Genomic DNA, 114,950 nt, shown 5'->3' with positions numbered 1-114,950 from the left:
TCCTCCCTGTTAAGCCTTAAATGTCCTCTGTGTCTCCCATGACCTGTGAGAGTGGTCCTGCATCCTTGGGGATCTTTTTTTGGGCTTTCCCAGCTCCATAACCACCCTCACAGGGAAGAATTTCCTCCCAGTATCCCATCTGTGAGTGGGAAGCCATTCCCTGTGTCCTGTCCCTCCATCCCTTGTCCCAAGTTCCTCTCCAGCTCTCCTGGAGCCCCTTTAGGCACTTTGGAGCCTCCTCTTCAAGTAAACACCTCCTGGTCCCTCAGCCTTTTCTTCTGGAGTGTGAACATGCTTCCCAAATCCAGAAGAGAGGCAGACTGGATTCCCTCTGAGGCCAGCAGCACCTTCCCTACTTGTGTTTTTCCCACTTTTGATCTAAAGAGACAAATGGAAACATCTGACAATCAAATGACACCGTTCCCTCCCAGCCATTCCCCACCATGGAACTGCTCCCTGCCAGGTCCTGCACCCCTGACCTTTGGGAAAAGGCTGAGCAGGGATTTCATCCCCCAATCTTGTGCCCTCTGCAATCCAACCTTGCAGGAATTCTGGCTTTCCATGCTGGGAAAAGGGCTCCCTTTCCCCCCATCCTGCCCTTGGTTGGCTTAACTCAACTCTGGATTTCTGTCTCTCCTGATAAAGATCCCTGTGAAATTTATCTGGCCATCTTTCATTAAAATAAACCAATTAGGCAATGCTGAGGAGCCTCTGATCCAGGCCAGCTGGGTCAGCTGGTGAATCCCTGTTTCCAAAGCATCTTCCCTCTCTGCTTACCCTCACATCAAAGCAAGCCAGGGACCAGCCCTGTCCTTGGAGCAAAGCTTGTCAAGAGATTGGGGAAACAGCTGATTTAATGCTGAGGAAATTAGTAACCAAATCAGTTCTTAGCCAAACGGCTCCTCTTCTTGATCTTGGGAAAAGTGGTGTTTAAATTCTCCATCTCATGGTTTTAGACTCAGGAAATGTGATTACACATCTGTCATTATTTTACTCTTCTGTGTTGATGGCTCATATTAAACAAACCACATTCCTGCATTGCTTAGTAATCTCTGCTGTTCCCTTTCCTTGCTGAGGAGACAAGTCCCAGCTTGACATCCCCATCCCTGTTGCTCACAGCTCTGCTGTGAACCAACCAGCAGAGCTGTGCTGGCACCAGCTGCAGGGGTGTTTGCACCTCCGACCTCTTTTCTCCAGCTTCCCACAACTCCTCAGCCCCCTTTTCTCCCAAACAACCTTTGGGGTGAGGAGCAGGAGATCCACACCCTGCTGAGATCCATGTGTTTCTCAGAAAGGTGATCCAGCCTTCTGCCTTCCACCCAGCAGGTAAGAACATGCGCTTTGGGCTTGGACAGCAGTCAAAAAGGGCAGGTCCTTCCAAGCAGAGCACAATTCCCAGGGATCCTGGTGCCCCAGCAGCCCAGGAGGACGTGGAGAGCCCCACGGGATGGGCTGCCAGCAGCCACACAGGAGGAGCCTGCCCTGAAAACCCCACCTCTGCAGGGACACTGAGCTTTTCTCTTGGTGGCTTTATCTTCCAGCTGTGCTGAGACAGCCCCGAGCTCACCATGGAGCTGCTGGAAGAGCCTGGCTCATAAATGTTCCCAGCACCAGGTAGGAAAATGTTTTAATGGTATTTAATGGGGATGGAAGGGAGTGCTGGGGGGACATGGGAGATGTGGGGCTGTGGTGTTGACTCAGAGGTGCCTATCCAGGTGTTTGCCATGGCTTGTGAAATCCTTCCTGCCTGCTGGGAGCTCAGCAGAGGATCTCAGGGAAATCACAGTGTGGGAAAGATTTGCCTTCTCCTTGGTTGGCCAAGCATTGGCAGCCATGCTCCTTGTAGCCATGTTTTTCCTTTATCACCATTTATCACCTTTATCATCCTTTATTTTGGCACCAGAGCTGTGCCAGGGATGCTGAAGATGGCTGGGAATTCTTGTGGAGGATGGCATAGTCTCGGGAAAACCCCGAGCTCCCAGTGCCATGCAGTTTCCTTGGATCTTGGATTTTCCCTTGGTTTTCCTGGTGTGATTTCCATCTTTTGCCTGCCCCCAGCCCCAGATTTGTCCCATCCTGGCAGTGCCAGAGCTGGAAGGGTTGGAGTGGATGGGATGTGCTCCTTGTCAGCAAACCCACCTTGTCTGTGCTGTTCTGATCCCTGTGGGGGAAGCGAGGCTGGTGTGGCATCGCCCTGTTCTTGTCAAAAATGAATCCATTCGGTTCCAAACAGCTCCTTTTGTTCTCTGCCATGTCACACGGGGAGTTTTCCTCCACCAGCCCCTACAGGATGAGAAGGGAAGGTCCTGCTGAAGTGGGATTGAAGCAAAACAGTGGTGGGAGTGGGAGGGCAAGGCTGGGTGTGGGCAGGGGACCACTCCTTGCTGTGGGAGGCTGGGTGAGGTCCTGGGGGCACCTCTGCTCCCACCCTGCACCCAGAAGCTGGGAGGGATCCAGTTCCCTTGGCACAGAGCATCCAGAGCTCCTTTTCCACAGCCACCCACCCAAGGGTGCTCTGGGCAGTGGCTCTGCATTAGGATCCTGGTTCCTGCTGCTTCCAAGCTTCCATAACCTGAGGAATGAGCTGGGATTGCTGAATTCCAAGCTGCCCGTGGCCTTTGGGGTTTTATACATGTGTATGGCAGGAGTTCCTTGAGTGTTTTTGGCAGGGATCCCCTCTGGATTGCATTGGGTCACACAGTTTAGGGACAAGGGCTCAGGAGTGCTTTATGCTTTGTGGTGGATCTTTCCTAACTTGAAATCATCTACAAGGTTGATGTTGGCACAGACACTGACAAACTGCTGGAGAGAGTCCAGAGGAGCCATGAAAGTGCTCCAAGGGCTGGAGCCAGGCTGGGAGAGCAGGGAATGTTCACCTGGAGAGGAGAAGGATCCAGGGAGAGCTCAGAGCCTCTTGCAGAGCTTAAAGGGGCTCCAGGAGAGCTGAAGAGGGACTGGGGACAAGGGATGGAGGGACAGGACACAGGGAATGGCTTCATCTGGGTTAGATGGGATATTGGGAAGGCTGTGAGGGTGGGGAGGGACTGGCACAGGGTGCCCAGAGGAGCTGTGGCTGCCCCTGGATCCCTGCAATGTCCAAGGCCAGGCTGGAGCACCCTGGAATAGTGGAAGGTGTCCCTACCCATGGCAGGAGGTGGAACAAGATGGTTTTTAAAATCCTTTCCAACCCAAACAATTCCATGACTCCAAGAAACTGCTCTGGATCCAGAGGAACACCGGACCAGGCTCTCTTGGCAAGCAGAGCAGCTTGGGAGGAGCATTTGTAAGATGGCTTTTTTTAAACAATTAAGAGCTTCTCCAGCTCATTTCCTTCAATGCCCTCACAGAGCAAATCAGCTTAATTAGCAGTCTTAGTGAATAATTAATTTTCTCACAGGTTTTTTTTTTGATAGCTTCTTTAAAGCAAGAGGGTTTGAGCAGCTCCTTGCAGGACCAGGCTCAGTCCTTCAGCTGGTTCCTGCAGACCCTGAGGCCCATTTATTCCCTTATGGGCAGTGGAAATGGCCAAAAAATGGCACAAGAAGGCACCAGTGGCATGGGGAAGTTTTCCAGACAATTTTCCACTCCCAGTATCCCATAGGGATGGATGCAGCTTATTGATGTCACAGCAAAGCACTGATGTGTGACCTTAAAACCTGCTGCCCAGTCAGCTGATAGAGAGAGATTTGAGGCTCCAAAGCCATGAAAACCAGGTTTATGTCCAGCTTTGCCTCTGCTTTTAATGACAGGAGGGTCTGCTGTTGTTTAGACCTGAGTGGAGAGACTTTAATTACTACTCTGGTGCCAAGGATGTAAATATGGACTCGGGGAAGCAGCGAGGGTTATTAAAGAGAAAAGTCTGTAATTGCTGGGCCCCTCCCTCTCCATCAGATTTTCCTCTCACTCTGGTTTGGAGAGGACTGGCTGATCCAGTCAGGCTGTCTCTGGCCATGGCTCTCCCTGAGGAAGGGGAAAATCCAGCAGCACCCACCCAAGTCAGGCTGGAATCTCCTTTATCCAGGCAGGAAAAACTCTGTAGAATCCCTGGGTTTTAGCACTGCACAGAGATGTTTGCAGTGTGAGGAGCAGGGCAGGAATTTTGGGTGGGTTTTCCCTGGGGAAAAACTCCCAACCCAGCTGTAAACAGCTTCTCTCTTGGATGCAAACACTCCCATGGCTTTTTTTTTTTTTATTTTTTTTTAAATGTGTATCTTTGATTTCATTTAATAATGGATGAATTATCAGAAATATGTGCTGGCAGGCAGCCCAGGTTTTGTCAGGAGGCAAACGACTTCAGTAACGCGTCGGTTGAAAATATTTTGAAAAAGAAAAAAGGCAGCGAGAACAAATAAAATTAAAAAAAATAAAAAGTCAGACTATGCAAAAGCCTCTGGGGGTGGGAAAAAAAACCGAAGCTGATTGCAGAACTTTTTTTTCTCTCCCTTTTCCTTCGTGCCTGTGCTGAGGGTAGGACTTGTCTCACTGAATTTCGGTCTGTCCAAGAGCACACTGTCACTGCTGTGGGGTGGAGGGAGAATACTGGGGGAGCCTCATCTCCTCAAAAACATTTTATCAGAGCCTTTTGGAAGTGGGGGTGCAGAGATGTGATGCTCTTGAGCACATCTCAGGCCGTGCACTCAAATCCCCTCTATCCATGGCTGTGCCTTGTTCCCTGGGGTGGCACCACAGGGAGCAGGGAGGGGGTGCCAAGGGGGAATTTGCCCCAGAGCTGGAGTGTGTGGGGTGAATCAATCCCAGCCAGTCATTAGGCAGGAACAGGGCAAATCTAGGGTGAGCAGAGCACAGCCATGGATGGAGGGATGGCCTGAGATGTGGACAAGAGCATCACATCCCTGCACTGTCACTGCTGTGGGGTGGAGGGGGAATATCAGGGTTGTGTCCCCTCTGGAAGAGCCTCAACTCCTCCAAAAATTTTTATCAGAGCCTTTAGGAAGTGTAGGTGCAGAGATGTGATGCTGTTGAGCACATCTCAGGCCATGCACTCAAATCCCTCATCCCTCCATCCATGGTGTGCCTGTCCCTGGGAGCAGGGAGGGGGTGCCAAGGGGGGATTTTCCCAGGGCTGGAGTGTGTGGGGTGAATCAATCCAGCCTGTCATGGGCAGGAACAGGGTGAATCCAGGGTGAGCAGAGCTGGGGAAGGCAGCACCTCCCCAATGGACTCCACACAAACCAGCTCCTTCCACCCTTCAAAGCCACCCCAGCACCACGGAGCAGAGAGAGAACAGCACTCAGGACAAGGATTTGGGGCTGGGAGCACAAAAAGTCCAGCTGGGTGCTGATCCCACAGCGTGGGCAGCAGGGAGAGGGGCAGGATTCTCCTCACTGCAGAGGGGCATTGCCAGCACCAGAAAGATGCTGCAAAAAGGAACTGCTGGAATGAGTCTGGAGAAAGGCATGGGGTTGTTTGGAGGGCTGGAGCACCTCTAGAGCCAGGCTGGGAGAGCTGGGAATGTTCATTTGGAGAGGAGAAGGATCCAGGGAGAGCTCAGAGCCCCTGCCAGGGCCTGAAGGGATCCAGGAGAGCTGGAGAGGGACTGGGGACAAGGGATGGAGGGACAGGACAAAAGGACAAGGGGGAATGACTTCACTCAGATCAGGGTTATGGGATATTGGGAAGGAATTCCTGACTGTGAGGGTGGTGATGTCCTGGCACAGAATTCCCAGATTTGCTGTGGCTGCTCCTGGATCCCTGGCAGTGTCCAAGCCCAGGTTAGATGGAGCTTGGAGCAGCCTGGGACAGTGGAAGGTGTCCCTGCCATGGCAAGATGTTTTTTAAAGTCCCTTCCAACCCAAACCATTCTGGCAGTCCATGACTCCATGATCCCTTTGGCCATCCTGCTGGCTCTGGACATTTTTGATGCTTTGGGATCCCAGCACTGGTGACAACATCACCTCCTCCCACAGCCACAGCTGCTTTGGCTGTGTGGAAGGGCATTTCCCACCTGTCCTGCACTGGCCTGGTTTTAAGGTGGAAATGGAGAGACAGAGAATTGCATCCTAAAATCCTGACTCCGTTTCAGCTGGTGAAATTAGCTTTGTTTCCCTCTAGAGAGTGATTTCTCCACATGAAGAGGGTCCCCATGGGATGCAGGTTTGGGATCAGTCCCTGTGTCCTGGCAGCCTGGCTGGGGCAGGAGATGCTCCTGAGCCAGATTCCATCCCACTCCTCTGTGCCTGAGTCACAGTGAGTCAGTCCTCTGGATTGCTCTCCTGCTGGCCCGAGCCAACCCAGCATATTTATTAGTTAATTAGTTTGCATTTCCTCCTCCTCTCTTCCCTTCACAGCAAGCCCTCTCCCCCGTCTTCCCTGCAAAGCAAACTTTGGGGACCTCCATCCCATAAATATCCCCTTCACCCACTTCCAAAACCATCCTGCAAGAGGCTCAGCTCTTCTCCCCTCTCCATGCAGTGGGTGGCAGGGGGGACTCACGCTGCTCCCAGCAGAAAATCCAGGATCCATCCCAGCTTTTTCCCTACTAAGACTCAATTTTAGCCCTGCAATGTGAGGAGTGAAGTTATTTTTTCCCCTGGCAGAGCAGCTGGCGTGCCCCGTGACACAGGAAGGGTGCAGGCTGTTATTGTGACATCCCAATGAGTTATTAGCAGAGGGGGAAGTGTGCTGAGGATTGCAGGGAACTGGAGGAATTCTTGGTGGTTTGCAAACTGTCCCCAGGGCTGGTTTTGCTCCATATCCATGCTCTCCACACACTCATGGAATCCCAGGATGGTTTGGGTGGGAAGGGCAGGGATGTCACCCACCAGATCAGGATCATCCATCTCTGCTTCCCAGAGTTTTAACCCTTAGGGATGTCCCACACCCTGGCTGAGCCCTGCACATGGATCAGCTTTGTCCTCACTAAGAAAACCTGTAATTTAGCTAGAAATTTGGAATTTAACTGAAATCCTGATAAAAACCAGGGCTGGCTAAAAAAAAAACTGCAGGAAAGGGTTTGTCCTTCACTGGGAAAGGGATGGGAATGGTTACAGGAATGAAGGTGGAAATGGAGATGGGAAAAGGAATAGGGATTGGGGATAGGAATAGGATTAGGAATGGGGATTGGGACAGAGATGAGAAAAGGAATAGAGATTGAGGATAGAAACAGGTACAGGGATTGGGATAGAGATGGGAAAATGAATAAAAAGGAATAGGGATTGGGGATAGGAATAGGTACAGGGATTGGAATAGAGATTGGGGATAAGAAGAGGTATAGGGATTGGGATAGAGATGGGGAAAGGAATAAAAAGGAATAGGGATTGGTATAGATATGGGAAAACAAATAAAAAGGAATAGGAATTTGGGATAGGTACAGGGATTGGTATAGATATGGGAAAACAAATAAAAAGGAATAGGAATTTGGGATAGGTACAGGGATTGGGATAGAGATGGGAAAAGGAATAAAAAGGAATAGGGATTGGGGATAGGTACAGGGATTGGGATAGAAAAGGAATAAAAAGGAATAGGAATTGGGACAGAGATGGGAAGAGGAATAGGGATGGAAATGGGAATGAGGATAGGGACGGGAATAGGGACAGAGACAAACCTAAGGACAGGGATGAGCACGGAGAAGGGGATGGGAATGGTGACAGGGATGGGAACAAGGATAAGGATGGGGACAGGAACAAGCATAGGGATGGGAATGTGATGGGAATGGGAGGGGACAGAAAGGGAAAGGGAGCAGCCTCCTTCCCGCATTCCCAGCGGCTGCCGGCTCAGGTTAAGGAGCAGCTTCCCTGCCCTCGGGTCCGGAGGGTTTTTCCAGCGCTGAGGGTTTGCAAGGGAGGCACCAGAAAGCAGACAGGAAGGAGCAGGTAATTTTTATCCCCGTGAACTCAGCGCTGCCATTTCACTTGGAAAACTCAAGGATAATCCCCATACCCTTTGTTCTTCCTCACCCTGTTTCCCACAGGAGATGGGCAGACCTGGAGGAGCTGGGCAGTGTTAATGGGGCAAGTTGGGTCTGATAGGAATCAGGTCCAGCTCTATCTCATCTCTGCTGGAGAAAAAAAAAAAAAAAATCTCATTTTCTTTGGCTTTGCTGATTAAAGTTTAATTACCTTGAATGCAAATGATTCATCAAAGGAACACAGATTGGGTTTTTTTTTGTGAGAAGTTCATATAGCCTGAGAAGGAAAGTGTTTATTGAGGTGTTCTCTGAGCAGGGTCTGCTCAGTGTCAGACAAAGCTTTTGGGCAGAAACAGGGAAAAAATTACTTTTGCTCTGCTCCCAACTCACTTTCCCTTCCCTGAAAGATCTCCCTGAGCACTTGACAGCATCACACAGCCCATTGCACAAGTGACTTATATTTTCCTGCTCTCCAGGTCTGCAAACCTATCTCTGGGAATTGCCCAGATGAGGGAAAAATGGGGCCTTTGCTGGTTTTCCATGTTCTTTATGTGAATTCATGCTCTGGGAGATCTGATTGCAAAACCAGTGCTGGAGTCAGGGAGGCAGAATTCCAGGCAGGTGTTCCCACTGCACTTGGGGAGCCTCTTCATTTCTTTTGGGGTGTGGAATTCCTTTATCTTGCTTATCTTTCCTAGAGATGCCTCTGTAAACCTAGAGCAAGTTTTGCTGGGCAGCCAGCAGAGTTAGGGCTGACAGGAACTATCTGATCCCCAAAATTAAAGGGAATGAGAGTGTGGGAACACAGCTTGGAGTGTAAGTAGCTTGTGCTGTGAAAAATCACCTCAGCTTTGTATCCTGATGGATTTAAAGCAGGTAAATGACTGAGGAGGGGTTGCCACCACCATGTTTTTTTTTTTTTTTTTACAGTCCCAAGGGAGCTGATCCTGCTGGGATGGGGCTGAGGAGGGGAAATCTCTCTGCACAATCTCCCCCCTGCATGAAAATCCCTGGAATAGGAAAATAAAATGATGCTGTGTTCCTTGCCCTTCCCAAAAATAACCCCAAATCCTCTGGAACACCGTGGGTGGACCTTGTGCTGCTTATCCAGCTTCTCCCCAGATGTTTGCAGGAATGAGGTGCTCAGGGGCAGCCAAATTCCCCCCAAAAAACCCCAACCTGGGGAATGGGGCAATACAAGGATGCTGGAGAGCCTCAGGGTGAGGGGCAGCCATCCCCCCAGGAATCAGACATTCCCAAGAACAGATGAAAGGACTGGGGCTGGCTGGCTGCCCATGGAAAATCCCAGCCCAATCTTCTCACCTGGAGCTGTTTGCAGTTTTCTCCCCCATTAACATAAGCAAAGCTGTCTCGGTGTGATGCTGCCTTCCATCTCGGCTGCTGCTCCTCTTGGGATTTGGGGCTGTTTTTAATGTCATTCCCTCCTCCCCTGTGGCAGCTGGAGCAGGACTAGCCTGGCCATGGGCAGACAGACACATCCCAGTGGTTTTTCATCAGCACCAGCCTTGCCCTGCAGCCATCGCACCCATCCCGTGGGTCAGCCAGGGAAATTCCCCAGCCAGCCATTCCCTGGGCTGGCCACTCGTGCTGGGTGCTGTGGGAATGATCCTTTTGTACCCCTAAACACCCACTTTTCCAGCTCACAGCAAAAAAACAACCAACCAAAAATACCCCATCATCCAAGCCCTCAAACACCGCTGCGCTTCCCAAACGTGTGAAAATAATCGATATGCAGGTGCTTAGAACACATTTGCATAATGCAAAGATGTTATTAATTGCCAATTAGTAGTCAAACAGCACTAATGGTACCTGGCACAGGGAGGGGAATATGCAGCTGGGCTTCTGCAACTGGAAAAACACCCAGCCCTGTGTAATTAAATGTCTTCTCCAGGCTCACCCCACCCGGCTGGGCTGGACACGTGTGGGAAGCTTTGGGAAGCTTCCCACGCTGCTGGGATGGGGCAGCTCCAGGATGGGATTCTGCTGCTCCAGGATGGGATGCTGCTGCTCCCACAGATGTGCTGTCCTCTCCTGGGATGGCTGGGGAGGAAAGGATCTCTCCAAGGAGCAGCACAATTCCAGGAGCTGGTAAGGGAGCAATCCCTGCACAGGGTAATTGGGGTGGCTGAGGGATGAGAGGTGGTTTAGGCTTAGATTTAGGCTGGGTGTGAAGCCTAGCTGGAGGGAGGACAGGCCTGGTGTTCTTCATGCAACAGCCTGAGATGCAGCCCTGTCATAAACAGAGCCATGGGAATGTGATAAACCCAAGCTGGCTCTGCAGGTAGGGCTGTCTGCTGAGATGGAGGAATGGAAAAGACTTTTTGTGCCTTGGAAACCGGTCTGATTATACCTGAAAAACAGAGATTTATACTCAGAAAAGAAACTCTGAGTGTTTTTTTCTCTACTTTGTCCATCCTCCTAGGAGCACTGGGTGTGCAGACCCATGTCTGCAGCAGCATTCCATGTTCCTGAGAGCCTGGGAGAGCCTCAGCACAGGGAATATTGCTGTAAAGAGGGGAAATCATGTGGGTGGGGGTGGATGAGGAGGTGGCACCAGCCTTCCTCCAGGGGCACTTTCCTGGCACAGCCTGTGCCAGGCACAGGAGTCCTGGCTGCTCCAGGGAGTGAAACTCCTCCTTTCCTCACAGAGAGCACAAAATTGGGGACTTTGTCATCTTTTTCATTTTATTTGGGGGAGATTTTTAGTTTGGGGGTGATGAGCCAAGCAGATGATGTCAGGAGAAGCCCTGGGGACCTCCAGGCTCTCCAGAGCACCAGGGGCTGGGCAGAGCCCTGAATTCCTGCCCTGACAGCCCAAATCCTTCTTTTCCTCAAGGCAGCATCTTTCTAAGCACTGGTGGCATAAAACAAATTGCTCCAAGTGTGTGCTGAGGGTCTGTGGAAATCAGGGATGTGGGATGTGCTGCCATATCCAAATGGGAGGATTTGGGATGTAAATGGGAGAATTTTGGGATGTAAATGGGAGAATTTTGGGGTGTAAATGGATTCAAACTGCCAGAGGGTAGATTTAGATGGGATATTGGGAAGGAGTTCCTGGCTGGGAGGGTGGGGAGGCCCTGGCACAGGGTGCCCAGAGAAGCTGTGGCTGGGACTAGATAGAATTTAAGGTCCCTTCCAACCCAAACCATTCTGGGATTCTATAAATCGAGGGAACTGGCTGTGGGGACTTGTTTAGCTGGGATGGCTGAGTCTGGGGACTCCCCTCTGCAAAGCACCAAAATTAGGGAATCCCTTCAGAACAAGAGCTGGGTTTGCACCAGGAAAGGTGCAAAGGTGCCCTGTGCTGCAGAAAACTGTGGCTGGAGATGGAGGCACCTGTCCTTGGGCTTTGGAGCAGGATGGGATCTGGGGTGAGCCAGGACTGGGTTTATAGGATGGGATAAAACAGGATTTGGTTCCTCTGCAAAAACAACATTAATTTGAAATGCAGCAAGTGCTGTTGGAGCAGTGGGGAGTGGTGCTCTAATATTCAGTGGAGTGAAAATTTCCCAGTGTTTTCCTGGGATGCCCACAGCATCCTTCACCCCTTTCCTTGGATCAGGGAAGTCCTTGGACAAAGAAATGTTGGCACAGGGCAGAGTTGTGCAAACAAGGCTGGACCAGGAACACCTGGGATTTCTTTCTCACTGCCCATCACCATCTTCCAGTGCTTTATTTTTAGTATTTTCTTTAAAAAAAAAAAAAAAAAAAAAAAAAAAAAAAAAAAAAAAAAATCATTGGAAATCATCTCCTGGGATGGATGAGAGTCAGGGCACTGCATTTCATGCCCCTGCAGTAATGGGTGTCAGGGTTCTCCTTTAAACCTCTATTTCCCAGGACTTTATATCTGGATCATAAAAATTCAGAGGAAGGAGGAAAGAAAAAATGAATCACATAAAAGGAGGCTGTAGCCACAGCTGCTTTTGGTTTGTTGTGCTCACAGAGCTCATAAACTGCTTGGGTTTGGAAGTGGAGAGGGGCAGGTCCAGCTGCTGTGGGATGTTTGGGGTAGGAACCCAGAGATTTGTGAAATATGAGCTCATGGGAGAGTGGATTGGGATTTTGGGGACTGGGGCTTGCTTTGATAATGCCCTGCCCATGGACAAAGGTCCTGCCAGGGATGGAGGAGAGGGCTGCTGCACCAAAATGGGGTAGAATCCTAAAATCCCAGAATTATTTAGGTTGGAAGGGACCTTCAAGACCATCCAGTTCCAACCCCCTGCCAAGGGCAGGGACTCATTCCACTGTCCCAGGTTGCTTCAAGCCCCATCCAACCTGGCCATGGACACTTCCAGGGGTGGGGCAGAGGTTTGGGAGCTTCCAGGGCAGCAAGGGAGATTTTTGGGGTGACCCAGATCCATCCCCAAAGCTGAGATTCCTCCCTCCTGCTTTGCTCTCAGACAGCCCTGGGGAAGGATGAGCCAGTTTAATGGAGCCAGTGCCTGGGCTCCTGCTGAGCATCCCAGCTTCCCCAGAGCCTGGGAAGGGAGGGAAGGGTCTGAACATGGAGTAAATTCCCTCTGGAAGTGCAGGACCCAGGTTGGGATCAGCACTCCCCCATCCACAGGGTGCCAGCACCCACAGTGGGTGGCTTGGGCACTGAATTTACCCATCCTCCAGGATGGAAATCATCCCTTCCTCCTGGGCAGGCTGGGCTGGGACACATCCCTGAGCCTGAGCTGGCCCTGGTGTCCCCTCAGCCCTTTCAGGTATCCTGCACATCCCAGACATGAGGGGACATCAGAGCCACCTTTCCCACAAATTCCATTTGGTGTTGGTCTGGCAGACAACATTCTTCCAGGAGGGGCTTTGCCAGCTTCCCAAGGGATAAATCTTTTTTGGAGCAGGATAACCCTGCTGGGTGAAAGCTGGGGATGACATTTTCACCAGCCAAACACATGATTTTCCTCTGAGCCATGGATTGGAGCAGCCTGTGGAGCTGGCAGGGGGAAGCAGCTGGAGATGCCACAGCTGCTGTTTCCTGGGGAAGTGTCTGGGAAAGGTTTCCACTGCAAGTTGCCCTTCAAACCAAAACAAAATCCCTCTTTCTGCTGCAGAGAAGGGAGGGAATCATGGAATCATGGAATTCCAGAATGGTCTGGATTGGAAGGGATCTTAAAAACCATCTCATTCCAAAGCCCTGCCATGGGCAGGGAAACTCTCCACTAACCCAACTTGCTCAAATTTTCTATATAAATGACTAAATGTTATATATACATATATAAAAATGTATATCCACATATCCACAGGCTTCTCTGCCCAAGGAGCACCCCAAAATCCTGTCTGGAAAAATACACTGAGCTTTTTGCAAGCCCTCCAATGCATTTGCTCACTTACAGGTTTACAAGAACATTCCTGAGCTCTGATATTAATTTACAGCTAAATAAGCAAATAAACACATAAATAAAGTGTTTGCTGCAACAGCAGGGAGACATTCCCAATCCATGACTAAAGCTGTGGGGTTTCAAGGATTTTTGGGATATGGTGCCAGCTCCAGAGTGTCCCATGGGTGCCAGAGCACCCATCTCCAGTGAGATCCCCTGGGATAAAGCCCAGCCAAAGCTTGTGGTTGTTTCAGAGCTGGTGTCCAGTGCTGGTTCACTGTGCAGCCCCAAAAATTGGGGTTTTAGCCTTAGGGGGGTGATGGAGCAGAGGGGGATCTCCTTGGGGTGGGATGGAATGAAGGAGGGAGAAGGAAAAGCTCTGGGAGAAGTGGGGAGAGAAAAGGGGGTGAGCACAGTGGAGGGGTGCAGGGATATGGGACCACAGCAAAGTGCCCTGGGAGCATGGAGACCCTGGGGGCTCAGGGATCTGGGGGGCTTGGGGACCCCAAAAACTTGGAGAGCCTGGGAGGATCTAGAGAGCTTGGAGACCTTGGGGTCCCTGGGAGCTCAGGGATCTGGGGACCTTGGAGACCCCAAAAACTTGGAGACCCTGGGAGCTCAGGGATCTGGGGGACTTGGAGAACCCAAAAACTTGGGGATCTGGGGAGCTTGGGGACCCCAAAACTTGGGGACTCTGGGAGGATCTAGGGAGCTTGGAGACCTTGGGGTCCCTGGGAGCTCAGGGATCTGGGGGGCTTGGAGACTCAAGAATTTGGGGTCCCTGGGGGCTGAGGGACACAGGGAGCTGGGCTGCAGCTGTCTGGCTCCTGTGTGCCATTAATGAACACAAAAGGATTAACGAGCTATTTGTGGGAGCCATTAGACAAATATTAGCCCAGCTATGGATCCTCCTGGAGGCCACCTCAGTCCATTTCATAAAAATCAATTTGCTTTTGGGCAGGCATGGGGGAGAGGCCACGGCAGCTTCAAAAAGCAGAGGAATTGCACAAATCCTGCCTTTGGAACCCCTCGTGTGAGTGCCTGTTTTGATCCAGCCCAAACATCCTGGGACTGGTTTTAGCTGTGCTGGCCATGGTGTCAGTGACCCTGGTGGGAAGTGATTCCTGCTGTCTCCAAAGGGGATTTCAGCCCTGCTGTGACTCAGAGCTCAGGCAGGGGCTGCTGGCACCAGTGTGGGGTGGCAGAGTGGGGTTAGGTGGAGGAATGAGATGGGTTTAAGATCCAACCCAAATCGTTCCACATCTCCATGCTTTGTCTCCTGGTGGGAGCAGGGATGCTGAGGATGAGCCCGTGGAGCTGCTGGGGTCCAAGGGGGCTCTGCTGTTCCCTGCCTTGCACTCCCATCCCTGTCCCCTTTGTCACCCATCCCTTCCCCTGCCAAATGCAGCTCTGACCTTGGCTGGGGCCGCCGGGGAGCCCCGGAGCACAAACAGCTCTTCACAGCAGCAGTAAATCATTGATGGGTGGCTGATGGACCCTGGGGCCACGGCCAAGCTGCCTGGGCTCCCTGGGCTCTGTGTCCCCGGGGGTGGCTGCCTGGGCTGCCTTTTCCCTGTTTGCAAAGCTGCTGTCCCTGTTTTCCCTGGGGATGGAAACAGCACCAGCACTTCCCAAAGCACCCCAGAAAGCTGGGCTAGCACCAGGATTGTTATAAACCAAGGAAAGCACATCCTGGCAGGTCAGTGCCATGGAGGGAATGGGGTGGGACAGGGTGGGAGCCTTTGTGTCCTTCTGTGATGGAGTTGGGGTTTAAATTCTGGGGAAATCCTAATTTAACTGGCTCAGGGTGTGAGTATTCAGTTTGCTTCAGGCAGTGCACTGGAGGATCTCCAGCTCTCCCAGTGTGACTGTGGTGCTGGTCCATGACCCCTCGTGCCCAATTTATTCCTGATTTTCCTAGCAGGACATCCCAAAAATCCCCAGAAATGGATGCTGGGCACTGACAGCAGCAAGCCTGAGTTGGCACAGCTGATCCATCAGGAATGGGATGAAGAGCACATGGGCACAGAGCAAACCCAGCCCTTCTCCCCTGACCTGCTCAGCACTGGCCCCTCATCCCAGATTTATCCTGCATCCACATTTCCCTGGATCAGGTTTGAAGCAAAACCTGTGGCTTCATGACCCCATTCCCAAATTTCACCACGGCTCCTGTTTGCACCCAAACCCATGGAAACACCTGGACACAGGTGAGCCCTGAGCTGCATCTCCAGGATGCCAGGGGGGAATGTGCCCCCCCCCCCCCTCCTCCTTTGGAGCATCCTGGTCCCTGATGGATGCCCTGGCTCTTTCACCACCCAAATTCCACATTTTTCTTTTTTTTAGCAGTGAAATCCCCAGTTTTCCTCCCACCCCACCCCACCAAGGGGGGATTCTCTGATGTCTTGCAATGTCAGAGCTGTTGGTGACCCCCCTGAGGGGGCCCTTGCTGGGGTTTCTCTCCTGTTTCAGCAGCCCTGAGGCATCTGCCCCTCTGTCAAATGGGATTGGGATCATGGAGTGGTGTTGAAGCCTGAGAACAGACGGGCTAAAAATATTCCCCCGCTCGCTGTTCTGATCTTTCCTCCCCGCCGCCCTTTCCTGCTTTATACCACAATTCCACGGGATTTCAGCGGCTCTGGCAGGCTGAGAGTGAACTCTAGGAATAACCCCCAGGCCCAGAGCCATGAAAAAACACCCCTTTGGAACCCACAAAACAGAAAGGATGCGGTGGGAGGGGGAAATGGCTTTTAAAAGAAGAAAACGCTGAGTGGATTTAGGAATGAACTGTGACAAAAACAGATTTACCCCACAGAAAATCGCTGCCCTCCTCACCCCGGATTAATAATTCGGTGACAAAGCCCCGGGGGGTTTGGTTTGGGGGGCCATCCTGCCTTTCCCGAGGAATCTCCCGGGCTGCAATCGCATCCCTGCTGCTGCTGGGGAGGATGCTGGGCTGAGGAGCTGCGAATACCGCGGGGTAGATTCGCAGAAGGCACGGGATCGGCAATGCCGAGCCGGGGGATGCTGCCCCGCAGGATGCACGCCTGGATTTTCTTGATGGTTCCAGCACTTGGGGATTCAGGCTGGATTTTTTCGCGTTCCAGCTCACACAGCTCCTTTTTGTTTTCATCCTTGCTGATTCCCCAAGCAAAACCTGGGTATGGTAAATACAGAAGGAGATTTTTTGGGGCCGGTTAATGTGGTGACATCCTCTCCCAGCTAAAATCTGATGGGAACAGCCCCTCTGGGAGCATCCCCTGAGTTCCTGGGGTGGTTTGGCATTGCCAGAATTCCAGAATGTTCAAGGAGCCATCCTGCTCTCCCCCTGGCTCCTGAGCTGGGGTGTCCCCAGGTCACCCCCCTTCCCCAGCACCATCCAGGGCTGGCTCCTGCACGCTGGGCACCGTCCTGAATTCCCAAAATTCAGCTGTCCCCAAGTGGGTACATCCATGGGCAAAACCCCTGAAGAGGGGTCCCAATGTGTGCTCAGGCTTTTAATTACAAATTGAAACAGAGGCTTGATCAGATCTTTGTTAATTGGGCATTTATGGCCAAAAATCAGACGGAATTCTCCTAAACAGCCCAGGAAACGCTGGAGAGGGTCCCTCCACCCTGGTTACTCCTGTGCTGGGGGGACAGGGACTCACCCAGCCCAGGCTGGAGAGGGAGGGAGGAAGAGCTCCCTTGGAAATCCCCGTGAAATGCAGGAATGGGAGGGAGCTCCAGCTCCTCTCTGGAGTTTATAGCAACGCTCCGGCTGTTGTGGCTCCACGCCGGGGTTTCTTTATTTAATTTCTTCCCCTTATGGGCTGAGAAACCTTCCCAGCCCCAGCACAGCCCGGCTCACAGTAGCTGGGATTTGTTTTCCTCTCTTGTCCAGGGAGGAATTTCTAAATCCCAGCTGCAGCCAGAGCTGGAGCCCTGGAATATGCTGAGTTAGAAGGGGCCCATCAGGATCATGGAGTCTGTGCCAGGTGCCATCGAGCAGCAGTGACACCCCTGTCCCCAAATGCACCCCACAAGTGCTCAGTGCTGAGGTCCCTGTGCTGCTGCTCCAGGGTATATTTTCCTAGCAGGACATCCCAAAAATCCCTAGAAATGGATGCAGCAAGCCTGAGTTGGCACAGCTGATCCATCAGCCTTTGGGAAGGGAATGGGATGCAGAGAGGGATGTGTTTAGTTGTTATTTTGTTGCTTTTTGAGTAATTTTTACGCCATTAACAAAATCCAAGGGAAACTGTGAGATAAGAGAGCTCCCATGTCTCCATGTCCATCCCTGCCAGTGACAATGCCAGCATTGAAATTCTGGGATGGGAGACACTCAGCTGGTGATAATGCAGGATCACAGTGAGCCACTGCTATTTCCTGTCCTTTGCATATAAATACATCCAGTGCCAGAAAAATCCGTGTATTTTATGGGAATGGTATTTTCAGTCTTAACCACACCACCTTTTTTTTTACTATTATTATTATTATTTTGAAATAGGCCTAGGGATGCCATTAGCTAGGTAAAAAAAAAAAAAGAAAAAAAAAAAAAAAAAAGAAAAAAAAAAGAAAAACAAACCTCAAAGGAATTCAATTTTTTTTTCCATTTTCCATCTGTGTTTCTGCTCCTTGGGACTTTGAGAGGGATTAATTCCAGAACTGTGAGAGAAATGTCACTGGAATTTTGGGCTTTTCCTCTCCCAGAGAGGAGGGGCAGAGCGGACACTGGCTGAGCTCCATCTTTCTGAGCTCTCCTCATGTTGCAGCCTGGGATGGCTTTTCCCAGAGCATCTCCTCCAGCTTTGGGAGCATCTCCCAAGGAATGAGCTGAGATATTGGGAGCATCTCCCAAGGAATGAGCTGAGATATTTCTCTGGGCTCCGGGGCGGCGTCGCAGCCGCTCCATCCACGTCGGTGTTTATCCATCGCCTCGCTGGCATCCCAGAGCTCTTCCTGCTGCTTTATTTAGCCTCTGCAGCAAGGCAGCCGCTGGGTTCCTGGATCCCTGGATTCCACAGGCCTTGCAATGGGGCTGGGATGTGCTCAGCAGGACCCACTCGTCCTCCTCAGGGCTGTGGTAACAGGGTCACGTCCCGCCTGTGCCTCCCCACTGCCCTAAAATGTTCTGTGGGTTCGGATAAATGAGGCAAAGGGAGGCTTTGCTTGGTTATCCCCCTGGGTTGGTTGCAGGGTGGGCGTTTCCACAGGGAGTTTTTGGGGAAAAAAAGACATTTCTGGCTGGAATGACATCCTGCTTGGGCAGGATGCTCCCCGTGCCCTCGGCAGCGACACCATCACACCTCCAGCAGAAGGTGTGGGGTAGAAACCTTCTCCCAATTCCACCTGGCATGGACAGGAGCATGAGACTGAGCCCAAAACCAAGGGATTTCCAGCCCCAGGCTGTTTTTTTCCATGTTGGATTCCCAGCACTGGTACCGTGCACTCCCATAATGGAATTACCCAGCACGATCTGTTGAGCTGCAAACAGATTTCAGCAAGGAGTGTCAGGGTGTTCACAGCAGAGCTGCTCTTAATTTAGGGCTGGGAACAAGCAGCTCCTCTCTCCAGGAGCCTCACAGAGACTGTGGGGGCCAAGGCAGCCTCACAGGTCAGCCCAAGAAACGCCTTGAGACGGTTAAAAGTGAGGAATAAATAACTACTCCAAAAACAATCTCGCCAGATGGCACTTCTGAAGGAGGAGCAGCTCAGAGATGCTTTGCTGCTAATTTATGGTGCTGCTGCTGTTGCTATTCCGGGCCTGGGTCACCTATGGAGAGGGATCTGTGTGTGCATCAGCTCCTAAGGGTGGCCAGGCTCACATGAGTGAGCCCCACTCACCCTCATCCAGCTGCTGGGGTATCAGTGGGGGGATTTAATGGGAATGGGGTTTAGTTCTGCTCCTGCCTCAACCTGAACCCTAAGAACTGGTTTAATGTGCCAGTGGTGCAGCCAGGGATGGAGATACAGGGATGGGTGTGAGGGGACTCCTACACAAGGGTGTTGGGACCACCCCAGAGGAAAAGGGAGTCCCTTCCCTGGGAGATCATAGAATCCCAGGGTTGTTGGATTAGAAGTGACTTAAAAAACATCTCTTTCCAACCCCTACCATGGCAGGGACACCTTTTGCTATCCCAGGGTGCTCCAAACCCCAATGTCCAGCCTGGCCTTGGACACTGCCAGGGATTCAGGGCCTCCCCACCCTCCCAGGGAAGAATTTCTCCCTCATACCTAATCTAACCCTTTCCTCCAACACTGGGAAGCCATTCCCCCTTATCCAAACTCCCTCTCCAACTCTCCTGGAGCCCCGCTGGAGGGGTTCAATCCAAGCCGAACACCCCCAGCTCTCCCAGCCCTGGGAGCATCCCCAGGTGCCCGCAGAGGATGCTCAGCTCCGCTCCGCTCCGGGCGCGTTCGGAGGCTCGGTGCCCGTGTGCATCCCCAGGGATGCGCTGCTCCGGCTCTTCCCGAGCCTTTCCTGGGCACTGTGCCGGGGCTGCTCAGCTCCCCACTGCTCCTCGGGGGCCAACACTCGGCTGTCCCGCCCGGGCCCGCCCGGTTCCCGAGGTTTTCTCCCCGCTGTCCCGGGCCCGGCGCCGGGGCGGGAGGCGGTGCCGGTGCCGCTCGGGGCGGTGCGGGAAGGGGCGGGGGCGGCGGGATGGGCTGGGCTGGGCTGGGCTCGGCACGGCTCGGCTCGGCACGGCGGGGTTCGGCACGGCTCGGTTCGGCTCGGTTCGGCTCGGCTCGACTGGCACGCAGCGCGCTCCCGCAGCCGCAGGTAGGTGCGTGCCCGGCGCCCCGCACCGCGCTCCGCTCGGCTCAGCCCGGCTCGGCTCAGCCCGGTTCCGCTCCGTCCCGCTCCGCTCGGCTCGCCCCGGCTCAGCCCGGCCCGGCCCGGCCCGGCTCGCCCCCGCCAGTGGGCCCGGCGTGGCCGCTTGTTGCGCTCGGGGGCGAGTTGGAGCCGGAGCGGTGCGAGCGGCCCCGGCTGCAGGAATGCGAGTCATTTCCTCCGCCCGCCCGCGGGAGCTGCGGCTCTGCCGGAGCCCCCCCACGGCCCCCGACAGCCGCGACACCGCCGCGACACCGCCGCGACACGGCCACGGCCACCCGGACCCGCTCCCGCTCGCCCACGGGACCCCACATCTGCGGGACCCCTCGCTCCTGGGGCTCACTCGCCCGCAGATCTCCTTGCCCCTGGGTCACACAGCGTGGGCCACCGTGTCCCCTCACCCACGGGTCTCACTCACCCCTGGGACCCTTTTCCCTGGGTGACACTGAGCCACAGGTCCCTTCACCCACGGGACCCTTTGCTCTCGGGTCGCACTCACCCACAGGTCCTTTCACCCAGCATCCATGGGTCCTCTCATTCCTGGTTTGCAGTGGGGTCCCTGTGTCCCTGGGTCACACTGGCCCACGGGTCACTTCAGCCATGACACCCCCTGCTCATGGATCACACTGATCCCAGGTCCCCTCATTCCTGGTTCACAGGTGCCCAGAGGTTCCTTTGTCCCTGGGTCCACTCTTGCCCCTGGGTCTCACCCACAGGGCCCCTTGTCCCTGGGCCACCCCTCTGTCCTCTTCCCCAGTGTGTCCCCTCTGCCCTGGGTCACACATCCCCAGTGTCCCCTCACCCTGGGTCACACATCCCAGAGTGTCCCCTCACCCCTGTCCTCTTCCCCAGTGTGTCCCCTCTGCCCTGGGTCACACATCCCCAGTGTCCCCTCACCCTGGGTCACGCATCCCAGAGTGTCCCCTCACCCCTGTCCTCTTCCCCAGTGTGTCCCCTCACCCTGGGTCACACATCCCAGAGTGTCCCCTCACCCCTGGGTGCTCTGTCCCTGTGACAGCTCTCTGTGGGTCCTGGTGACCCCTCAGCCATCGTTCCCATCATCTCGTGGTTCCCACACCTGTGTTCCTCTCATCCATGGATCCTCCTGTTCCTGGGTCACAGCCACCTGTGGGACCCCATTGTCCCTGGGCTCTCCCCACCCAGGGGTGCCCCTCACCCCGTGGAGGTTCTCAGGGTGCCAGCTGGCCCCTGCTGGTGTCACTGGTGTCACTCTCTGCGTTTCCCACTGGGAATGCCTGTCCCTGACACGTTCTGGAAGCAGTCAGGCTAAACCCAACTAAGCCAGCCTTTATCTGACCCAGTGCCCTCGTGGCACTGGGCAAACTGGGGCTGATCTTTGCCAGCCCCATCCTTGCTGTTCTGTGTCCTTTGACACTGTCCCGTGGGAGTGAGGCACATCCTGACCCTGGCCCCCTCCACCTTCACTGCCTCTCCCATTCCTGAATCATCCTCTTCCTGCTCATCCCTTTCTGGCCATCAGGATGTTTTTCCCTCTGAGCCAAACTCTCCTTTTCCAGAGATGCTTCCTCGTGGCACTGATGGAGCTTTGCTGCTCTGCCTAATTCCAGGCTGGTCTGTCTTGGTGTTTTTCCACAGGGCTCGCTCTCCCTCTCCGAAATCTTGGATTAATTCTCTTGCCTGAGATGTTCCATTTCAAATTCCCAATCCCGAAGGCTTATTGGAGTTTGGTTCTAGGTACTGGATTTTTACTATCAGTTTTTAAAGGGGTTTCTTTTTTTAAACTGGGTTTATTCAGACTCTTTAAACCCCGAGTCTGTAAGCAATTATTCCATTACATGAAAGTCAGGACGCTGAGAAAGATTAATTCAGACCAGATGTAAAAATAAATGGGAATTTGAAATTAAGATGATGTCAGTTCCCTCCTGCTAAAAAAAAACACCCGGCAGCCTTTGGACTCCAGATGGAGTATACAAACCATGGCGCTGGTTAAAATATCTGCCTGCTCCTTAATTGAGTTTTATGCTGCTTTTTTTTTCCCCCCTTGTCTGAAAAGTGGGCTCAGGATATTTTTCCCAAAAATCTTTCCCTGCTCGTGGCTGGGGCAGGGAAGTTGATGGAGGCTGTGGCGTGGCTGAGGAGCTTTCCCAGCTGGAAAACTGGAGAGCAGCACTGCTGAGGGAAGACAAATCTCCCTCTGCCCACCCCAGGATTAAAAAAACCAGGAACTTGGTTTGGCTTTGTTTTGTTGGATTTGGAGCTGGAGGCGAGGACGCCACAGAGGGCAGCAGGAGCTCTGGATAGTCCAAGCATGGATTTGAATATTTTGGCATAAAATGGAGCTGGTTTGGGGTTCTTGTGTGTCTGCAGAACACTTGGCATCCTGGTTTTTTCCCCTCTGTGTGCACATTCCCCAGGGTGGGAATGGGTTTGGGCACCAATCCCATGTAGAGGAGTGTGCCTGTGTGGGGGATATTGGGAATGGGGCTCCCCAAAAGTGCCTGCTGCTGGGCAGGAAGGGTTTGCTCAGGGTCAGAGCATCATGGAGGGGTGTGTTGTTATAGAAAATAACGTAAATATTCATAATTGCACGTTATTAATATTAATATTTAAGTGGCATTATTAATTAAATAATATTATATTGCTAATTAAATTTAAAGTACGACTTTAATTTCTAAATGGGGAGCTCTGTGGTTTGGAGACTCAGGGCTGTGCTTTCTGTGCTGCAGGGATTTGGGATGGTGACTCTGGCCCTTGGGGCTGCTCTGTGGTCCAGGGATCCTGCAGCCAAAATCCCAAGGGATTGATGGCAGCTGCAGCCTGCCCAGGGAGAGGGGAGCAAAGCTGCACACCCACGTGTGGAGAATCACCCTGGGAGTGATTCCTGTCATGCTGGGAGTGGGATCAGAGCTCTGCCAGCTTTGGGCTTCTCAGTGCTGAGGGATGGTTCCTAAAATGTTTGGGAATGTGGCACAGGCTCTGGAGCTGGGATGTGCTCACCCCTCCCCTGCCCAGTCTTGATGTTGTTCCATCCCAAATGCTCCCAAAGTTTCCCAGAAGGAAATCTGATGGAAGGGGAATCTGAGGGAAGAGGAAGAGCAGGCAATGTCCCTCCCCTCCCTGGAGCCCTTGCCAGGAGAAATCCATCTCTGTGTCCATCCCTGGCAGAGGCTGGGATGCTTTATTTATATTTTAGTGCTCCAAAGTCAGGGGATGAGGAGGCTCTGCTGTGAGTTGGATGGAAAATCAACACTTCCAGGCTGGATTCTGCTCTGTGCATGACAAGACAGGCAGGGCAGCAGCTTCCTGAGCTCAGCCTGTGCTTCCCCATGGGATGTGATGTCCCATGGGGCTCATCCCTGGCAGGAGGGGACATCACCCCATTTTAGGATGATCCACATGGCCCAGCCATTCCTGCCCATGCCTGTTGTCCCACTGCAAGGGGGAGGAGGATGAGGAAGAGGAGGAATGTTGAAGAGGTGGAGACAGACAAAGAACTTTCCTTGGAGAGACTTTTTGGATCCCCCCAGCACTCGGGGGCATCTGCTGGGGGCTGGCCCCCGGCTGCCCAGGCTGAGTTTCCAGCATCCAAATAGCTTTTGTGGCAGATGAAGTAATGGAATATTTATAACTGAGTCCTTTTTCCCAGTGAAGGTCTCTTTCATCTGCCTCTCTTCATTAGGAGGAAACTGTTGAGTTCATGAAGAATTGGAGACGATTTTAATTACGGGGCAACCGCAAGCAGGAATTAATCTGGCTTTTGGGTTCGGAGAAGCTGCATTAAGGGACGGCCCTAAAACTTGTAATAACAGCTCTGTGCATACCTGTGCCTGTGATGTGGGGTGAGACCCACTCCAGACTCTTCAAAACAAGAAATTCCTGCCCTGTGAATTCATCTTCCCATCTCGCCCCGCGCTCTGGGCAGCCTCTGGCCCCTGCCTACGTGTGGGTCCTGGGCTGGATCCCTTCCCTCGCCCCTGGGCTGCTCCAGGAGGGCTGCAACAAAAGCCTGGTGGTGGGTTGGAATCAGGGAATCATGGAATCATTTAGGTTGGAAAAAAAACCTCTAGGATTGTAATCAACCAGTGCCAAAGCCACTAACTCGTGTCCCCAAGTGCCACAGCCACACAGCTGTTAAATTCCTCCAGGCGTGGAGATTTCTGCTTGGGCTGAATTTTATTGAAAAGTGGATATTTTGGTAAGAAGGGATGGATTTGGTTGATGGAGAAATGGATCTGGCTGGGTTGAACAAGGGGCACTGGGATCTCTGGTGGAAACCACAGAGGGACAAACCTGTCCCAAACCCAGGAGCCTGGAGTCTCATCCACTTCTTTCAAATCCATTTCAACCACGGAGAGGGACCCACGCTGCACATCCACCCAGCCTCGCTCCTCATGCACGGAATCTGGAAGAAAACCCCACCTCAGCCAGCAAGTTCCAGCCATGCTCCATCCCCACCCTGGATTTACATCCAAATTTCTATTTCTGCCAAGAGCCAGCAGCTCCATCTGAAGCAGTCCCAGGCCCTGCCTGCCCTCGGATGTGTTTGCAGGATCCGGGATGAGCAAATCCCTCGCCAAGTCAGCAGCGCCGGCCCCGGCTGCTTTTCCCAGGTTTTTTGTGGGATGTTTTCTTTGCAGAGGAGCTTTGTGACAGGATTTATCCCATGGCATCAGCACCAGAGAGGGAGGTGATATTCCAGCAGCCTGGGCCTGGAAAACGTGGTGGATTGAGGAATTTTCTGGGCACGGCTCTGGAGTCAGTTTGTGGTGCCTTCCTATGGAGTTGTAATTTTCCTCATTGCAGGGAAAACAGGGCTGGAAAACCTGGATTTCCTCACTCTGCTGACCCATACTCAAGTCCTCATTCCCAGTTTTTTTTTTCCAGCTGATTTTGGGTGGAAAACCTTTGGGTGGAGGTTCCTGCTTGGAGTGTGATCTGTGCTGCAGGGCAATCCAGGGGGGCTCTGCCTCTAATCCAGGATCTTTCCAGCTTGGAACTGGGAAGGTTGGGCTAGATTTTTAAATGTGCTTTCCAACCCAAACCATTCCATGCTTCCATGTTTGTGCCTCCTCTCAACACTTCCTCTGGAGCAGCAGTGGCTGGGCGAGGGCAGCAGCAATCAAAGCCCACATTGTCAGAAGGAGCAGCAGATGCTTGGAAAGAATTTGCCGGCGTCTGGCCGGGTTTGCTGCAGGCACAGCACCCTGGAAAGGGCTTTGTGTGCCCCCTCACTGAGTCCCTGCAGCTCCCAGAGCCCCTGGGAAGCACCTGGAGCTGAGGGGATCTCCATCCCTGTGTGGTGGGCTGATGGGATGTTCCTGTTGAGCAGCAGGAACTGGGATGTTTTCTATAAAAAAATTAAAATATACGGTTTGGGGTTGGGTTTTTCCCCTCTGATGTCCGTGCTCTGCTGACGCCAGCTCGTGTGGTTTAATCCCTGGTGCTCTGGGGCCAATCCAGGCTGCAGGAGGAGGAGGAAATGCAGTGACTGGTGTGGGGATGAACAGCCTCAGAATGCCAGAGTGACAGGGCACGAGGGAATGGTTTTAAACTGGCAGAGGGCAAGGTTGGGATATTGGCACGGAATTCTTAGTTGTAAGGGAGGAGAGGCCTGGCACAGGCTGCCAGAGAAGCTGTGGCTGCCCCATCCTTGGAAGTTTTCCACGTTGGACAGGGTTTGGAGCAACCTGGGGTAGTGAAGTGTCCTGCCCATGTTGAGGAGAGAATCCTGGTGATGGATTTGGATTCTCCAGCAGCTCAGCAGTGGGTGCTGGCTGTGGCTGGGATTTGGAGCTGGCTGAAGCAGCTCTCGTGCAGCACTGGGGCTGGAGGAGCCCTCTGGGTGGGGGCAGGACAGGAGGAGCCCCAGGACACGGCTGGGAACGCGGCCCCTCCCTGCCCAGCCCACACAAGTCACATCACGCCGGGGCCGGGAGCTGCCGGGCCAGGACGTGCCAAATCCCTTCAGCCTGTTCTCCATGTGGGATTGTTAATGAGCCCTGAAACCAGCCTGCTCCTGGTGGGATCAGCCACGGGGCAGAGCGTGGGGACCATGGAGAGGTGCCAGGCATGGCCAGGGGCAGAGTGTGGGGACCATGGAGAGGTGCCAGGCATGGCACAGGGCAGAGTGTGGGGACCATGGAGAGGTATCATGGCAGAGCTGGGGTGCAGGGGTGCACTGCATGGGTGCCATGAGCTTCCAGCTCAATGCAGGGATGCCACAATGCATGGTGGAGGTGCAGTGCATGGCCAGGATGCATGGCTGTGCTGCAATGCACGGGTGCCATGATGCAGTGCTGCAGTGCTCAGATGGACTGCATGGATGCTGTGGTGTTCTAGCTCAATGCATGGATGCCACAGTGCAGTGCTGCAATGCACAGGTGCGCTGCATGGGTACCATGATGCACTGCTGCAATGCACACATGCAATACATGGGTGCCATGATGCACTGCTGCAATGCACACATGCACTGCATGGATGCCATGGTGTTCCAGCACAATTTATGGATGCCACAATGCATGGGTGCAATGTAGAGGTGCAATGCATAATCAGGATGCACCTCTGTGCTGCACATGTGCTATGCATGGATGCCATAAGGTTCCAACTCACTGCAGTGGTGCCATGATGCTCTGCAGCAATGCTCAGATGCACTGCATGGATGCTGTGGTGTTCTAGCTCAATGCATGGATGCCACAGTGCAGTGCTGCAATGCACAGGTGCGCTGCATGGGTACCATGATGCACTGCTGCAATGCACACATGCAATACATGGGTGCCATGATGCACTGCTGCAATGCACACATGCACTGCATGGATGCCATGGTGTTCCAGCACAATTTATGGATGCCACAATGCATGGGTGCAATGTAGAGGTGCAATGCATAATCAGGATGCACCTCTGTGCTGCACATGTGCTATGCATGGATGCCATAAGGTTCCAACTCACTGCAGTGGTGCCATGATGCTCTGCAGCAATGCTCAGATGCACTGCATGGATCCTGTGGTGTTCCAGCTCAATGCATGGATGCCACAATGCAGTGCTGCAATTCACAGGTGCCATGGTGCATTGCTGCAAAGCACACATGAAATGCATGCATGCCATGAGGTTCCAACATAATTTATGGATACCACAATGCAGTTCTGCAATGCATAGTTGCCATGATGCACTTCTGGAATGCACAGATGCACTGCATGGATGCCACGAGGTTACAGCTCAATGCAGGGATGCCACAATGCATGGTGGAGGTGCAGTGCATGGCCAGGCTGCACATCTGTGCTGCACACATGTGATGCATAGGTGCCACAGTATTCCAGCTCAATACATGGATGCCACAATGCAGTGCTGCAATGCACAGGTGCCACAATGTTCCAGCTCAATGCATGGATGCAGCAGAGGGCTGTGATGCACACAGATGCAGCACAGAGAATCCATGATGTGCCACCATGCACGAGTGCAATGTGCAGTGCAGGGCCAGGATGCAGGGCTGCAATGCACAGATGCAATACACAATACACCCCCTCAAGGTGTGAATGCACAGCACGGATACATGCATGAAATGCATGGGTGCCATGCACAGACACAACCTCTGTGGGGCAGTCCCAGAGCTCCCTGGCCATGGGAATTGGGATTTCCCAACTTCTGCAGAACCCCAGGAGCTGCCACAAAAAGTCACCTGGGGGCACTTTCCCCTGCACTGCTGATGAATTCCAGGCTTTTGGAAGCCAAAGGCGCTTCCACTTCAACCAAAACAAATATTTGGTGGCAAGGGAGACACTCTGCTGTCGGGGTGCCAGCCCAAATCTGGGGTAGGAAAAGGCTGAACTAGGTCAGGGTTTGAAGTCCATCCTCGTGGTGTCACGTGGGAATTCATGTCCATGTGAATGTGGAGTGCTTTGGGAATATTCACCCTTGGGAATGAGTTTCCTGGGATCAGTGCTAGGATGGATTTGTTGGCTCTGCAATTCCCATCTGCAAATTTTTGTTAGTGCTTGGGTTGTTTTATTTCACCTCAGTAAAGAGTCAGAAATGGGGGGAAGGATGTTGGAAGGGATGTGGAGATCCTTTTATGGGACCCCACAGCATTTCCATGGCTGCCAGGGAAACCTCCAGCTTCCAGCACTGCTCCTTGCTGGCCCAACCAGGATATTCCCAGCAGATAAACTTCTGTTTATTGTAATTATGCCAGAAAAGCCTTTCCTGAAGTTTTTTCTGAATCCAAGCCAGGAGAACCAAACTGCTGGTTCAGATTTTTGAGTCTGTGCCAAAAATCATGGGGGTGGCTGTGATGGGGTGTGCTCAGGGGTTTTTGGGACCTCATTGGGACCATGTGGGACATGCTGGTGGGTGGCAAGGATGGGGGATGTTGAGGATGCCATTCTCAGGGCTCATCCCCCTTTTTCCCCACAGGGATGGCACCCACAGAGCCTGAGGCCACCCTGGCCCTCTGGTGAGGTGCCCCCCACCTCCCACCCCGAGCCCCCTGCCCAGAGCACGATGAACAAGCTGCCCTTCCACAACAACAGAGTCATGCAGGACCGGCGCAGCGTGTGCATCTTCCTCCCCAACGACGACTCCCTCAACATCATCATCAATGTAAGGAGCCTCCCTAAGCACTGACATTTCCATCACCCACCAGGGTTGTGGCTCCAAACCTTGGGTTTCCTCCTGGGTTTCATTTGGAGCTTGCCCTGCTGGGGAAATGCACATGAGTTGTTCTCCTTGTACTGGTTTGCAGGACAGGTGTCTGCCAATAAAGGCAGGAGCTTCTCTTTGAAATGAGGAGTGTAAACCCACTCCCTCCAAATTATTATAGTTTTGAAATTAAGGGGCTCTCAGGCAGAGATAGGGGAATTAGGAATAACAGTTCTTTCCTAGGACAATTAAACTAGCAATGCAGTATTACACAGAACAATCCCAGCCCTGCCAGAGTCAGAATCCAAGCTGGCACAGTCAGTCAGTCAGGGTGGTGGCACAGTCCCATTCCATGGTGCTGCATCCTCCTGCAGGGGCAGATGTGGCTCAGCTGGAGCAGTGCTCCTGGAGAAGGGGCAGTTTCCTCTGAAGCTCCAGGGATGATGTGCAAAGGTCTGGTTTTCCTCTGGAATCCAGTGGAAAGAAGGTGCCTTGGTGTCCCAAATGTCAGTTTTTCTCTGGGTAGGAAAGGCTTGGCTCCTGCCCTGGCTGGAGCATCTCCCAGTGGGATGATGGAATTTTCTCAGCCATGCCCTGGGACTCAGTGGCCATGAACAGGAGATATCTGCTGGAGGGAGGATGGGCTGTGGGAAGATAAAGATGATTGCCCAGCTGGTTTAAAGATGGCCCATGAGCAGAGAATGTGTGCCAGGAGATCAGGGGCACTGCCCAGTTCAGCAGATGGGGACAGAACGCACATTGCTGGGCACATCCTGTACTGCAGCCAAAGACACCCCTGAAGGTTGCATCCCTTCTGGATGGCACTTCAGCCTCCTCTTGCCCAGGGAATAAACAGGATTTGTTGTCCTTTGGCTCTGACTGGGGTGGAGCATTGAATGTAAAATTTTTGTTGGTTTTTTTTTAATTCACCCCCACCCAGTGTTGCTTTTGAGTTAAGAAATTCCTTTCAAAACTTAAAGGGAGCTCATAAAAAAGATGGTTTGGAAAGAGGCTGATAATGATAGGATAAGGGGAATGGTTTTAAATTTAGAAGAAAGATTTAGATTAGATAATAGGAATAAATCCTTCCCTGTGAGGGTAGAGAGAAGCTGTGGCTGTCCCATCCCTGGATGTGTCCAGGACCAGGCTGGAGCAATCTGGGATGATGGAAGGTGTCCAGAGGGTGGAATGAGACTGGGAATGTTCTGATTTCTGCCCCCAGAATTTCTCCCCAGTGTTGGATTCCTCCACCACCTGCTACTCTAGAGCTGCCCTGTGGTCCCCTGAGCATCCCACCCCTGCTCCTGCACCCCAGACTTTTGGGGGCTCCCCATGGACAGCTGAGCCCATCCTGTCACCCCCCATCCTGCTCAGGGTCCTGCCTGGCTCAGGTGGGCACAGATACACCCAGGGCTCATTTAAGGTTTGTTTTTACAGGTGAAGATTTTGTGCCAAGAGTTACTGGTGCAGGTGTGTGACCTCCTGAGGCTGAAGGATTGTCACCTCTTCGGGCTCAGCGTCATCCAGAGTAAGTCAGGGGCTGAATGTGGAAATTCACACTTTTGGTGACAAGGACAGGTGGGGATGCTGATGCCACCTGTGTCCCTTGCAGACAATGAGCACGTGTACATGGACCTGGCCCAGAAACTCTACAAGTACTGCCCCAAGGAGTGGAAGAAGGAGGCCAGCAAGGTCAGCAGTGAGGTCTTGCATGGAGAGCTGACGGCAGTAAGGCCACCTCTGTCCCCATCACAGGTCACTTCCAGGACCCGGGAATGCTGCCAGGGGGTGTGGGGGGTGTTCAGTCAGTGTGGGGCTGGGGGGTGGATGTGCAAAATCCCACCCCTGGGGTTGTCACTCTGAGTGCCACCACGTGCCCCAGCTGGGGGTGCATCCTCCACGCTCCATCCCTGGAGCTCTGGGGGTTTTTTTCCTCTGATTTTTCCTCTCTTCCCTTATCCTTCAGCATTTTTGAGGTCCCCTTCTTCTAAATTCTAAAATCAATTTTTTAAATTTTTTTTTTTTTCCCAAAGCACCTTTTCATTTTTTCAGTGCTGAGGGGGTGGTGCCCAGGCTCAAGTGCTGGCACTGAGCTGGTGGATGATGATCTGAGAGCAGCACTGAGGTGTTGCAGAACTCCTGGTGTTGTCACACCCAGCCACCTGCTTTTTAAAAATCCCAATCCCCCTCATTTCCAGCATTCTGTGTGAGGAAATGGGTGCTGAAGCCTTAACTGAGGAACCACAATGCCACAGTGGGTGAGGGGTGGCTGTGGCTGGCATTACCCCAGAGGGGTGAGGTGAGGGCTGGGGTGTGATGCTGGGATCCCCAGGGGATTCCTGAAAAGCTCCTCCATTCCAGGGCATCGACCAGTTTGGGCCCCCAATGATCATCCACTTCAGAGTGCAGTACTACGTGGAGAATGGGCGGCTCATCAGGTGAGGTGTGACCCACCTGGGCTGGGTGTGACCCCCCCTGAGCTGGGTGTGACCCACCTGGGCTGGGTGTGACATCCCTGGGCTGGGTGTGACCCCCTGGGCTGGGTGTGACCCCCCCACCCTCGGGCTGGGTGTGACATCCCTCGGCTGGGTGTGACCCCCCCTAGGCTGGGTGTGACCCCCTGGGCTGGGTGTGACCCCACCTGGGCTGGGTGTGACCCACCTGAGCTGGGTGTGACCCCCCCTGGGCTGGGTGTGACCCCCTGAGCTGGGTGTGACCCACCTGAGCTGGGTGTGACCCCACCTGGGCTGGGTGTGACCCACCTGGGCTGGGTGTGACATCCCTGGGCTGGGTGTGACCCACCTGGGCTGGGTGTGACCCCCCCTGAGCTGGGTGTGACCCCCCTGGGCTGGGTGTGACCCCCCCTGAGCTGGGTGTGACCCACCTGAGCTGGGTGTGACCCCCCCTGGGCTGGGTGTGACCCACCTGGGCTGGGTGTGACATCCCTGGGCTGGGTGTGACCCCCTGGGCTGGGTGTGACATCCCTGGGCTGGGTGTGACCCCCTGGGCTGGGTGTGACCCCCCTTGGGCTGGGTGTGACCCCACCTGAGCTGGGTGTGACCCCCCCTGAGCTGGGTGTGACCCCCCCTGGGCTGGGTGTGACCCACCTGGGCTGGGTGTGACCCCCCCCTGAGCTGGGTGTGACCCCCCTGGGCTGGGTGTGACCCCCCGCTGGGCTGGGTGTGACCCCCCCTGGGCTGGGTGTGACCCCCTGGGCTGGGTGTGACCTTCCTGAGCTGGGTGTGACCCCCCTGGGCTGGGTGTGACCCCACCTGGGCTGGGTGTGACCCCCTGGGCTGGGTGTGACCCCCCCCTGGGCTGGGTGTGACCCCCCCTGGGCTGGGTGTAACCCCCCCCGGGCTGGGTGTGACCCACCTGGGCTGGGTGTGACCCCCTGGGCTGGGTGTGACCCCCCCTGGGCTGGGTGTGACCCTCCAGGTGACCCCCTCCAGGGCTGGGTGTGCCCCTCTCCAGGGACAGTCCCTATTCTGGTGTGTGTCCCCCTGAGCTGGGTGTGACCTCTCCAGGGTGGGTGTGACATCCTGGGCTGGGTGTGTCCCCCTCCTGGGCTGGGTGTGCCTCCCTCCAAGGGCCCCCCCATTGCTGGGTGTGTCCCTCGGGCTGTTCTGGGGTGCTGAGCACATCCCAAAAGCTGGGGCTGCTTCTGCCTGAGTGCTGGGTGGTTTCTCCCAGTGCCAGGTGGGGACACTGTCCCCAGCCAGCAATGACAAATCCTTCTGGGGGGTGGGGACAGTGTGTTTAGGGATTCAGCACAGCCCAATCTGAATTTACCTAGGGTGGGAGCTGCAGCTCCTGCTTTGGGGATAAAATGATTTCCAGAGCTTTGGGGACACAGTGTCACCTGCACAGACCTTTTGAGGGCTTCATTCCACCTGGCTGGTGAAGTTGCTGTGCATTTGTGGGAATGTTAATACATAGTGAAGAGGGAGCAAAACCCCTTTGGTGACCCTCCTTGAGGATATCCCAGCTGCTCAGTGTCCCCTGTGTCCCCACAGTGACAGGACAGCTCGATACTACTACTACTGGCACCTGAGGAAGCAGGTGCTGCACTCCCAGTGTGTGCTGAGGGAAGAAGCTTATTTCCTGCTCACTGCCTTTGCCCTCCAAGCTGACCTGGGGGACTTCAAGAGGAACAAGCACTATGGGAAGTACTTCGAGCCTGAGGCTTATTTCCCTGCCTGGGTAAGATATCCTGCTGTGCTCCCTGCTCTGGGCTTGATGCTGGGCTGCTCAGAGCAGTGAATCCTGGTTATGGATAACCCAGGATGGCTGTGGGGAGGGGGATGGGGTTGGGGTTGGGGTGGGGAATTCCCTGGGAGCTGCAGGGATGCTGCTGGGGGATGCTCTGCAGGCATTGCTCCACCACCATCAGGTGCAGCCCATTGGGGGCTGGTGGCACAGAATGGTTTGGGTTGGAGGGATCTTAAAGATCACCCCTGCCATGGCAGGGACACCTTCCACTGTCCCAGGCTGCTCCAAGTTTTGTTCACCTTGGCCTTTAACCCTTTCCAGGGGCAGCCACAGCTTCTCTGGGAATTCTATTTCAGGGTCTCACCACCCTCCCAGCCAGGAATTCCTTCCCAATATCCCACCCAGATCTCCCCTTTTCCAATTTGAAGCCATTCCCTGTGTCCTGTCCCTCCATCCCTTGTCCCCAGTCCCTCTCCAGCACTCCTGGAGCCCCTTCAGGTGCTCAAAGCTCTCCCTGGTGTTTTTTCTTCTCTTTCCCAACCTCTTTCTGGGTATTTTCCCAAAATCTGCCCCCTCTCCTCTCTTCTCACACATCACTGAGTGTGTGGCCCTGGCCCACATCCCCTGTGTCACCCTCCCTGCCCCAGCACAGGTGTCACCATGGAATGGGCACACAGAACTCACTTCCCAGCAGGAAATCCTGCTGCCAAGAACTCACTGGCTGCTGCAATTATTTCATTAGTGCCTGGAGGTCTCCAGAACAAAGCTCCAATTTGAACCAGCCCTCCTGGCAGCCAGCCCAGGGCAGCTGGACAAGCTTCTCTCCTCCTCCAAACAGGTGGTGGCCAAGAGGGGCAAGGATTACATCCTGAAGCACGTGCCCAACATGCACAAGGACCAGTTTGCCCTGACAGCCTCAGAAGCCCATCTCAAGTACATCAAGGAGGCTGTCAGGCTGGATGATGTGGCTGTGCACTACTACAGGCTGTACAAGGTGAGCCCTGGGCTTGTTGGGATCTTAATTTTGGAGATGTTCTCTCTGAGAGATACATGCTGGGTTTTTTCTCCTGGAACAAAGCAGTTTGTTTGAGGTGTTTTGTTGAATCTCAGAATGGTTTGGGTTGGAAGGGACCTTAAAAATCATCTCATCCCACCCCTGCCATGGCAGGGACACCTTCCACTGTCCCAGAGTGCTCCAAGTTCCATCTAACCTGGCCTTGGACACTTCCAGCTTCTCTGGGCACCCTGTGCCAGGACCTCACCACTTCACAGGGATAATTTCTTCCTCACATCTAATCTAAATCTCTTCTCTTTTAGTTTAAAAGCATTCCCCCTTATCCTGTCACTCTCTGCCTGTGTCCAAAGTCACTTCCCATTTTTAATTTCCATTTTTAGTGAATCATAGAATGGTGAGTGGGGTGATTTATCCACTTCAGGCTGCAAATTGTGTATTTCAAACCATTTTTTCCCCCTTAGGACAAAAGGGAAGTGGAGGCCTCCCTGACTCTGGGGCTGACAACACGGGGCATCCAGATTTTCCAGGTGGGTGATTGAATGAAGGTGGTGGCTCAGCTCAGCTCCACACCCCTAACAATCCTCAGCCATGGCTCCCTCTCCTCTCTTCACAGAACCTGGATGAGGAGAAGCAGCTGCTGTATGACTTCCCATGGACAAACGTGGGGAAACTGGTTTTTGTGGTGAGTGCCACCATCTCCACCTGGGGCACTGCTCCCAGCTCTGGGGGTTGGAGCAGGTCTACAAAAGGCCATGGAGATGCTCCATGGAGCATCCATTACCTGTGGAGCCAGGCTGGGAGAGCTGGGGGTGCTCACCTGGAGAGGAGAAGGATCCAGGGAGAGCTTTGAGCACCTGAAGGGATCCAGGAGAGCTGGAGACAAGGGATGGAGGGACAGGACACAGGGAATGGTTTCACTGCCAGAGGGGAGGGATGGATGGGATAGTGGGAATTGGGAATTGGGAACTGGGAATTGGGAATTGGGAATTCCTCCCAGGGAGGGTGGGCAGGCCCTGGAATAGAATTCCCAGAGCAGCTGTGGCTGCCCCAGATCCCTGGCAGTGTCCCAGGCCAGGCTGGATGGGGTTTGGAGCACCCTGGGATAGTGGAGGGTTGAAGGAGGTTGGTCTAGATGCTCTTTAACCCCTTCCACCCCAAACCACTCAGTAATTCCACAATCCCCAGGCAGGCCATCTCTCTCTGCTTTTGCAGAGGCTGATCACACCCATGGGGTTAACAAGACCCTGCAGCAGGGCAGGGGGATGTCCCAGTCTGGGGTTTCTCAGAGATCCCCCCAGAGGGACATGAGGTGGTTCAAACCCTGGTTCTCTCTGAAGCAGCCAAAGAGAGATTGCAGGAGATGGTTTTCTCTTGTTCCAAGGATTGTTTATTGTTTCTTACTCAGAGACCTTTTACTTGGCCAGCAGGGTCTGCCCAGCTGGGCATCCAGGGTGGAATCTGCCTGGTGAAGGCAGGGTTTAGTCTAGATTCCATGCTACATGTTTACAACAATTTTCCAATACAATACAATTTTATTGACCCCATCCAATCCAAGAGTGCCCACGTGTCACCCAACATGGATGACATGGAGAAGAAGGAGGAAAAGGTGTCCACTCTCCATATTCTCCATCTTGACCACTAATCATAAACCCAAAAATCTGTTTATCTACATTCTAACAATCTAATTTACCAACTTTGGTGGCTTGTTTCCATTCCCTCTGCGTTGGTAATTCCCCCAGGGGTTGGAATTCAGCTGTGACACCAGGGTCTGACTCAGGGTTCTTTGAGACCCTCACCAGGGGGTGTTTGAGACCCCCAGGGAGGCCAGGGCTCCCACAGGGTGAGTGCTGAGCTCTGTGTGCCTTTTGCTGTGCTGCAGGGTAAGAAGTTTGAGATCCTGCCTGATGGGCTGCCCTCGGCGCGCAAGCTCATCTACTACACGGGCTGCCCGCTGCGCTCGCGGCACCTGCTGCAGCTGCTGAGCAGCAGCCACCGGCTCTACATGAACCTGCAGCCCGTGCTGCGCCAGCTGCGCCGGCTCGAGGAGAGCGAGGGTACGTGCAGAGCCCCTCTGCTGACAGCCCTGGGCCACCCCTGCCCCGCTCACCCATCCTCGTGCTCTTCCTCTTCCCCGTCTTCCTCCTTTTCTGGTTTGTGTTTCTTGTCCGACTCTTCTTCCTCTTTGTCCGCCTCAATTTTTCATCTTTTTTGTCTTTTTCTTCCATGTCTTCCTTATCTGATTCCTTCATGTCATCTTCATCCAACTCTTGTGTTCTTCCTCCTTTTCTGGTTTGTGTTTCTTGTCCAACTCTTCTTCCTCTTCGTCCGCCTCAACTTCTTCCTCTTTCTCATCCTTTTCGTCTTTTTCTTCCATGTCTTCCTCATCTTATTCCTTCATCTCGTCTTCATCCAACTCTTGTTTTCTTCCTCCTCACCATCCTCTTCATTTTTAGTTCCATGTCCTCCTCATCTTCTTCTTCCTTCTCATTTTCATCCAACTCTTCTCTTGTTTTCTTCCTCCTCACCATCCTCTTCATTTTTTCTTCCATGTCCTCCTCATCTTCTTCCTTCTTCTCATCTTCCTACTCATCTCTTGTTTTCTTCCTCCTCTTCCCTCTCTGCTTGTTTCTCTTCCTCTCCCTCCTCCTCTTGCTCCTCTTTTCTCAGCTTTCCCCTTCTCATCTTCTTTCTCTTCCTTATTCTCCTCTTTCCTCTCCTTTTCTTCCTCCTCTTCATCTTCTTCTTCCTCCTTGTTTTCATCCAACTCTTCTCTTGTTTTTTTCCTCCTCACCATCCTCCTTATTTTTTCTTCCATGTCCTCCTCATCTTCTTCCTCCTTCTCATCCTCCTTCTCGTTTTCTTCCTCTTTCTCCTTCTCTTCTTGTTTCTCTTCCTCCTCCGCTTCCTCTCCTTCCTCTTCTTCCTCCTTCTCATCTTTCCCCTTCTCATCTTCCTTTCTCTTCCTTAGTCTTGGCTTTCCTCTCCTCTTCTTCTTCCTTGTTTCATCTTCCTTCTCATCCTCATCTTCTTCCTCCTCGTTTATTTTCTTCTTTTCCTGCTCCTCCTTATTTTCTGTCTTCTTCTTTCTCTTCTTCCTTGACATCTCTTCCTCCTCCTCTTCTCCCTCCTCCTCCTCTTCTTGCTCCTCTTTCTTGTCTTTCCACTTCTCATCTTTCTTTCTCTTCCTTATTCTCCACTTTCCTCTCCTCTTCTTCCTCCTCCTCATCTTCTTCCTTCTTGTTTCATCTTCCTTTTCATCCTCATGTCTAATCTTCCTTCTCACCATTCTCCTCATTTTTTTCTTCCATGTCCTCCTCATCTTCTTCCTCCTTATCTCCTTGCTCTTTCTCATCCTCATCCTACTCTTCCCTTGTTTTCTTCTTCTTCCTTCTCTTATTTCTCTTCCTCCTCTTCTTCCTCTCCCTCCTTCTCTTCTTCCTCCTTCTCATCTTTCCCCTTCTCATCTTCCTTTCTCTTCCTTATTCTCCACTTTACTCTCTTCTCCTCTTCCTCCTCATCTTCTTCCTCCTTGTTTCATCATCCTTCTTATCCTCATGTTCTTCTTCCTTGTTTATTTTCTTCTTTTACTGCTCCTCCTTATTTTCTGTCTTCTTCTTTCTCTTCTTTCTCTTCTTCCTTGGCACCTTTTCCTCCTCCTCTCCCCCCTCCTCCTCCTGGAGGACCAGCCCATCACAGGAGGTTTGGCTCTCCCACCCCACCTCCCTTAATGCCACCCCCTTATCGCCACCACTCTGGGTGACAATTCCCCTACGTGCCAGGACATCCCTACCCTTCCAGGGCAGCCACTTTTCTTGAGGGTTGAGAAAATCAAGCTGTTTCCTCCCTGCAGAGAAGAAGCAGTACCGGGAATCCTACATCAGCGACACGCTGGAGCTGGACATGGAGCAGCTGGAGAAGCGCTCGCGCGCCAGCGGCAGCAGCGCCGGCAGCGCCCGGCACAAGAGGCTGTCCCGGCACTCCACGGCCTCCCACAGCAGCTCCCACACCTCTGGCATCGAGGCTGACCCCAAACCCCGTGAGGTGGGGCCTGAGGATGGGTTCTCTGGTGCTGGTGCCCACCGCAAGCTGAGGACCTGCAGCTCCATGACCAGCCACGGCAGCTCGCACACGTCCGGCGTGGAGAGCGGCGGCAAGGAGCGGCTGGAGGAGGATTCCCAGGATGACGGTGTGTTGGGGGTTTTGGGTTTTCCTTTCTCTGGGCTTGGAGGCTGCTCTGAAGGGGCACAGCTGACTTGTCGTGCCTGGCAGAGATTGAGATGCTGGTGGATGACCCACGGGAGCTGGAGCAGGCGGGGGAGATGGAGGTGAGCCCCGACATGTGTGTCTACATCACCGAGGACATGCTGCTGTCCCGCAAGTTCAACGGGCACTCGGGTAAGGGCTGGCTGCTTCGCTTCCCAAAATCCCCCAGGCAAACCCAGTTTGGAAAGCAAACCCAGTGAGAGACTCCAAGTCAGAAATACAGTTTAATAGGAAAAAAGAGAAAAATAAAATACATGCAATAGTACAAAAGAAAAAAACACTGACACAGTCAGAACCTCACACCCTGCTAGTTAGCATGGTTGATAGCAGTCCCATTCAATGGTGGCTGCATCCTCCTGCAGGGGCAGATGTGGTTCAGTTGGAGCAGTGCTCCTGTGGTTCAGTTTTCCTCCAAAGATCCAGTGATGATGTGTAAAGCTCCAGTTTTCCCCTGGAATCCAGTGAAAAAAGGCTGCTTTGTTGTTCCAAATCTCAGTTTTTCTCTGAGTAGGAAAGGCTTGGCTCCTCCCCTGGCTGGAGCATCTCCCAGTGGGATGGTGGAATTTTATCAGCCATGCCCTGGGACTCAGTGGCCATGAACAGGAGATATCTCCTGGAGGGAGGGTGGGCTGTGGAAAAGATAAAGAGCACTGCTTCACCTGGTTTTGAACAGTTGGCCCATTAACAGAAGATACCTCCCACAAAGAATCACTGCCCCACCTGGTTTCAGCATATGGTGATAGAATAGATGCTTTTGGGCACATCCTTACATTGTAACCTGGGACAGCAAGTCACAGCTTTGGGAGCTGGGATGAGATGATCTTTAAGATCCCTTCCAAACCTGGTCATTCCATGGTTCTTTGGTGTTTGTCTGAGCAGAGTTAGCCCAAGGAGTCCTTTTGGAATGCTGGGAAAAACCCCAATGGGTTGAAGGAGAGATGGGGTAAAGAAAAAAACCTCTCTCAAATTGTGCCAGGAAAGGTTTGGATTGGATATTAGGGAAAATTTCTTCCTGGAAAGGTTTGTCCAGCCCTGGCACAACTGCCCAGGGCAGGGATGGAGTCCCCATCCCTGGAGGGCTTTAAAAGCCCTGAGGATGTGGCACTTGGGGACAGGGTCAGTGCTGGTGAGCAGTTGGACTCCAGATCTTCTCTGGAGCTGTGCCTGCACCCAGAAAGTCACCTGCATTTCCAGCTCTGAGCTGGGAGATCTTTGGGGATGCCAGGCTCCCTGGGGACAGCTCTGGATGCCATTTTGGGGCAAATTTGGGATGCTTTGTAAGTAATGCTGGTTGCCAGTGGAGCAGAAGGCACCACATCGTGCTGAGGGACTTTTTTGCCCCATGGACAAAACAGGAGTGGGTCCCAAGAGAACTGATCCACCCCAAAACAACCTTTGCACCCTCCTTTGTGCAGGACTCATCGTGAAGGAGATCAGCTCCTCCACCTCCAGCTCCTCAGAGACAGTGGTGAAGCTGCGTGGGCAGAGCACAGACTCCTTGCCCCAGGTACGTGGGGCTGGGGGGGCTTTGGGGACCCCCAAACCCCCTGGCAGACCCTGAATGGGGGGGTTGTAATGTTGGGTGGATGGTCTCTGGACAGACTCAGGAGCTCTGTAATTTCTGTTCTTCAGGTTTGTAGTTTGTTATAAGGGTGTGGGTGTAAGGGAGAGTGTAGAGAATGGAGAGTAGAGAGAATATAAGAGGGGTAAGAGTAAGAGAATTGAAAGAGTAAGAGATAAGAGAGCAATTTCCTGTTGACAATACAATAAGTATTCTTCTATAATGAGTATTCTAATTTCTATTAACCAATCTAATACAATATACTCATTTCCTAATATTTGCATGCAACCTATAGGAATCACTAAATTATTATAAAACTAAATGTTTTATGGCTTTCTTATCTGTAACCCTTATCCTCAGACCTTTCCTGCCATACTTGGAACAAGATGTCTGTTGGTTCTTTGGTATTCATGGCATTTGGCATCATCTAAACAAACAAAGAGGCCCTAAATCTTCACATGGCTGTTTTCAGCCTCTAAATTGAAAAATGCTACATCTCTGTTTTACCTGTTGTTTCAGAACTACTTGCTGAGCACTCTTAAGATTTTTTTATTTCTTCCCAACACCTGAACCTCCTCTTTCTTTTCCCCAGACATCATCCAGGAAAGCCAAGACATCAACAGACAGGCACAGCCTGAGCCTGGATGACATCAGGCTGTACCAGAAGGATTTCCTGCAGCTGGCCAGGCTGTGCCAGGACACAGCTCAGAGCTTCACCTTTGGCTGCACCCACAGCCTGGAGCAGGATGGGCTCTACTGCAACAGCTGCCTGGCCCAGCAGTGCCTCAACATCCAGGACACCTTCCCTGGCAAGAGAACCAGCAAATATTTCTCCTTGGACCTGACCCATGATGAAGTCCCCGAGTTCGTGGTGTGAGCCCTGCCCTGCTCCCTGCAAACCACAGTGCTGGAGGATTGGCCAGATAAAAATGGGGATTGCCCAGGCCTGGAGGGGATTCCTGAGGAGTTTGTGCCCAACACAAGTTGTTCCTACAGGGAGGAGCAGAGCTCAGTGGAGCCCACCTGTGTTTCCTCATGGCCAGGTGGTCTCTCCCCCTCTTTGCCCCCACAGGACTCTGGGGTGGCTGGAAAAGGTCAGACTGTGTTCAAGCCAAGCCAAAGAAATGTAAATAACCCTAAAGGCCAGTATGGGAAGGGAGAATTGAGCAATAACCAGCCAGGGATCTCCAGGCATGGTGATGTTCCATGGAGGAAGGCATGGCCAGCAGCTCCTGGGGCATAGCATGATCCCAGTTTTTCCAAAAAACACATGCTGGAGGTCAGACCACAGCAGTGCCAGCCAGGTGGATGATGACTGGAAGCTCTCAGAGCCATTTGCAACTTTTTTTTTTTTGGAAAGCAAAACCCCAAGACCAAAAAGAGAACCCACTCCTAAAAAAAAAAAAAATAAAAAAAAAAAAAAGAAAAAAAGCAAAGGAGGATGGAAAAAATAAATCCCCTATAAGGATACTGCAATAATGCATCCCAAACATTGAATATCTAGAGAATACATATATAAATATATCAAGGTATGTATGTTTATATATGTCTGGATCTTATAGACCCATCTGCATTTTACTCCTGCTCTGAAACACCTTTTATACAAATGATCTGCCTTTTTTTTCACAAACTCTATCAAAAATCCTGATTTTTTCTGAAGCACTTAGGTGAGAAAACAGACTTTCCTCTCGAGGAGAACATGCATCCCACCACCTTGTCCCTGTGGCTCTTCCTGTTGCATCTTTTCCCAAGGCTTTTCATGCATCTTTAGGGGTCTTACAGCTGGAATAATTCTGCCAGAGGATGATGCTGACGTGCTAGGAAAATCCAGGAGTGGTTTCTGAGTGTGTCCCAGGGAAGCCAGAACAGCTCAGGTGGAATATTTGCTGTCAGTACCAGAGGGTGAAGCACTGTGGAGTTAATTATCACAGCACAATGCCTTTGTAGTGGATATTTTTAATTAGAGTTTAGCCATTTACAGCCAAAGTTTTGCCATATTTTGATACACCACTGTTTGTTTGTTGTTTTGTTTTTGTTTTTTTTTTTTTTTTAAACTGGAAGCTTTTCTTAGAAAAACAAACCAAAAAAAAAAAATTGTAATTCTTTTATAAATAAGCACAATCTTATTTTTATAAGAAATGTTGGGGGAGGGAGCTGGTACCAAAAGAAATGGAACATAGCTATAGGCACAGTGCAAAAAAAAAAAAAAAAAAAAAAAATCTCTTGGGATGTTGGGATATGGGAGAGCTGCTGTGGGCACTGTGTCTCCACCCCAGACATTGATCTGGCCCTGCCTGAGGGGTTTTATGGAAAATAATGTCAATATCCAGTGTTGGCAGGGCAGGGTGCCTAAAGCATCTCCCTGAAACCACACAGGGCAGCTGGAGGGATGCTGCTGGGGCTCAGGGACCCCACAAAACCCCAAAAATCTCTCTGTGGGCTCTGGGATACCATTTGTGATTCCAGCCCCCCATGCACAGCTGGGTTTGCAGTCTGTGCACCAGCAGGGTGAGTTCCCATGCAGGAAAATCCCCCAAATTCATCCCCCCTCTGCCACGGGACCTTCACCCTGCAGAAACACAGAGCTGGAGGGGGAAAAAAAAGGGATAAATTGTGTAAAGAAATGCTCAAGAAATGGGGAGGGAATGATCCCATTATCCTGCAGCTGGAGGGGAGTGATGGGGTTGGGCTGGGGGCTGGGATGGAGTTTGTCCCCACAACCAGGGGACACAGAGGTGCCATTGGAGCAGGGGGACACAGAGGTGCCATTTATTCCCAGTTTTTCTGCAGGTGGCTGTGCCTGCCTGCCCTTGGGGCTGTTCCCCCTGCAATAAGGAGCTGTCTGTCTGCACAAAATAATCCTTTCTGTGAAAGGATCTCCCCATCAGGGTGATGGGAGACAGCCCAGGGACTGTGTTGCAAAAGGAGAAAAAAAAAAAAAAATAAAAAAAATAAAAAAGAAAACTCAAGGAAAATGGAATCAGGTGGAAAATCCCCAGAGCAAAACTCTTTTGTACCAAAATGAAGTTTGTTGTGTGCCTTTTGCAGTAGGGCTGGACTTGACAATAAAGTGACAGTTGTTTGCATCACTTGGACTCCTGCAGATCTGAAATGCTCCCAGGTTTAAGGGAGAGGTGGGACACTGCTGAATTTAAGGAGAATATTGCATTTATTGTGTTCTCTGCTCCCAGCAGCAGGTTCAGGGGAATCCTGCCTCAGGCAGGGCTGAGCCTTTCAGTCCTGATTTTTGGTGATTTTTGTGGTGTGCCAGCCAGTCCCTGTGTTCTGGAATTAGGGAGAGGCACAGGGGAGATCCTGAAATAAGTGGGAAATAGTGGGATGGGATTTGGGACCCCAAATAATGGGATGGGATTTTGGACTCCAAATAGTGGAATTGTGGAATGGGATTTGGGACCCCAAACTGTGGAATTGTGGGGTGGGATTTGGGACCCCAAATAGTGGAATGAGATTTGGGACCCCAAATAGTGGAATTGTGAGGTGGGATTTGGGACCCCAAATAGTGAGGTGGGATTTGGGACCCCAAATAGTGGAATTGTGGGGTGGGATTTGGGAACCCAAAGAATGGGATAGTGGGATGGGATTTGGGACCCCAGATAGTGGGACAATGGGATGTGATTTGGGACCCCAAAGAACGAGATAGTGGGATGGGATTTGGGACCCCAAATTGTGGAATTGTGGGGTGGGATTTGGGACCCCAAATAGTGGGATGGGATTTGGGACCCCAAATAGTGGAATTGGGTGGGATTTGGAAAACTCACCCAGGCAAGTTTTTCCCCAGGGAGGGAGCTCCACAGTGCTGGTTCCAGATGTGATTCTGAGCAGGATCCTGAGTTGGGTTTGGGTGGTACAGGTGGATTCTCCAGTGTCTGATGGAAGGTTTGTGCTGACTTTCTCTTCCACAGCAGCCAGGACCCCCCTCCCATCTAATTAAACTCAGAAAATAATTGGCCAGTTTTTTTCCATGTGATTTTTGCCAGGTTTGCTGATCCTGGCACCTCCAGGAAAACTCTGGAAAACCAGCACCCACAGCCTTTCCATGCCCCCATTTCCAGTTTCTGCAGCATCTCTTGATCCTCATAAAAACTGGATTTATCCTCTCACAGGGAGAGGGTGTGGGGTGGCAGGACACGGGGAATGGCTTCACTGCCAAAGGGCAGGGATGGATGGGAGATTGGGAACTGGGAATTTCTGGCTGGGATGGAATTCCCAGAGAACCTGTGGCTGCCCCTGGATCCCTGGAATTGTCCAAGGCCAGGCTGGAGCAGCCTGGGATAGTGGAAAGTGTCTCTGCCCATGGCAGGGGGTGGAATGGGATGGGATTTGAGGTCCCTTCCAACCCAAACCATTCTGGGATTCCATGAAGATGATGATGATGATGATGATGATGATGATGATGATGATGATGATGATGATGATGAAGAGCCTGTTTCCCCCTGGATCCTTTGCCATCCATCCCTCCCCCAAACCCTGGCAGAGGGACAGGGATGGAGATGTGGGGCTGTGCCCCCGCTGCCCCCCTTCCCCTGCCAGCAGCATCCAGTGCCTTTTCCACGGGCTGCAGCAATAATTGCATGTTCCCAGCAAATTCCCTTTGTCCTCTAAAAATATCCCCGGGCCGTGGCGGGGCGGGCGCTGACCATCGCGGGGCCGGGGCTCTAATTGCTGATTTCTGCATCCACCCAACATTTTCGGGGCAGGAGGGAGGAGCACGAGGGGAATGAGACACTTCTGGGAGGGGGACTGCATTGTCTGCTGCTAAGTTTAGCCTCCAGATTTCATCCCTGCCCTATAAAAACCCGGAATTTTCCTAAAACCAGATGGGGAAGGGTTTGTGGTGAGGAGGGGAGGGAGCTCTCCCCTCCCCGTGCTTAGAAAAGGCTAAATGGGAATGGATTTAATGAATCCCCCTCCCTTTGATGATTTGAACTCCATTCATCCCAGCACGGGGGAGGGAAAGGTCCTCGAGTTCCCATCCCAGCGTGTCCCCAGGCACCCACGCTGCCCTTTTCCCTGGGATGCTCCCTGCTGCTGGCAGCCCTCCTGCAGCTCTGCCTGACCATCCCAGGGATTTAATCCTGACAAAAAACCTGCCCTGGGGCCACCTCTTCACTCCCAAATTCTGCAGCTCCCATCACTATTCCGGGGCAGCCGGAGATTTGGGATTTGTAGGGCGACCACGGGCAAATTCCAGTTTTATGGAGTCAACTGCAAAATGCACGATGAAAACGGGAAATGTTGCAGTGGTATCCTTAATTTACTAATTAATTTCCCTCTCCCTGCTTTCTCCTGCTGGCACTGCATCCTCTTTTTATCAGCACTCCCAAAACAAGCACGGCTGAATGTGCCACCCCAGTGAGGCACCAGTGACTAACTGGTGATCACAAAATTCCCCCCTTTGTGCTGGTGGCTTTTTAGGGAATTCCTGGCACCCTGAAATGATCCCTTTGAATTAATGCCGCACCTCTGTGGGTCACTGTGGAGGGGTGGGGGGACCCTGGGTGCCAGGGGGGTTCAGGGACAGCTCTGGGTGCGTTTTTGGGGTGATGTCCCCTGGTGCAGGGCAGCGGAGGAAATCGGTCATGGAAGGAAATCAGTCATCAGGGGTTGCTGTGGAAACGGAGGGGAAACCCGGGCTGAGCATCCAGCGAGGCTCTGGAGCCGAGCCTGGCACGGGAGAGGTGGCACACAGCCCCCTGTCCCCTGCTGGGGCTCCTGCTGTCACCTTTTGGGATGTTCCCAAAGGGAGCTGCATGCCCCGCTGCTGCTGTGGGCACTGGCACGGCTGGTTTGGGGTGTTTTGGGTGTTTTGGGGTGTTTTGGGGGTTGTGCCCCTCCCCAGCTCTGCTGTGCCCCCTGCCCCAGCCCTGCCTGGGGGGCACAGGAACCCCCTTTTATAAAATAATGGAATTCCAGAATGGTTTGGTTGGAAGGGACCTTAAATCCTATCCCATCCCATCCCATCCCATCCCATCCCATCCCATCCCATCCCATCCCATCCCATCCCATCCCATCCCATCCCATCCCATCCCATCCCATCCCTTACCATGGGTAGGGACATCTTCCACTGCTCTGGGACAATTCCAGGGATTTGGGGCATCCACAGTTTCTCTGGGCACCGTGTGCCAGCCCCTCCCCACCCTCACAGGGAAGGATTTCCATGAGGACACAGCTGGAAGAAAGGGAAAAGCCTCCTTATAAAAACCCCATCAGCTTCCTCATGCCTCCAAAATATTCCACTTGAAATCCCCCAAATTTGGCATGAGGGTTCATATTGACTGCAAAGAAAATATAAAATACTGAGTGATCCCCTGAGCTGTGCCCTAAATGGGAACTTTGGAGTCAGGATGGGTTTGGGAGGGAGTTCAGGGGTTTGATGGGTACAGGGGGGGTTCAGGGGTGTGATGGGTACAGGGGGGGTGATTTAGGGGTGTGATGGGTATAGGATGGGGTTCAGGGGTGTGATGGGTACAGGGGGATTTAGGGGTGTGATGGGTATAGGATGGGGTTCAGGGGTGTGATGGGTACAGGGGGATTTAGGGGTGTGATGGGGTACAGGGGGATTTAGGGGTGTGATGGGTACAGGGGGATTAAGGGGTGTGATGGGTACAGGGGGGGTGATTTAGGGGTGTGATGGGTACAGGGCGGTTTAGGGGTGTGATGGGTATAGGATGGGGTTCAGGGGTGTGATGGGCTCAGGGGGGTTCAGGGGTGTGATGGGTACAGGGGGATTTAGGGGTGTGATGGGTACAGGGGGGGTGATTTAGGGGTGTGATGGGTACGGGGGGGTGATTTAGGGGTGTGATGGGTATAGGATGGGGTTCAGGGGTGTGATGGGCTCAGGGGGGTTCAGGGGTGTGATGGGTACAGGGGGATTTAGGGGTGTGATGGGTACAGGGGGGGTGATTTAGGGGTGTGATGGGTATAGGATGGGTTCAGGGGTGTGATGGGCTCAGGGGGGTTCAGGGGTGTGATGGGGTACAGGGGGGATTTAGGGGTGTGATGGGTACAGGGGGGTTTAGGGGTGTGATGGGTACAGGGCGGTTTAGGGGTGTGATGGGTATAGGATGGGGTTCGGGGTGAATATGGGGTGCAATGGGGTGAGTGTAGGAGCTGTGGGTGTGGGTGCAGGAGGGGGGTTCAGGGCTGGCCCTGAGGGGTGCGGGGCTGGCTCGGAGCGTGTGTGGGGTGCAGGGTGGGGGCGGGAATGGGGCGGGCGGGGGACCAGGGGCCGTGTAAGGGACGGGACGGGACGGGAGATGCGCAGGGCGCGGGCAGCGCAGGAGGCAGCGGGGTCTGGGCAAAAGCGATCCGCAAAAACCGGGATCGCAGAGCAGAGAGAGCAGAGAGAGCAGAGAGAGCAGGGGGAGGAGGAGAGGAGGAGGAGGAGGAGGAGGAGGAGGAGGAGGAAGTCGGGGCTGAGCCGCTTCCTGTAGGCAGCGGGATGAGCGCAGACAAAGCTGGGTGGGGACTCGCCGCTCGGGGCTGCTGCTGCTGCTGCTGCTGCTGACCACCCTCCTCCTCCTCCCGCGGCCGCATTCCTCCTCCATCCCTTCCTCCATCCCTCCTCCATCCTGCCCTCCATCCCTCCCAGCGCCCGTCCGTCCGTCCCTCCATCCCTCTGTCCGTCTGTCCGACCGCCGCCGCCCGCCCCGCGGGGACCGGGGCATCGCATCCAGGTACGGGGGCAGGGGGGGAGAGCGGGGCTGGGGGCACTGGGAGGGCTGGCACTGGGAGCACTGGGGGTACTGGGAGGGCTGGCATTGAGAGGGCTGGTACTGGGAGCACTGGGAGGGGTGGGAGAGCTGGCACTGGCCACACTGGGAGCACTGGGAGGAGTGGGAGAGCTGGCACTGGCCACACTGGCCATACAGGGAACACTGGAGGCACTGGCCATACTGGGAGCACTGGGGGCACTGGGAGAGCTGGCACTGGCCACACTGGGAGCACTGGGCAGGGCAGTCCCCACCCCTGTCACTTCCCCCCCGTGGGCACCCAGCCGCTCCTAAACCGGCACAAACCCCCCAAATCCCGCAATCCCCGCACCCTCCGAGCCGGGGGGCGATGGGGGCCGGGGGTCCCGCCCCGCTCCCCGGGAAGGTGCCTCGTACCGGGAGCTCAGCCTCCCAACAAAGGTTGGATTTAGGGGCTTTGATCCTCCTAAATCAGCTGATTTGCCATCACAGGCGAGGCTTTCTGCGTGTGCATGAATGAGACGTAGTGTTCTTTCTTCTCCGATTTTTTCTTTAATCACGGGAAGGAAAGGAACAGGGAGACTTTCCCAACCCCAAATCCATGCAGTTGGGATCAGCCCCAGCCCGGCTTGGGGGGATTTGGGGGTGATGTCCATCCCTACAGCACTGTCCCTCTCCCATCCATCAAAATCTATCCCTTTCCATCAAAATCCCTGTTTTTCCCAGCAGTGCTTTGAAAGATTCCCAGGAAAAGATGAGCTCGAGGAAAACTGGTCCAGGGCTCTCTTGCCCCAGTGGGAGAGGGGAATCCAGCAAAAAAACTGGACACAGGGAAAATCTGGAATCGATACTAGGAGGGAATTCCTGGCTGTGAGGGTGGGGAGGCCCTGGCACAGGTTTCCCTGAGAGCTGTGGCTGCCCCAAATCCCTGGAATTGTTCCAGGCCAGGTTGGACAGGGCTTGGAGCAGCCTGGAGTCATGGAAGGTGTGGATGGGTTTTAAGGACCCTTCCAATCTATACCAGTGATTCCATAATTATCACCTCCTCGGTGGAAAATGATTTATATTTAAGGAGAATCCTGACACACAGCATACCCCCTCATTAATCAATTACTAATGAGCTCCTAATGAACTTAGAGCACTGTACCCAAAGGGCAGGGCTAGGAGCAGCAGTGATCTGCCTCTGCTGTCCCTGCTGCTGGCTCTGGGTGATTTCTTCCCCTATTTCCCCCCCTGCTCTCCCAAATTGCTCCTGATCCATCTCCTCAGCAGCCATCCCGTGCTCCTCACTCCTGGAAAAGGGGCTGGGGCTGTGTGGATGGGTGGCAGGAGCCCATCCCCTGGCAGCAGCCTGCAGCCAGGCATTGAGGATTTTTCCTTATAAATGGATTTCCCTGAATGCAACTGGAGCATGCGATTTTAATCCTCTTTCCTACCATATGGCCGCTGGCTGGATTGAAATATGACTCAATTAATTATTGCCAGGAAAGCCCTGGGGCCAAGCCTTTCTCCAGGAGGAGATTTTGGGGGTTCTGAGGGGGTTTTTCTCACCCTGTGCTGTGGGATTCAGGGGTGTGGCTCAGCCCCACCCCACCCCAGCCTCTGTGCTGCCCCTACATGGCCCCAGCTGCTCCTTGGCACCAATTTTTGGGGCTTTTTGAGGCATTTCCAGCCTTGAAGGAGGAGGCAGGGATGCTGCTTGATGCAATGTGCTTCTCACCTGGAACACCAGCCTGGCAGTCTCAGCATCACCTGGAGGCAGCCTGGCCTCAGAATGGGATATTCCCAGTTTGGGACTGCCCATCCTCTCTCCCTGGGAGCTCCCAGCTTTGCTCCCGATGGATCATGCACCAGCAGCAAGGATCTCCTGGGGTTTCTCCTTGCTGCTGGTGTTTTCCTGGGCACATTTTGGATCTGGAGGGGAAAGGAGATGATAACCGAGGCTTTTTCATGGCATGGAAATTAGGAGCAGGCAATCCCAGAAGGAATTCTCATGGATTGATGGCTGTGAGCTGGTGAAGAATCTCTATCATTATTATTATTATTATTATTATTATTATTATTATTATTATTATTATTATTATTACTGTTATTAACCCCCAATCCTGCCTGCTGCTTTGCCACCCCCTGCCCAGTGGAAAAGGCGATAAAAAGGCGATTTTCCCGGGAGGGGCAGGGCCATCCCACCTGGAATTCCAGGGGCTCCTGGATGCCGGTGAGTCACGGCGGGAGCACAGCCCGATGCCGCCGGTTTCCATAGTAATTAGGGCTGGAGAGACGGTGCCGTGTCCCCAAAAAGCACTGCCCAGGGCGGGGTGCCCCAGGAGGACACAGTGCTGCCACCACCGGGCTGGGATTGCCCCGTTTGGGGCTGGGATTGCCCCATTTGAGGCTGGGATTGCCCCTTTTATTGCTCCATTTGGGGCTGGGATTGCTCCATTTATTGCTCCATTTATTGTCCCATTTGGGGCTGGGATTGCCCCTTTTATTGCCCCATTTGGGGCTGGGATTGCCCCATTTATTGCCCCATTTTAGGATGGGATTGCTCCATTTTGGGCTGGGATTGCCCCACTTGGGGCTGGGATTGCACCATTTATTGCCCCATTTGGGGCTGGGATTGCCCCATTTATTGCCCCATTTTGGGATGGGATTGCTCCATTTTGGGCTGGGATTGCCCCATTTATTGCCCCATTTTGGGGCTGGGATTGCCCCATTTTGGGGCTGGGATTGCCTCTTTTATTTCCCCATTTTGGGCTGGAATTTTGGGAAAACACCAACTGAAGGATTAGATTGGATTTTCAGTTTTTCTTTTCAAGCTCTTTTCTCACTGTTCTCCCTCTCTGGGCTCTTTGTGAGGAGGAGGGATCAGGGCAAAAAAAATAAAACCCCATTGCATGGAAAAGGATGTGGGTGCATCCTGCTCCACTCACCCAGGAATTTTTTCACCCAGGAATTTTTTCTTGGCCTTGCAGTTTTACCCCCTGCTCACTTCCAGCCCAGCTTTCCATGTGCATTTTTCCATCTGGGTGCCTCATGCATGGTCCAAACCCCCAAACCCAGTCCCTTCAGGGCACAGGAGTGGCCAAAATCCCAAAGGGGGTCTCCTGGTGGGGAAGCTCAGGATCCAGCTGCCAGCAGAACATGGATTTGGCTCTTTGGAGAATCCAGGCTTGCTCCAAACCCCATCCAGGGTGTCTGGGATGGTGTTGGTTGGGTGTGGGTGTTGGATCAGGGCAGTGATTAATTAGTGATGCCTTTGATTAGAGATGTGCAAGGGAATTCTGGTGCTTGGTGGGTGAGGAGGCAGCTGGATGCAGGAATCTCAGAGGGGACAAAGCCCTGCCAAGGCTGGAGTCTAAAATCACTGCATTTCACAGGGAATGATGGACTCCAAGCACCATGGCAATACAGGAATAAAAATCCCTTCTGAAATGACACTGGACCTTTAAAAAACCAGCACCTTGCAGTTGCCACCCCCTGGATAATTCCTGGGCACCAGGACCTGCTGATCCTCCCAAACACAATTAGTTTTCACCTTATCTCATCCTTCCCTGGCTTTTCACTCAGCACTTTCCTTCCCCTGATGTCTGCCATCATCATCCTCGTTAGAACCCGGGTTAATTAGTTGATCCAGGGGAATCTCTCCTGGCTGGAGTTCTGTGCTGTGGGTTGGTTGTTCCAGGGGTGCTGCAGGATAAGCTCCTTTATGAGCTGGTGTCTCATTTTAACAGGTTTATCTTCCTGCCCTCTCCTGCTCTCCTGAGGGCTTTGGGAAGGGGATTTGGCTCTGTCCATCCCATGAGGATCCCTGGGAACAGCTTTTTTGGCTGGAAATGTTCTGGATGGACCTGCAGGAGGGGTGTGTGTGGGGTGGGGCTGCCTTGCCTGAGCCCCTGCTCCTTCCTGGCTCACATGAGATCCCTCCAAATGGGAAAAAAAAAATCCTTGGAATATGAGATATTCCCAATGCAAACTCCTTGCTGTTCCTGGTTTCACCAGGGTGCTCAGCATCCTTCCTCCTGCAGCATCCCAGCCCAAACCTGGCTGCTTCCTGCTTTTCCTGTGCTTTGAGCTGCCTGTGCCCATCCCTGCAGGCACAGACCATGGGGACATTGGTGCCCTGTGCCACCACACTGGATTCTGGCACATTCCAGGGTAAATCTGTGCTGAGGATCCCCCTCCTCCCTCTCCTGCCTGGGTAGGAGGAGCTGGAGCCCCTGTTCCCAAGGCTGGCACCTCCAGGAGGATGGTGACACTGCTGGGGTGGCTTCATGTGCTAATTATGGTCATTATGATCATTAAGGTCATTATGGTTGGGTCCTGTCTCTGCTGCTGTGCCTGGAAACTTCAGGCTTAAAATCTTGGAATTGTTCAGGTTGGAAAACCCCCCTCAAATCTTCCAAATCCATTCCCACCCATATCCCCCAGTGCCACATCCACAAGGCTTTTAAATCCCTCCAAGGGTGGGGACTCCACCTTGTGATGGCCAGTGCTTGAAATTCCTGTTCAATTCACACCAATAATTTTAACCATTTGTTTCCCTGGCTCCTTTTCCAATGAGCAGCCTGCAGCCAGGGAAAAGCCAGAATGGTGGTGGCTCCCTGGGGACAGACAGTGTCCCTGTGCACCCTGCAGTTATGGGGAGGAGCTGTGTTTGCTCTCCTGTTCCCATCTGAGCTATCCCAGAGCTGGGTGAAAATCAGGAATATTTAACCTGTTGCAGCATCTCCCTGGAATGGCACTTAAGGGGAATCCTGAAGGAGTGCTGGAAGGATTCTTCTTGTCTTAAAATCCTCCCTGAAGCAGAGAATTCCTGTGGGTTTGGAGGAGCTGTGGTTTGGGGTCATTTGGGGTAAAAAAGCACCAGCTGTCAGTGATGGGAGATGCTCAGGGTTGATTTGATTTCTCTTTGGTTTTGCTTTGGAGCAGGTGCAGGGAAGGGAGGGAAGGAGGATAAAGAAGGTGTTGAGAACCAGCAAAATGTCTTCACAGTGCCACTGTCACCTGGGGAGAGCAGGACAGTGCCAGCCTGTCTTCATGTGACATTTGTCATGGTTTGGGCTTTGCTATGTCTGCAGCCAAAGGAGACCAGGGGGAAACCTTGGGAGAAACCTTGGGAGATGTTGGGGCTCAGGGCTTGGCCTGAGGACAGGAAAAATCCTCTGTGTGCAGAGGAGACCAGGGAGATGCTCCAAGGGCTGGGAGAGCTGGGGGTGCCCATCTGGAGAGGAGAAGGATCCAGGGGGAGCTCAGAGCCTGAAGGAGCTCCAGGAGAGCTGGAGAGGGACTGGGGACAAGGGATGGAGGGGCAGGACACAGGGAATGGGACACTGCCAGAGGGCAGGGATGGGTGGGATGTTGGGAATTGGGAATCTCTGCTGTCCCCCAGCACTCAGGGCACACCAGAAGTGTCCCCATGGCTGTGCTGTGAGTCCAGGTGTCCCCAGGATGTCCCACAGGAGCGTGGCCAGGTCTTCTCCACATTCCTGCTCAGGGATTTCCTTTGCTGGCTCTGCAGCAATTTGGGCTCCTCAGTTGAGGGGCAGCCATCACCACCTCTCTGATCCTCTTCTCATTCATCTCCAGCCCTGTGGCTGCTGCTGGAGCAGCTCTGACCCAGCTGGAAAATACCCAGAGTTTCCCCACCTTGGGAAACCCTGGTGGATTCCATGGCTTTGTGTGGAACCTGGTGGGGACAGAGCTGCAGTGGGACCCTGGGACAGCTGTAGGTGTTGGGAAAGGCTTTGGGTTCAGTTCCTGTGCTGCATCCCTTGGATTTTTAATATCCTGGAGACCTGGTGGTGTGTGTGTGATGCTGGCAGGGTGGGTCCCATCCAAATCCCTTGCATTATTTATCAGCTGATTTAATAGAATTGCTCAGCCTTACATCCTTGCTCAGGGATTTGTATCCACCCCTGGTGCTTCCCTCACTCCCCACTTAATGCCAGTGGTGGGGGAAAATCTCCCTCCTCCTTCCTCCATCCACACTGTGAATAAAAATGGGGAATAAAGGGAATAAAAAGATTATTTTAATGCAGCGAGCTAGGCTTAAGGAGAGGTATGAGCAGCAAATAAGGGAGGTGCTGATTATTATTTTTTTAAGCCTAAAATCTAAGCCCTGTGCAAGTGTTCCTGTGAAATGATGTAAAAGTTAGGCTGGTTTTGAATCCTACATCCTGCCTGGAACTGAGAGCCCCCAAAGAGCAGCTGCTTGCAGTGACTTTACAGATCAAGAAAAAAATATAAAAACCCACTGAAAGTGAGATTTCCCAGCAGCAGGTAGGCAGGGAAAGGTGTTTAATCCTGGGGAAGGCAGTGCTGCCAGAAGGATTAAAGCTCTGGGAGTGAGCAGGGAATAAATGCAGCACATGAGGGATCCCTGCATGGGAAGGGAGGGAACCCAGCTGCCTTGACCTGCTTCACCCAGGCTTTGCAGTTCCTCAGGCTGCAGAATTTCCATCCTTTATTGCTTTTTGCCATGTAAGTGCAGAGGCTGCTCCCTGTGCTGAGCATGTGTCATCCAAAGCCAGGGTGGTGGCACAGGCAGGGCCCTTGAGTCAGCAGCAAGCCTGGCAGGGATGCTCTGGGAGGAAAACAGGCTGGCTCAGGGGTGCAGGGCTCTGGGAATGGTGAGGTGCTGGATGTGGAGCTATCAGGGTGGGTGAGGATGGAGACAGGGCAGGGAGTGATGTGGGAAAGGCTCAGAGGGAGCAGCTGGGGAGGGAAAAGCCACTTGTGCTGTTTAGCAGGAGCACTGTGGTCAGGGGAGTGTAGGTGGGTCAGGCTGGAGCAAGGGGAGCTGCTGAGCACAAACTGCTGCTGCTGCTCAGTCCCTGCCCCAGTTCTGCCACCCTGCCCTCCTCTCCTCATTCCTCTGCCTCCCTAAGCAGGGCCTACTTTAGCCCTGAATGCTGCAGGGCACAGGGGAGGGAGGCAGCAGAGGGGCACGGGAGTGAAATTTAATTGGGATAATGTGGGTCAGCCCGGCGACCGAGCGGGGAGCAGCAGCAACCTACTTCTGCCAGCCCTCCCAAATAACCTGCTTTGAGCTGTGCAGGCTCCAGCCCTGCCCTGAGCCACTCCTGCATCCCTGCCCCCATCCTGCTCATATCTGTGCCCAGATCTCAGCCACATCCCTGCCTGCATCAGTTCCTGCATCCCTGCCCAGATACCCACACGCATCCCTCTGTGCATCCCTGCCCACCTTCTGCTCATATCCATGCCTAGATCTTGTTCACATCCCTGCCTGCATCCCTGCCCTGATCCACACAGGCATCCCTGCCTGCATCTCTGTCCACAGCCATGCCCAGATCTTGTTCACATCCCTGCCTGCATCCCTGCTCTGATCCACTGCTGCATCCCTGCCCTGATCTTGTCCACATCTCTGCCCTGAGCCACTCCTGCATCCCTGCCCCCATCCTGCTCATATCTGTGCCCAGATCTCAGCCACATCCCTGCATCCCTGCCCAGATACCCACACACATCCCTCTGTGCATCCCTGCCCACGTTGTGCTCACATCCATGCCTAGATCTTGTCCACATCCCTGCTCTGATCCACACCTGCATTCCTGCCTGCTTCAGTTCCTGCATCCCTGCCCACATCTGTGCCCAGATCTTGTCCACATCCCTGCCTGCATCAGTTCCTCTGTATTTCTGCCCTGATCTACACCTGCATCCCTGCCCTGATCCACTCCTGCATCCCTGCCTGCTTCAGTTCCTGCATCCCCCCCCCCCACAAATCCCTGTGTGCATCTCTGCCCACACCCTGCTCACATCCCTGCCTGCATCAGTTCCTGCATCCCTGCCTGGATTTCTGCCCTGACCCACAGCTGCATCCCTGCCCACATCCCTGTTTCCCTCTCTCCATCTCTTTCTCCATCCCTGCCCTCATCCCCATTGGCTTGGGGAACCCCCCCTCACAGACTCAGGCTGTGAAATGTCAGAGCCACCACAGGCCACAGTAAATTCCTTTTCAAAGTTATGGATTGTGGAAATACAGAATGCACGGGGAATTTTTTCCTTTTTTTTTCCCCTCTTTTTACTTTTTTTCCCCTCTATTTATCTTTTTTTTTTCCCTCCTCCTTTTATATCCTTTTTTTCCTCTCCTTTTTCTGTTTTTCCCCACTTCAGGAACCTGCTAAACCCTCCCCCATTCCATGTGGATCTTTCTCCTGCACACTGTGTGTTGCCCTCAGCAGATGCTTCACTCCCTTCACGGGATGTGAAACCCTCACAGCCCCAAGGCAATGGGGTTTTACCCCACAACCCACACCCAGAACACACCAAACCCCCCAAAATCATCACACAACTCCCATCTCCATGTGGTGCAGCCACTATTGGAGTAGTTCTGAAGACACCAGCTCTGGATGCTGTGAAAAACCTGGACAAGAAATGGAATCCCTGAATGGTTTGACTTGGAGCAGACCTTGAAATCACCTGCCATGGGCAGGGACAATTCCCATTATCCCAGGTTGTTCCAAACCCTGTCCAGCTTGGCCAAAGATGGAAGGAAAATTAATACAACAAACAAAAAAAGTAAAAAAAAAAAAAAAAAAAAAAAAAAAAAATCCCAGCTTTGTTCCTTCCATGACAAAGATGGGAAGAGAAATACCAGGCAGCAGCCCTGGGAATTCTGCCTCCACTCTCAGCTGGGCTGTGACCTGTTTGCTGTATTTGAAGCTTGAAATAGAGCCTTATGAGTAATGTGGTTCAGGTGCTTATCACCAATTAATTAATTCTTTTGCACGGTGGATACCTAATTAAAGCAGTCTCAGGTAATTCCTGGGAGGTGGGGGGGCTCAAATTAATGGGGCTGCTTAATGGGGTTGTTTCTCTGCTGATGCAACTTGTTGGGTGATTCCCAGAGGCTGGAAAGGGTCATTGGGCTCCCTGTGAGTGTTACTTAAAATAAAATTCTAATAAAGGTTTGATTGGGGTGAAATCATTGGAGGATGATTTCTCATCATGAGGATTTCTGCAGCCCAGAAATGGCTTTGCCTGCTGCAGGAGGGTTTTTTTTTGGGGGGGAGAAATGGTGAGGCTCTAGCCAAAAAAAGAAGGGATTTGGGGTTTATTTGAGCTGAAAATTGATTTGAGGGGTGGGCTCAGCAAGCTAGCACCAGCCAAGAAAAAATTCACATTTTCCCTCCTATTTGCTGTGCTCACATGGAGGGTGCCCCTAAAATGGGATCTTGTAACCAAATCAGGGAAATGTTTAGCCCCCATTCCTCTGGGCTGGCTGTGTCCCCACACCAATGAGCAGGAATTGGTAAATCATGGAATTATGTAGGTTGGAGAAGATCCCTGAGGTTGTGGGGGTCAAACCTTGAATTTGGGGTGATTTGCATGAGGCTCAGGGTGGGTTTGTCTCTTTTCAAATCCTCTTGGAGAAACAATTCAATTTGCAGCTCTCCCTTCATCTTCCCCTTCAATCCTCATTCCCCATCAAGATCTTTATCTTGACCCTGGCCAATACTTAAGAGCAGGATGTTAAAAACTGAAACCCATGGCTGGATATGTTAATTAACATTAAATCATTGCTCCTGGCTGCTTCCTTTAATTGAGGGTCAGGAGTTCAGAGCTGGATGGGCAGATAAGGAAGGAATTCCTGGCAGGGAGGGTGGTGGGGCTCTGGCACAGGGTGCCCAGGGAAGCTGTGGGTGCCCCTGGATCCCTGGAAATGCTCAGTGCCACCCTGGGACAGTGGAAGGGGTTGGAATGGGATTAATTTTAAGGTTTCTTCCACCCCAGACCAGTCTGGAATTCTGTGATCTGTGTGCTGGAGATACTCTGATCCATCCATGGATTTTGGGGAAATTCTGAAGTTGTGTGCTCTCCTGTGCTCCAGTGACCTCTGGGGGCTGTTTAACATTTTATTAAACCTTAAAAACCCAACCCAATGTGAAAAAAAAAACCCATCAAACCTTAAGGTACTTTTATTTTCAGTGAAATGCAGCCCTGGCAGGGCTGAGCCCTGGTGGAGAGCAGAGGGTTGGAGCTGGGGGTGTGTGACAGGATTTATATGCCAGCCTTGCTCCCCAGGATTTGGGCACCCTCATTCCCCAAAATTTGGGCATCCTTATTCCTCAGTGTTTGCTCATCTTTATTTTTCAGTATGTGGACATCCTTATTCCCTGGTATTTGGGCACCCTCATTCCCCAAAATTTGGGCATCCTTATTCCTCAGTGTTTGCTCATCTTTATTTTTCAGTATGTGGACATCCTTATTCCCTGGTGTTTAGGTATCCTTATTCCTCAGGATTTGGACATTCTCATTCCCTGGTATTTGGGCATCCCCATTCCCCAAAATTTGGACATCCTTATTTCTCAGAGTTTGGGCATCTTTATTTTCCAGTATCTGAGCATCCTTATTCCATAATATTTGGACATCCTTATTCCCTGGTTTTTGGGCATCCTTATCCTTCAGTATTTGGGCATCTTTTTTTTCCAATATCTGGGCATCCTTATTCCCTGGTATTTGGGCATCCTGATCCTTCAGTATTCAAACAATCTTATTCCTCAAAATTTGGACATCCTTGTTCCCAAGTATTTGGACATCCTTTTTTCCCCAAATATCTGGAATCTGTATTTCCCTTTGTGTGGGCTTTCTTATTCCTCAGTATCTGGGCATCCCTTTTCCCAGATATTTGGGCAGTCCTGAATTCTCCAATATTTGGGCATCCTTATTCCCTGGTACTTGGGCAACCTTGCTCTCCAGCATTTGGGCATCCTTATTTCCCAGTATTGGCACATCCTTATTCCTCAGAATTTTGACATTCCAAGTATCTGGGAATCCTTTTTTTCCTCCACAGGGGCATCCTTATTCCTCAGTGTTTGGGTATCCCTAATCCCCCACTATTTGTGTGTCCATGTTCCCCAATATTTGGACATCTAATTCCTCTTTATCTGGGCATCCTTATTCCCCAAGATTGTGGGAATTATTTTTCCCTCTTTATCTGGGCATTCTTATTCCCCAATAATATGGGAATTATTTTTTCCCTCTTTATCTGGGCATCCTTATTCCTCACTCTTTGGGAATCATAATTCCCCAGACACCTGGGAATTCCTTATTTACTCTTTGTATTCCTTGGTATTTGGGCATCCTTGGATTCCCCAGTAACTGGGCATTCCTCAATATTTGGGCATGTTATTCCCTGGTATTTGGGCATGTTATTCCCTGGTATTTGAGAATCCTTATTCCCTGGTATTTGGGCATGTTATTCCTTGATATTTGGACATTCTTATTCCAAATATTTGGCCAAGGTGAGGGAACACCCAGAGCCTGATCTGCTCCCACCACTGGGATTATCCCTTGTGCACCAATATTTATTTATTTTCCCCCAGATAACAACCCTAGAGCAGGCTGGGGGTTTGCTCAAGAACCAGTGCATTCCCTGGTGGAATTCCCATGGTTCTGGACCCTTTTTCCAACCCTGGAGCAGATCTGTGCTCCCTCCCTGTGGGATGGAGAGAGAACCAAAAAATCTCATAGGGATGATGGCAGGAAGAACCAGAGGAGGTGTCTCAGTCTGCTGGTCCTTCACCTGAACAATCTTTTTTTAAAAAACCCACAAAAACCCTAAAAAACAAGAAGAGGAAGTCGAGGTTAGTTCCTGTTTGTTTCAGTTTGAGCTGTTGGGGGCCTGAGAGAAAACAAAGAGCAGATTTTCCACAGAGACAGGGATGCTCCAGGAGAAGGGACAGGGCAGGAATGTGAGACCCTGACTTCCTTCAGAGCAAAATTTGGGAAAAGATTAAAAAAAATTGATAATTCCCATCCTTGGAAATTCCAGGTTGGACAAGGAGCAGCCTAGGATGGAGGGAGGATATGGATATGGCAGGGAGTGGGGTTGGATGGGATTGAAGGTCCCTTCCAACCCAGAATATTCTGGGATGGATAACTGGGTGCCCACCCCACCCCTTGTGTTTTTGGCAGGAGGGATCAGATGCTGCTGGGATAATGAAGCTGTTTCCATGGAAACAGGCTCTTTTTTTTTTGTTTTTTTCCCACTCTGTCATCTTTTAATTAATTTATTTCTCTATCTACCAGCACATCTCTGACCTGCAAACTGCATCCCTGGGATTTAAACACTGTTTTGGACATTCAGGATTAAAAAAAAAAAAAAAAAAAAAGGAAATTCCCATTTCCAGGCTGGGAAAGGGAATAAAATCCCTTAAACCACCACTCAGGATGTTTTTATTTTTTTTTGCCTCACAGGCACAAATTGAGCTCAGAGCATTTTATTTCCTTCAGGAAAAGTGAAACACGTGGAATTTGGGTGTGTTGAGCCTCCTTTCCCAGCCAGAACTGGGATCAGTGGGACTCTCCCATCTCCCACCCCCTGCAAAACGTGGCTCTGCTATTTTCTGTTTTGCCTGCAGTATTTTTATACTTTCCTGGATATATTTAGCTTTATTTTTTTTTTTTTTCAGCTGAGCCACCTATTTTTAGCAATGGCTTTTAGCAGAAGCCACAAGATGCTTGGCAAAGCCATCCAGCCCCTCAGGAGGGATTCCCACTCCCCAGCCCTGCTCCCACTTATCCCTTCTGGATGCTGCACCTGGCTGGATTTGGGGAGGAAAAGGCAAATTTTGGGAGAGCCTGATGGGCTCAGCCCTAGGGAAGCACAGGGACATGGAGAAATCCCAGTGTGAATGAGATTTGGGAGAAATTTCTTTGTTGTAATACCCAGCATGGAACCATTCCTGCACCAAAAAACCCCTTTTCTATCAAAAAACCCTTTTCTATCAAAAAAATCCCATTTTCTATCAAAAAAACCCTTATTTTCTGTCCAAAAAACCTCATTTTCTGTCTAAAAAAAAATCCCTTTTCTGTCCAAAAAAAGTTTTTTTGTCAAAAAAAACCCATTTTTTTCTGGATCAACCCCCCCTGGGTGATGCTTGCCTGCTCTCCCCAAAATCCTGGCTGCCCCACTGGGATTCACCCATTTTTCTATCACTGAGTGGAAAATTCTGGTGCATCAGGGATGGAAAATATGACTTTTTTTGAAAGCAAGGAGCTGCTGCTTTCACCCCAAAATGAGTTGTTTTTGGGGTGGGTGATGCCAGCACTTTCTGTTTCATTCCTACTTTTCCTTTTGATTCAGAGGGGAGAGATGGATTTTGTGAAAAGCAGAGAAAAAAACCTTGCTGGGAGGTGAAAAAAAAAAAATAAAGTCTGGAAAATTGAATGCTAGAAAAATTCAGGTTGGAAAAGCTCTCTGAGGTCATTGTCCCCTGATTTGCATTTCCAGGAATGGCAGGAAGTGATTCCCAGGGATGATTCCCTGAATCTGGACAGGGACAGAGCCAAGCCAGTGCAAAATGTGCTGTGAGACCCCTTCTGGGGTGATTGCATTAATTAATACCCTTAAAATCATGAAATTGTGGAATGGTTTGGGTTGGAAGGGATCTTAAATCTCATTTTTTCCCTCCCCCTGTCATGGCAGGGACACTTTCCTCCATCCCAGGATGCTCCAAACTCCATCCAACCAACCCTGGGACACTGCCAGAGATGGGAAAATGCCATTTTTTAAAACATCCAGGAGAATTCCACTCTCCACCCACACAGACCTTGAACTAAAACCCAACAAAAAAAAAGGATAAAACCCTTTTGGGGGTGTTTAGCTGTGATTGCACAGGCTGGGAGCTGGTGATGGATCCAGCAGCAGGCACTGAGATCCAGGATCTGCTCAGCCTGAGCTCTGGGGGAGCAGCAGCTGCTGCTGGCAGGAGCTGGCAGAGGGATTTTGGATGGCTCCTGCAGAGCTGGCAGCCCTGGGGTGCCAGAGCCCCCCCAGTTTGGCAGGGAGGAATGGATGGCAGCTTAGCAGGAGGGCTCTGAAATGCTCCTTTTGCTGGTTTTTGGGGTGGAGCTGTGCCTTGGTTTTTAGCTCAGAGCACTCCAAACCCCATCCCATCCAACAAGCATCCAAAAGATGATTTGGGGAAAGCTGCACAGGGATTCACAGAATTCACACAATCAGGGGGATGCTGTTTGCCTGCTCAAACCCCAATTTTTGGTGCTTGTTTGGGGTGGGTGACAGGAAAAAAAAAGTCATTCCAATGCATCAAAGGCTCTTCATTCAGCAGACAGCAACAAATGAGGTGGTTTTTTTGGAGCTTAGGGACCCAACTAGCAAAAATCAGCAGCAAAATTTTGCTGTTCAGACTTTTATTGCCAGTGTTTTTCATGGAGTCCCAGAATGGAAGGGATTTTAAAGCCCATTTTATTCCAACTCCTGCCATGTCAGGGACACCTTCCACTGTCCCAGGGTGCTCCAAACCCTGTCCAACCTGGCCTGGGACACTTCCAGGGATCCATTTTTTTTTGGGAAACCTGTGCCAGGGCCTCCCCACCCTCACAGGGAAGAGATTTAAGCCAAGCCAAGCTGCTGGAGCATCCTCCACTCCTTCAAGCTCAAATTCCTCTTTACTCATTGCAATCAACCCAACAACACCCTGCAAAATATCTTCAGATCCAAGGAAAAAAAAAAAGGCAAAATATTTGAGTGTGGCATTTAGAGGGAAGTTTATTGTATTTCCCAGCACTGGGATGGGAACTTCCAGAGCCAGAACTGGAGATGTGATGGATGCAGAGAGCCCTGCCTGACCCCATTTGGGGAATTTGGCTATTCCCAGGCTGCTGGAGTGATGGCATCATCCCAATTAATCTCCAAATCCCTTCCATCAGAGCTCTAAGCAGCAAAAATCCCAAGCATGAAGGTAAAAACCACCCAAATTTGGTGGTGTTCCCATCATCACACCCTGCTGTGCTGAGCTCTGCCTGCAGTGAGGTTTTGTGCCACTCCCAGGGGGATTCAGGCAGTGCCTGATTTCCCTCATTTAAAGGCAGGTGTGTGCCTGGATAATGGATTCCTCAGGTTAATGAGTCCCTCCTCATTATCTTCATGCTAATGATGTTTAACACAGGCAGGACATGGGGTTTTGTCTCTTTTGGGCTCTGCACTGTAATTACAACTCTGGGATCTTGCCAGGTTGTTTTGGTATTTGTTTGTTGGGCAGAGTGGGTTATTCACTGTGTGTGCAAAGGGGTGCAAAAAGCTGGAGAGGGATTTTGGGCAAGGACAGGACACAGGGAATGGGTGGGATGTTGGGAATTGGGAATTCTGCCCTGGGAGGGTGGGGAGGGGCTGGCAAATCCCAAATCCTGGCAGTGCCCAAGGCCAGGCTGGACATTGGGGATGGAGCAGCCTGGGACAGTGGAAATTGTCCCTGCTCATGGTAGAGAGTGGAATGGGATTGGATTTAAGGATTTAAATTAAATCAATTTAATTTAAATGCAAATTAAATTAGATTTAAGGTCCTTTCCAACCCAAACCATTCCATCTCTCTATGATAAATCCAATCCAGACTAAAAAAACGTGGAATTTTGGGGTTGCTCCTGGTGGTCCCACACCTTCCTGGGGGCACATCCTCTCTTTGGCATTTAAAAGTTGATTTTTTGGCTGCCCTGTTGGAGCAGCTGCACCAGAACTGTTTTTCAGGGTAGGACATTCTTTTACCAGCTCACTTTGAAGTGCCACCTGCTGCTTTTTTTTTTTTTTTTAATTTTTAAAATATTTTTATTTATTATTATATTGTTATTTTGTTATCTGCTGTCTCATTTTTGTGATAACTTTGCCATTTATTTGTTATTATTTTATTTTGTTATTTATGTTATCAACAGCCCAGGTTCTCCCCAGGGGTGGAAATGCTCTAAAACCATCACTGGCCCCAAACTGGTTCCTGTTTCTGCACCTGCAGGTGCAGAGTCCCCAACATTGTCCCAGCAGCCCTGTGCTCACAGGTCACCCCTCCCACCCTTCCCTCACCTCATTTTTGGGACTGTTTTCCCCATTTTAGTGTCCCTAGCAGGGTGGAAAATACAGAATTATTTGAAGGGTGGCAGCAGGGTGGAAAATACAGAATTATTTGAAGGGTCAGGGCTGCAGGGTGGGATATACAGAATTATTTCAAGGGTCAGGGCTGCAGCAACCATGCAGGTGCTCTCAGCTCCCATGGATCCTAAAGATGGAATGACATCCCTGAAGTGATTCCCTGCCACTGGAGCAGGTCCTGTGTATGAGAGGGAATTTGTTGTTGTCTGTGTTGGATCTCTCTGGGTTTTTGGAGCTTTCTCTGCTCATTCTGGGCAATACTTTCTTATATAAAGGATATATAAATATATAAAGTATATATGAAGCAGAGCAGATCCAGCCAGGAGCAGCATTCCCCAGGAAATGCTCCTCCTATCCCACCCCAAGCTCTGTGCAGCAGACAGTGAAACCCCTGTCCCAAAATCCATGCCCTGAAATCCCTGTCCCCAAATCCCTGCCCCAAAATCCATACCCTGAAATCCATGCCCTGAAAGGGATACCCTGAAATCCCTGCCCCAAAATCCTTATCCTGAAATCCCTGCCCCAAAATCCCTGTCCCCAAATCCCTGCCCCAAAATCCATACCCTGAAATCCATGCCCTGAAAGGGATACCCTGAAATCCCTGCCCCAAAATCCATATCCTGAAATCCCTGCCCCAAAACCCCTGCCCCAAAATCCATACCCTGAAATCCCTGCCCCAAAATCTACACCCTGAAATCCCTGCCCCCAAAATCTACACCCTGAAATCCCTGCCCCCAAAATCTATATCCTGAAATCCCTGCCCCAAAATCCATACCCTGAAATCCATGCCCTGAAAGGGATACCCTGAAATCCCTGCCCCAAAATCCCTGCCCCAAAACCCCTGCCCCAAAATCCATACCCTGAAATCCCTGCCCCAAAATCTACACCCTGAAATCCCTGCCCCCAAAATCTACACCCTGAAATCCCTGCCCCCAAAATCTACACCCTGAAATCCCTGCCCCCAAAATCTATATCCTGAAATCCCTGCCCCAAAATCCATACCCTGAAATCCCTGCCCCAAAATCCATACCCTGAAATCCATGCCCTGAAAGGGATACCCTGAAATCCCTGCCCCAGAATCCATGCCCCAGAATCCATGCCCCAAAATCCATATCCTGAAATCCCTGCCCCAAAATCTATACCCTGAAATCCCTGCCCCAAAATCCCTGCCCCAGAATCCATGCCCCAAAATCCATATCCTGAAATCCCTGCCCCAAAATCTATACCCTGAAATCCCTGCCCCAAAATCCCTGCCCCAGAATCCATGCCCCAAAATCCATATCCTGAAATCCCTGCCCCAAAATCCATATCCTGAAATCCCTGCCCCAAATCCCTGCCCCAAAATCCCTACCCCAAAATCCCTGCCCCAGAATCTATGCCCCAAAATCCATATCCTGAAATCCCTGCCCTGAAATCCTTCCCCCAAATCCCTGCCCCCCAAATCCCTGCCCCCAAACCCCTGCCCCAAACCCCTGTCCTGCCCCTGTGCATCCTCCAGCCTGCTCAGCTGCAGGGTTGCCAGCAGCCCTGGGCCACTTGCCCACTGACTGAAACCTCTTCCTGTGCTGAAGAACCTCCCTGAATGCAAACAGAGAATGTCCCTGGGGGCTGGGCTTGCAGGGATGTGGCACCCCTGGAGCTGAGTTTTGTTTTCTGCTCTCTTTATTTGAAGGCAGTGAAGGGCCAAGAGGAGCAGAGCTTCCCTGAGAGGCACAAACCACTGGAGAGATCAGCTTCTGGTAAAAAATGACCCTCCTGTGCTCCCCTCCTCATCCTCACAGCCCAGCTGGCCCTGGAGGACTTTGCTCCAGGCACAGCACCAGTGCCAGGTTGATTCCTTCTATAAATCCCTCTCTCCAAACACTCTAAACCCCCTAAGATGAGCTTGAGCTGGGCATGCCCTCACCTTTTCCTTAAAACACCACAATTCCCTTATTTTAGGGCTTGTCCCATCACTCACTGTGCCCTGCTATTGCAGGACATCCCCCCCAAAAAATAAATAAAAAATAAAAAAGCCATTTTGGAGCTGTCAGGCAGCCCAAATCAGGCAGGATTGCTGCTGAAGGAGTTGATGCTGGGGCTCTGCTGCCTCTGCCAGAGCTCACTGCTGGCAGAAAGTGCCAGAAAAACATCCAGGATCCAGCCTGGCATCCCCCCCCTGCCTGGGGGAGAAATCTCCAGAAACAGGAAACTCCAGCATCCTGTTTAGCATCTCAATGTGCAAATTGGCAGCAGGGACAAAGCCAGGGAGGCCAAGGGATGCTGGGCACACACTGGGCTGGATGGTGGGCAGGGATTGAGCCTGGCACAGAAATCCTGTTCCCTTGGGTGTTGCTGTCACAGGTTCTCATGGAACAGCAAACCCCAAAGCACAGCTCAGCTGGGCTCCTGCTGCTGCAGGCTGGGCTCTGGACAGTCCCAGTGTCACCTAAGGGATGTCCCTGGTCAGGAAAATTAATCCATGAAAACCAGAGGTTTATGTCCAAAAAGGAGACAGAGGAGTCCTTTTACTTTACTTGGATAAAGGGAGAGGCCATGGGGCATTCCCCTGGGGTCTGTTGAATTTTGGGAGGACTCAGCCTCCTTTTATCCCAATTTCCTGGCTGCATTTCCCTCTCACTTTCCCTATTTGAGAGGCACAGACTTTCCTGAGATTCCTCTCTAATGTACAACCCTCCCTTTAAATTTTTAATTCTTATGGAATTCATGGTTTTCCCCATTGCTTCTTTCACCTTTCAATATCAAATTTCATTTACCAGCAAACCTGCAGCTTGTTTGTAAAGGCAAATCTCTTTTTCCATTCATCAATCAGTGGGATCCATCCCATTGTTTCTTTTCTCTTGTGTCCAGGGTTGGCCTCTCCCATCCTCAGCCCCTCATTTGATGGCTCCAACACTCCCCACGTGCAGCCCCAGCCCATCTTTGGGGTATTGCAGGGCTGGCACCAACATGTCAAGGCTGTGTCTGTGGCCCAGAGTCACAGGATGATTTGTGGGATGAAATCTGGGAATTGGGATGTTGAGTGATATCCATGAGCACCTCTTTAATTTGCTCTTCCCTCCCCATCTCTCTCCAATTAAAAATTACCAGGTGGTTGCACATAAACATTTGGAGTTTTGGAGCTCACCAATCAAGACAGGTGTGACTATTTGTCAGATTAACCTCCATTCTTTTCCCTTCCCTTTGAATGTGCCATTCCCTTCCACCCTGTCCTGATGTGAGGGACAGGTGTCTGCCAAAAAAGGCAGGAGCTTCTCTTTGAAATGGAGAATGTAAACCCCCTCCCTCCAAATTAATATTATAATTTTGAAATTAAGGGGCTCTCAGGCAAAGAGATGGGAATAACAGTTCTTTCCTAGGACAATTAAACTAGCAATGCAGTATTACACAGAACAATCCCAGCCCTGCCAGAGTCAGAATCCAAGCTGGCACAGTCAGTCAGTCAGGGTGGTGGCACAGTCCCATTCCATGGTGCTGCATCCTCCTGCAGGGGCAGATGTGGCTCAGCTGGAGCAGTGCTCCTGGAGAAGGTGCAGTTTCCTCTGAAGCTCCAGGGATGATGTGCAAGGCTCTGGTTTTCCTCTGGAATCCAGTGGAAAGAAGGTGCCTTGGTGTCCCAAATCTCAGTTTTTCTCTGGGTAGGAAAGGCTTGGCTCCTGCCCTGGCTGGAGCATCTCCCAGTGGGATGATGGAATTTTATCAGCCATGCCCTGGGACTCAGTGGCCATGAGCAGGAGATATCTGCTGGAGGGAGGATGGGCTGTGGGAAGATAAAGATGATTGCCCAGCTGGTTTAAAGATGGCCCATGAGCAGAGAATGTGTGCCAGGAGATCAGGGGCACTGCCCCAGCCAGGTCAGCAGATGGGACAGAATTCACATTTCTGGTCACATCCTATACTGCAACCCAACACACACACTCTGAATGTTCTATCCATCTTTATTCTCTTTAACTCCTTCCTCTCTTTTCCCCTATATATTTTTTTTGCTGGGTTTTTGCTTAGTTCATTATAATTCCCATCCTCTATTTTTTTTCCCCTGTAAGATTTTAAATTCTGGGGGGGCTTGCAGGGCTGGAAGCAGCCCAGCTGCTGATCCTGGTGTGTTGCTGCCTGCAGAGGAGCTCCTGGCTTGCCCATGGCTAGCAACAACACTGCTAGCATAGCACAAGCACGTAAGCTGGTGGAGCAGCTGAAGATGGAGGCCAACATCGACAGGATAAAGGTGGGAATCCTTGGGAGCTGCTCCTGGGGGGGCTGGGAGGTGGCTGGTGCTGCCCAGAGAGCCTGGTGGGATGTGGAGACAGGTGGTGTTTGTGGGGGATGCTCTTGTTTTAATTGATCCTGGCTGAAGGCAGTGGGAGGTGGGATCAGAGAATCCAGGAATGGTTTGGGTTGGAGGAGACCTTAAAGCCCTTTTTGTTCCATCTTCCTGCCAGGTTGCTCCAAGCCCCATCCCTGGGTATTCCCAGGGGTGAGGAGCATCACCTGTGGGCTCACTGTCCCCAAGGCATCCCAGCTCCTTGCTGGGAGCTTAAATCCAGGGAGAGAAATGCTCCAGGGGTGGGATGAGCCCTGCTGGCTTGGGAGCTGCTGGAATCAAGAGCAGGGCTGGTGGGTGAGGGCAGGAAATGCTGCTGTGGATGTTCCTGCCAAGGGATGCGTGGGAGAGGCAGCAGGGATGCTCCAGTCAGCCTTGTCAGGTGAAGGATGGGGATGGGGGAAGGCTGGGAATGAGAATGCAGGATGACAGAGCAGCTCAGAGCCCAGAGGTGAAGAACCAGCCCAGAACCAGCCCAGAACAGCTCAGAACAGTTCAGAACCAGCTCAGAACAGCCCAGAACCAGCCCAGAACCAGCCCAGAACCAGCCCAGAACAGCTCAGAACAGTTCAGAACCAGTCCAGAACAGCCCAGAACAGCTCAGAAACAGCCCAGAACCAGCCCAGAACCAGCTCAGAACAGCACAGAACAGTTCAGAACAGTCCAGAACCAGCCCAGAACAGTTCAGAACCAGCCCAGAACAGCCCAGAATAGCCCAGAATAGCCCAGAACCAGCCCAGGAATAGCCCAGAACCAGCCCAGAACAGCCCAGAACCAGCCCCAGCAGGGATGTGCTGCTGCACCATCAGTCAGATTCTCATCTCAACCTGCCCAGAGATGCTGCCAGCCCTTCCCTGCTGGTGGCACCTCTCCATGTCCCTAACACAGGGTTCCTCCTTGTTGGAACCCAGAAATCTGGGAATTTTGACATTTTTGAGCTTTCTGGCACTGACCCCCTGGAGAACACTGCTTTTGACCTGGGGCCTTGGAGAAGCTTCTAAATTTGGGTGATGGAGTTAAAACCACAGGTGTGTGGTTAAATAGAAGTGTGTGATTTCACATGGTGAAGGGTTTGGAATTTGAGGTTTTAGAATATAGTAATAGATATGGGACAAGATGGAGGATTTTGGGTGTTGTCTTTTTCTTTTTTTCTTCCTTCTTCATGATTTCAGGTTGCAATTTTTGTTTGGACAGTTAGTGCTGCAGTGAGAGTCACAGAAATTTAGTATTGGGTCAAAAGTATAAATAATATAGGTGTTAATTCTCTATTGGACTGTTTGGCTTTAAAAGACCTTGTAACCAGCTAAGTTGATCTCCATTTTGCTCACTTTTAGCTGGTAGTTGGAAGTGTTACAGAACTCTCTGTACTTTAGATAAGATTTAATAAACAACCAAGCCCAAACATGAGAAAATTCATCTCCTGCATTTTAATCCTGCCTCTGAGTGAAGACAGAAGAAAATGACACCAAGGCACTGATGAGGTGGTGCAGTTAACCCCTGATTTCCTGGCTCCTTTTTGCAGGTGTCCAAAGCAGCAGCAGACCTGATGGCTTATTGTGAAGCCCATGCCAAGGAGGACCCTCTATTGACCCCAGTCCCAGCCTCAGAAAACCCCTTTAGAGAGAAGAAGTTCTTCTGTGTGATCCTGTAAACCCTGGAGGAGCCTGATGGGCACTCAGGCCACCCTGAACACTGATGTAGAGTTTTTAGGAATGGGGACGACCTGCTGGTCCGCAGAATTTAAAGAAAAATAAGTTAAAAAAAAAAAAAAAAAACACAGCCTGGAAGCTACAGAGATGTGCATGTTTAAAGAACCTGGCCACCTTTGGGGGAATCAGATGATCTGCATTGCAAGGCAAAAGATCTGAAGTCTGTAGAGTTGCCTAGAAAGAGAAAAACAAAACAAAACAAAAAAAACCATGTAAAGAATAAATCTGTGTCACTTTTCTGCTCACAAAATTGTTTGATTGTTCCATATTTAAAGCACCAGAGCTGTGCTGAGCAAAGTTAACTGCTAGGGATGTGTATAACCCTCTTGGAATGATATTGTTGGTTTCTTTCCAAGCTAATACTTTTGATTTGTCAAATATATAGCGACAGGTTAGGTGGCTGTGCTGTTACTCAATGTTTGGTCTTGTGCTTTTTCCATTTCTGGCTGTAGCGTAGCGGGGGGGGGGGGTCCAGGGGACATGGTCAGCTCTGTGTCCCCAGTAAAACCCCACTTTTTCCCATCCTCTCTGTGGTTAGCTTTGGTTCTGCAAGTGCAAGTGATTCCTGTGTTGTGCTTGGTGCTCCATACCCTGTGATGACATTCAGTGCTAGTGCATGAGAGTTGAATTCTGTTCATCCGCTCCAGACTTTTCTTTTCTAGCGTTGGGCACCACGTGCTGGTGGAAGAAGCTGCAGGGAGGAACCAGAGGTGATTCTGAAAGCAGAGAGAGCTCCTGAGATGCCTTAGACGTGCCTGAAATTCCTCCTGCCACAGGGCAGGGGCCAGCCCAGCTGCAGGGCGAGCCAGAAATCCCAAAATCAAATCAAAATCACTTCTTTCCTTTCCTCCTACACCTCTGTGCCTCTGCCCTCCTCGCTCAGTCCTGCTCTTTTCCTGGCTCCTGCTAGCACTTCCTTCCCTTGGGGCTGCTCTGGAATGTTGCTGGGGTGGTGTTCAGTGCTGGGATGGTGTTCAGGGTGGGATACAGCTCCATGGTGGGGTGCTGCTCCTCCATGGGATGCTGATCCATGGTGGGATTCTGTTCCATGGTGGGATGCTACTCCAAAATGGAATGCTGCTCCATGGTGGGATGCTGCTTCTCCATGGGATGCTGCTCCTCCATGGAATGCTGCTCCATGGTAGGATACAGCCCCATGGTGGGATGCTTCTCTTCCATGGAATGCTGCTCCTTCATAGAATGCTGCTCCATGGTGGGATGCTGCTTGTCCATGGGATGCAGTTCCTCCATGGAATGCTGCTCCATGGTGAGATGCTGTTCCTCCATGGAATGCTGCTCCATGGTGGGATACAGCTCCATGATGGGATGCTTCTCTTCCATGGAATACCTCTCCACCATGGAATGCTACTCCAAAATGGGATGCTGTCCCACCATGGGATGCTGTCCCACCATGGGATGCTGCTCCATGGAATGCTGTCCCACCACGAGATGCTGTCCCACCATGGGATGTTGCTCCTCCATGGGATGCTGTCCCACCATGGGATGCTGCTCTCTGTTGGGATGTTTCTGCCCCTTCCTGCTCCATTCCTCTCCCATTCCCACTGCCCCCTCCCCACGTTGGGAAGGGCCAGGGGAGCTGTGGGGCTGCCCCTTCCCAGAGGTGCCTGATTCCCTGTTTACACACAGCCTGGGCTCCCTGCCAGCCTGGGGAGTTATTCCCAGCTCTGCTCCCAGCTCCTGGGGGACACATGCCACCTTTTTGGGCTCCTCCTTGGGTCCCTGCTTTTGTGGACGTGGCTTGTCTCTCCTTCCTGCTGCTAAACAGCTCCTGGCTTTCCCCTGCTCATCCATCCTCCTGGGAAACTTTGGGAATCATAACGTGGGGATTTGTGTACAAAGTGAGCTGGGTGTCACAAAGGGGTTTGGGGGTCTGTGGTGACCCTGCTGGACCAGTTCTGAATCAGGAGTGAGCTTTAAAATCCCCATGGATCCTGGAGGGCAAAAATCTTTAGGTACCTTTTGGTAACTCTTTCTAGCCCGTGAAAAAAAAAGTGCTTTTTGGTTTTTCTACCTTTTCATACTCTTTTTCTAGTTCTTCTACAGGGAAGGCCAGTTCTTCTCACACTGGACTCCAAACTTTTGGCACCTGGGAATGTTTATAAGCCACGAGTAGCCTAGATGGTCCCAGCCCTCCCTAATTCATCCAATTTTGATCCTTTTACTACAGCTCCCCTGGCTTTGGGATGAAGGGTGGATGAAGTGGTTTGCTCTGCAGCTGGTTTCACTCTTGCTGTTACCAGGCAGAGATGTCAAAACCCCATCCTGAGATTTGTCTTTTCTTTTTTAATCTGATTTATTGTCACAGAGAGTGAAGTGCAGCCGGTCTGACCCGGGGCTCCCACCCCACCCCTTCTCAAGCACTGTCATAAAACTGGTTTGTAATAATTTTTTTAAGGACTTGCCTATTTTACAACTCGAATTCTTAATAACTTAGAGGATGAAATAAACCTGCATGAATATGGGGGAGCGGGGAGGGGGAGATTTTGAATTAACCCAAACTACTCCTTGAAGGTGTTTTATGTTGCTGGGCTTGAATTTTTTTGTTGGTTGTGGTGTTGCCATTGGTGTTCTGCCAGGTATTTCACCCCAGTATTTCTATTTACACAGATCTGCCTTTGTTAGCCAAACAGATATCACCTGCCAAGGTTGTTCCCCCTCCTCACAACAAAAATCCCACCCATCCCTCCATCCCCATGCTGGATTTCCAGCCTGGCTTCAAACAACATTCCACTCCCCCCGGGGCTTTTAAAGAAAACAAAATATCTGGAGTACTGGAAAAAGGACTTTTTTAGTCTGCAGAGGTTGCTGGTGGTGTCTGTCTGTGGATTGCCACCCTGCCAGCAGCAGGATTTTGGGGAGGGGGTGGGTGTAGGCAAAGCCAGTCGTGGTGTAGCGCATCCCCATCCCACATGGTCTGTGTACTCGTTGGAAATAAACTTTTGGATTTGTTTCAAGCCTCTGGAGATGCTGCTCTGTGCTTGTTGACCCTTGGGGAGGTGGGATCCTGTCCTGGGTGTGGTGGGATGCTGTTCCCAAGGGGGTTTTCCCTGTCTTTAGCAGGAGTTTTGGTGCTGTTAGGGAGGGAAGTGAAGCCTTTGGGGTTTAGGGGGAACAGGCTCGTTCAAGGTTGCTCCCAAATTGAGAGATATCTAACATTTCCAATTTCATTGTCCATCCCTTCTCCCCTCTCTTTCCTTCTTCTCCCAGCCCTGGCACTCAGCACAGGAGCAAATCCAGAGAGGCCATGGAGCTGCTGCAAGGGCTGGAGCAGACTGGGAGAGCTGGGAATGTTCACCTGGAGAAGAGAAGGCTCCAGGGAGCCCCTTCCAGAGCCTAAAGGAACCTTTTAAGGAAGGATAGATTTTTATAGGGCCTGGAGAGACAGCAAAAAGGAGTTTAAACTAAAAGAGGGTTGATTCAGACTCAGATATAAGGAAGAATATTTTAATGGGAGGATGGGGAGGAGCTGGCACAGATTACCCAGAGCAGCTGTGGCTGCCCCAAATCCCTGGAAGTGCCCAAGGTCAGGCTGGACAGGGCTTGGAGCAGCCTGGGACAGTGGAAGGTGTCCCTGCCATGGCATGGGGTGAAACTGGGTTATTTTAACATCCCTTCCAACCCAAACCATTCCAGGATTTTATGATTCCATGATTCTTACTCATTCTACTACCAAACCCCTCCCTGGTCACAGAATCAAACCTACTCTGCTGTGAGCAAATTCCCCACATCCTGAATTCTCCTTTCAGTTTCACAGGAGCCTCAGGACCAAAGTACCACCGTGGGTTCTGAATCAAAACCACCAGCACTGAGCCCAGCATGGATCTGTGCTGATCCAAGCACCTTGATGAGCATCAATCCCAACTCTCAGCCCCTCCATCCTTCTCCCTGCCCATCAGAGCAGCTTCAAAGCAAAATACTGTGGCTGGGGAGGAAGGAGCCAAGTCTCTCCTCGCCTGCCAGGCAGCTCAGCTGTTCCCTGGCTCCCCTCCAGCTCCAACACTCACTCCCTTCCATCCTCACCTCCCCAGGCTCAGCAGCACCTCGGAGCAGCAGCATCTGCTGAGCAGGAGGAGCTGTGGAGCTTCCAGGGAGAGCGTGGGTGAGATGCAGAGTGGGGCCCTGCCCGGCTCCCTAATGACAATAAACCCATCTGCACTAATTGCACTCATTAGCTGCCAGCCCCACAGCTCTGCAGCAGGGAGAGGAGAAGCACAGCTCGTGTCCCATGGGTGGATTTGTCCCGTGTGTTGCTGCAGGGAGGGCTGGACCCACCAGGGGATGGGGAGAGTTCTCAAATGTGGGTGAAATCCAAGGAAGGCAGGAGGTTTCACTGCCTCCATCCTTGTCACCCTTGGTGGCATGGACAATGTGTGGCATGCCTGGGGATGGTGCCAAGCTGCTTTTCTCCATGCTGGAGTGTCTGAATGCCACTGCTGGCCCAGGTGTGGCTCCAGATGTGGGGTGGTGTCCTGGTGTGAAGGACAGGTGTCTGCCAATAAAGGCAGGAGCTTCTCTTTGAAATGGAGAATGTAAACCCCCTCCCTACAAATTAATATTATAATTTTGAAATTAAGGGGCTGTCAGCAAAGATGTGGAATTAGGAATAACAGTTCTTTACTAGGAAAATTAAACTAGCAATGCAGTATTACACAGAACAATCCCAGCCCTGGCAGAGTCAGAATCCAAGCTGGCACAGTCAGTCAGTCAGGGTGGTGGCACAGTCCCATTCCATGGTGCTGCATCCTCCTGCAGGGGCAGATGTGGCTCAGCTGGAGCAGTGCTCCTGGAGAAGGGGCAGTTTCCTCTGAAGCTCCAGGGATGATGTGCAAGGCTCTGGTTTTCCTCTGGAATCCAGTGGAAAGAAGGTGCCTTGGTGTCCAAAATGTCAGTTTTTCTCTGGGTAGGAAAGGCTTGGCTCCTGCCCTGGCTGGAGCATCTCCCAGTGGGATGATGGAATTTTATCAGCCATGCCCTGGGACTCAGTGGCCATGAACAGGAGATATCTGCTGGAGGGAGGATGGGCTGTGGGAAGATAAAGATGATTGCCCAGCTGGTTTAAAGATGGCCCATGAGCAGAGAATGTGTGCCAGGAGATCAGGGGCACTGCCCCAGCCGGGTCAGCAGATGGGACAGAATTCACATTTCTGGGCACAGCAACCCAACACAGGTGGGAGAGGGACATGGAGAGGGACACTTCCTCAGGAACAAGGAATAATGGGTTCAAACTGAAAGAGTGGAAGTTTGGGTTGGATATGGAATTCTTGGTTGGAAGGAGCTGGCACAGGGTGCTCAGAGAAGCTGTGGCTGCCCCTGGATCCCTGGAAGAGTCCAAGGCCAGGCTGGACAGGGCTTGGAGCAGCCTGAGACAAGGGAACTGGATTTTAATGTCCCTCCCGACCCAAACCATTGTGGAATTCTGGAATTCCAGAAAACCTGATGGAGTCTGAGCTGCCAGGGAGTCCCTGCCCTGCTGACACCACCCCAGGAAGAAGCTGGAGGAGATCCAGGGGATGGGAGAGGAAAGATCCTAAAGGGAAAAGGAGGCAGAACCCCCCTGGATCCATCGCAGTGCCAGCTGGAGCACTGGGAAGGGCTGGCACGGAGGAAATGCCAGGATGAATATTGATGAATATTGATGAATATTGATGAATATTGATGAATATTGATGAAGGTACAAATCCCAGTACAGCTCTCAGAGCTCCCAGTAAAGTTTCCAGCGCTCCCAGTAACTCCCAGTACAGCTCCCAGTGCTCCCAGTACCCCAGTACAGCTCCCCGTACAGCTCCCAGTGCTCCCAGTATCCCAGTACAGCTCCCAGTACAGCCCAATACTCCCCGTACAGCTCCCAGTACTCCCAGTACAGCTCCCAGTACAGCTCCCAGTACTCCCCGTACAGCTCCCAGTACCCCAGCACAGCTCCCAGTACAGCTCCCAGTACCCCAGTACAGCTCCCAGTACAGCTCAGTGCTCCCAGTACAGCCCAGTACACCCAGTACCCCAGTACAGCTCCCAATACTCCCAGTACAGCTCCCAGTACAGCTCCCAGTACCCCAGTACAGCTCCCAGTACATCTCCCAGTACAGCCCAGCACTCCCAAGTACAGCTCCCAGTACAGCTCCCAGTACAGCTCAGTGATCCCAGTACAGCTCCCAGTACTCCCAGTACAGCTCCCAGTACTCCCAGTACAGCTCAGTGCTCCCAGTACAGCTCCCAGTACTCCCAGTACAGCTCCCAGTACAGCTCAGTGCTCCCAGTACAGCTCCCAGTACAGCCCAGCACTCCCAAGTACAGCTCCCAGTACAGCTCCCAGTACTTCCAGTACAGCTCAGTGCTCCCAGTACAGCTCCCAGTACAGCTCCCAGTACTCCCAGTACAGCTCCCAGTACAGCTCAGTGCTCCCAGTACAGCTCCCAGTACAGCTCCCAGTACCCCAGTACAGCTCCCAATACTCCCAGTACAGCTCCCAGTACAGCTCAGTGCTCCCAGTGCAGCTCCCAGTACAGCTCCCAGTACTCCCAGTACAGCTCCCAGTACAGCTCAGTGCTCCCAGTACTCCCAGTACAGCACCCAGTACAGCTCCCAGTACAGCTCCCAGTACAGCTCCCAGTACTCCCAGTACAGCTCCCAGTACAGCTCAGTGCTCCCAATACTCCCAGTACAGCTCCCAGTACCCCAGTACAGCTCCCAATACTCCCAGTACAGCTCCCAGTACTCCCAGTACAGCTCCCAGTACAGCTCCCAGTACTCCCAGTACAGCTCCCAGTACAGCTCAGTGCTCCCAGTACTCCCAGTACAGCACCCAGTACAGCTCCCAGTACAGCTCCCAGTACAGCTCCCAGTACCCCAGTACAGCTCCCAATACTCCCAGTACAGCTCCCAGTACAGCTCAGTGCTCCCAGTACTCCCAGTACAGCACCCAATACAGCTCCCAGTACAGCTCCCAGTACAGCTCCCAATACTCCCAGTACATCTCCCAGTACAGCCCAGCACTCCCAAGTACAGCTCCCAGTACAGCTCCCAGTACAGCTCAGTGATCCCAGTACAGCTCCCAGTACTCCCAGTACAGCTCCCAGTACTCCCAGTACAGCTCAGTGCTCCCAGTACAGCTCCCAGTACTCCCAGTACAGCTCCCAGTACAGCTCAGTGCTCCCAGTACAGCTCCCAGTACAGCTCCCAGTACAGCCCAGCACTCCCAAGTACAGCTCCCAGTACAGCTCCCAGTACTTCCAGTACAGCTCAGTGCTCCCAGTACAGCTCCCAGTACAGCTCCCAGTACTCCCAGTACAGCTCCCAGTACAGCTCAGTGCTCCCAGTACAGCTCCCAGTACAGCTCCCAGTACCCCAGTACAGCTCCCAATACTCCCAGTACAGCTCCCAGTACAGCTCAGTGCTCCCAGTGCAGCTCCCAGTACAGCTCCCAGTACTCCCAGTACAGCTCCCAGTACAGCTCAGTGCTCCCAGTACTCCCAGTACAGCTCCCAGTACAGCTCCCAGTACAGCCCAGCGCTCCCCAGTTCCCCACTGGGCGCACACAGTGCCCAAGCCCCGCCCCTTACACTGACCCCGCCCCCCGGTCTGACCCCGCCCCCACTGACCCCGCCCCCTCCGCCGCCGCGTCCATACCCGAGGCACAGAGGCCACTTCCCCTCCCGGCAGCCCATCTCGCTCTCTGATTGGTCAATGCAGCCGCCGCTCACCGCGCTGGCCAATCAGCGATCAGAACGCCGCGCGGGGGGCGGGCGCTCCCCTCCTTCCGGCCCGTGCGGTGCCGTCGGCGCGGCCTGAACGGGGGAGGCGGCACCGGGACCGGGATCGGCACCGGGATCGGGATCGGGGCCGGCTCCGGTACCGGCACCATGTTCCGCCGCAAGCTCTCGGCGCTGGACTACCACAACCCCGCCGGCTTCAACTGCAGGGGTGAGGGATCGGATGGGACGCGCTTGGCTTTACTTTACAGCCCCTTCCACCAAACCATCCCATAATTCCATAAAAACCTCATCCAGCTACAATATTTATGCTGTAAATTAATTAGGGATGGGTGCTATACAAGTTGTGTTTGTGCTGAAAGCAGAGTTAGAAACTTAAATTTTCTGTTATTTTTTCACCTTTCTGTTTTTCATGAGTTGTAATTATATTACCAATAAAAAATAACCTCTTGGCTGATGCCTTTAATGAGGTCAGCCAGTTACAACCAGTTTAAAAAAAAATTAAAAACATTCAGGGTCGATTTTTGGTCAGAGAATGCACAATTTTAGTGGTTTTTTTTATATATATAAGTATAGGATTTTAATGGTAAAAATACTCAGATTTACATGAATGGGATCAAAACCCAAACTATTTAAAATTTCCTCCTCCTTACAGATGAAACAGAGTTCAGGAATTTCATTGTCTGGCTGGAGGACCAGAAAATCAGACACTACAAGATCGAGGACCGAGGGAACCTGAGGAACATCCACAGTGAGGACTGGCCCAAATCCTTGGAGAAGGTATTTCCCGTGTGCTGGGAATGATCGTGGAACAGAAATAACCCTGGAGATTTGTCCTGCTCCATTTCTAGGGAATTTCAATGTATTATTGAAGCCAAACTGGGGGAGTTTATTACAATGGCAGAATTTTCTGCATGGTTTTCCTTTGTTTGTTTAATAGGTGGAGTATCCATCTCTAATTTTTTTTTTTTTTTTTGGCTGATTTGATTCAGCTGTTGAAGCAGAAAGAAAGCTGACTGCAAATAATTTTTTTTTTTCTGCATTAATGCTGTCCCCAAAGGAGGTGGGTGAGGCTCCTCCAGTTTTGGGGAAAGGTCATCCTGCACCTCCTGCATCCCACATTTATTTTCTGCATCCATGGTTCTCCTGAGCATTTCCAGCCACCACAAAGCTCTTGGTTCCCATTTCCCTGCTTTTTAATTCCCAATTCATCCCAACTTTATTTTTTCCCCTTCCTGGAAACTCTTGCTTTGCTCACTGCCCAGGAGTTGCAGTGCTCAGGGAGAACCTGAATGGGAATATCTGCAATTCCTGGCAGCAGTGCTGCCTTTCCTGGCTTGGGGAGAGTGTCCTCTCTATAATTTCCAGGGAATTCCTGCTTTTCCAACCCCTGGCATCCTTTTCCCAGCTGTGTGGCACTTCTGGCCCTGCAGCAAAGGGACACAGCAGAATGTCACCACTGGTTTTTGGGATCCTTGGCAGCAGCCAGGGTTGGATCTCATGTTGTGGGTTCAGAACAGCACAGACAGAACCTCAGCCTGTTTTTATCCTCTCTTCTTGTACAAAACCCCTGAAAAAAGGGAAAATGAGTTCTGCTGCTCCAGGGAATCCTCAGGTTTGTGGAAGCTTCATTCCAGGTGGGAAGGTTCTGTTCCAATTTGTTGCCCCCTTCCCTTGTTCCATTTGCTCTGTGACATGGGCAGAGAGTAAAGCAAGGACATTTTGGCTTCTCTGGGTGCAGTCTGACAATTAAAAAACATTAATTAAAATGAAAGTTCCATTAACAGGTGTCAGACTTGAGCTTGAGAGGTGGACTGGGACACTCCAACACGGATCAGATGCCACAGCAGGAATTTCACAGTGACACCTCTTGTTAATTAATATTTTCTGTGAGGCCTGTGGGAAAGTGAGACTGTTCACACAACAGTTCTGTGCTCCCAACTGCTTGATGCAGGTCACTAAAATCCATTTTTTTCCTCTCTTCTTTTTGCTCCCCAGTACATGAAAGATGTGAACTGTCCCTTCAAAATACAGGAACGACAAGAGACAGTGGATTGGCTTCTTGGCTTGGCTGTGAGGCTGGAATATGGAGACAATGGTAGGAGGGGATCTGTTTAACATCCCAAAATGGGAGGGGAATGGGGGTTTTTGATTGATTTCACTGAATCCCAGGATGGTTTGGGTTGGAAGGGACCTTAAAGATGCATGGCAGGGACACCTTCCACTGTCCCAAGGTGCTCCCAGCCCCATCCAGGTTGGTCATGGACACTCCCAGGGATCCAGGGGCAGCCACAGCTTCTCTGGGCACCCTGTGCCACCTCCCTCCAGTCAGGAATTCCTCCCCTTTGCAGGAATTTTGCAGCAGTCCCAGTGCAAAGTCACTCCCTCTGTTCTTGGAGCATCCATTCCACATTCCATTTACCTTGGAGACAGTGTCACCTACAACCTTTATTGTCAAAGCTGTGCTTGGGGACAGTTCCAGCCCTCCTGGGGGAGCCTTGCTAGGGCTGGGAATTTATGGGCAAAGAGCAAAACGTGTTGTCTCTTCCTTGAAGCTTTCCTGTATTTTCTTCCTCCTTTTTCTGGAGAATCACAAAGAGATTTGGGTTGAAAGGAACCTGTAAAGACCTTCCAGTCCAACCCCAGGCCCAGGTTGTTCCCAGCCCCATCCAGCCTGACCTGCAGCACTTCCACACAGGATGTTCTGCACTTCTGCAGGTGCTTCATGTAGTGCTTCAGTGAGTCAGGGTTTTCCTTCAGCCTGGAGAGCAGCTTGGAGGTCTTGCAGGAGCATCCATGCTTCCATCTCTGGAAGGCACAGGGTGACAGGGTGGTGACAGGGACCTCAGGCCTGGCTGGGCTGCCCCAGAGTGTGGGAATCATGGAATGGTTTAACCCCATCTCATGGAATGCTAAACCAGTCCTGCTTTTCTTCCCTTCCTTATCCTCACCTGGCACCACCCCTCACCTTTCTCCAGCACTTCCTGGCTTTCCAGCCAAGCAAAACCCCCAGGAGCAGCAGGCACAGGGCTGAGATGCTCCAAAAAAGCACCTCAATCATGGAGATGCCCTTGTGGGCACTGCCCTTCTTCTCCAGGGGGGGCACATCCCACACCAGGGTGGCCCAGGAGGGTGGGCAGGATCTGCTGCTGCTGCCAGAGTAGAAACAGCTGAGCCCAAGGGCCACCAACAGGAGCTGGTCCAGGCTGGGCATCCTGCTGGGATCCTGCTCAGGCCATCCCTGGCAGCTCTGCAGCCTGGGGAGGTGAGGTGTCACCCCCACCCTGTCACCAAATGTGCTGTGATGTCACAATGCCCTTGCACACACCACCAGCTCCTTCCCCTTTTCAGTTTCCATTAAAATCACTCAGTGTCAAAAGTATGTTTCACTTCTTTAAAAAAATAAAACACCATTTCTTGTGCTTGTTTCCACCCCCACACTCTGTTTGTTTTCAGCTCTCACAGGACTGGAGCAGCATAATTGCATTGGCTATTATATTTTATTTTATATTTTATTAATTAATTATATTTTATTTCTGGATAGAGCCAATCTCCTTGCAGATATTTATCCCCTTCTCCCTGTGGGATTGCCTTTATGAGAACTTCCTGTGGAGTGTATTAAATGCATTATATTTAGTACTGCATTTTTTCAGAGAAGTTATTCTTAGACTCATCCCCCTTTTTTTTTTATTTTTTTAAGTGGATGTGGAACCCTTGGGAACTAGGACAAGGTTATGAAAAAGTGCAGTTCAATGTCCCCAGTCACAGCAGAGAGAGTGGGAATACAAATGTAATTATTGGTGGCAAAATAACAACAACCAAAGTGTTGTTTTTCCATTACCATTAATTCCTGCAGGGCTGAGCTCAGCCCAGGACAGGAATGGGATATAAATACCTGAGATGTGAATCTCAGTCCCTTATTATGGGCAGCTTTTGATATCATTAATGGGGAGCTCCAAAATCCCAGTTTTTAAACCTAAAAATCAAAAACCCATAAGGCCCTTGTGCAACCACCCCAAAAATCCAGCTGTAACACCATGCTAAACTTAGAATTAATTCTTTCTGCCATTAATCCTGATGATTTTTGTGTTTGCCTCCTCATTCTGCAGCTGATAAATACAAGGATTCCACCCCTGATGGTGCTAAAAATGCTGACAACACAGCAAAAAATGCAGAGCCACTGATTAACCTGGATGGTGAGTGTGCCACAAGCTCCAGGTGGGAATGTGCCCAAACCTGGGTGTCCCTCACACTGGAATTTATTTATAAAAAAATCTGAATTACAAGATTAACCAAAGTTTTAGGAATACACAGCTCAATATTTACATGAACACCTTGTTTCTGTAAATCATAATTGTTGTAGGTGAGGGAGAAGTAGCAAGATGCCTTAAAAAATAAAAATATGTAAGGCAGGATTTTCATGTTGGTTCAATCTTGCCCAGCTGTTCTGTCATAATAATTTTAATTTTTTTTTTCCTGTTAGACACAGTCACAATAAATTAAAAGTAGTGGGGAAAGAGCTGCTAAAATCAACCCTAAATCACCACAAGCTGCTGGGTGGGAATGTGCCCAACCTGTGTGTGCCTCACACTGGAATTTACTTAATCTTGTAATTCAGATTTTTTAAAAAATTTAAAGCTTTAAGAATGCAGAGCTAAGTATTTACATGAACATCTTTGTTCTGTAAATCATAATTATTAGGTGAGGAAGAAGTAGCAAAATGCCTTCAAAAATAAAAATATCTAAGGCAGGATTTTCATGTTGGTTCAATCTTGCCCAGCTGTTCTGTCATAATAATTTTAATTTTTTTTTTTCCTGCTAGACACAGTCACAATAAATCAAAAGTGCAAAAATCAACCCTAAATCTTCCAAATCTTTTTTCCATTCCTCCATCACCAAGAAAAATGCCAATTATTTTTTTAATTATCATTTATTTTTAATGCTAATTTTTATTTTTCCAGTGAATAATCCTGATTTCAAGGCTGGGGTGATGGCTTTGGCTAATCTGCTTCAAATCCAGAGACATGATGATTATTTGGTGATGCTCAAGGTGAGTTTCCCACTTTTCCCACCTCTTTTTTTTCCTTTTTTTTTTTCCTCAGTGCCTGGTATGTGTTCACAGCTTGAGGTGCAGTTGCTGATAAATATGAATTTTTAAGCAAAAATAGGGAAAAAAAAAAATCTCAGTGTTTTTTCAAAAGCACAGAAGATAAATCCTGGAAATTCATGCAGGGAGAATTATCCTGGTAAACAATTTTAGCTGAGTTCCTTAAGGAACATCCTCAATGGACAAGGTTCTGTTCCAGTGCTAAAAATTAAGAGAAACTTGAAAATTTTAAAGCTTTTTTTTTAATAAATTTTAAATTAATTTAATATATTCTTAATAATTATTTTAAAATTTTAATAATAAATTTTAATGATGCCAAGGATGTTTTAAAACAACATCCAAGGGAGGAGCTACAGTTAAAAGTTTCTTTTTTCTTTTGATCCTATCAACTGTTTACTCCTTGTCATTACTGAAATCAGTTTAATTTAGTTTTGACAACTAATTACAAGTTTTTAAATAGACTAATTAATTTTCTAAACCTTTTTTTTTTTTTTATGCCTTTAAGAAAATTTTTGACTTTTTGGTGGAATTCTATAAATTTGGGGTCAAATCCCTACTGTATTTTTTGAAATTAAAAATGCGTTATTGATGAAAGTGTAAAATCCCAAATTCCTACTTGATCATGTCATAAGATGGGAATAAACTTAGTTTTATTTGGCATAAAAATAAAAGCATTTCACTGATTAAAAAAAAAACCCATAAAGTTCTGTTGATGACAATAGTTGTGATATTTGCTAAACTTATTTTTGAGAAACCAAAATCTGTGGGGATTGAAATTTATTTAATGTAAGGCTGTAATTCTTGGAAGAACATTATGGTAACTTGTTTTCTTAAGGAATTTTCAACCTGCAGTTACTCCATCCATTTTTTTCTCCTTCTCTCTTATATAATTTCCTACTTTCCTTCCCCAAATATCCTTTTTTAATTTTTCAGGAGTAGAGATCTCTACCAAAAACCACCTCAAAACCCTCAAAAAAAATCAGTGAAAAGAGATATCAGGAGAGGAGCCCCTGGGTGTGGTGATATTGAGGATTTGCAGCATGAATGAGCTCAAGTCTTTCCAAAAATTCCTTCAGATCTTCACCCAGAGCTGGCAAACTTTCAAATTCTGCATAAAATGTATTTACAGTTCTGTCACTATTTCCACATCTCTTTTTGTCAGACAGATTTGGGCTAAACCAGCCTGAATTTTCTTGGAATTCCAGTAAGAGTGGATTCCTGCAGTGCAAATCCACATTCCAGGAACAATGCAAAGCTGCTTTTGGGGTTCAGATGATGCTATTAAAAGGTGTCAATCAAACTCTGGAATTTCCCCCCCACAATTAACAGATTTGCAGGGAATTTCTGTTCCCTGTTCAGGTTTGGACACTCAGGGATGGATAATTTGGGAGAGCCAGACATCTGGCCAGGGTGAGCAGAGATTTACATCCCATTTTCTTCATTGAAACCTGGGGCAAGTTGGTCAGAAAACATCTGTGGGACACAGCTGGATATTTCCTAATTCCAAAAGCACTTGGAATTCTCTTCCCCAAGATCTGCTTTCACTGCTGCCATTCCTTTTGTCCAGGCCACTTCCTTCACTGACAGATTTCTAGAAGTATTTAAGTGACAATTTTTTGGTATCAGCTCAACTTTAATCATGACCAAAACTGGGAGAAATCCTGGGGGAGAAGCACAGAGCTGCTTCTGTCACTTTTGGCTGCTCATCAGGGAGAGTCTGAGCAATGTGTTTGACAGAGCCAGTTTTTCTTTCCTGTGGAAATCTGCCTGCCTGCTTATTTTTGGAGGCATTTGGAGCTGTAGGTATCAGTAACTGATAGTTCTGATAGGATTTCACCCCCCTGTGCTGCAGCCAGGGAAAAACAGATGAGCACCAGGATTGTCAAAGTCAAGGCTGCTCTTGTTCCCCAAAGCTAAAATTAATTATTTTTTCTGCTCTCAGTCTTTTCCAAGCTTGCCTGGGATGTCTTGCTCTGGTTTTCTCAGTGGTTCAGCACCTCCTAAAATTGTTGCCAGCAGCTTTTCCTTCCCAGGGCAGCATTTCCTTCCCAAAGTAGAATTTCCTTCCCAGGGCAGAATTTCCTTCCCAATGTAGAATTTCCTTCCCAAGGCAGAATTTCCTTCCCAATGTAGAATTTCCTTCCCAAGGCAGAATTTCCTTCCCAGTGTAGAATTTCCTTCCCAGTGTAGAATTTCCTTCCCAAAGTAGAATTTCCTTCCCAAGGCAGAATTTCCTTCCCAGAGGAAGGAAATTACATCACTGCAGAGTTAAAGGTGTGAGAATTCAGGGATAGAAGATTGTGGCTGCTTTGGGGGTTGTGATCATTTTGGAATCATGGATTTGTTTAGGTTGAAAAAAATTTTTAAATCATTGAGCTCAGCACTGCCAGTGCCACCAGTGCCACGTGTCCCCAAGTGCCACATCCACACAGCTTTGAAATCCCTCTAGGGATGGGGATTCCACCACTGTGAAACCCTTTCCAATGCTTTTCCACCTTTCCCAGGAGGAAATTTTCCCTAAAATCCAGCTTGAGGCCATTTCCTCTTGTCCTGTCTCTTGTGAGGAAATCCTGACTTGCTTCCTCCCTCCTGTCACCCTCCTGAGCCTCCTTTTTCTCCAGGAGAAAAATCCCAAACTTTCCAAGCTATTCCTTGTATTTTGCAGCTTCTGTCCCAGGAGTGGCAGCAATTATTGGTGTGAAATCAATGTCATTGTCACTTTTGGGTTAAACTGTCTTGAGACATGTTGAATCTTGACATGCCAAGATTATTCCTAAATGAAAAGGCTTAAGAGCTAGAAGAGTTTAAAAAAAAAAAAACACAAAAAAAAACCCTGTCACAAAACTGGGTTTGAGGTTCTAATTTTGCCTCTTTCCCCCCTTGTAATTCCTGATAAATTCCTCAGGATATGAATTAATTTCTGCTCCCTGTCCATGTTTTTTCCCAGGCCATTCGGATTCTGGTTCAGGAACGCCTGACACAGGATGCCATAGCCAAAGCCAGCCAGTCCAAGGAGGTTTGTACCCATGGCCAGGGTTAATTAATCCATGTTAATTAATGCAGATTAACTTCTCTTATCTCCAGCAAAACCAGTTCTGTTCCAACACTTCATTCAGGAGGAGCTTTATTTATCCCAACCATCCTGATGGCAGCAGATCTGGGGGATTATGGAGAGCAGAGCACAAAGCTGCTTTTGTTCCATTTAAATACACCTGGCTGAGAAATTATGGGATAGCTCTTGAGTTCTTTTCCAGAGGATTATCCTGAGTGTGAGGAAAAATGGCTTTTCCTTGGAATTAACATAAAGATGTTGAAACATTCCTTGTGTGGAGTGTTTTGCTTCATGTGGACACTTCATGCATGTTGAAGGAATGGGATGTTGGAAATCCATCTCCTCCTTCCTCTCTTCCCCCCCCCAAAAAAAGGAGTGGGGAAGGAAATTTCTACCCTCCAACTCAGATTTTTGTAGAATTCTTTGCTAACCATGAGCTGTCTGTTGGGAAGATGTTCCAGGGGATGATTGTGGGTTTTGAATTTGTGATTTCCTCATCATCCCACATTTTTCCAGTATTTGACAGAGCTGGGAAAAGCTGGGAAAGGTTGGGAAAGGTTGGCACAGGTTGGGAAAGGCAACCTCACCTGTCCTGCAGGTGTATGAGTATGAGCATCTCTGCTAAAGCAGCTGGATCTGCTCAAAGAACCCAAATTCCTTTTTTTTTTTCTTTTTTTTTTCTTTTTTTCCCTTTTTTTTCTTTTTTTTTTTTTCTTTTTTTTTTTTTTTGTGGCAGCTACTCATAATAATCCTTTATTTATTTATTTATTATCATCACTCTGCTGATGGTTATTTATTTTTATATCTATTGTTCTACTTCTTTATTTTTATATTTCTTTATTTATCATCTCTCTCCTGATGGTGTTTTTCCAACAAATGAGAATCACAGGTGCTCTTGAGTTGCTGCCATTTCCAGAAGCATTGGAAGGATAAATCAAAACTCTGGATTTGCAAATCCATCAAACTGTTCAGGAAAATAAAAAAGCAGCTGAGCCTGTTTGTCTTCATTTTGGATTCTGTAATTTTAATAAAAAGCAGCTTTTAGTTGTTGTTTTCATAGCTGCACAGATGGCATCAAAATGGGATTTTTTTAGGGGGAACAGGGAATTTTTTTTTTTTTTTCCTGCCAGGGAATTGTTCATATTTGATAAATCTTCAGAGCATCAGCAGGGCTGAGATGTCTCTGTGAAATAATCTGAGAGAGTATTTTCCTTAGGAATGTCACATTCCAAGGGGTGTGGAGGAAAAGGGGGTGGTTGGAAGCAGGAAAATCTTGTGCCAGGAGGGACCATCAGCATCTTCCTGGGGAAAAAAAAAAAAAGAAATATCACCAAAGCAGAGAGGATGGCTGGGTTGGGAATTAAAAATAAAAAAAAAAAGAAAATTAGATTTATTCTCACATTTCATAAATGAAATTAGTTGGGAATGAAGTTTTGTGTAGTTCCTGATGTAAAAATGCTCTTTTTTTTTTTACTTTATTCCCTGTTTGAAGGATCATGAGCTTGTTGTGGGGATTCCAAAGGCAGCTTCCCAAAAAGGAACAAACTCAGAGAGTGTGGGAAGAAGGGAGGAAAAAGAATTTATCCACAAAGAGCTTGGAGGGAAAAAAAAAAAAAGACGAAAAAAGAGGATTTTTCCTCAAGAACACCCCAGGCTGTCATGGAGCTTTTTGAAACCTTAAGTACAAACTTCAGTTCTTAAAAAAATCCATGTAGGAATTCTGATATTTCTGGAATCTTTCTGAAGTGGCTTCAGTGGCATTTTTATCACCAATTTTAACAGTGGAGATGGTTTTTTTTAAGATTGGATTTTACTATAAATTCCATGGAAAAAAACCTCATTTATTGCAAATGAGTTGCAGCCACCAGTTTGTGTTTAATTTGTGTTTTGATCAACTCAGATTCTTTTTTTTTTTTTTTTTTTCCCCATCTGTACAAAAGCCTTTAAAGGAAATTTTCACAACCCCATCCCTGCAGAAATTAATGGTATTGAACTCTGATGTTTTTCTTGTGCAAAATGCAAAGCTTTTGACAAATGTTGAAAAAACTTCCTGAGGGTACTAAAAAACCAATTCTGGGAATTTAAATTGAATTTTAAGTGCATGTTGAAGCTCCCTGAGTCATGATTTAATGTAACCACTCCTCTGCAGCTGGTCAGGGGCAAAGGAAACACAAGCAATGCTTAGAAACGACCACTAATAAATTTTGCCCTGCAGCATTTTAATAGAGACAATATTTAAAAAATGGAATATTTTCCTTTATTCCCAAGCTTAACACTTGAGCAGATGCTCAATGGGATGTTGTGAGCTCAGCAAAACTTGATTACAGAGAATTTCTTGCAGCTCTTTGCCATCAGCCCCTGCTCAAAGGCTGGCAGCTGTTGAAAGGCAGAAGTTTCTGAGAAATCTGAGTTTTGTTTTCCTGGGAAGCTGCAGGGTTGGGTGATGGCTCCCAGTCCTGCTGTTGGCCTTTTAAGGATTGAATGCAGCCTCTGTGTATCCAGTCAGGGATTCTTAAGCAGGAAGATTTTTCTTTAATAACCCTCTGCCTTTGGTGTTTTGGGACACAAAGGGAGTTGTTTAATCAACCACTTTAAACTTTGCACACTTCGAAGCAAAACCCATTTTTTCTCCTCCAGTTACCTGCTGTAGTACTTGATTTTATTGACCAAACATCTAAAATGACATTTTAAACATTTTTTTTTTCCTTTTCCAGGGTCTGCCTGTTGCTCTGGAAAAGCACATTCTTGGATTTGACACGGGAGGTGAGCACTGCTCCTAATGTGATTTTTAAATGGGAATGTTTGCCTTTGACAGAGTTATTACTGTCAAATCCAGAGCTGATGTGGACAGTAAAAAAAAAACTTGGAGTGGAAAGAATTCCTCCCTCCCAGCTGGTTATTTATGAGCATTTTGGGTTTGGAACAGCAAAGCCTCCATCCAAGCTGTTTGGAATCTGTTTAAATAACAGTTTTAGTGGCAGCCCAAGGAATGCATCCTGCTGTTTGTAAATCCTGCTGCTACCAGCAGAGGACAGCTGTGCTGCTTCCTTGGATCTCAGCTGCCTCTTTTTTCCTAAAATCCCATGGAGGCAGCTCAGGTTGGATGGATTATTGATAAGGAACAGACCTGAGGCTGGTTTAAATGGAATGAGATGATCCTTAAGTGATTCCCTGACCCAGAGCTGCAGGTTTGGACACCACCCTTAATCCCTTTCCAGCAGCAGGAAAAATTCTTTATTTCCAACCTGAAAACCAACACCAGGAACAACATGCAGAGCATTAAAACTTCCTTAATGCTGGAGAAATAATCCCAGTTCCTCTCTGTGCCCCTCCCCAGATGCTGTTGTCAATGAAGCTGCTCAAATCCTGAGGCTGCTGCACATCGAGGAGCTCCGGGAGCTGCAGACCAAAATCAACGAGGCCATTGTGGCTGTCCAGGCCATCATTGCTGACCCCAAAACTGACCACAGACTGGGCAAAGTGGGGAGATGAAGGGAGAAAAAGAAAGATTGGAGCCCTCTGTGTGTGCTTAGTGCAATTAGCAATCACAGCTCCCACTGCAGCATGCACTTGGAAAAGGGATTAATTTGCCTGTTGGGAAAGAAAACAGGAAATTGAATCCTGACTGCTGATGAATTACCAGGTTTTTGGTTTTTTTTTTTTTCCTTTAAATAAATGAAATTGAGGGAAACAGACAAATTGTTCTGGTGAGCTCTGAGTGTGTGTATGTGTCTCTTTTTTGGGGAATGTTACATAAAATCTTCTTTTCCTGAGGAATGGCTTGCTGCTGAAATATTCCCCTACAACTGAAACAGTGAAAAAGTGAATCCAAAGAGAAACTTAAACCAACCTCTTTTATTCAATTATTGAAGTAACCTAGAAAAAGTGAAGCATTACAAGGTAACTGGCATTTCTGAACATGTATTGCTCTACACTGGGTAGGTCTAGGAAGGCACTTGGAAAACCCAACAAGCATGAACAGATCAATTCTAGCATATTCTTCTAATATAAATACTAAAAGACATGCATGGAGGCAGTGGTGAAAACACAGAATCATCCTCTGGAAAAATCTTCAATGCCTTTGGCACATCCCATCCCTGTTCTGCAGGATTTTGGAGCACACACAGTCTCTGTCTTCAGGGCTGTTTTTTATTTAGACCCTGTAATTTACTGCATCCACAGCTTCCCATAGGCACTTAATTTATTTTGGATAAAAGGACCTCTTGGTCAGATTGTCAAGAGTATGAAAAATGAATCCATTCTTCTTCCAATAAAATACAACACTGGAGTAAAAAAAACCCAAAAAACTACATTTTAAATCTTGAATGAGCAAGATGGCTTGAGCTTCCCAGGACCTCTTTTTTTAAATTTTTTTGTGATATCTCAACATTTTCCACTTGGTAAAAAACATACAGTAGTAAAGTCTTGAGGTATAACTATAAAAAATACTTGAAAATCTTTTGCAGGAAAGCAGGGCACTTCATTGGAGGGACTTTTTCCCCCTTTGTATGCAGTGACAGTTCTCTGGGTCTGAAATTCCTCCAAAGATGGTTGTTCCCTTGAAAATGGAGTTGCTATTTCCTGGCTGTGGGGAGAAATGGAGATTTTGAGTGTGCCAGCAGCCAGCAGAATTGCCCAGGGGGGGGTGTGGGTGGGTTTTACCTCCAGGGCAGTAGGGATACACTGCTGTGATTCCATAGAGGTGGGATCTTTGCTCTGGAAGATACTCATCAGTGAAGGAACCTGTTTCTTTATTTACAGCTATCACCCCATCCCTGTGAAAAAAAGGAAGAAGTGTTTTATTCACCTATGAAACTGAGTTTTTCTCCCCTGTTTATGTTGAAGCTGATAAACTTGAACACCTGCAGGACAAGTGGAATGAAATCTGCCCTGTCAAATCCTCCTCCAGCTCAGTCAGTGCATTTCTCTCTGCTGATGCAGCCACAGAAAAAGCCTTCCAAGGAGAGATTATCTCCCTGAGAGTCTCCTCCAAGCCTGGCAAGCTCTTAAGTGTTTGTTGTAACCTAAGCCTGGATGGGAGTTGTGAGAGTTTCCAGCTGGAGCAGGAAGAGAGGCAAAGGGAACAGCTGAGGACAGGATCTTTCCTTGGACCTAATCTAGATCCACAGACTGAGCCAAGTTTAGTTAAAAAAAAAACAATCCCAAATTTTTTCTGTCCCTCCCAGGGAGCTGAGCTTGTGTCTAAACAATGCTGTGCTGAGATTCACAAGCAGGTGTTGCTCAGGAGGGCTCTGGGCTCTGCAGGATTGGGGATTGCTCTCAGGGAGGGCAGCTGAGCATTCCCAGCCCTGCAGGGTTTGGTGTTTGTCCCTGTGGGACCCCAGGGTGTCCCCCTGGCCACCTTGGGGGTCTCAAACCCCCTGGTGAGGGTCTCAAAGACTCCTGAGTGAGACCCTGATGTCACAGGTGCTGAATTCCAATCCCTGGGGGGAATTACCAACACAGAGGGAATGGACACAAGCCACCAAAATTAGTAAATTAGATTGTTAAAACATAGATAAATAGACTTTTGGGAATGTTTATGATAAGTGGCCAAGATGGAGAATTTGGGGTGTGAATACCTCTTCCTCCTTCTCCCTGTCATCCATGCTGGGTGTCATGCTGGCACTTTAGATTGGATGGGGACAGGGCTGGACCATTTAGCAAGATTGTATTACATTGGAAAATTGTTATAAACATGTAACACCTCATCTAGACTATATAAACCAAACCCTGCCTTCACCAGGCAGATTCCACCCTGGATGCCCAGCTGAGATAAAAAACAACAAACAATCCTTGAAACCTCTGAAAACTGCAACCCCTCATTGGCTGCTTGGGGAAAAACCAGGATTTATCCCTCTGAGATGATCTCAGGAGAGCCCTGAGCCAGGGCCAGCCCTGCTCACCGTCTCCAGTCCGTGTGGTAGAAGTGGTTGGCGTAGCTGACGATGCTGAAGGGGTAGTTGAGGTTGCTCTGGATGACTCGCCGGCCGCTGCCATCAGGGGAGGTGCATTCCAGGTGCTTGGTGCCTGCTCAAACACAAAACATCCCCCAGCCCATGGAAATGACACACTAAATGTGTTCTTTGTGTGTCACAGATTTGCAAGGACCATTGACACCCCAGAAGGTGCATTGCAGGTGCTTGGTGCCTGCTCAAACACAAAACATTCCCCAGCCCATTGAAATACCACACCAAATAAGTTATTTTGTGTGTCACAGACTTGCAAGGATCATAGATAACCCAGAAAATGCATTCCAGGTGCTTGGTGCCTGTTCAAACACAAAACATTCCCCAGCCCATGGAAATGCCACACCAAATGTGTTATTTTGTGTGTCACACTCAGAAGGATCATAGACACCCCAACAATCCCACTCTGGGCATCCCTGGCAGGGCTGTGCAAACACTCCTGGAGCTCTGGCAGCCTTGGGAATGTCACCATTCCCTGGGCACCCTCTGGGGGAAGAGCCCCTTTTGCTGATTTATTACATTTTGAACCAGCTTTTCAGCCTAAAGATGTAGCATCATAAAATTCAAGTTGGAAAAACTCCCTAAAACCAAGTCCAACCATTCCCCAGCACTGCCAAGGCCACCACTGCTCCATGTCCCCAAGTGCCACATCCACACAGGTTTAAAATGGACAAGGACTCCACCACTGCCCTGAGCAACATTTTCCATGAAGAAATATTTCCTAAAATCCAATCTAAACCTCATCTGGCACAGCCCACAGGTGGCACTGGGCTAAAAACATCCAGGATTTTCCCTCGAGGCTCTGTGACATTCATTCCCTGCTCCATCCTTGGGGACATTCCTGCTCCATCCTTGGGGACATTACCTGCATCTGCCCAGCACAGCAGCTTGGAGAAGGGATCAAAAGTCAGGCCATTGGGCAAACCAATGTCTGTGTGCACCAGAACCCTCCTGTTGGCTCCATCCACAGTGGAAGTTTCAATTTTGGGAGCTTCACGATTCCAGTCCGTCCAGTAAAGGTTGCTTGGGAGATAATGCACAAACAGGACACACAGTAAGGAGTGCTGGGACATTATCCAGGAGCAAGGATTGGTTTTCCCCTTATCAGTGCCTGAACCATCTTTATTTCATTAAGAAAAAAAAAAAAAACAACCTCTCCAAGCAAAGCAGAACAATATCAAACATGTTTATGACCCAAACTGTGGCTCCTGGAGGAGGAGCATGTTTTGTATCCCAACAGCACCCTGGAGGCACAGCTTTTCAAAATAACCTACATCCTGATACTAAAACAGCACTTTTAGCCAAATCTTGAATTATTAAATAAAAAGAAGAGCTGGGGAGCAGAGCCAACCCCTCCTACAGGATGGGCAGTGTAAGAGTTGAGAGGAGGGATGCAGGGCTCCAAATTCTCCAAAAAATTCTGTTTATTGTGTTCAGATGATTCAGTAATTTAGGGGTGTGTTGTATTCAGATAATTCAGTATTTTAGGAGTTTGTGGTATTCAGATAATTCAGTATTTTAGGAGTTTGTGGTATTCAGATAATTCAGTAATTTACAGGTCATGAGTAACAAGAGTTAAGCCCACAGCAGTCAGCATCAGCTGTAGGTTTGTTTAAAGCCCATTCTAGTTCCAGTTACAATATTTTATATATTACATATCATATTTCATAACAACTAATCAATACTTTTACCTATAGATTATTATAACTACTAACATCACCATATTTATGTTACTATTTTTTAAATTACTTTAATTACTTTTTAATTTCTTGTTTACTCATAAAAATCCTTTTGCTTAATAAAAACATCTTTTGTTTAAAATAAATTTATCCCTTACTCTAAATCATAAAAACCCCTTTCAACTCATTTTGCCCTTTAACTTCTTAATCATCTAATAAAACTAGCTCAACAATTCTTCTATATCAAAACTTACTACCACTTCTATTCTTTCTTCAAATTCTACATTCAAAAAAATCTTTCTATTTGTCTTGGGGTGACTTTATGATGTTGTATTTCCAAATTGCCTGTTCTGTTGGTGTTGAATATTGATTTCTGCAGCTTTCAGACCGTTTCCAGGAGTGAAGGGGGAGAGAAGAGTGCAGAGTTTTTTATCAGACTGCATTTGCTCCCCTCATCCTTCACCCAGTCTGTGCTGTCTGCAGTGGCAGCAAGAGGTTTTGTTGTTTAGTATTGTTCATTTCTTTGCTGGGAAATGCTTTGCCTGTTAAATAAAAAGGATTTTTTCCACTTCTCTCCAAGGAAATAATTCCCTGAACTTGCTGGGGGAGAGACTGCTTGAATCTGTTTCCTAGAGGGGGACCCCATTCAGAGCTTTTCTCCCCAAATTTGCCCTAAACCAGGACACTATTATACACACTCATCTATAAAAGTTTCTTATTAAACTTTCATTTCCCAACATTTTTCAAGTTGTGCACCTTGCAAAGCCCCATGAAAAAACCCCTGTGGGATTTTGTTGGTCAGTGAGTTGGGGTCTGTCTGAATCCTTCAGAGAGAAATCAGAGTGCAGGGATTGAATAAGTTTCAGGGTGAGTTCTAATGCTTTCAGTGAGTGAAAGGTTTCAAATGCAGAGTACCAGTGAGTTCAAGTGAAGGGTGAAACACACTGATCCCTTCAGCAGAGGCTCCAGGCCCACAGCTGTAGACAGGACTGAGAAATAACAGAGCTATACTAAGAATATTGCTGACATTTTTCACTTAGAACAAGGCAGATTGTATGTGTGGTGTTATGTATAACACTATGTACCTGTATATGTATATGTATAACACTATGTGTGCTAAGAAACTAGAATTCTACCAGGTTAAAGAATGGTGGTCTCAGCTTGTTAGAAAAATTCAATATAACACTATGTATAGGGAGAATTGTTGCTTTTAGCCATTGTGGCTTTGAGCCATTGTGGCTTTTGCCTTTCTTGCCTTTCTGCTTTGTTTCCATTGGTTTTGCCATTGCTTGTCTGTGTGCTGTTGAGAGTGATGTGTTTTGTGATAAATAACCTTTGTGCCTTTAGCTGCTTTGCTCATTAGGGATCACCCCAGGGATCAGGAGCTCTGATCAGGGCCCAGGGCTGGTCACCCCATTAGGGATCCCCATTGCTGTCTCTCCCCATGTCTGTCCCCCCCTATTGCTGTCCCCCCCATTGCTGTCCCCCCCATTACTGTCCCCCCATTTCTGTCCCCCCATTGCTGTCTCTCCCCATGCTGTTCCCCCTGCTGCCCCCCAGGCTGTCCCCCCTGCTGCCCCCCAGGCTGTCCCCCATGCTGTCCCCCATTGCTGTCCCCATGTCTCCCCCCATGCTGTCCCCCATTGCTGTCCCCCATTGCTGTCCCCCCATGCTGTCCCCATGTCTCCCCCATGCTGTCCCCATGTCCCCATGTCTCCCCCATGTCCCCCCCCATGTCTCCCCCATGTCTCCCCCATGTCTCCCCCATGTCTCTCCCCATGCTGTCCCCATGTCTCCCCCATGTCTCCCCCATGTCTCTCCCCCATGTCTCCCCCATGTCTCCCCCATGTCTCCCCATGTCTCCCCCATGTCTCCCCCATGTCTCCCCATGTCTCCCCTCATGCTGTCCCCATGTCTCCCCCATATCTCCCCCCATGCTGTCCCCCATGCTGTCCCCATGCTGTCCCCATGCTGTCCCCATGTCTCCCCCATGTCTCCCCCATGTCTCCCCATGTCTCCCCCATGTCCCCCCCATGTCTCCCCCCATGTCCCCCCCATGTCCCCCCCATGTCTCCCCCATGTCTCCCCATGTCTCTCCCCATGTCTCTCCCCATGTCTCCCCCATGTCTCCCCCATGTCTCCCCATGTCTCTCCCCATGTCTCCCCCATGTCTCCCCCATGTCTCCCCCTGTCCCCATGTCCCCCCCATGTCTCCCCCATGTCTCCCCCATGTCTCCCCATGTCTCTCCCCATGTCTCCCCCATGTCTCCCCCATGTCTCCCCCTGTCCCCATGTCCCCCCCATGTCTCCCCCATGTCTCCCCCATGTCTCCCCCATGTCTCTCCCCATGTCTCCCCCATGTCTCCCCCATGTCTCCCCATGTCTCCCCCATGTCTCCCCCATGTCCCCATGTCTCCCCCATGTCTCCCCCTGTCCCCATGTCTCCCCCTGTCCCCATGTCCCCATGTCTCCCCATGTCTCCCCCTTGTCTCTCCCCCTGTCCCCATGTCTCCCCCATGTCCCCCCCCATGCTGTCCCCATGTCTCCCCCATGTCTCCCCATGTCCCCCCCATGTCTCCCCCCGTCCCCATGTCTCCCCCCTGTCCCCATGTCTCCCCCCTGTCCCCATGTCTCCCCATGTCTCCCCATGTCCCCATGTCTCCCCCTGTCCCCATGTCTCCCCCCGTCCCCCGCTGACCCGTGCAGCGTGTCCAGGGCGATGGCGCGCGGGTTGACCAGCCGCGTGTGGAAGAGCAGGCGGCGCTGGGAGCCGTCCAGGCGCGCGCGCTCGATGCGATCCAGCCCGCTGTCCGTCCAGAAGAGCGCGCGCCGCAGCGCGTCCACCGCCAGCCCCTCGGGGCTCAGCAGCCCTGCCCGCAGCGGCACCCCAGAAATAAACAGCAAAATAGAAATGAACATCAAAATAAACAGTAACAGGAAAAGAAATATAAAAATAAGAATAGAAATAAATATAAGAATAAGAATAAGAATAAGAATAAGAATAAGAATAAGAATAAGAATAAGAATATAAATATAAATATAAATATAAATATAAATATAAATATAAATATAAATATAAAAATAAATGTAAAAATAAGAATAAGAATAAAAATAAAAATAAAAATAAAAATAAAAATAAATATAAATATAAAAATGAAAATAAAAATAAATATTTTAAAAAAGAATAAAAATAAAAATAAAATAAAAAAAAAAAATAAAAATTAAAAAAATAGAAATAAAAATAGAAAACAAAAATAGAAACAAAAATAAAAATAAAATGAAAATAAAAATAAAAATAAAAAATAAATATAAATATAAAAATTAAAATGAAAATGAAAATAAATATAAGAATAAAAATAAAAATAAAAATAAAAATGAAAATGAAAATAAAAATAAAATTAAAAATAATTTAAAAATATATAAATATAAATATAAATATGAAAATAAAAATAAATATAGAGATAAAAATAAATAAACATAAATATAAACATAAATATAAATATAAATATAAATATAAATATAAATATAAATATAAATATAAATATAAATATAAATATGATACAAATAGATATAGATATATAGAGATATGTAGATATAAATAACTATAACTTAACTATAACTATAAATATATAAAAATAAAAGTAAAAATATAAATAAAACTACAACAGTAACTATAAACATAACTATAAATATAACCATAAATATAGATATATAGATATAAATAACTATAACTAAACTGTAACTATAAATATAAAAAATAAAAGTAAAAATATAAATAAAACTATAACAATACAAATATAACTATTAATATATCAATATATATAGATATATAGATATAAATAACTATAACTTAACTATAACTATAAAAATATATAAACATAAATATAAATAACTATAATTAAATATAAATATAGAGATATAGATATAGATAACTATGAAAATAAAAATCAAAATAAAAATAAAAATTAAAAATATAATATAATAAATATAAATATAAATATTAATATGGATATATATAGATATAGATATGTAGATATAAATAACTATAACTAAACTATAACTATAAATATAAAAAATAAAAGTAAAAGTAAAAATATAACTATAACAATATAAATATAACTATAAATATAGATATCTATATAGATATATAGATATAAATAACTATAACATAACTATAACTATAAAAATATATAAACATAAATATAAATAACTAAAATTAAATATAAATATAGATATATAGATATAGATAACTATGAAAATAAAAATTAAATGTAAATATAAATAACAAATTATAGATATAAAGATAGATATAAATATATAGACATAAATAACTATAACTATAACTAAACTATAACTATTACTATATAGATATAAACATAAAGAATAAAAATAATAATTAAAGTAAAAGTAAAAATATAACTATAACTATAAATATAAATAACTAAATATAAATATAGATATATAGATAACTAACTATGACAATAATAATAATAATTTAAAAATACATATAAATATGGATATATAGATAACTATAACTATAAATAATAATAAAACTAAAACTAAAAACAATACCAAAAATAAATACAAACATGAACATAGATACAGACAACTAGAAAAAATAGATATACGGATATATAGATAAATATATAAAAATAAAAGTAAAAATATAACTCTATTTATTTTGCAGCAAAAAGGAACCAGGGAAACAAGGGAAGCAGAGAACTTTCTGGCAATGATCAGCATATTAGAACTGGAGGATTCTGGGGGTGGTTTTATCCTCACCACTACTGCAAAGGGTTTTCCCACAGCTTAACCTGTGATCATTTATTGCTGCTAACCCAAATATTTGTGTGTATATATACATATATCAAAATATATATAAATATATATGTGGGGGAGGGGGATTTCCTGTGAGGCCAATGGATTGTAGCTTCTGAAGGATGGTGATGACTTAAGATGTTATGTTTTTCCTATATTTATGTATCTTATGTATTTATATGTTTATATATATTTTTCATATAATTACATTAATACTGTAAATCTTTAGTGGATAACTCTAAACTCCATATTCAGTGTTGGCTGATGCTTTCCTATTTTGGTCAGACAAAACAATTCCTCTCCAGGAAATCAAGGACATTCTCCTGGGAATCAAGACCCCAAGAAATGCAAACAAAAGTGAGTTGAGAGCTGCAAATTCCAATAATTACTTCATTACCTGAAGCTGTAATTGGAAGATTAACCACCAATATGCAAATGGACCAAAATTATAAAAGTGTGAAAAGCCATGGTCTGTTTTGGGTGGAACCACTGGGGGGGCTTTGTCTGCTCTAAATGTACCTGAAGGCACTTTAAATAATATTATAATAATATATTATAATATAATATTATAATATAATAATATATTATATTATTACATATATTATATATCATATAACCATTATATATATAATATATATTATATATATTATATATATGTAATAATATATATTGTATGTAATATAATATAATAATATATTATAATATAATATTATAATAATATATTATATTATTACATATGATTATATATCATATATATAATATATATAATATATATTATATATTATATATATGTAATAATATATATTGTATGTAATATAATATAATATAATAATGTATATATATTATATTATATTATATTATATTATATTATATTATATTATATTATATTATATTATATTATATTATATTATATTATATTATATTATATTATATTATATTATATTATATTATATTATATATTAAAACCAATATATTATAATATAATAATACACTATAATACAATAACAATATATTATAATAACTGCTTTTTATTCCCTCAGTTTATTCTGGCCTCTGTTTTTAGGTGACCATGACTGGGAGGAGCCCGGAGCCGCAGTGGGAGCAGCAGCAGTGGCCCTGGGCAGGTGACACTGGGGACAGGAGCCCACCTGAGCTGATGATGGTCTCTGGCTCGGAGCCTGGCTCCAGGCCAGCCCTGCTGATGGTCCTGCCAGCCACGTCAGTCCAGTAAACCATCCTGTCCCTGCAGTCATAGTCGATGCCCACCACGATGGAGCCCTGCCAGGGGCAGCACAGGCACGGTGAGATCCTGCAGGAGCCTCAGGGGCAGCCCCAGCCCACCAGCTGCCCTGGGGAGTGACACTCAAATCCCATTCCCACAGCAAAACCCTGCTCCAGCCCTTCCCACTGCACCCTCCCAGCTGAGTCCCTCTTTTAACCCAGCTGAGTCCTGCAGCAGAGGGTTTTAGCCCAGCTGAGCCCTGCAGCAGAGGGTTTAACCCAGCTGAGTCCTGCAGCAGAGGGTTTATCCCAGCTGAGTCCTGCAGCAGAGGGTTTATCCCAGCTGAGTCCTGCAGCAGAGGGTTTAACCCAGCTGAGTCCTGCAGCAGAGGGTTTATCCCAGCTGAGCCCTGCAGCAGAGGGTTTAACCCAGCTGAGTCCTGCAGCAGAGGGTTTAACCCAGCTGAGTCCTGCAGCAGAGGGTTTATCCCAGCTGAGCCCTGCAGCAGAGGGTTTAACCCAGCTGAGTCCTGCAGCAGAGGGTTTAACCCAGCTGAGTCCTGCAGCAGAGGGTTTATCCCAGCTGAGCCCTGCAGCAGAGGGTTTAACCCAGCTGAGTCCTGCAGCAGAGGGTTTTAGCCCAAATGCATCCTGCAGCAGAGGGTTTAACCCAGCTGAGTCCTGCAGAAGAGGGTTTTAGCCCAGCTGAGCCCTGCAGCAGAGGGTTTTAGCCCAGCTGAGCCCTGCAGCAGAGGGTTTTAGCCCAGCTGAGTCCTGCAGCAGAGGGTTTTATCCCAGCTGGTGCAGGCTCACACCACTTCCAGATGAATTTGAACTCTTTGTCTGAAGCAGAGGGTGCTCCAAGGGTGAAGCCAGCCCAAGGAATGACCTTCAGGATGGGGAGAGGGAATACTTGGCAAACTCCTCCACTTCCCCAGGGAGCAGGGAGGGTCCTGGCTCAGATTTCCCTGTTCCTCTGCCTTGGTCTGAGCTGGCTGGAGAGGAACATGGCCATGCTCCAAGGGAGTCCAAGGAAAGAAGAAAGGCCAGCCCTGCAGCTGGAAGTCTGGGCTGTGACCAACCCTGGAGAGCTCTGGGAGCACCTGAACTCCTTCCCTTTGTGAGCAGTCCCAGGTCTGGGACCTGTCTGAGCCCTGTCTCTCTGCTGGGGATGGCTGGAGGGAGGTGAAAATAGAATCCATAGAATCCCAGAATGGTTTGGGTTGGAAGGGACCTTGAAGATCACTCAGTTCCACCCCTGCCATGGGCAGGGACAATTTGCACTGTCCCAGGCTGCTCCAACCTGGCCTTGGACACTTCCAGGGATGGGACAGCCACAATTTCTCTGGGCACCCTGTGCCAGGGCCTCACCACCCCCAATCAATAATTTCATCCCAACATCCCATCCAACCCTGCCCTCTGTCATTGGGAATCCACTCCCCCTTGCCCTGCCACTTCTCCAAAATCCCACCAAATCAGCCAGCACAGCCAAACACCAACCCCACCAGCTCAGACAAGAGGATCAGACACTCCAAACCCCCTGTGCAGCCCCTCCCCAGCCCGAGGGCACCGTACATGCAGGGACAGCAGGGTCCTGGCCGCCTCCTTGTGCAGCCGGGTGCCGTTCAGCGGCAGGTAGCCGATCTGCTGGCCCTGGGCATAGAGCAGGAACGTCCCCGTGCTCGGGGGGGACACATCGGGCCGGGGCTGGGGCCGGACGCTGGGCGGGGCGACACTGGGCAGACCTGGAGGGGACAGAGCTGACTCAGGTGTCACTGTCCCAGAGCAGGGCAGTGTCAGCGCGGCAGGGTCGCTCTGGCTCTTACAGGGCGGGGTGGTGCCGGGCTCGGAGCGCGTCCCCGGGATCTCCCTGCCGCTCTGCTCCACGCACCAGCAGTAGCCGCTGTCGCCGTGGCACTGCAGCGGGGCGAAGTCGCCGCCGGGCTCGCACTGCGGCACGTACTGGTCCCCGCGGGGGCTGCCCCCGTAGTGCTCCAGCAAACTCTGCCGCCAGCGCTCGCACATGCTGGGGGGCCGCTCCGTGGGCTCTGCCGCGGGAAGGGGACGGTCACCGCTTTGCGGAGCCGTGTGTCCCGTCTCCCTGCTGGCTGAGGATGGTTTTTGGGCGCTCACCTGGGCTCCCGCAGCGTGGCGGGGTGGTGCCCGGCGCTGTCCGGGTGCCGGCGATCTCCTGCCCCGCAGCATCCACGCACCAGCAGTGTCCGGAGCTGCTGTGGCACTGCAGGGGTCGGTACCGGCCCTGCTCGTCGCACTGGGGCACGTGCCCGTCCCCCAGGGGTGGCACCTCCCGCGGGTACATCCGTGCGTGCTCGCAGGGTGTCAGCTGCTGGATGGACTCTGCTGGCAGCAAACGCCCCCAGCCCGGGCTCAGGGGGTGTCACACTGCTCACCTGGAGCTGCCTGGCACCCCCTGCTCTGGGGCAGTCCCCATGGCTGTTCCCTCCATCACAACAGGAGGTGGCCCAATGGTCCCAGCCACTGTAACCCAATGGACCAGAGCACCATAAACGCCCTGGAGCCCCTCAATGCACCCACTCAACAGCCCTCAGTGAAGCTCCAGAAGGGTGGATGGGCAGAGGGTCACAGAGTCACAGGGTTTTAGGGTTGGAAGGGACCTCTGGAGATTCTCTAGTCCAACCTCCCTGCCAAGGCAGTGTCACCTGGAGGAGGTGACACAGAGATGTATCCAGGTGGGTTTGGAATCTCTCCAGAGAGGGAGAATCCAAACACTCCCTGGGCAACTTTTCCAGGGCTCCAGAATTTACGAAATTCTTCCTCGTGCTGAGCTGAAACATATCAAGTTTTAATTTATGGCTGTTTAGTTTATGGGTTCCCTCCACTCACTGTGGCTGGGCTGGCAGCTAGCTGGGCCACAGTGGGATGCCACTGTGTGCTGGGTTCATGTGCCCAGCAATGTGAATTCTGTCCCATCTGCTGAACTGGGTGGGCAGTGCCCCTGATCTCCTGGCACACATTCTCTGCTCATGGGCCATCTTTAAACCAGCTGGGCAATCATCTTTATCTTCCCACAGCCCATCCTCCCTCCAGCAGATATCTCCTGTTCATGGCCACTGAGTCCCAGGGCATGGCTGATAAAATTCCATCATCCCACTGGGAGACGCTCCAGCCAGGGCAGGAGCCAAGCCTTTCCTACCCAGAGAAAAACTGAGATTTGGGACACCAAGGCACCTTCTTTCCACTGGATTCCAGAGGAAAACCAGACCCTTACACATCATCCCTGGAGCTTCAGAGGAAACTGCCCCTTCTCCAGGAGCACTGCTCCAGCTGAGCCACATCTGCCCCTGCAGGAGGATGCAGCACCATGGAATGGGACTGTGCCACCACCCTGACTGACTGACTGTGCCAGCTTGGATTCTGACTCTGGCAGGGCTGGGATTGTTCTGTGTAATACTGCATTTCTATTTCAATTTCCCTAGTAAAGAACTGTTATTCCTAATTCCATATATTTGCCTGAGAGCCCCTGAATTTCAAAACTATAATAACTTGGAGGGAGGGGGGTTTACATTCTCCATTCCAAAGAGAACCTCCTGCCTTTATTGGCAGACACCTCTCCTCCAAACCAGGACACACTGGGACACCAGCCAGATGCCCGAGGAGCCAGCCCTGCTCCCCTCAGCCCGGAGGGTGTCTCTCACCTGGGCTCCCGCAGCGTGGCGGGGTGGTGCCCGGCGCTGTCCGGGTGCCGGCGATCTCCTGCCCCGCAGCATCCACGCACCAGCAGTGCCCGGAGCTGCTGTGGCACTGCAGGGGTCGGTACCGGCCCTGCTCGTCGCACTGGGGCACGTGCCCGTCCCCCAGGGGTGGCACCTCCCGCGGGTACATCCGTGCGTGCTGGCAGGGCGTGAGGTGCTGCGGGTTCCCTTCTGCTGCTGGAAAAAGAGGGGAGTGAGGCCAAGGAAGCTGTGCCAGGCAGAGGGTGCACGGGGGTGAGCAGACACCTCACCGTACGTGCACTGGAAGCCGTCACCCGCGTAGCCAGGCCGGCAGTGGCAGGAGAAGGAGCCCGGCGTGTTGTAGCAGGTGGCAGCCGGGTGACACGGGCTTTCGGCGCACTCATCCACGTCTGTGCAGGGCCAAGATGGGATCAGCGGGGACAGGGACCCCCCTGCTGGGCCCAGCCGTGCTGGGGGGTCCCCCCTTACCCGAGCAGTGGATGCCATCGCCGCTGTAGCCGGGCAGGCACTGGCAGGTGGCGCGGCCGTCACCGCGGGACAGGCAGCGCGCCCGCTCCGGAGCGCAGGGGTGCCGCCCGGCCTCGCACGGGTCACTCAGCGCTGTGGGGACAGGCCAGGGTGCTCAGGGCACGTCCGTGGGGCACAGGAGTGGGGGACACCCCGGCTGGGGTCAGCACTTACGCACACACGCCCGCCCGTCCCCTGCTGGCTGGTAGCCACCGCGGCACTCGCAGCGGAAACTGCCCGGCGCGTTCAGGCACACCGAGAAGGGACCGCACTGGCTCAGGCCCTCGGAGCACTCGTCCACATCTGGGGAAAGGAGGGGACACCCCGATGGTGAGGGGACACCCCCTTTTTTGTGGTCTGGCAGGGAATATCCTGCCCCACGCTGCTCATCCCATGTCTGCCACTGAACTGAATCGACTACAAAATTAACTTTCTAATCAGTTTAAAATAGAAGGGAAAAAAGAACGAGATTGCTTTTGGTAAAGTGATAAAGTGATCATTTTGATAAAGAAGCATTTGTTCAAGGCATATCAATATTCTCGACTATTTGTGGTTTAAAACTTGGTTTCCTTCTCTTGAAATTAAGTGATCAGATTGGTCACTTAACCTGGGATTTTAGAAGGAAACCTGCTCCTTACCAAAAGGCAGGATCCTTGAATTCCTCACCAGCATCACTGGCACTGGGCACCTTCATGTGGAAAGGGGCCCCAAATTTGGAAGCTAAATTTGCGATGTGAAGTTTGATGTGATAAGAAATCAACCACAAAGATGGCTGGATTTATGAAACACAGGTATTCATTTTCCATTGTTTTTGCTTTTTTTCCTGTCTCTCCTTTTCTTCCCTCCTCTTCCCCAGGGACCTCCAGCACCCTGCCTCAGTTTCCCCTTTTTGCTGCATCCTCCTGCTCGGTGAAGCTCTGTGACATCCCAGCACCCCAAATACCATTGAGCACTATGGTGCCTGTTGGGGCAGAGATCCCCCAGCTCCCCCAGCTCTCCCCAGTTCCCCCCAGCTCCCCCAGCCCCTCTGACCTTGGCAGCCCCGTCCATCAGGGCGGTAGCCGGCCGGGCACTCGCAGGTGTAGCCGGTGCCCAGGCCGGGCTGGCAGCGCGCCGGCGCCTCGCAGGCGTGGCTGCCATCGTGGCACGGGCTCACCACGGGGCTCTCGGCGTCATCTGCGGGCACAGGGGGGTGTTGGGGGGACTAAAAGATCTGGGAGGCACTGGGAGTGATGATCCACACTTATACCCCGTGCAGGCATCCCTGCTGATGGTTGGCACCCTGGGTTGGCACACGGATTGGCACACAGGGGTGGGTGCTTGTTGGAACCCTGGGAATTTTAGGCTGTGTTGATAGCCACTGATCCCCAAGAAAACACTGCTTTTGACCAAGAAGACTCCAAAATTGAGTAATAGAGGGGTAGTTTGAATAGAAGTGTGTAATCACATGGTGGAAAACTTAGGATTTAAGGTTTTAGAATTTAGCAATATATTCTGAATATTCTAATATATATTCTAATATATTCTAGCAATAGCAAGATGGAGGCTTGAGGGCAGAAGTTTTTTCTTTTTCACCTTCGGCTTCATGGGACTAGGCAGTACTTTTAGTGATTGGATAGAAAAAAATGCATTGCAGGTGATGGGTAATTAGTTATTGGGTTAAAAGCAAAAATAATTTAGGTGTTCATTCTTAATTTAATGTGTTGGGTTGATGTGGCCATAAATGTGTATTCTGTCCCCATCTATTGCAGCCAGGTGGGGCAGTGCCCCTGATCTCCTGGCACATATTCTCTGCTCATGGGCATCTTTAAACCAGCTGGGCAATCATCTTTATCTTCCCACAGCCCATCCTCCCTCCAGGAGATATCTCCTGTTCATGGCCACTGAGTCCCAGGGCATGGCTGATAAAATTCCATCATCCCACTGGGAGACGCTCCAGCCAGGGCAGGAGCCAAGCCTTTCCTACCCAGAGAAAAACTGAGATTTGGGACAGAACGACACCATATTTCCACTAAATTCCAGGAAAAAAAACCCCAAACCTTCCCACATCATGCTTAAACCTTCAAAAAACCCTGCACCCCTCTGCAGGAGCACTGCTCCAGCTGAGCCACATCTGCCCCTGCAGGAGGATGCAGCACCATGGAATGGGACTGTGCCACCACCCTGACTGACTGACTGTGCCAGCTTGGATTCTGACTCTGGCAGGGTTGGGATTGTTCTGTGTAATACTGCATTGCTATTTGAATTGTCCTAGTAAAGAGCTGTTATTCCTAATTCCACATCTTTGCTGAGAGCTCCTTAATTTCAAAATTATCATAATTTGGAGGGAGGGGGTTTACATTCTCCATTCCAAAGAGAAGCTTCTGCCTTTATTGACAGACACCTGTCCTTCAAACCAGGACATTGGACCATCAGGCCTTAAAAGACCTTGTAGAGAGAGAGATAGGTCTCCATTTTTATCCTGCTAGCTACAAGCGCTGTAGAACCCACCATAACAGAGACAAGAATTAATAAACCTCTAATTCCGAGCAAGAAATTGTATCTCTTGTGCATTCAATCCCAAAGAACAAGAAGAAGAAGATGAAGAAGAAGACGAAGAGGAAGAAGGAGACGAAAAAAGAAATGAAGAGGGAGATGAAGAGGAAGAAAAAGAAGAAAAAAGAGAAGAAGATGGAGAAGGAGAAGGAGAAAGAGAGGAGAAGGAGAAGGAGAAGGAGAAGGAGAAGGAGAAGGAGAAGGAGAAGGAGAAGGAGAAGGAGAAGGAGAAGGAGAAGGAGAAGGAGAAGGAGAAGGAGAAGGAGAAGGAGAAGGAGAAGGAGAAGGAGAAGGAGAAGGAGAAGAAGGAGGAGAAGAAGGAGGAGACAACAGAGACCAAGGAGACAAAGGAGATGAAGAAGACGAAGAAGAAGATGATGAAGAAGATGAAGAAGACGAAGAAGAAGACAAAGAAGATGAAGAAGAAGACGATGAAGAAGAAGATGAAGAAGAAGACGAAGAGGAAGACAAAGACGAAGAAGAAGATGATGAAGAAGATGAAGACGAAGAAGAAGATGATGAAGAAGAAGACGAAGAAGATGAAGAAGAAGACGATGAAGAAGAAGATGAAGAAGAAGATGAAGAAGAAGATGAAGAAGAAGACGAAGAAGAAGACGAAGAGGAAGACAAAGAGGAAGACAAAGAGGAAGACAAAGAGGAAGACAAAGAAGAAGACGAAGAAGATGATGAAGAAGAAGACGAAGAAGATGAAGAAGAAGACGATGAAGAAGACGATGAAGAAGAAGATGAAGAAGAAGACGGAGAGGAAGACAAAGAGGAAGACAAAGAGGAAGACAAAGACGAAGAAGAAGATGAAGAAGAAGATGAAGAAGATGATGAAGAAGAAGATGAAGAAGAAGATGAAAAAGATGATGAAGAAGAAGATGAAGAAGAAGAAGAAGAAGAAGAAGAAGAAGAAGAAGAAGAAGAAGAAGAAGAAGAAGAAGAAGAAAGCGGGTGGTGCTGTGGCTCACCTGGCGCCGGGCCGATGCGGGCGGCCAGCGCGTAGCGCAGCACGTGCTCGTGGCTGTCGAACAGGGCGAAGGCGCGCGCCACCGAGAGCTGCTGCCGCGCCGGCGGCCGCGCGTGCGGGCACCCCGACACCGTGACGTTCTGGCGCAGCCGGTACGACAAGGTCTGGTTGGCAGTGCCCGCCAGCACCGCGTACTCCCGCTGGCCTGAGGATGTCACGGCTGCCAAGCGCCGTGGGATGGGGGGAAAGGGTGTTAGAAACGTGTCTCGGGGGTTTGCTCAGGGGTGGCGTGAGAGGAGCCGCTCTTACCTGAGCTGGAGTAGGAGTAGAGCTCTTTGTAGGGGGTGATGTGGACGGTGGCGTTCTCCGGCAGGAACGGCACCTCACCCTGGATGTGTGTCCTGAGGTTTAGGTAATTGTCCGGCCCCAGGCCCTCGGCTGTCTGAGTGACCTGCACCGTCTCCCCACCGGGGTAAAACGTCACCTCCAGGCTCTGGGTGAACTCAGCGCCTGGGCAGGAAAACGGAACAGGCACCATTTGGAGGGATGTGGATGATACAACTGTCCCTGAAAAGGGATCTCATACCCTGAGACAATGAAACTTTTCATGAGAAATGTTGCCCCCACTACTGAACCTCCTGCTATCATTTAGGATTTCTATTGGTCTTTACTACATGATTGGTCTTTTCTCACCTAGGATCTCAAATATTAGATTTAAAAAATCTCAAAAATTGGATAGTTCTCGACTTATAATTCTACTGGTTAGAATCCCAATCCCCCTAAATCCTATAAAAACCCCTTGCTATGCTACGTATCCAGATTTTGCTGGTAGAACCCTTCAAAGACATACAGCTGTCTTCAGAACCTCTATGGTGACTCCCAAGATCTCATTCCTGGCTGAGGATCTGACCTCTGCCTTGGGGGCTCCTGGAGCTATCCAGATGTGGACACCACTGAAGGCCCAGGCAGAGTTTGCCAGGCCCTTTTCAGGTTCTGAGTTCTTTTTCTCTTTCTCAGGTTGGGTGTGGAGACCCAGAAAGGAATTCCCAATTAGGGAACATGAGAGGCCTCTCTCATGGCCTTCTCTTGATACTCCTGTTCTGTTCCCTGGGTCAGCCCCTCCATCTGTCCCTCAGTCTCTGGTCACTCCCACCCTGATTCCCTGTTGGCCCTTTGCCCTAATCTCACCCTTGTGCCACCCCTATGTCCCCTGGTAATTGATCCCTGATGCTCTCCCCATCCTGTTCATCCCATCCCCTAAACCTAGACCTTCACAAGCCCCTTTGCCTTTGTTCCCTGAACTCTGGACATTGCAGATCTGTAGCTGAAATTAACATCTCTATGAAACTCTTGCAAAGGCCTTTCCTGCTCCTTTACTTGCTATCACCCAAGCAACAACCAGATGCATCATTTGGGAAGCTTTTTCCCAGGCTGAGACAACTTCTCAGCTCCAGCCTAAGCCTTTCCCAGGATGATAACTTTCTAATAAACAGAAAGGAATTAATAAACAGATATTAACACCTGGTGTTGACTGAGAAACAGTTTTGTGTTGTACGTGACAGGAGATGTCTTCTCCTATTGTCCAATGAGCTACTGTCCTGTTTGAGACTTGTGAACCACACTATAAATATGGTTCTGTTTTTTAACAAAGTGCTTCTTCCACTTCTCACGCTTTAGAAGTCATTGTGGTTATCACACGAGACTCTCAGCGTACAGCGACATTTGGACTCCTGTAGCAGCCTGAAGCCAGAACCATCCCAGCCCAGGCAGCTACACAGGACAAACCCAAAGCATCCTCCAGCACGCCAATGACAGGTCACAGCAAGAGGTGACAGAGGGACAGGTGAAACCCCAGAGCTCCCTGATCACCCCCACCCCAAATCCCCTCTCACCGGTGATGCTGAAGCCATTCTCAGCGCCCGGCTCCTCCAGGGCGAAGAGCCACGCAAAGAGCCCCCCGAGGGGCAGCAGGGGCAGCAGGGCCCGGGCAGCGGGCGGGGGCACCCCGCTGATGGCCGTGTAGGCTCTGCCGTCGCTGCCCACGATGTAGGCGTGCAGATCCACGGCCTGGAAGCGCACGGACGCCCGGCCCACCCGCAGGCTCCCGCTCACCTTGCCGTTGAGGCGATGCACGGCCCCTGGGGGGAGATGGGCACCCCTGGCAGCGGCTGCCCCGGCGTGGGGGCTGCCCGTGCCCCGTGCCCCGTGCCCACCCCGCCTACCTTCGGGCAGGCACTGCCGCCCGTTCCCGTAGAAGGTGGCCCGGCAGTGGCAGCAGAAGCCGGCGGCGTAGTCGGTGCAGAAGGCGTGAGGGGAGCAGCGCCCGTGGTGCTGGGCACAGGTCTCCTTGCTGGCTGCGCTGTAGGTGAACGCTGGGGACAGAGGGGAAGGGTTGGGGACACGATGACAAAGCCACTCTTCATGGGGGACGGGTGTTTTGCCTTCTTGGCCCCAAAACACCGCCTGGAGAGGAGCCAGCTGAGTCTCCCAGGAGAGTCACCCGGGATGCAGAGGGTGGTGGAGGGTTTGGAACCTGTTGACTGATTTCAGGCAGATCTGACAGAGGGCACTGGGATCAGATTGCTGAGGGTATTTTTGGGAGGCAGCTGGCTGTGGACGGGGCTCTGATCCCCAAGGCACGTGCCACGGCGGCTCCACAGCTGGCTTGGTGGCGGGGAGGGTGGCCAGGCCAATTGTGACCTGTCCCCTGAGCATCTCACCCCATCCCATGCTCCTGTCTTTTCCCTTGGCAAGCCCTGCAGGCTTAGCAGTGGGACTGGGCTGAGCAGCTTGGCTCCTCCAGCACCAGCCACTCGGGACAGGGTGAACTTCCAGCCAGGGACTTTTTTCAGTGAATCACTGTCCCCACTGGGTCATCACCCTGGGGTCACTGTCCCCTCTGGCTCACTCACCATCTGGGTTGAAATGCACGTCCTCCTCCACGCCCACGCCGTGGTGGCCAGAGCTGTAGGAGGAGGGGTTGGCAGAGTGACTCTGCTGGGTGCCACCGTCCCTCCTCCCTCCTGGGACAAAGCCCAGGAGCATGGGGCTGTGGGATGCGTGGCTGGGACGCTGGGCCATGGGTGTGTGGCTGGAGGGTGGGTGGGGGTAGCTGGCAGTGCCAGGGTTGGGGTGAGGCACAGCAGGAGCAGCTCCCTCGCCACCCCCCGGCTCCACCTGCTCGGCGCTGCCCACGTGGAAAACCCACACGCCAGCAATTCCCGTGTTGCTCTCCCTGTGGACACAGCACACACAAAAATCATCACAGCCGTGCTGGAAAAGCCACCCCAAAGGTGGCACCACCCCTCCAGGACCCCCAAAGCAGCTCCTGTGCACCTGGGGCTGAGCTCCTGATGCACCAAAGCACCTCCAGCTCACTCCCCAAATTTTTCCAGCTCTAAAAGGCTCCAGGGCTGGCAGAAGGTGACCCTGCTCCCCCTGCCCACACCCACAGCCCCCCAGGTGCCACTCACCTCTCCAGCCTCCTCAGAGCCTGCTCACTGCTGGCCAGGCTGTGGAACAGCCCGTCCCTCTTGGGGTCATCACCGTCCCCCCAGCTGAAGCCCACCCTGGCTGGCAGCTCCAGCTGGACGTTGTAGGATTCCTTGGGTCGTGTCCCCAGAAACTGGAGACCACCACTGGGGTAGAGGAAGATGGTGTAGGTGTCCTCATCATTGTAGGCTATGACTGCCTGGAAGGTGTTGAGCTGCCAAAGGGAGAGTGGCACACGTGGGTGGGATGGAGGGGCAGGAGCACAGCAGAGTGAAGGAAGGGGACAGGGATGGGAGAGGCAGCCCCACACACACCACAGGACATGCAAACACCCCAAAAGGGCCCTGCAACAGAGAGCTCCTCCATGGAGCCAGGTTGGGAGAGCTGGGGATGCTCACCTGGAGAGGAGAAGGATCCAGGGAGAGCTCAGAGCCCCTTCCAGGGCTTTAAGGGGCTCCAGGAGAGGGAATGGGGACAAGAAATTGAGGGACAGGACACAGGGAATGGCTCCCACTGCCAGGAGGAAGGGATAGGTGGGATATTGGGAAGGAATTCCTGGCTGGGAGGGTGGGGAGGGGCTGGGATGGAATTCCCAGAGAAGCTGTAGCTGCCCCTGAATCCCTGGAACTGTCCAGGTTGGACAGGGCTTGGAGCAGTGTGGAACAGTGGAAGGTGTCCCTGCACATGACAAGGGGTGGGACTGGATGTTCTTTGAGGTCTCTTCCAACCCAAACCATTCCAGGCTCAGCCTGGGGAAGAGCAGGAGCTGGGGCCTCTCATCCCCAAGTGGGACATCCTGGGAAGATGCTCAGCATCCTCCTCGGGCCCCATGGCACAGCCAGGCCACTCCCTCAGTGCCAGGCTGTCCCCAGAGCATCCCTGGCCATGCAACCCCTGCACTGGCAGCCCCTCACTCCCGTCCCCCCACTGACACCCCCCTGCTCCAGAGGAAAACCCGCATCCCCTGCTCGTCCCTGAGAACAATTTTTAGCTCGGTTTCCTCCGGAAAAAACATTCCCAGCTTCCCATACATCCCTCTATAGGCAGGCTGGCTGCCTGCCCTGCCAGCCCTGTGAGCCTTGGGGCCGTGCCAGGCAGCAGCACCACGGCCACAACCCATGGACAGGGAGAGACCAACCCCACACAGCCCCTCTCCCCCGGGAAACAGCTCCGAGTCCTGCCCACCGAGCTGGAGATGGAAAAACGATTAAACTCTCAATGTCACCCCCAGAGCAGCGGGAGGGAGGCGGGGGGCTCCCCATTCTCCACCCCCATTCCCCGATTTTGGGGCGCAGGGCCCCCGCTGCACGGCTGGATTTCCTGGCAGCCCCGCGGGATATAAAGAGCCTTGTTGTGCCTGTCACACACTCGGGCATTCAGAGACCCCGAAAAGGCGGCCAAAAAGCCGGAGGGGGGGTGGAGTCACCCCGCTGCCCCCGGGGCTGGATTCCTCCCCCACGCAGCAGCTGCAGGGCTCGTCCTGCTCGGGGGACACGCCGGTGACATCCATGTGCTGGCACGGGGGGATGCAGGGAAGGAGGGGGGCAGCCCCCAGCAAAGAGCTGCAAAGGGCAAATTCCAGCCCAAAAGGGCAAGTTTGGCTCCTGCATGAGCCTGGTCCCGTTCTGCAGCCCGGGAAAATGTCACTGCAGGGACCAGGAGCATGTCCCAAGGAGCTGGGGGGACACTGCCACACCTCCCACCCCAGCTGGACCCCAAAAAGGGGGTCTGGGGATCCTCTGCTCCCCATCTTAACCCTGTGTTCTACTTTAGGGGCTCCAAAGGGATTAGCTGTGACTTTCCAGGGCAGGGGGAAAAGCTTTGGAGTCAATCCTGATTCTGAGCAGCAGGAGGGCAGCGTTTCCATAAACACATTTGGTCAGGGGAAAAAAAAAAAAAAAAAAAAAAAAAGTGATGTTTGGGGAGTTTTTTAGTAGTTTTGGTGAAGGGGAAGCTCAACAAAGCACAGGCACAAGCTACATTTCAGGAGCTTTCCCTGGAGCTCCTCATTTCCAAACGAGTTTCATTTCTAAGCCTGATCCAAACTTCTCAGAGAGGAAAAAAAGAAAAACCACAACAGGGGAAGAGAAAAGAAGAGGAGGCTGCTTTCTCGAGGTCGCTGTGAGGCCCCTGATGGCATCTCTTCAGCTGTTTTCCCAACTTTTAAATGAGAGGAAAAAAATGTGCCTTGTCTCCTTCCAAACCTCAGTTTCTTGCCTTGCTTGGCTTCCCTCTCAAAGGGCCCTGGAGTGGGGGGATGGCTCCTGGTGGCCCTTGGGGACCTGGTGGCTGCTGCTGGGTTTTGGGTGAGAGCCCCTCAGAGCTCTGGGTATCCATCACCAGAGATTTCCTGGTGCAGTTCATCCTATTCAGTGAGTCCATGCACTGTCAGTGTCACTGTCAGCCTGATGTCACAGCTCATGGCTCAGTTTTTGGGGACAGGAACCATATCAGTCCCATGGGTGGAGAGCACAGGTCACCCCCCTGACCTGGCAGACCATCTATGAGCTTGTTTTCCAAAAAATCAGCCCACAGTGGAAATTCCAAAGCTGGTTCCTCACCAGTGTGATCAGCACAGAGGCAGAAGGAAAGACCAGTCCTGAGCCACCAGTAAAGGTCAGGAGGACAATGGGTGACCTAAACCAGGGCCTCCCCCAGCTGCCCCCAGCCACCCCCTGCCCTGCTAAGCCTGAGCTACCAGCACTGGAAAGCTTTGTCTGAAAAGAGTCAGAATTGTGGGATGGTTTGGGTTGAGGGGATCTTAAAACTCATCCCATTTCACTCCCGTGGGACACATTTCACTATCCCAGGCTGCTCCAAGCCCTGTCCAGCCTTGGGCACTGCAGGGATCCAGGGGCAGCTACAGCTTTCCTGGGCACCTTGTGCCAGAGCCATCACACCCTCACAGCCAGGAATTCCTTCCTAACACCTGATCCAAGCAATGTGAAGCCATCCTGACACTCCATGTCCTTGTTCAAGGACCCCTAAACCTCCTCTGGCCAACAGCTCTGAGCAGAGGGGGACAGCTCCATGTTCTTTTGAGGATGGATGGATGGAGCCACCCTCCAGCTGCTCAGGAAGAAAAAACCTCAACATTTGGGTACCACAGCAGAAAAACTCATCCTCCCATGACACACAGGATGGGTATCCAAGCTCAGCCCTTCAGCCTCACCTTCGTAGAGGGCTGGGTGTCCTGGGAGAGCTCCTGGTAGGCACCCACATCCTCCCAGGTGACAATGAAGGCATTGGTGGGCACAAAGGCTCCAGCAGAGAGGGGAAAGCCAGCCTGGATGTATCCCACAGCCTGCTGCAGCACGTCCTGAGAGCTGTCCTGCCGGTAGTAGATGTTCCCTCTGTCCCCCGAGGTGTCCAGGTCGGCCAGGAAGGGGGCGATGACGGGGAAGTCTGTGGGGAAATCGTCATCCACGTACTGGGTCTCCCTGGGGAAATCCTGGGTGGAGATGACCCCGTTGGTCCCCACCTGCAGGGAGAGCGGTGCAGGGCGCTCAGGAGCTGCAGAGGTGCCACCACTGCTGTCCCCTTGCCCTGTCCCCAACTCCTCGGGGCACTGAGAGCCCCGGGGCCGCGTGGCCCCATCCGGCCGGGCAGAAAACAAAGACCTCGGGCTCCTCCATCCCCCAGGGAGCTGCGGCTCGGGGGCCATCCCGGCTGCAGCCGCGGCTGGAGGGGGAACAGCTGCGGAGGAGAAAGCGCTCTTGTTCCTCCGCAGCCGGGGACAGCGGGCAGCACACCGCGGGATGGATGGATGGATGGATGGATGGATGGATGGATGGATGGATGGATGGATGGATGGATGGATGGATGGATGGATGGGGAAAAACACGTGCGGTGGGACAGCGAAGGTGCGCATGGACGCGCAGGGGAGGGCAGGAGGAGGAGGAGGGGGTGTAAAGGCAGGGGAGGAAGGGGATGAAGGGGAGGAAGGATGGCAAGACGGAAGGGTGAAAAGCCATAAGGAAGGAGGGATGGTGAAGCACAGGGATGGAGGGAAGCAGAGTGGGAAGATGGAGAGAGACAGCTGGAAGGAGCGAGGGACAGAGGGTGGAGAGATGGACGGAGCGAGGGAGATGATGGAGAGGAGGAAGCGGGGCCGGGGGCGGAGGGCAGGGAAGGAGAGGGCAGCCGGGACTCACGTAGAGGCGGCGGGCGGAGCGGCCGTAGAGGCGCAGGGCGCTGCGGAGCAGCAGCCCCGGAGAGCTCTCGTCATCCCCGGGCCGGAGCCGGGCATCGCCGCGGGCCGGGCCGTGCGGGAGCAGCCCCGGGCGGGACAGGGCTGTCCCCACCGCCAGCAGCGCCGCCAGCACCGCCAGCACCGCCCGCATCCCGACACCGGCCACGGGAACGCCGGCGGTACCGGGAGCAGCCGAGCGGAGCCGCGGAGCCCAGCGGAGCCCAGCGGAGCCGCACGGACCGGACGGGGCGACCCCGGCCCCGCGGGGCGGGACAGGGAGTAGCCCGAGGGGCGGGGCCAACAGCGGCCGTCCCCGCCCTGGGCCAATCAGCTTTTACCCAAAATCCGTCCAGGGTTGAGGCCTCCCCCACATTCCGCATCCCCGCGCATCCCCCGGGCCGGTACCGGCATCTTGGGGGGAGCGGGGAACCACAGCGGGAACAGGAGTGGAATCCCTTCTCCATGCCCCGCATTCCTCCCGGAGCTCCGCATTTTCCCCGAAGCTCAGCATCCCCTCGGAGCTCCGTATCCCCCCGGAGCCCCTCATCACCCCACGAGCCCCGCATCCCCCCCCCGAGTCCTTCATCACCCCCCCCGAGCTCCGCATTTTTCCCGGAGCCCCGCATTCCCTCCTGGAG

The 114,950-nt window shown here is 50.5% G+C and overlaps 4 protein-coding genes and 1 long non-coding RNA gene across 12 annotated transcripts; 3 read left to right on the top strand and 2 right to left on the bottom strand.

Annotated features, from left to right (window-relative positions):
- The first annotated feature begins 1,134 nt into the window (after positions 1-1,134).
- FRMD6 (FERM domain containing 6) lies at positions 1,135-42,773 on the top strand. 8 transcript variants are annotated; one of them, XM_079307852.1, is made up of 15 exons: positions 1,135-1,326; positions 1,542-1,614; positions 28,412-28,597; positions 30,074-30,164; positions 30,249-30,391; positions 30,998-31,074; positions 32,653-32,839; positions 33,687-33,842; positions 34,325-34,390; positions 34,477-34,545; positions 35,743-35,917; positions 37,714-38,049; positions 38,133-38,258; positions 39,542-39,633; positions 40,280-40,573. In XM_079307852.1, exons 3-15 carry the CDS (start codon positions 28,499-28,501, stop codon positions 40,562-40,564), a joined length of 1,902 nt encoding a protein of 633 aa, XP_079163978.1. In that variant the 5' UTR covers positions 1,135-1,326; positions 1,542-1,614; positions 28,412-28,498; the 3' UTR covers positions 40,565-40,573. The 8 variants fall into 8 exon arrangements, with proteins under 8 accessions (XP_079163978.1, XP_079163980.1, XP_079163975.1 ...); XM_079307854.1 differs by lacking the exons at positions 1,135-1,326; positions 1,542-1,614 and adding exons at positions 19,845-19,972; positions 21,641-21,739 and having other exon boundaries at positions 30,249-30,328; positions 40,280-42,773; XM_079307849.1 differs by lacking the exons at positions 1,135-1,326; positions 1,542-1,614 and adding exons at positions 19,860-19,972; positions 21,641-21,739 and having other exon boundaries at positions 40,280-42,773.
- A 4,379-nt stretch (positions 42,774-47,152) lies between these two features.
- On the top strand, positions 47,153-70,543 carry GNG2 (G protein subunit gamma 2). The gene is made up of 4 exons (XM_079307886.1): positions 47,153-47,384; positions 64,970-65,036; positions 67,341-67,519; positions 69,138-70,543. Exons 3-4 carry the CDS (start codon positions 67,433-67,435, stop codon positions 69,264-69,266), a joined length of 216 nt encoding a protein of 71 aa, XP_079164012.1. The 5' UTR covers positions 47,153-47,384; positions 64,970-65,036; positions 67,341-67,432; the 3' UTR covers positions 69,267-70,543.
- A 6,557-nt stretch (positions 70,544-77,100) lies between these two features.
- RTRAF (RNA transcription, translation and transport factor) lies at positions 77,101-89,508 on the top strand. The gene is made up of 8 exons (XM_079307879.1): positions 77,101-77,262; positions 77,707-77,831; positions 79,050-79,149; positions 81,161-81,247; positions 82,013-82,101; positions 85,106-85,174; positions 87,925-87,973; positions 88,548-89,508. The coding sequence occupies exons 1-8, from the start codon at positions 77,202-77,204 to the stop codon at positions 88,700-88,702; spliced, it is 735 nt and encodes a 244-aa protein (XP_079164005.1). The 5' UTR covers positions 77,101-77,201; the 3' UTR covers positions 88,703-89,508.
- LOC306803041 lies at positions 79,731-80,291 on the bottom strand. Its single transcript, XR_013774541.1, has 2 exons — positions 80,020-80,291; positions 79,731-79,859 (listed from the first exon to the last, which is right to left on the bottom strand). It is a non-coding gene; the product is annotated as an uncharacterized lncRNA (long non-coding RNA).
- On the bottom strand, positions 89,046-114,641 carry NID2 (nidogen 2). Its single transcript, XM_079307813.1, has 22 exons — positions 114,275-114,641; positions 113,293-113,601; positions 110,102-110,334; positions 109,541-109,863; positions 108,851-109,000; positions 108,521-108,766; positions 106,938-107,138; positions 106,630-106,848; positions 104,153-104,296; positions 103,295-103,423; positions 103,082-103,213; positions 102,883-103,002; positions 102,575-102,808; positions 101,031-101,255; positions 100,724-100,945; positions 100,473-100,642; positions 98,825-98,954; positions 95,557-95,728; positions 92,045-92,202; positions 91,117-91,240; positions 89,873-89,985; positions 89,046-89,795 (listed from the first exon to the last, which is right to left on the bottom strand). The coding sequence occupies exons 1-22, from the start codon at positions 114,461-114,463 to the stop codon at positions 89,785-89,787; spliced, it is 3,954 nt and encodes a 1,317-aa protein (XP_079163939.1). The 5' UTR covers positions 114,464-114,641; the 3' UTR covers positions 89,046-89,784.
- Positions 114,642-114,950: the final 309 nt, after the last annotated feature.

This window comes from Erithacus rubecula (genome assembly GCF_903797595.1).
Source record: "Erithacus rubecula genome assembly, chromosome: 6".
NCBI lineage: Eukaryota > Metazoa > Chordata > Aves > Passeriformes > Muscicapidae > Erithacus > Erithacus rubecula.
This window is presented reverse-complemented; position numbering and strand designations above follow the sequence as displayed.

Bases quoted from the DNA above. Each gene is read 5' to 3' on its own strand.
- NID2 (XM_079307813.1), bottom strand. From the start codon at position 114,463: ATGCGGGCGGTGCTGGCGGTGCTGGCGGCGCTGCTGGCGGTGGGGACA. The intron at 109,001-109,540 runs GTGAGTGAGCCA...CTCTGTCCCCAG, and splicing joins CGTGCATTTCAACCCAGATG to CGTTCACCTACAGCGCAGCC. The intron at 100,643-100,723 runs GTAAGAGCCAGA...TGTCCCCTCCAG, and splicing joins GCCCGGCACCACCCCGCCCT to GTCTGCCCAGTGTCGCCCCG.
- GNG2 (XM_079307886.1), top strand. From the start codon at position 67,433: ATGGCTAGCAACAACACTGCTAGCATAGCACAAGCACGTAAGCTGGTG. The intron at 67,520-69,137 runs GTGGGAATCCTT...TCCTTTTTGCAG, and splicing joins CCAACATCGACAGGATAAAG to GTGTCCAAAGCAGCAGCAGA.
- RTRAF (XM_079307879.1), top strand. From the start codon at position 77,202: ATGTTCCGCCGCAAGCTCTCGGCGCTGGACTACCACAACCCCGCCGGC. The intron at 77,832-79,049 runs GTATTTCCCGTG...TTTGCTCCCCAG, and splicing joins GGCCCAAATCCTTGGAGAAG to TACATGAAAGATGTGAACTG. The intron at 85,175-87,924 runs GTTTGTACCCAT...TTCCTTTTCCAG, and splicing joins AAGCCAGCCAGTCCAAGGAG to GGTCTGCCTGTTGCTCTGGA.
- FRMD6 (XM_079307849.1), top strand. From the start codon at position 28,499: ATGAACAAGCTGCCCTTCCACAACAACAGAGTCATGCAGGACCGGCGC. The intron at 32,840-33,686 runs GTAAGATATCCT...TCCTCCAAACAG, and splicing joins AGGCTTATTTCCCTGCCTGG to GTGGTGGCCAAGAGGGGCAA. The intron at 34,546-35,742 runs GTGAGTGCCACC...GCTGTGCTGCAG, and splicing joins TGGGGAAACTGGTTTTTGTG to GGTAAGAAGTTTGAGATCCT.